Genomic DNA, 144,179 nt, shown 5'->3' with positions numbered 1-144,179 from the left:
GCGATGGCATCCCACCTGAAGTCATCAAAGCCGGCAAGGAAAGCTCCCTCTTGGGCCACATACATGAGCTTCTGCTACAGTGCTGGGAGGAAGGGACAGTACCCCAGGACATGTGTGATGCCAAGATCATCATGCTGTACAACAACAAAGGGGACTGCAGCGATTGCAACAACTATCATGGTATCTCACTCCTCAGCATCGTCGGCAAAGCCTTCACCCGCGTTGTCCTCAACAGACTGCAGCTCCTTGCAGAGCGGGTGTACCCAGAGGCACAGTGTGGCTTTAGAGTGGCCAGATCGACCATCGACATGGTTTTCTCCCTGAGACAGCTACAGGAGAAGTGCCATGAGCAGAGACGACCCTTGCTCATCGCCTTCACCCTCCTACACCGGATTGGATGTCCCCCCCCAAGCTCCTGAGGATGATCACGTCCTTCCATGACAACATGAGCAGCATTGTTCAGTACGACGGATCATCCTCGGACCCCTTCCCAATCAAGAGCAGTGTCAAGCAGGGGTGCGTCCTTGCTCCGACTCTCTTCGGCGTGTTCTTCTCCCTGCTGTTGCACCATGCCTTCCGACAGTCCGAAGACGGCATCTTCCTCCACACCAGGAGTGATGGGGGCCTCTTCAACCTGGCCTGCATCCAAGCAAAGATGAAGGTGCAGAAGGTCCTCATCAGAGAGATGCTCTTCGCAGATGATGCCGCCCTCACCGCCCACAACAAGGAAGTGCTACAGCGATTCATCACCCGCTTTGCAGATGCCTGCAACGAGTTCAGGCTCACCATAAGCCTTAAGAAGACCAACATCATGGGCCAGGATGTCAGCAAAGCTCCCCACATCACCATCGGCAACCACACCCTCGAAGTGGTGGATAGGTTCACCTATCTGGTCTCCACCATCTCCAGCAACCTCTCTCTTGATACCGAGCTGAGTGTGCGGATTGGCAAAACAGTAACAGCAATGGCCCGTCTTGCAAAGAGAGTCTGGGACAACACCATGCTCACGACCAACACCACAATGAGAGTGTATCAGGCCTGAGTGCTGAGCACTCTCCTCTCTGGAAGCGAAGCATGGACCCTCTACTCCTGCCAAGAACGCAGACTGAATGCCTTCCACATGCGCTGTTTCAGAAGACTTCTGGGCATCACCTGGCAGGACCGTGTCACCAACACCAATGTCCTGGCTAAGGCAGGGATGCTCAGCATGTTTGCCATGCTGACCCAGAGATGCCTGAGCTGGCTAAGTCACGTCAGCCACATGGACGATGACCGCATCCCAAAGGACATGCTGTATGGTGAGCTGGCCACAGGCTCCAGACCCACAGGACGACCCACACTATGCTACAAGGACGTGTGCAAGTGCGACCTGAGGGCAGGTGGCTTCAACCCCGCAGACCTGGAGACAGCGGCCTCAGACAGCGCCGGCTGGCGGTCCACCACCAAGGCCATCGTTGGGGAAGCCGAGGAAAGGAGAGAGACCCGGTGGGGGGAGAGGAGGCTCCGATGACAGCAGAGACTGCAGTCGGCACCAACAGACACCCAACCAAGCAACTTCACCTGCAGCAACTGTAGCAGACTATGCAGCTCACGCATCAGCCTATACAGTCATACTTGACGCTGCAACTCAATAACTGATGGATGACCCCTGGCACAGATCACCATGATCTTTCGAGATCGAAGGAGCCAACAACATCACCCATTAGGATCATAATCTTATGAAAAGAAGAAAGACATTACTGGTCAACATAACCTTCATTAAGCAGAGAGCAGAATGTATGAGCAAAGATAAATCTCAAGGACTTAACTAACCAAAGCAAGTAGCAGTTAGGACAGCCTGTTCCAGTTTCAAGCATGACAAACAAATACCTCTATCAGTACATGTTCAAATAAATTACAGCATATGCAGAGAAACATTGGACCATTGTGAAGTAATGTGGTTCTGTTGCTTAATGTGTGTGTGTGTGTGTGTGTGTGTGTGTGTGTGTGTGTGTGTGTATGTGCATGTGTGTTCTATCTCTCTAGACTGCGAATCCTACTGCAAACCAGCCAAAGCCAACCTGAAGATCAACACGAAGAAATACTGCAAGAAAGACTATGGTACAGAAACTAACCTGACACAAACGCTGAACACCAAAAACTAATTCTGAGCACTTTAACACTATATTCACTAAAAACATAATTAAGGTTAGGATTGAACACCATTTTTCTGAATCTTTACACACTCCTCTAAAATATTCATGGGTAAAATGTACAATTCTATAATAAAACTAAAAACAAGACAAAGTCGATCAATTCAGGTAGAGTCATAATCAGAGGAGGCAAATAAATTCCAAAAGTTAAGTCAGAAGCAGAAGCTCCACATCTTCAGAGTCGGGTTACACAGCTGCTTCACATTCAGATTATTAAAATCACTGATGTGTAGTTCACACCAACAAGGTTTCCACATTTTTATTGATAGAGTTTTCCATCAGCGTCTCGACCACAGCCTTTAAGCACAAATGCTCACGTTTACACCTGAAAAAATTATTGGACGGAAAATGCAGACTGAAGAAGGAGATGTTTTTTTTCTTTGTCTTTCCTGTCAAATGTAATAGGCCTAGATTGAAATACGGATGTGTAATGTTAGTATTAAAAAGTATTATAAAGACTAACAATCTGTTATGTGTGTGTGTGCGTGTGTTTGAGCAGCCGTCCTGGTGAGTGTGTTGGACATGGAGACAGTGGGTGACTGGGCAAAGTTCTCTGTCAGCTTGGTGTCAGTGTATAAGAGCCGAGAGCTGCTGAAGAGAGGCGAGAACACGCTGTGGGTGCACATGAAGGATTTGGCGTGTAAATGTCCACGCATCCACATGGGGAAACGTTTCCTTATCCTGGGCTCAAGTGGGGGCAGTGCCAGCGCAGAGAGGGCAGGGCTTACCGCAGACAAAAACAGCCTGGTCATACAGTGGAGGGACATCTGGACTCGACGCCTGCGCAAGTTCCAACGTAGGGAGAAAAAGGGCAAATGTAGTGCTGTGGAACACACCCCTGAAGACTGACCTTTACTCCTGTGTGTGTGTAGACTGTTGGTCAGCCTTTTGAAGGGACCGTTAAAAAGAATGAGACTGATGCAGGAGCCACGAGCATTTCACACACACACACACACACACACACACACACACACACACACACACACACACACACACACACACAGGTGCTGCTCAGTTTTCAAACCTCAAACATTCGTCATCATTATTCTTATGGGACTGAAGAACTGTCTAAAGCTTTTAATACGTGTGTGTGTGGGGGGGTTATACAGCATGCTAGCACAAACTTTATTAACAGGCAAAGTAGATCATTTGTCCTCTTAACCACCTTCACACACCACCCTGCTCTGATCAGCAATCTGCTACATTCTCAGGAACATTCTAGAACATCTTTAACTGAACTCTAGGACAGTTTTGAGAAATAACCTGATTTCCCAAACATTTTTTTGAAAACCAGCATTGTTGAAAGATTTCGAATGCCAGCTGTGTTCTACAACACTTTCACTATGTGGGATGACTTCTAGACTGTATTTAGAATGTCAACTATGCTAGAACACCAGCTGAATTCTAAAACACTCAGACTTAGACATGATTATCCTGCTCGAGGTCTAGAACACTTTTCGAAGGTTGGCTAAATGGTTGAAAATATTAAAAAATCTGCTGAGTTATAGAACACATTCAAAGTGTGAGATGTATTCTAGAATGGTTTTAGAATGTCAACTGTGTTCTGGATGTCAACATGAGCTGAATTCCAGAACACTTTTCAAGTTGTCAGCTAAATGGTTGAAAACCTTTGAACATCAGCCGAGTTCTAGAATACCATCAGAAAATGAGACAATTTTAGAGCATGTTTAGAATGCCAACTGTGTTCTGGAACACTAGCTGACTTCAACATTTTTCAAACATTTTTCAAATTGTCAGCGAATACTTTTAGCTACAAAACATTTGGAATATCAAGTGGGTTCTATAACAGATTTTAAAAAGCAGATCGAGTCCTACAACACCTTTATGGACTGAGGTGCTTCGAACACACATTCAGAACATGGGTCATTTATTCAATTTTTGGATATTAAAGTATTTCAAATTCCACCTGCACATTTTTGCTGAGTTTTAGAACACATTAAAAAAAATTAAAGCATAAACCAAGCTTTAGAACACCTTTAGAGAGTCACCTGGGTTCTAGATTAACTTTCAAAGGTCACTGAGGTTCTAGAACACTTGGGAAAAGGTAGTAAAGGTCTAAAACATTTTTGAGAAGGCTGTAGAGGTCTAGAACACTTTTGAAAAGGCTGTAGAGGTCTAGAACACTTTTGAAAAGGCTGTAGAGGTCTAAAACACTTTTGAAAAGGCAATAAAGGTCTAAAACATTTTTGAGAAGGCTGTAGAGGTCTAGAACACTTTTGAAAAGGCTGTAGAGGTCTAGAACACTTTTGAAAAGGCTGTAGAGGTCTAAAACACTTTTGAAAAGGCTGTAGAGGCCTAGAACACTTTTGAAAAGGCTGTAGAGGTCTAAAACACTTTTGAAAAGGCTGTAGAGGTCTAGAACACTTTTGTGAATGTTAGATGACATCTTTTGTGGAGTCCTTAGGGTTGTAACACACTGAATGTAATCTAAATTCTACAATGGCTTCGGAATGTGAGTTGAGATTCCAGCTCATGCTAAAACTGAGTTTGAGCATGCCTTTTTACATATCTGAATTCTAGATCAGTTGAATTATGTTAGCTGAGTTCTAGAATGATTTTTAAATGTCAGTTGTTCTGGAACCCCTTTTCAGAAATAACCTGACTTTTAGAACATTTTCAAACATCAGCTAAGTTGTTGACAACATTTAAACATCTAGCTTGAGAAATGCAAAAATGTTTTTCAAATGTCAGTTGAGTTCTAGAACACTTTCAGATATTTAGCCTTTTTCGGCAGTTTTCCAAAACTGCAGTTGGTTCCAGATTTCCGACCTTCTCCTTCTGCCAAATTGAAGTCCGGGGAAACACACAAAAGGAACACTGACACATTGCTTGATTCATGAATAGACCTGTGAAAAATATTCCTTCTTTATTCAAACTCTGAAGGAACCTGAGCTACATTACAATTGGATTGTTCTGTACATCTGCTTCCTGACTGGCCAGTGAGTTTGCACTGCCTGTCAATCATCCAAATGCACTGGCGCTGTAAATATCAACAAATATATCTTCACTGTGTTTGTTGTTATAAAGTGACTGACCAGAGAGAAAGTGTCACTGTGTGTGTGTGTGTGTGTAGTGACACACTTCCATTTCTCACTATTTTCACTGCCATGACCACTGACTGTTTAATCCCACACCACAATAAATTATTAGTTAAAGAACTGTGTTTTTCATATCTCTCTCTCTCTCTCTCTCTCTGTGTGCTCATGCAATAGATTGAAGCACAAAAGCCTCTTCATACCAGTCAATTACAACCGCGATTCCAAAAAAGTTGGGACAAAGTACAAATTGTAAATAAAAACGGAATGCAATAATTTACAAATCTCAAAAACTGATATTGTATTCACAATAGAACATAGACAACATATCAAATGTCGAAAGTGAGACATTTTGAAATTTCATGCCAAATATTGGCTCATTTGAAATTTCATGACAGCAACACATCTCAAAAAAGTTGGGACAGGGGCAATAAGAGGCTGGAAAAGTTAAAGGTACAAAAAAGGAACAGCTGGAGGACCAAATTGCAATTCATTAGGTCAATTGGCAATACGTCATTAACATGACTGGGTATAAAAAGAGCATCTTGGAGTGGCAGAGGCTCTCAGAAGTAAAGATGGGAAGAGGATCACCAATCCCCCTAATTCTGCACCGACAAATAGTGGAGCAATATCAGAAAGGAGTTCAACACTGTAAAATTGCAGAGAGTTTGAACATATCATCATCTACAGTGCATAATATCATCAAAAGATTCAGAGAATCTGGAAGAATCTCTGTGCGTAAGGGTAAAGGCCGGAAAAGCATACTGGGTGCCCGTGATCTTCGGGCCCTTAGACGGCACTACATCACATACAGGCATGCTTCTGTATTGGAAATTACAAAATGGGCTCAGGAATATTTCCAGAGAACATTATCTGTGAACACAATTGCCATCTGCCGTTGCCAGCTAAAACTCTATAGTTCAAAGAAGAAGCCGTATCTAAACATGATCCAGAAGTGCAGATGTCTTCTCTGGGCCAAGGCTCATTTAAAATGGACTGTGGCAAAGTGGAAAACTGTTCTGTGGTCAGACGAATCAAAATTTGAAGTTCTTTATGGAAATCAGGGACACCGTGTCATTCGGACTAAAGAGGAGAAGGACAACCCAAGTTGTTATCAGCGCTCAGTTCAGAAGCCTGCATCTCTGATGGTATGGGGTTGCATTAGTGCATGTGGCATGGGCAGCTTACACATCTGGAAAGACACCATCAATGCTGAAAGGTATATCCAGGTTCTAGAGCAACATATGCTCCCATCCAGATGACATCTCTTTCAGGGAAGACCTTGCATTTTCCAACATGACAATGCCAAACCACATACTGCATCAATTACAGCATCATGGCTGTGTAGAAGAAGGGTCCGGGTACTGAACTGGCCAGCCTGCAGTCCAGATCTTTCACCCATAGAAAACATTTGGCGCATCATAAAACAGAAGATACAACCAAAAAGACCTAAGACAGTTGAGCAACTAGAATCCTACATTAGACAAGAATGGGTTAACATTCCTATCCCTAAACTTGAGCAACTTGTCTCCTCAGTCCCCAGACGTTTACAGACTGTTGTAAAGAGAAAAGGGGATGTCTCACAGTGGTAAACATGGCCTTGTCCCAACTTTTTTGAGATCTGTTGTTGTCATGAAATTTAAAATCACCAAATTTTTCTCTTTAAATGATACATTTTCTCAGTTTAAACATTTGATATGTCATCTATGTTCTATTCTGAATAAAATATGGAATTTTGAAACTTCCACATCATTGCATTCTTTTTTTATTTACAATTTGTACTTTGTACCAACTTTTTTGGAATCGGGGTTGTAATTAATCATAGCATTATCTTGCCAAATGGCTGTATGTGTGTATTTCTATGTGCGCGTGCGTGTGTGGTAGTTAGGGAGGACTGGAAGCAATTTGGTACCTGAGTTTAATACAAATTCCAGACAACACCTTTGCCCCCTGGGTGCGTGCACACACACACCCCTCCACTCTTCCTCCAGACTCGAGGACCTTGAATTCCAAATGAAATGTAAAATTTACTTTCATCTGAAAAGAGGACTTTGGACCCTGAGCAACAGTCCAGTTCTTTCTCTCCTTAGCCCAGGTAAGACGCTTCTGACGCTGTCTCTGGTTCAGGAGTGGCTTGATATTAGGGATATGACAGTTGTAGCCCCTTTCCTGAAGATGTCTGTGTGTGGTGGCTCTTGATGCACCGACACCAACCTCAGTCCACTCCTTGTGAAACTCTCCCAAGTTCCTGAATAGACTTTTCTTGATGATCCTCTCAAAGCTGTGCTCATCCCTGTTGCTTGTGCATCTTTTCCAGCCAGCCTTTTCAGCAATGACCTTCTGTGGCTTACTCTCCTTGTGGAGGGAATCAGTGATCGTCTTCTGGACAACTGTCGAGTCAGCAGTCTTCCCCATGATTGTGGTTGTGCATACTGAACTAGACCAAGAGATACATGGTAGTTATACTGTTTTACTCAAACTCAAAATGAAATATTCAAATATTCTGAGATATTTTTTGCACCATAGGCCAGAATTATCAAAATTAAAGTAGAAAATGTTTGAAACATTTTAGCTTACATATAATGAGTTGAGAATATATTACATTTTCTCATTCTTAAATAAGTGATAGAAAATATTGAACTTTTTCACAATATTCTAAGTGTATGAGATGCATATATCTCATCTCATTTCATTATCTCTAGCCGCTTTATCCTGTTCTACAGGGTCGCAGGCAAGCTGGAGCCTATCCCAGCTGACTACAGGCGAAAGGCAGGGTACACCCTGGACAAGTCGCCAGGTCATCACAGGGTGAGATATATACAGTGGTGCTTGAAAGTTTGTGAACCCTTTAGAATTTTCTATATTTCTGCATAAATATGACCTAAAACATCATCAGATTTTCACACAAGTCCTAAAAGTAGATAAAGAGAACCCAGTTAAACAAATGAGAAAAAAATAGTGTACTTGGTTGTTTATTTATGGAGGAAAATGATCCAATATTACATATCTGTGAGTGGCAAAAGTATGTGAACCTCCAGGATTAGCAGTTAATTTGAAGGTGAAATTAGAGTCAGGTGTTTTCAATCAATGGGATGACAAGCAGGTGTGAGTGGGCACCCTGTTTTATTTAAAGAACAGGGATCTAACAAAGTCTGATCTTCACAACACATGTTTGTGGAAGTGTATCATGGCACGAACAAAGGAGATTTCTGAGGACCTCAGAAAAAGCATTGTTGATGCTCATCAGGCTGGAAAAGGTTACAAAACCATCTCTAAAGAGTTTGGACCCCACCAATCCACAGTCAGACAGATTGTGTACAAACGGAGGAAATTCAAGACCATTGTTACCCTCCCCAGGAGTGGTCGACCAACAAAGGTCACTCCAAGAGCAAGGTGTGTAATAGTCGGCGAGGTCACAAAGGACCCCAGGGTAACTTCTAAGCAACTGAAGGCCCCTCTCACATTGACTAATGTTAATGTTCATGAGTCCACCATCAGGAGAACACTGAACAACAATGGTGTAAGTGGCAGGGTTTCAAGGAGAAAGCCACTGCTCTCCAAAAAGAACATTGCAGCTCATCTGCAGTTTGCTAAAGATCACGTGGACAAGCCAGAAGGCTATTGGAAAAATGTTTTGTGGACAAATGAGCCCAAACTAGAACTTTTTGGTTTAAATGAGAAGCGTTATGTTTGGAGAAAGGAAAACACTGCATTCCAGCATAAGAACCTTATCCCATCTGTGAAACATGGTGGTGGTAGTATCATGGTTTGGGCCTGTTTTGCTGCATCTGGGCCAGGACTGCTTGTCATCATTGATGGAACAATGAATTCTGAATTATACCAGTGAATTCTAAAGGAAAATGTCAGGACATCTGTCCATGAACTGAATCTCAAGAGAAGATGGGTCATGCAGCAAGACAACGACCCTACACACACAAGTCGTTCCACCAAAAAATGGTGAAAGAAGAATAAAGTTAATGTTTTGGAATGGCCAAGTCAAAGTCCTGACCTTAATCCAATCGAAATGTTGTGGAAGGACCTGAAGCGAGCAGTTCATGTGAAGAAACCCACCAACATCCCAGAGTTGAAGCTGTTCTGTACGGAGTAATGGGCTAAAATTCCTCCAAGCTGGTGTGCAGGACTGATCAACAGTTACCGCAAATGTTTAGTTGCAGTTATTGCTACACAAGGGGGTCACACCAGATGCTGAAAGCAAACGTTCACATATTTTTGCCACTCACTGATATGTAATATTGGATCATTTTCCTCAATAAATAAATGACCAAGTATAATATTTTTGTCTCATTTGTTTAACTGGGTTCTCTTTATCTACTTTTAGGACTTGTGTGAAAATCTGATTATGTTTTCGGTCATATTTATGCAGAAATATAGAAAATTCTAAATGATTCACAAACTTTCAAGCACCACTGAATATATAACACGCACACACATACCACTGTAGAATTGTGATTGATCAGTAGGTGTTGGTTAATTTTTATAACAGCAGCTCTGACAGAATGCAGCTGCAAATCATGGATTTATATTAATGTGCTAGTTTTAATATGTATATTTTCGATAATAAAAGCTCATTCACAGTGACGTCAGGTGGACAGCCCACATAAATGGATTTTTTTAAAGGTATGTGATCCTTGACATCGTGAAATTTTCTCATCTCATCTCATTATCTCTAGCCGCTTTATCCTTCTATAGGGTCGCAGGCAAGCTGGAGCCTATCCCAGCTGACTATGGGCGAAAGGCAGGGTACACCCTGGACAAGTCGCCAGGTCATCACAGGGCTGACACATAGACACAGACAACCATTCACACTCACGGTCAATTTAGAGTCACCAGTTAACCTAACCTGCATGTCTTTGGACTGTGGGGGAAACCGGAGCACCCGGAGGAAACCCACGCGGACACGGGGAGAACATGCAAACTCCACACAGAAAGGCCCTCGCCGGCCCCGGGGCTCAAACCCAGGACCTTCTTGCTGTGAGGCGACAGCACTAACCACTACACCACCGTGCCGCCATGAAATTTTCTGTGTGACAGAAACAATAATTGAGATGAAAAAGAAATCTGGAATATGCATAGGTATTCACCCCCCAAAGTCAATACTTTGTAGAGCCACCTTTTGCTGCAATTACAGTTGCAAGTCTCTTGGGGTATGTCTCTATTAGCTTAGCATATTTAGCCACTGGGATTTTTGCCCATTTCTCAAGGCAAAACTGTTCCAACTCCTTCAAGTTTGATGGGTTGCGTTGGTGTACAGCAATCTTCAAGTTATGCCACAGATTCTCAATTGGATTGAGGTCTGGGCTTTGACTAGGCCATTCCAAGACATTTAAATGTTTCCCTTTAAACCACTCCAGTGTAGCTTTAGCAGTATTTTTAGGGTCATTGTCCTGCTGGAACATGAACCTTCGTCCCAGTCTCAAACCTCTGGCCAACTCAAACAGGTTTTCCTCCAGAATTTCCCTGTATTTAGTGCCATCCATCTTTCCTTCAGTCCTGACCAGCTTTCCTGTCCCTGCAGATGAAAAACATCCCCACAGCATGATGCTGCCACCATCATGCTTCACTGTAGGAATGGTGTTCTCAGGGTGTTGGGTTTGTGCCACACATGGCATTTCCCATGATGGCCAAAAAGTTCACTTTTAGTCTCATTTGAACAGAGAATCCTCTTTCATTTGTTTGGGGAGTCTGCCACATGCTGTTGGGCAAACTCCAAATGTGTTTTCTTCAGCAATGATGTTTTTCTGGCCACTCTTCCAAAAAGCCCCAGTCTGTGGAGTGTATGGCTTAAAGTGGTCCTATGGACAGATACTCCCATCTCCACTGTGGATCTCTGCAGCTCCTTCAGTGTTATCTTTCATGTTTATGTTGCATATCTGATTAATGCCTTTCTTGCCCAGTCTGTGAGTTTTGGTGGGTGGGGCCTTCTTTTGTCAGGTTTGTAGTGGTGCCATCTTCTTTCCATTTTGCTATAATGGATTTAATGGAGCTCAGTGGAATATTCAAAGTTTGGGATATTTTTTATAACCCAACCCTGATCTATACTTCTCCACAACTTTGTCTCTGACCTGTTTGGAGGCTCCTTGGTTTTCATGTTGCTTGCTAAGTAGTGTTGCAGAGTCAGGGTCCTTCCAGAACAGGTTGATTTATACAGACATCATGTGACAGATCATGTGACACTTTGATTGCACACAGGTGGATCTTAATCAACTAATTATTTAACTTATGAAGTGAATTGGTTGGAGCAGCTCTTATTTAGGGTCTGTGAAGATTCTCAGTCATCCAGGACATAGTAACTGTGGGTGGTAAAAGAGAGCAACTGGACTTGCTTGAAGACGTTTCACCTCTCATCCAAAAGGCTTTTTCAGTTCTGTCTGACTAGTAGGGAGTATCAGGTATTTATCCTCTCATGGATGAAAAGCTCATCTAAGGTGTTCTTGAGTCATCCTGTTGGTGTGGGTGACTGGGGGCTGAATGTGAATGACCTCAAGAGTCGTTAGGGTGATCAGTGGATTGCCTGTAAAGGTGATCAAGGGAATGTTGATTCTCTCTGTCCTCCTGTGGCTACATCCACACGACAACGGCAACGAGATGTTATTTAAAAATATATTGCGTCCAAATGGGCAACGATCAGTAAAATATCAGGTCCATATGGCAACGCAACGCTTGCTGAAAACGATGCAATACACATGCCACACCTCTAGGGGCGCTGTAAGACGGTCCCTTCGGAGACACCAGAACAATAGAAGAAGTAAGGACGCATGCGCATAAACTATTATGCGTGAGACTTCATATTAGCCACAAAGTCAGGAAAATCTGTTCGTAAAATTACATTATAATGACCAAATACAATGAAAAGTATTTTTCCAGTCTCACCTGTGAAAGGTAATCCCATGTGATCTCGTTTGGACGGCAAACCTGTTGGTACAGTTAAATGCAGCTAATCTTTATTCTCCGCTTTGACCTATCCAATATGGCGGCGAGGATGACGTATGATTCTATGCGGAAGGCGACGTCTTTAATGGTCTGGAATAAATTGAATGCTACACGTTGATGGATTAATTTGTTGTTTTTCACCTGTGAAAGGTAATCCCATGTGATCTCATTTGGATGGTAAACCTGTTGGTACAGTTAAACGCAGCACATGAATCTTTATTCTCCGCTTTGACCTATCCAATATGGCGGCGAGGATGACGTATGATTCTACGCGGAAGGCGGTGTCTTAAATGGTCCAGAATAAATTGAATGCTACACGTTGATGGATTAATTTGCTCTTCGACGCCCTTTTTGAGGAATGTATTGTAGGACTTAAACCAACATCTGAAGAGGTGAGATCGCTCCTTTTTTCCCCTATTTTTGCTGGCAGGATTGACTCTGCCCTAAGGGCAGAGGCTCTCTCTCTCTCTCTCACTTTGGACCATTACACAATAAATATTCACAGTGAAAATATTTTGTAAGCGCGTTTCATGAACCAAGTTATAGGATTTGTTGACAACTCGCATCGAGTTCGTTACACTTCTACCCGGCGTGAAGCACTCAGTCATGTGGTTGTGACATCATCGTAAACAAATCCGTTCTACTCATCCAGACAACTTCGCAACGGCAACGTTGCCAGATCTTTCCACTCTGGAACCCGTTCTCAAAAAGATTGCGTTTTGGGCACCCAAAACGCCGGTGCCGTGTGACGCCAGGCCTAAACGATAAGCAATTGTATCGGAGTCACCTGAATCCATTGCCGTGTGGACAGGGCCTGTGAGTCACTGAAAACAGCTGGGTTTTGGTGTGCATTCAGTTGTCTGGGAAGTGTGCCAAGGACTGCATTGTAGGTGGCTGATAAATGATGTCTTAGACCCTCACCTCTGTTCAGTGATGGCCATTCCATGTTGACAAAAATGGCTGCTTTAACTCCTCGCTCATACCAACGATCCTCTCTGGCTAAAATGCGTACATTGCAATCCTGAAATGAGTGTCCTTTGTTGTTAAGATGAAGGTAGACAGCAGAGTCCTGGCCTGAGGAACTGGCTCTCCTGTGTTGAGCCATACGCCTGTGAAGCCATATGGCTCAGAGCTTTATAAATGATCTCCCAGAGCTGTCAACTTTGATTGGGTCACTGTCAGCCCCTGCAGAACTTGATCAGGCAACTGAATGCTTAGAGTCAACATTCCGCCATACTTTAGATAATGTAGCTCGTCTAAAAAGGAAAATGGTCAGAGACAAAAAAATTAGCACCCTGGTATAATGATGACACTCGCACATTAAAACAGACCACTCGAAAATTGGAACGTAAATGGCATCAAAGAAAATTGGTAGTGTTCAAATTAGCTTGGAAGGAGAGCTTCCTGAAGTATAGAAAAGCTCTTAGTGCTGCGAGATCAACATATTTCTCCTCCCTAATAGAAGATAACAAAAATAATCCTAGATTCCTATTTAATACTGTAGCAAAATTAACCAGGAATAAGTCCACTATCAACACATGCACACCTGCAGTATGTAGTAGCAATGACTTCATGAATTATTTTAATGACAAAATTGAGAATATCCGACAAAAAATACAAACTACTAATTTAAGGTTAGACAATGAAAGTGACCTTGTAGTTAACAATATAACTGTATCAGATCATCAGTTAGAATGTTTTACTCCCCTAAAAGAAACTGAATTACTTTCATTAATCTCTACATCAAAAGCCTCAACTTGCGTACTAGATCCCTTACCGACACATCTATTCAAACTGATAATGCCTGGAGTAATTGAACCACTTCTAACAATAATAAATTCTTCTCTTATGATTGGCTATGTACCCAAATCCTTTAAACTAGCAGTTATCAAACCCCTGATTAAAAAACCTGACCTTGATCCCTGTCAGCTGTCCAATTATCGGCCAATATCAAACCTCCCCTTTATCTCCAAGATCCTTGAAAAAGCTGTGGCACAGCAGTTATGCTCATATTTACATAGGAATAACATCCATGAAATGCATCAGTCAGGATTTAGACCTCATCATAGCACAGAGACAGCACTGGTTAAAGTAGTAAACGACCTACTGTTGGCGTCTGATCAGGGCTGTGTCTCTCTACTTGTGTTGCTTGACCTTAGTGCAGCATTTGATACCATTGATCATTCCATTCTTCTGGATAGACTAGAAAATGTTGTGGGAGTAAAGGGAACGGCCCTCTCCTGGCTCAGGTCTTATCTAACTGATCGTTATCAGTATGTTGATATAAATGGTGATATTTCTAGACGTACCGAGGTAAAGTTTGGTGTTCCACAAGGTTCTGTCTTGGGGCCACTGCTTTTTTCTCTATATATGTTACCTGTGGGCGATATTATTCGTAAACATTGTATTAGTTTCCACTGTTATGCTGATGACACACAGTTGTATGTCTCTGCAAAACCTGATGAGAGACACCAGCTTAATAGAATTGAGGAATGTGTTAAGGACATTAGACACTGGATGCTTATTAATTTCCTTCTGCTTAACTCTGACAAGACTGAAGTAGTTGTGCTAGGACCACATACAGCTAGAAGTAAGTTTTCTGATTACACAGTGACTCTGGATGGCCTTTCTGTTTCTTCACGTGCAGCAGTAAAATACCTCGGAGTGATTATTGACCCCAGTCTTTCATTCGAAACTCACATTGATAACATCACCCGGATAGCTTTCTTTCATCTCAGAAATATTGCAAAGATAAGAAATTTAATGTCATTGCATGATGCAGAAAAACTAGTCCATGCTTTCGTTACCTCCAGGTTGGATTATTGTAATGCCTTACTGTCTGGATGTTCCAATAAGTGCATAAACAAGCTCCAGTTAGTTCAAAATGCAGCAGCAAGAGTCCTTACTAGAACTAGAAAATATGACCACATCACCCCTGTCTTATCCACACTGCATTGGCTCCCAATCAAATTTCGTATTGATTATAAAATACTACTATTGACCTTTAAAGCACTAAATGGTCTCGCACCACAGTATCTGAGTGAACTTCTGCTCCTCTATGACCCGCCACGCCTACTTAGATCAAAAGGTGCAGGTTATCTGCTGGTACCTCGTATAGTGAAGGCTACATCAGGGGGCAGAGCCTTTTCTTACAAAGCCCCACAGTTATGGAACAGCCTTCCAAGTAATGTTCGGGAATCAGACACAGTCTCAGCATTTAAGTCTAGGCTGAAAACATATCTGTTTAGTCAAGCCTTTTGTTAATGGTGTTTATGAGGTAAAGGAGTAGATCTAGAGGGTCCTCAGACATAGTGTTTTGGTAAACTGTGATGTATGGATGCTGTCAGTCCCTACTCGCTTGCTCACTCGAGTTTGTTGACGGTGTAGTGGCTGCTGCTTTATGTCCCGGGGCTCCCTCATGCCTGTGTTACCTTCTGGCTCTCTCCTTTTAGTTATGCTGTCATAGTTAGTTGCCGGAGTCCCTGCTTGTACTCAGTGCAATATGTATACTGCTCCTACTTATTCAGGTGACATTGGGCATACCTAACAACCTGTGTTTTCTTTCCCTCCCCCCCCACCCCAAATCTGTCCCTCTGAGTTACATGGAGTCAACAGGAAATCTTTTGGTGGAGAGGGTGGAGACCTCGACTGGCTATCATAGCCTGCAGGGAATCGGCCGTCAGACATTCTGTCGCATGTCCCAGACCCGGTGAAATGTAACTGAATTGTCTTGGCCAGCCCTAAGGGTCCCATCTGCATCTCATCACTGCTGAGGAGTGTGCTCCCATCACCCAATCAAGCATCCAGCCACAGCAGGTCATGATATTTTTTACCATATTAACAGGCCATTGTTGTGTGTTATGCCTGATGTAAAGACTCTCGTCTCTGTGAGCCTACCACACAGATTTAATACTTGTCATTTTTAGGGCATACCTAACAACCTGTGTTTTCTTTCTCTCTCTCCCCCCCCCAATCTGTCCCTCTGAGTTACATGTTGATCCTGGGATTGAGATGCTGGCCTCTTCTGCCCCTTGGACCTGCTTGATCCATCCTGGTGCCCTGTGTCTGGTCGGAGTTTTATCGCACCGCTCCTGTGAAGGACGGCCCCATGAGGACAGTTGAGGGTTATACCTGTTAAAACTGTTAATATTATAGTCAGGCTGTCTGTTGTTGCCCAAATGAGGATGGGTTCCCTTTTGAGTCTGGTTCCTCTCGAGGTTTCTTCCTCATGTCGTCTGAGGGAGTTTTTCCTTGCCACCGTCACCACAGGCTTGCTCATTGGGGATAGATTAGGGATAAAATTAGCTCATGTTTTAAGTCGTTCAAATTCTGTAAAGCTGCTTTGCGACAATGTTTATTGTTAAAAGCGCTATACAAATAAACTTGATTTGATTTGATTTGAAGCGGTTGTTTGGTTTCCCCAATATACGAGTCTGTGCAATCCTTACTGCACTGAATTGCATATGCTATGTTGTCCTGTTTGTGTCTGGCTATTCTGTCCTTAGGGTGGACCAGTTTCTGCTTCAGGGTGTTACTGGGTCTGAAATGTACCGGAATGTTGTGTTTGTAGAAGATCCTCCTGAGTTTCTCAGATAGACCAGAAATGTAGGGAATTACAATGTTCTCGCGTTTATTCCTGTTATCCTCCTTGTCCGTTATGTTCCTTTTTCTGCTCTTGAAGAAAGCCCAGTTGGGATACCTGCAGTTCTGAAGTGCTTTCTTGGTGTGATTCTGCTCCTTCTCTTTTCCCTCTACCATTGTAGGGATGTTCTGAGCCCTGTATTGCAAGGTCCTAATGACCCCCAATTTGTGTTCCAGTGGGTGGTGAGAGTCGAAGAGTAGGTACTGGTCTGTGTGTGTGGGTTTCTGGTAGACCTTGATGCTAAGGCTTCTGTCTTGTCTAATGTGTACATCACAATTCAAGAAGGCTAGATTATTCCCACTGATGTCCTCCTGAGTGAAATTGATGTTGATATCCATTGCATTGATGTGCTTAGAGAAGGCTTCCACTTCATGGGTTTTGATTTTAACCCAAGTGTCATCCACATATCTGAACCAGTGGCTGGGAGCAACTCCTGAAAAAGTGGTCAAAGCTTTATGTTCCACTTCCTCCATGTAAAGATTGGCCACAATAGGGGACACCGGTGAGCCCATGGCACATCCATGCTTCTGTCTGTAGAAACTTTCATTAAACTGGAAATAAGTGGTAGTCAGGACAGAGGTCAACAGGGTGCAAATCTGGTCCGTGGTGAGGTTCGTTCTATCCAGTAAGGTGCTGTCTTGAAGGAGTCATTTTCTAACAGATTCAACTGCTTCTGTGGTGGGAATGCAGGTGAAAAGAGAAGTGACATCGTAAGAAACCATGGTTTCATCTAAGTCTAGTTTGAGGTCTGCAACTTTAGTAGCAAAATCTTGGGAGTTTTTGACATGATGTAGCGTATTCCCAACAAGAGGAGCCAGGATGGTGGCTAGGTGGTTGGCAATGTTATAGGTGACAGAGTTTATACTGCTGATGATGGGTCTGAGTGGAGCTCCTTTCTTGTGAATCTTGGGAAGTCCGTATATGAGAGGAACGGCTTCCCCAGGGTACAATCTGTAGTACAGAGATTGGTTGATGGCTTGGTCCTTTTCTAGTTGTTGCAGGCAGCTAACAATTTTCTTTTTGTAACAACTTGTGGGGTCCTGCCTTAAGGTTTCATAGGTGGTTGTGTCGCTGAGGAGACTGGTCATCTTTGAGTGGTAGTCCACTGTGTTTAGCACACTCTGAAAGAAGAATGTAGGGCTCTTACATTTCTTCAAAGAGACTGGGACATCACCATCCTTCCTGCTGACAAAGGGAGATGCACAGTGGTGCTAAACACAGCGGACTACCACTCAAAGATGACCAGTCTCCTCAGTGACACAACCACCTATGAAACCTTAAGGCAGGACCCCACAAGTTGTTACAAAAAGAAAATTGTTAGCTGCCTGCAACAACTAGAAAAGGACCAAGCCATCAACCAATCTCTGTACTACAGATTGTACCCTGGGGAAGCCATTCCTCTCATATACAGACTTCCCAAGATTTACAAGGAAGGAGCTCCACTCAGACCTATCATCAGCAGTATAAACTCTGTCACCTATAACATTGCCAAACACCTAGCCACCATCCTGGCTCCTCTTGTTGGGAATACGCTACATCATGTCAAAAACTCCCAAGATTTTGCTACTAAAGTTGCAGACCTCAAACTAGACTTAGATGAAACCATGGTTTCTTACGATGTCACTTCTCTTTTCACCTGCATTCCCACCACAGAAGCAGTTGAATCTGTTAGAAAACGACTCCTTCAAGACAGCACCTTACTGGATAGAACGAACCTCACCATGGACCAGATTTGCACCCTGCTTGACCTCTGTCCTGACTACCACTTATTTCCAGTTTAATGAAAGTTTCTACAGACAGAAGCATGGATGTGCCATGGGCTCACCGGTGTCCCCTATTGTGGCCAATCTTTACATGGAGGAAGTGGAACATAAAGCTTTGACCACTTTTTCAGGAGTTGCTCCCAGCCACTGGTTCAGATATGTGGATGACACTTGGGTTAAAATCAAAACCCATGAAGTGGAAGCTTTCTCTAAGCACATCAATGCAGTGGATATCAATATCAATTTCACTCAGGAGGACATCAGTGGGAATAATCTAGCCTTCTTGGATTGTGGTGTACACATTAGACAAGACAGAAGCCTTAGCATCAAGGTCTACCAGAAACCCACACACACAGACCAGTACCTACTCTTTGACTCTCACCACTCACTGGAACACAAATTGGGGGTCACCAGAACCTTGCAACACAGCGCTCAGAACATCCCTACAATGGTAGAGGGAAAAGAGAAGGAGCAGAATCACATCAAGAAAGCACTTCAGAACTGCGGGTATCCCAACTGGTCTTTCTTCAAGAGCAGAAAAAGGAACATAATGGACAAGGAGGATAACGGGAACAAATGCAAGAACATTTGTCATTCCCTACATTTCTGGTCTATCTGAGAAACTCAGGAGGATCTTCTACAAACACAACATTCCAGTACATTTCAGACCCAGTAACACCCTGAAGCAGAAACTGGTCCACCCTAAGGACAGAATAGCCAGACACAAACAGGACAACATGCAATTCAGTGCAGTGAGGAATGCACTGCCTTGTATATATTGGGGAAACCAAACAACCGCTTCACAGGAATATGGCTCAACACAGGAGAGCCAGTTCCTCAGGCCAGGACTCTGCTGTCTACCTTCATCTTAACAACAAAGGACACTCATTTCAGGATTGCAACGTATGCATTTTAACCAGAGAGGATCGTTGGTATGAGCGAGGAGTTAAAGCAGCCATTTTTGTCAACCTGGAATGGCCATCATTGAACAGAGGTGGGGGTCTAAGACATCATTTATCAGCTACCTACAATGCAGTCCTTGGCACACTTCCCAGACAACTGAATGCACACCAAAACCCAGCTGTTTTCAGTGACTCACAGGAGGACAGAGAGAATCAGCATTCCATTGATCACCCTAACGGGCAATCCATTGATCACCCTAAAGACTCTCGAGGCCATTCACATCCAGCCCCCAGTCACCCACACCAACAGGATGACTCAACGACACCTTAGATGAGCTTTTCATCCATGAGAGGATAAATACCTGATACTCCCCACTAGTCAGACAGAACTGAAGAAGCCTTTCGGCTGAGAGGTGAAATGTCTTCAAGAATCTTCAAGCAAGTCCAATTGCTCTCTTTTACCACCCACTCTTATTTAGGGGTTTCATACAAAAGGGGGTGAATACCTATGCACACTCCAGATTTCTGTTTTTTTTTTCATCTCAATTATTGTTTGTCACAATAAAACAAAAATTTGCACTTTTAAAGTTGTAGGCATGTTGTGTAAATCAAATGGTGCCAACCCCCCCCCCCCAAAAAAAAAAAAATCTATTTTAATTCCAGTTTATAATGCGAGAAAAGAGGACAAACACCAATGGGGATGAATACTTTTGCAAGGCACTGTATTTAAGTAGTGAATATGATATTTCAGATGCTATAAATGAAGCAAAGTTAACGTAAACCTTGTAACTAAAAGTTGAAGTCTGTATATATTGGAGCATTTTGTGAATGTGCATTTAATTGTGTATGTGTGTTAGCTCTGCATGTTTTCCCTTGAGGCTTTAGGTGTGTGAGCTTTAATAACCTTCTGTTATTTTGGTGGAACCAGATGGTCTATAATGAAGAGCATGTGTGCATTTGAGAGAGATGAAGAAACACAAACACAAGGAGAGTACTTGTACACACACTATCCTTGAACATGTCGGTGTGCATGTGATTATTGGTTGTTTTGGGGGTTTTTTTCCAACTTCATTAAAGATGAATAAGAGTCTGTTCTGGTGTATTTTACTCTCCCTTTTCATTTTCCATCAGAGTGAGACATCACAATTGTAACACCCATTTTTTTCTTAAAATGCATACATGTGTAACCGCTGCCTGCGTTGTGTTGTGTTTCTGTGACAAAGGCCAACACTTTCTCAGTGTTTGAATGCACTTTTATTGCCTGTAGGACAGCAAGGAAACCCACTGGTTGGTCACGTTCATATACAGCAGTCTCTCAGCACAGCTTCATGGGAAGAAGTTAGCAAATATTAGCTTAGCCTTTGAGCTTTTAGTTTAAGCTAACTATCGTAACTATATGTAACAACAATACACAACCAATTAGACTCATTCTGTTAAGTGCAATGTGTTCCCCACCTTCTAAAGTATAATATAATTTTAGCTGTGTTATTGCATTACATTATTTTCACAGTTTCAGTATAGTGCTGTGCTTTGGTAACCTACCATGGGCTCAATCCTCACGTACTGGTACTGAGGTAACGTCACAGCCAGTATTTATGTGCTGAGGGGAGCCATGGCAACCAGTGAGTGTCCATGATACATATTGTATGTAACAGCAAATCTGATTGCTTGGAACTGTGTCAAGTGGAATCAACAGCTAAAATCTGTTACACATGCAACATTACATCCATAAAAAGGATGTCATGTCTCTTTCTCCATTTGAAAAACACAGCAGGATTTGTCCTATCTCAAAAGAGATGTTTGTAAAAACCCATTTTGTGGCAGCAAAAAAAAGTCAAGTCAAGTTTATTTGTATAGCGCTTTTAACAATAAATATTGTCGCAAAGCAGCTTTACACAATTTGAATGACTTCAAACGAGCTAATTTTATCCCGAATCTATCCCCAATGAGCAAGCCTGTGGCGATGGTGGCAAGGATAAACTCCCTCAGACAACATGAGGAAGAAACCTCCAGAGGAACCAGACTCAAAAGGGAGCCCACATTTGGGCAACAACAGACAGCATGACTATAATATTAACAGTTTTAACAAGAAGTCAGTTTTGTTGATGTTATAAACTCTTCATTGATGGAAACTTGAGTGCAAAACTGTTCATGACAACTGCAGTCCTAAAGTTAGCAAGTCAACTGTAGTCCTCACCCATAAAAGCATTACTGTAAGAGTCCAGAGCGTCCTCCAAGTGTGACTTTCAACTGTCCTCATGGGGCCGTCCTCCACAGGAGTGATGCGATGAGACTCCAACCAGACACAGGGCAGCAGGATGGATCAGGCAGGTCCAAGGAGCAGAAGAGGCCAGCATCTCAATCCCAGGACCAACATGCAACTCAGAGGGACAGATTTGGGGGGGAGGGAAAGAAAACACAGGTTGTTAGGTATGCCCAATGTCACCTGAATAAGTAGGAACAGTATACATATTGCACTGAGTACAAGCAGGGACTCCGGCAACTAACTATGACAGCATAACTAAAAGGGGAGAGCCAGAAGGTAACACAGGCATGAGGGGCCCCGGGACATAAAGCAGCAGCCACTACACCGTCAACAAACTCGAGTGAGTAAGCGAGTGGGCACTGACAGCATCCACACATCCCAGTTTACCAAAACACTCTGTCTGAGGACCCTCCAGATCTACACCTTTACCTCATAAACACCATTAACAAAAGGCTTGACTAAACAGATATGTTTTCAGCCGAGACTTAAACACTGAGACTGTGTCTGATTCCCGAACATTACTTGGAAGGCTGTTCCATAACTGTGGGGCTTTGCAAGAAAAGGCTCCACCCCCTGATATAGCCTTCACTATACGAGGTACCAGCAGATAGCCTGCACCTTTTGATCTAAGTAGGCATGGCAGGTCATAGAGGAGCAGAAGTTCACTCAGGTACTGTGGTGTGAGACCATTCGGTGCTTTAAAGGTCAGTAGTAGTATTTTCTAATCAATACGAAATTTGATTGGGAACCAATGCAGTGTGGATAAGACAGGGGTGATGGGGTCATATTTTCTAGTTCTAGTAAGGACTCTTGCTGCTGCATTTTGAACTAACTGGAGCTTGTTTATGCACTTATTGGAACATCCAGACAGTAAGGCATTACAATAATCCAAACTGGCGGTAACGAAAGCATGAACTAATTTTTCCGCGTCATGCAGTGACATTAAATTTCTTATCTTTGCAATATTTCTGAGATGAAAAAAAGCTATCAATGTTATCGATATGAGTTTCAAATGAAAGACTGGGGTCAATAATCACCCCGAGGTCTTTTACTGCTGCATGTGAAGAAACAGAAAGGCCATCCAGAGTCACTGTGGAATCAGAAAACTTACTTCTAGCTGCATGTGGTCCTAGTACAAGTACTTCAGTCTTGTCAGAGTTAAGGAGAATGAAATTAATAAGCATCCAGTGTCTAATGTCCTTTAGACATTCCTCAATTCTATTAAGCTGGTGTATCTCATCTGGTTTTGCAGAAACATACAACTGTGTGTCATCAGCATAACAGTGGAAACTAATACAATGTTTATGAATAACATCATCCAGAGGGAACATATATAAAGAAAAAAGCAGTGGACCCAAGACAGAACCTTGTGGAACACCAAACTTTACCTCAGTACGTCTAGAAATATCACCATTTATATCAACATACTGATAACGATCAGTTAAATAAGAGCTGAAACAGGACAGGGCCATTCCCTTAACTCCCACAACATTTTCTAGTCTATCCAGAAGAATGGAATGATCAATGGTATCAAATGCTGCACTAAGGTCAAGCAACACAAGTAGCGAGACATAGCCCTGATCAGACGCCAACAGTAGGTCGTTTACTACTTTAACCAGTGCTGTCTCTGTGCTATGAGGAGGTCTAAATCCTGACTGATACATTTCCTGGATGTTATTCCGATGTAAATATGAGCATAACTGCTGTGCCACAGCTTTTTCAAGGATCCTGGAGATAAAGGGGAGGTTTGATATTGGCCGATAATTGGACAACTGACAGGGATCAAGGTCAGGTTTTTTAATCAGGGGTTTGATAACTGCTAGTTTAAAGGATTTGGGTACATAGCCAATCGTAAGTAAAGAATTTATTATTTTTAGAAGTGGTTCAATTACTTTAGGTATTATCTGTTTGAATAGACATGTAGGTAAGGGATCTAGTACGCAAGTTGAGGCTTTTGATGTAGAGATTAATGAAAGTAATTCAGTTTCTTGAAGGGGAGTAAAACATTCTAATTGCTGATCTGATACAGTTATATTGTTAACTACAGGGTCACTTACATTGTCTGACCTTAAATTAGTAGTTTGAATTTTTTGTCGGATATTCTCAATTTTTTCATTAAAAAAATTCACGAAATCATTGCTACTACATACTACAGGTATGCATGTGTCTATAGTGGACTTATTCCTGGGTTAATTTTGCTACAGTATTAAATAGGAATCTAGGATTATTTTTGTTATCTTCTATTAGGGAGGAGAGATATGTTGATCTAGCAGCACTAAGAGCTTTTCTATACTTCAGGAAGCTCTCCTTCCACACTCATTTGAATGCTGCCAATTTTGTTTGTCACCATTTACATTCCAATTTTCAAGTGGTCTTTTTTAATGTACGAGTGTCATCATTATACCAGGGTGCTAATTTTTTGTCTCTGACCATTTTCCTTTTAAGAAGACTTACATTATCTAAGGTACGGCAGAATGTTGACTCAAAGCATTCAGTTGCCTGATCAAGTTCTGCAGGGGCTGACATTGACCCAATCAAAGTTGATAACTCTGGGAGATCATTTATAAAGCTCTGTGCAGTAGTTGACGCGAATGTACATTTAATACAGTAGCGTGGTGAGGTGCATATATTATTACTTAGACATAGTTTGAATGAGATGAAATAATGATCTGAGATAACTTCAGACTGTGGAAGTGTGACTATATTTTCTAAGTTTAACCCGAATGTTAGTTTTTGATCGAGGGTGTGACCACCATTATGGGTCAGTCCTATGACATTCTGATTAATCCCTACTGAATCTAAAATGGACACAAATGCTGTTTTTAAAGGGTTTTCTGGGTTATCGAAGTGAATATTAAAATCTCAGACGACTAAAGCTTTGTCGAAGGAAATAACCAGATCTGAGATAAAATCTGCAAATTCAGAAAGAAACTCAGAATATGGCCCCGGGGGCCTGTCAATAATAAGTAACGGAATTAACTGGGTAGACTCATTTTTTGAGGCTGCATACATTATATTAGTATGAAGAACTTCAAATGTTTTAAATTTATAACCAGGTTTTTGTGTTACACCTAGATAATCATTATAAATAACCACCATGCCTCCTCCTCTGCCAGTTAGACAGGTGAAACAAACAAATAAACAAACTTTTTTCTAAGCTTATTTCTAATGGGCGGCACGGTGGTGTAATGGTTAGCAATGTCGCCTCACAGCAAGCAGGTTCTGGGTTTGAGCCCAGTGACCGGCGAGGGCCTTTCTGTGTGGAGTTTGCATGTTCTCCCCGTGTCTGTGTGGGTTTCCTCCAGGTGCTTCGGTTTCCCCCACAGTCCAAAGACATGCAGGTTAGGATAATTGGTGGCTCTAAATTGACTGTGAGTGTGAATGGTTGTTGGTCTCTGTCAGTGCGTTTACATGCACATCCAAATCGAGCTACTGTCGGTAATCGAGCTAAGGGTCCCAGCAGGGGTGCCAGAGAAATCCAATCCTACATGCACACAAGGAAATCGAGCTATTGTGTGAGGTACATTATGCACCCGAGCCACAGGTGGCGCTACATGCCCCATCGTGTTGGTACACTTCCGGTTGTCATCATGAAGAAGAGATATTCAAGAGTATAAACAAAGTTACCAGTTCCGTGTTCACAAGAAGAACGACGACGAGGACAGCAACATTGAGATACATTATATATATATATATATATATATATATATATATATATATATATATATATATATTCAATTCCTTAAGCTGAATGAGATTGAACTCTATCCCCTCATTGCTCCAGAAGTGCACGCTTCTACTACTGTTGTCATGCCGACCAAGGCTGTTGTGTTTCCCGCTTGTGGTCTCGTCACTCGTCACTTCCGGAAGGGGCAGTGCTGAAGTAAGTAGCTCGACTACATAGTTCGATAGGGTTTACATGCACTAAGTAGCTTGGCTACAATCCCATAATCTAGGTCACGTCGCTCGATTACGAGAAATCCAGTTTGGTTCGATTTCAGCCGAGCTAAGGTGTTTCCATGGCATTTAGAACTTTGATTTCAGTCGAGCTACGGCAGAAATTCGATTTTCTCTATGTGCATGTAAACGCACTGTGTGTGTCAGCCCTGTGATGTACTAACAAGCAGAATGTCTAGATTTTTGAGTTATGTTTCTATATTTAACTTGGAAATGAATTTATGACTGTAATGAAATTCTCATCTCATTATCTCTAGCCGCTTTATCCTTCGACAGGGTCGCAGGCAAGCTGGAGCCTATCCCAGCTGACTACGGGCAAAAGGTGGGGTACACCCTGGACAAGTCGCCAGGTCATCACAGGGCTGACACATAGACACAGACAACCATTCACACTCACATTCACACCTACGCTCAATTTAGAGTCACCAGTTAACCTAACCTGCATGTCTTTGGACTGTGGGGGAAACCGGAGCGCCCGGAGGAAACCCACGCGGACACGGGGAGAACATGCAAACTCCGCACAGAAAGGCCCTCGCCGGCCACGGGGCTCGAACCCGGACCTTCTTGCTGTGAGGCGACAGCGCTAACCACTACACCACCATGCCGCCGTATAATGAAATTCTTTTAAACAAATATCCTACACTCTTGATGTTTTATGTGGTGTCATTACTTTAAGTCACTGAACTTATGAATCGTCACTGCTGTCACAAACATAGAACATTACCCCAGTGATTTTAACACAATTGACAAATTTCCATGAAAGATGTATTTTCCAAGATGGTGTCAACAGCATCTCAAAGCACATATCATGAAGTCAAGTCATCAATTTATTTGTATAGCCCTTTTAACAACAGACATTGTCACAAAGCAGCTTTACAGAAGATTAAAGACTTGAATCATATGAAGTAATAATTGTATCCCAATTAAATTTATTTATCCCTAATGATGAAGCCTGTGGCAATGGTGGCAAGGAAAAACTCCCTCAGACAACATGAGGAAGAAACCTTCAGAGGAACCAGACTCAAAAGGGAACTCATCCTCATCTGGGTGATAACAGATAGTGTCATCTCATCTCATTATCTGTAGCCGCTTTATCCTTCTACAGGGTCGCAGGCAAGCTGGAGCCTATCCCAGCTGACTACGGGCGAAAGGCGGGGTACACCCTGGACAAGTCGCCAGGTCATCACAGGGCTGACACATAGACACAGACAACCATTCACACTCACGGTCAATTTAGAGTCACCAGTTAACCTAACCTGCATGTCTTTGGACTGTGGGGGAAACCGGAGCACCCGGAGGAAACCCACGCGGACACGGGGAGAACATGCAAACTCCGCACAGAAAGGCCCTTGCCGGCCACGGGGCTCGAACCCAGACCTTCTTGTTGGGAGGTGACAGCGCTAACCACTACACCACCGTGCCGCCCTTATATATATATATATATATTTATCTCCCAACTGGAAACCTGGAGCCCCCGACGAATACCGAAGCTGAGTTGCCAAGTACCTTCAGAAGATCTACTAGTAGATGTGAATGCTGCTCTGAAGACAATCTCCACAAGAACCATCACTGAGACCAACAAGCTGATACACAGTACAGCAACAGTAATCATGGAGATGCTTGGACACAAGGTGGGCTCGGGACATAACAAACAGTATCCACCATGGAAGAGACGATTAGAGGCCAAGATAAAGGCAGCAAGGAGAGAAGTTAGCCAGCTAGCTGAACTACAGAAAGGGAACATGGTGAATAAAGGGGTGCCCAGGAAATACAACTCACTCTCCATACCAGAGGCACTCGAAACTGCCAAACAGCGACTAACAGCTCTGGCCACCCGGTTGAGGAGATACACCAAGGAAGGAGAGGCCAGGAGAATAAACAAGCTGTTCTCCACTGAACCAGCCAAGGTGTACTCTCAATGGCAGGGGAACAACAACTGGTCAGACCCACCAAGAGCTGAGGTGGAAAAATACTGGAAAGACATATGGGAAAGAAAGGCATCACACAACACCGATGCCCAATGGTTAGTGGACCTAAGAGCTGACCACAGCAATCTCCCAGAACAAGAACCAGTAACCATCTCAATGGCAGATGTCCAAGAAAGAGTGTCAAAGATGAAGAGCTGGACAGCACCAGGCCCCGATATGATCCATACCTACTGGCTGAAGAAGCTAACTGCACTCCATGAACGCCTAGCAGCACAGATGAACCAGCTGCTGAGGGATGGAACCCACCCAGAATGGCTAACCCAAGGCAGGACAGTCCTAATCATGAAGGACCCCCAGAAGGGACCCATCCCATCCAACTACCGGCCAATTACCTGTCTCTGCACAACATGGAAGGCCCTGTCAGGCATCATTGCAGCAAAAATGAGTAAGCATGTGGCTCAATACATGAGCGAGGCACAGAAAGGAATTGGCAGTAACACCAGAGGAGCCAAGCACCAGCTACTGGCTGATAGAACAGTCGCCCGAGACTGTAAGAAGAGACAGACCAACCTGTGCACTGCCTGGATTGACTACAAGAAAGCCTACGACTCAATGCCACACACATGGATACTGGAATGTCTGGAACTGTATAAGATCAACAGGAACCTAAGGACCTTCATACAGAACTCAATGGAAATGTGGAAGACAACCCTAGAGGCCAACTCAAAACCCATTGCCCAAGTCAACATCAAGTGCGGCATATACCAAGGAGATGCGCTATCACCACTGCTGTTCTGCATAGGCCTGAACCCCCTCAGTCAGATCATCACGAAGAGCGGCTATGGGTACCGATTCCATAGTGGGGCAACAATCAGCCACCTGCTCTACATGGATGACATCAAGCTGTATGCCAGGAATGAGCGAGAAATAGACTCGCTGATCCACACCACCCGGATCTACAGCGATGACATAGGGATGTCATTCGGATTGGACAAGTGTGGCCGGATGGTCTCAAAGAGAGGCAAGATGATCCGGACTGAAGGGATTGACCTACCAGAGGGCAACATAGGTGATATCCAAGACAGCTACAAGTACCTTGGCATCCCACAGGCTAATGGAAACCATGAAGAGGCCACAAGGAAGTCAACCACAGCCAAATACCTCCAGAGAGTAAGGCAGGTCCTGAAAAGTCAGCTGAATGGTAAAAACAAGGTCCGAGCCATCAACATGTACGCACTACCAGTCATCAGATACCCCGCTGGTATCATAAACTGGCCAAAGGAGGAGATAGAAGCCACAGATATCAAGACTAGAAAGCTCCTCACCATGCATGGAGGGTTCCACCCCAAGTCCAGCACCCTGAGACTATACACTAAGCGGAAAGAGGGAGGCCAAGGGCTAGTGAGCGTCAAGACCACGGTCCAGGATGAAACATCGAAAATCCGAGAATACATCAGAAAGATGGCCCCAAAGGATGAACTGCTAAGTGAATGTCTCAGGCAGCAGAACCCTGATGAGAGTGCAGAGGAGGAGGAGGAACAGACAACCTGGAGAGACAAACCCCTACATGGCATGTACCACCGTCAGATAGAGGAAGTGGCTGATATCAAGAAATCCTACCAGTGGCTGGATAATGCAGGACTGACAGACAGCACAGAGGCACTAATCATGGCAGCACAAGAACAGGCCATAAGCACAAGAGCCATAGAGGCCAGGATCTACCAGAGTAGATCAGACCCAAGATGCAGACTGTGCAAAGAAGCCCCTGAAACAGTCCAGCACATAGTAGCAGGGTGTAAGATGCTAGCTGGATCAGCGTACATGGAGAGGCACAACCAAGTGGCTGGGATAGTATACAGGAACATCTGCAACCAGTATGGAATAGAAATACCCAAGTCCCAATGGGCCATACCACAGAAGGTGGCTGAGAACAACAGGGCCAAGATTCTGTGGGACTTCAGCTTCCAGACTGACAAACAGATCCTGGCTAACCAACCGGACATAGTGGTGGTGGACAAAGAGCAGAAGAGGGTGGTGGTGATAGATGTGGCGATCCCAGCTGACGCCAACATCAGGAAGAAGGAACATGAGAAATTTGAGAAGTATCAAGGGTTGAAAGAGCAGCTGGAACGGATGTGGAAGGTCAAGGGTTGCGTGGTCCCCGTGGTAGTGGGGGCACTTGGGGCAGTAACCCCCAAACTGGGAGAGTGGCTCCAGCAAATCCCAGGAACAACATCTGAAGCCTCAGTCCAGAAGAGCGCAGTCCTAGGAACATCGAAGATACTGCGCAGAACCCTCAAACTCCCAGGCCTCTGGTAGAGGACCCGAGCTTGAGGATGACATGGATACCACCCCCCCGCCGGGGGTGAGAAGGAGATTTTTTTTTTTTTATATATATATATATATATATAGGGGCGGCACGGTGGTGTAGTGGTTAGCGCTGTCGCCTCACAGCAAGAAGGTCCTGGGTTCGAGCCCCGGGGCCGGCGAGGGCCTTTCTGTGCAGAGTTTGCATGCTCTCCCCGTGTCCGCGTGGGTTTCCTCCAGGTGCTCCGGTTTCCCCCACAGTCCAAAGACATGCAGGTTAGGTTAACTGGTGACTCTAAATTGACCGTAGGTGTGAGTGTGAATGGTTGTCTGTGTCTAAGTGTCAGCCCTGTGATGACCTGGCGACTTGTCCAGGGTGTACCCCGCCTTTCGCCCGTAGTCAGCTGGGATAGGCTCCAGCTTGCCTGCGACCCTGTAGAAGGATAAAGCGGCTAGAGATAATGTGATGTGATGTGATATATATATATATAGAGAGAGAGAGAGAGAGAGAGAGAGCACAGATTGTTGGTTTGCCCAGTGTCACCTAATGGTTAAGAACAGTGTACAACCCCAATTCCAAAAAAGTTGGGACAAAGTACAAATTGTAAATAAAAACGGAATGCAATAATTTACAAATCTCAAAAACTGATATTGTATTCACAATAGAACATAGATGACATATCAAATGTGGAAAGTGAGACATTTTGAAATTTCATGCCAAATATTGGCTCATTTGAAATTTCATGACAGCAACACATCTCAAAAAAGTTGGGATGGGCAATAAGAGGCTGGAAAAGTTAAAGGTACAAAAAAGGAGCAGCTGGAGGACCAAATTGCAACTCATTAGGTCAATTGGCAATAGGTCATTAACATGACTGGGTATAAAAAGAGCATCTTGGAGTGGCAGCGGCTCTCAGCAGTAAAGATGGGAAGAGGATCACCAATCCCCCTAATTCTGCGCCGACAAATAGTGGAGCAATATCAGAAAGGAGTTCGACAGTGTAAAATTGCAAAGAGTTTGAACATATCATCATCTACAGTGCATAATATCATCAAAAGATTCACAGAATCTGGAAGAATCTCTGTGCATAAGGGTAAAGGCCGGAAAAGCATACTGGGTGCCCGTGATCTTCGGGCTCTTAGATGGCACTGCATCACATACAGGCATGCTTCTGTATTGGAAATCACAAAATGGGCTCAGGAATATTTCCAGAGAACATTATCTGTGAACACAATTCACCGTGCCATCCGCCGTTGCCAGCTAAAACTCTATAGTTCAAAGAAGAAGCCGTATCTAAACACGATCCAGAAGCGCAGACGTCTTCTCTGGGCCAAGGCTCAGTTAAAATGGACTGTGGCAAAGTGGAAAACTGTTCTGTGGTCAGACGAATCAAAATTTGAAGTTCTTTATGGAAATCAGGGACGCCGTGTCATTCGGACTAAAGAGGAGAAGGACGATCCAAGTTGTTATCAGCGCTCAGTTCAGAAGCCTGCATCTCTGATGGTATGGGGTTGCATTAGTGCGTGTGGCATGGGCAGCTTACACATCTGGAAAGACACCATCAATGCTGAAAGGTATATCCAGGTTCTAGAGCAACATATGCTCCCATCCAGATGACGTCTCTTTCAGGGAAGACCTTGCATTTTCCAACATGACAATGCCAAACCACATACTGCATCAATTACAGCATCATGGCTGCGTAGAAGAAGGGTCCGGGTACTGAACTGGCCAGCCTGCAGTCCAGATCTTTCACCCATAGAAAACATTTGGCGCATCATAAAACAGAAGATACGACAAAAAAGACCTAAGACAGTTGAGCAACTACATTTTCTCAGTTTAAACATTTGATATGTTATCTATGTTCTATTCTGAATAAAATATGGAATTTTGAAACTTCCACATCATTGCATTCCGTTTTTATTTACAATTTGTACTTTGTCCCAACTTTTTTGGAATCGGGGTTGTACATTTTGCACTGAGTGCAAGCAGGGACTCCAGTGAGACTAACTATGACAGCATAACTAAAGGGGAGAGCCAGAAGATAACACAGACATGATGGAGCCCCAGGACATAAAACAGCAGCCACTACACCGTCAACAAACCCGAGTGAGCAAGTGAGTGGGGGGGGCTGACAGCATCCATACATCCCAGAACCCTCCAGATCTCCTCCTTTACCTCATAAAATGCTAAAGTTCTGTGGGGACTGACAGTGATCCAATCAAAGTTGATAACTCTGGGAGATTATTTATAAAGCTCTGTGCAGTAGTTGATGTGAATGTACATTTAATACAGTAGCGTGGTGAGGTGCATATAGCTCAGACATATTTTGAATAAGATGAAATAATGACCTGAGATAACTTCAGACTGGAAGTGTGACTATATTTTCTATATTTAACCTGAATATTAGTATTAGATCAAGAGTGTGACCACCATTATGGATAAGTTGATGTTATGATGTTCTGATTAACCCCTACTGAATCTAAAATGGATGTGAACACTGTTTTCAGAGGCTCTTCAGGGTTATCAAAATGAATATTACGTAAAGTCTGCAACAACAAAGGAAACAATCAGGTCTGAGATGAAATCTGCAAATTCAGAAAGAAATTCAGAATATGGCCCCAGGGGCCTGTAAACAATAAGTAACGGTATCGACTGGGTGGACTTGTTTTTTTTGTGACTACTCATAATATGTTAGTATAAAGATCTTCAAATGCATTGAATTTATAACCAGGCTTTTGTGTGATGCCTAGATCTCATCTCATCTCATCTCATTATCTCTAGCCGCTTTATCCTTCTACAGGGTCGCAGGCAAGCTGGAGCCTATCCCAGCTGACTATGGGCGAAAGGCGGGGTACACCCTGGACAAGTCGCCAGGTCATCACAGGGTAGACACAGACAACCATTCACACTCACACCTACGGTCAATTTAGAGTCACCAGTTAACCTAACCTGCATGTCTTTGGACTGTGGGGGAAACCGGAGCACCCGGAGGAAACCCACGCGGACACGGGGAGAACATGCAAACTCCACACAGAAAGGCCCTCGCCGGCCCCGGGGCTCGAACCCAGGACCTTCTTGCTGTGAGGCGACAGCGCTAACCACTACACCACCGTGCCGCCCTGTGATGCCTAGATAAGCATTATAAATTACTCTGATGCCTCGTCCTCTGCCAGTTATACAAGGCTGGTGTATATACAGTGCCATCCACAACTATTGGCACCCCTTGTAAAGATTAGTAAAAAGGGTTAGAAAAAAATCCACCTTTTGGTGAAGTCGCTTCATCTCACACTGAAAAAAATGAGAAAAATCCAGCCTTTAATTGAAATAAATTTATTCAGCGAAAAACAAATCCTTCATCAAGAAATAATTATTTTCAACAAAATCACATGTGCAACTATTATTGGCACCCCTGGAAATGATAGTGAACACAATTACAGTGAACTGAAGTGTGTCTCCCATTTAAATTGGACATGTTTGAGCTGATTGGAGTGTGGAGGAACTTTCAAGCTGTAATCTATGACTTCCTGATTAACTGGGGAACAAATATGAGGCAACATAGAGGCCAAATTCCCTCAACATCAACCTGGGAAAGATAAGAGACACACAAACCAAATGAGGGTGTTGACCTTCATAAGTCAGGGAATGGTTATAAAAAATAGCTCCTCACCTGAAAATTTCCATTTCTACTGTTAGGGCAAAAATAAAAAAGTGGACACCAATTGGAAGTGTTACATGTACACTGAATAATGTACTCATGTTTCTAAACCTCTTGTTTCTTCTTTCTGTGTAAATTCTTAAATTTTAAATTTCCAAAATCATTTTCCAAAAAAGATTCAAGTTTAAACAGAAATGTTTATTGGTTGTTAAAGAAAGTAAAAACACTAATCTTATCTTTATGATATTTATTTTGTCTTCTTCATTTATGTGTAAATAGAAAATAACAAAAATTAAGATGCCTGATCATGTCTGTCCAAAACGTCAGACATTACAGACAATCTGTGTATAAAAACAGGCACAGTGAAACAGTCAGTGTCTATGGCAAGTTCTCCAAGGTGCAGGAAAAAAACTTCTGAATTCTTTTGAAACAGTACAACAGAGACTCTGAGAGAACTGAAGCAGCTTTACAAGCAAAGGGTTTAGTTATTTATTCATGTTTACAAACCCTCGTCTTAACATGTACCTCGTACTCTTCCAGAGAACTGTATGTATAGTAATTATTGCCTTAGTATAAATCGCTACACACACACACACACACACACACCTGGCTCCATGGCCATGGAATTTGGGGATACATGCTGCAGGTGTGCAGAGCTAGAACAGATCCACACTGATCACTCAATTACATCTTACTGACGGACACACACACACACACACACACGGAATGTTTGTGAATACTTTGAATTGTGTATATGTGGTAAAGTGAAAAACAGAATATACATTTGAACTTTATTAATTATTGTATTATGAAAAAGAGTATGACTGATTTTTCATGCACATCAGGGAACAACATTATTGCTCTCTTTACTGAACCTTATATGGCCAAACATTACATTGCAGGTATTCAGCAGACACTCTTATCTAGAGCCATGGACAACATACCCAGAACAGCCCAGGAGAAGATAGGGGTTAGGCACCTTGCTCAAGGGCACTTCAGCCATGTCTGCTGGTCAAGGGAATCAAACCAGCAACCTTTTGGTCCCAAAACTGCTTCTCTTACCATTAGGCCATGGCTTCCCCGTGGGGTTACTCATGTTATTTCCATTTCCAGTTGAGAGTACACCATGCGCATTCTGGCTGTCACTTCTCACCAGAGCTCACGTGGGTCGTTGATACTCTGAGCTATCCTGTAGGTGTTAGGGTCATTGGAGGCTGGGTGTGAAAATGGTTAGGGTTATGGTTACCATTCACACCCGGCCTCCAGTGACCCTAACACCAACAGGATGACTCAGAGTATCAATGACCCACGTGACCTCAACGACTCTCCTTAGGGTTGCTTTTGGTCCACTAGAGGATAAATACCTGGAACTCCCCACTAGTCAGACAGAACTGAAGAAGCCTTTCGGATGAGAGGTGAAACATCTTCAAGAATTTCAAGCAAGTCCAGTTGCCTTCTTTAGCACCTATGGTTTACTATGACACGGATGACTGAGAACCTTCACAGACAAAGAACAGTGACATTTTACTGCCAAATTTCATATGAGGCTAAAACATATGCACGTTTAAAAATGTTAAGGAGAAATAGAGAGAAAACACACACACACAGAACAGTAATTTATTATCTGTTACAGTGTGTGTGTGTTTATGGTTATTAAGTCAGATGACAATGAAAATAAAATCATAGATTTCAGACAGTGTAGAATAACAAGGTGCGGCATGGTGGTGTAGTGGTTAGCACTGTTGCCTCACAGCAAGAAGGTTCTGGGTTCGAGCCCAGTGAGGGCCTTTCTGTCCACAGAGTTTGCATGTTGTCTGTATGGGTCCCCTCCGGGTGCTCTGGTTAACCATACAGCCCGAAGACTTGCAGGTTAGGTTAACTGGTGACTCTAAATTGACCATAGGTGTGAATGGTTGTTTGTCTCTATCTGTCAGCCCTGCAATGACCTGGCAACTTGTCAAGGCTGTACCCTGCCTCTTGCCCATAGTCAGCTGGGATAGGCTCCAGCTTGCCTGTGACCCTGTAGAACAGGATAAGTGGCTACAGATAATGGAGGGATGGATGGATAGAATAACAGGGCATCACAGTGGCGCAGTGGTTGTCACTGCTTCCTCACAGGAAGAAGGTTCTGGGTTCAAACCTGTGTAGTGTTTACATGTTCTCTTTTTGTGCCTGTGTGGGTTTCCTCTGTGTTCTCTGGCTTCCTCCTACAGTCCAAAGACACATTGATTGGGTCAACTGGCTTCTCTACATCTGAGTATGATGGTTGTTATTCTCTGTGTAGCCCTGTTATAGATCAGCGACCTGCCTAGAGTGAACCCTGCCTCTCAACTGAAGTCAGCTGGGACTGGATCCAGTTTCCCTCATAGATGGAATAACCTTTATAATATACCTTTATTTGTCTCATATACATTACAGCACAGTGGTTAGCGCTGTCACCTCACAGCAAGAAGGTCCTGGGTTCAAGCCCAGCAGCTGGCGAGGGCCTTTCTGTGTGGAGTTTGTATGCTCTCCCCGTGTCTGTGTGGGTTTCCTCCAGGTGCTCCAGTTTCCCCTACAGTCCAAAGACATGCAGGTTAGGATAATTGGTGGCTCTAAATTGATCATAGGTGTGACTGTGAGTGTGAATGGTTGTTTGCCTCTGTGTCAGCCCTGCGATAACCTGGTGACTTGTCCAAGGTGTACCCCACCTCTTGCCCATAATCAGCTGGAATAGGCTCCAGCTTGCCTGCGACCCTGTACAGGATAAGTGACTACAGCTAATGAATGGATGGATGGACATTATAGCACACTGCACCCTTCCTCTGGAGCAGGGCCGTGCTCAGCTTGGCAGTGCTGGGCCTGAACCCTTGACCTTCTGATTAGTAACCCAGAGCCTTCACCATTTTTCTTCCATTTTTGCAACAAACAGTAAATGGGAACTAATTGCAGATATGATCTAAAGTTGTGATTGGTGAACTGATGAAATATTATACCATACACACCATGTGACCAGGCTGAGACATCATTTCAGATGATCCTTTGGGTTTGTCAATACAGTGGTGCTTGAAAGTTTGTGAACCCTTTAGAATTTTCTATATTTATGCATAAATATGATCTAAAACAACATCAGATTTTCACACAGGTCCTAAAAGTAGATAAAGAGAACCCAGTTAAACAAATGAGAGAAAAATATTATACTTGGTCATTTATTTATTGAGGAAAATGATCCAAGATTACATATCTGTGAGTGGCAAAAGTATGTGAACCTCTAGGATTAGCAGTTAATTTGAAGGTGAAATTAGAGTCAGGTGTTTTCAATCAATGGGATGACAATCAGGTGTGAGTGGGCACCCTGTTTTATTTAAAGAACAGGGATCTATCAAAGTCTGATCTTCACAACACATGTTTGTGGAAGTGTATCATGGCACGAACAAAGGAGATTTCTGAGGACCTCAGAAAAAGCATTGTTGATGCTCAACAGGCTGGAAAAGGTTACAAAACCATCTCTAAAGAGTTTGGACTCCACCAATCCACAGTCAGACAGATTGTGTACAAATTCAAGACCATTGTTACCCTCTCCAGGAGTGGTTGACCAACAAAGATCACTCCAACAGCAAGGCATGTAATAGTTGGCAAGGTCACAAAGGACCCCAGGGTAACTTCTAAGCAACTGAAGGCCTCTCTTACATTGGCAAATGTTAATGTTCATGAGTCCACCATCAAGAGAACACTGAACAACAATGGTGTGCATGACAGGGTTGCAAGGAGAAAGCCACTGCTCTCCAAAAAGAGCATTGCTGCTTGTCTGCAGTTTGCTAAAGATCACATGGACAAGCCAGAAGGCTATTGGAAAAATGTTTTGTGGATGGATGAGAACAAAATAGAACTTTTTGGTTTAAATGAGAAGCGTTATGTTTGGAGAAAGGAAAACACTGCATTCCAGCATAAGAACCTTATCCCATCTGTGAAACATGGTGGTGGTAGTATCATGGTTTGGGCCTGTTTTGCTGCATCTGGGCCAGGACGGCTTGCCATCACTGATGGAACAATGAATTCTGAATTATACCAGCAAATTCTAAAGGAAAATGTCAGGACATCTGTCCATGAACTGAATCTCAAGAGAAGGTGGGTCATGCAGCAAGACAATGACCCTAAGCACACAAGTTGTTCTACCAAAGAACGGTTAAAGAAGAATAAAGTTAATGTTTTGGAATGGCCAAGTCAAAGTCCTGACCTTAATCCAATGGAAATGTTGTGGAAGGACCTGAAGCGAGCAGTTCATGTGAAGAAACCCACCGACATCCCAGAGTTGAAGCTGTTCTGTACGGAGGAATGGGCTAAAATTCCTCCAAGCCGGTGTGCAGGACTGATCAACAGTTACCGCAAACGTTTAGTTGCAGTTATTGCTGCACAAGGGGGTCACACCAGATACTGAAAGCAAAGGTTCACATACTTTTGCCACTCACAGATATGTAATATTGGATCATTTTCCTCAATAAATAAATGACCAAGTATAATATTTTTGTCTCATTTGTTTAACTGGGTTCTCTTTATCTACTTTTAGGACTTGTGTGAAAATTGGATGATGTTTTCGGTCATATTTATGCAGAAATATAGAACATTCTAAAGGGTTCACAAACTTTCAAGCACCACTGTATTTTACAGGGTCATACCTAATTTACTTACTGATCACATGAGCATTGCAAGTATATTTGATGCAGTATATTTAGAAAGTATTCAGTCCCCTTTACCTGTTACGGTCTTTTGCTAAATTTTACTCAGTAATTTTATTTTCTGACAAAAGTACTTAAAAAAATACAAACAAATATATTTACCCAAATATTTAGAAAATATTCTATCTTCAGACAAAGAGATTATTATTCTAAATTTTCATATCACCAGTCAAAGTGGATTATGGACCAGCTTTAATAATTCATTATTTTTCTTGGTTGAATGTAGAACTCTGTATAAAATTTAAAGCAAAAGCAGGTAAGGTTTATGTGTAGGTGTAATATGTGAGACAGATTAAAAAACCCTCAGTAGTGTACACTCTGTCGTGCCCTCACACTGTGGGAGCTAACTGTACAATGCATTGCATAAAGTGTTGAGGAGTGATGTGTGTACTTGTACAGGTTTGTGTTAATATAGTGTGTGTGTGTGTGTGTGTGTGTGTGTGTGTGTGTGAGAGAGAGAGAGAGAGAGAGAGAGAGGAGGGGGGTTGAAGGAATTTCCTGTGTGCACAGGTCCTTGCTTCAGGTCTCTTGGTTTGGAACACAGCCATGTTGTGAATTCAGGGGTCAGTGCAGTGTTTATAATCTCACACTCCTCCTCTCTCTGTCTCAGGGTTTCGGTTACACACTTTAAAGTCAATGCCTCATCCTTTATTTCAACACAACTCAATCAAACCAAGTCCTGAGGATGGGATTAACTAAATACACACACACATACCTTCTCTCTCTCTCTCTCTCTCTCTCTCACACACACACACACACACACACATTCCATTTTGTTTCCAGATTCAGTCACTTAGCAGTTACTAAAAGCGACAACAGTCACTAAGTGCTTCTGAAGATGAAACAGATAAAAAGATCTCTCATAAACACTATTATTACTCCACTGTGGATGCGTCCCAAACCACACACCCTATTCACTATCTAGACCACATGAACACCATCGTCAGTCAACTGTGTGCGCGTCCCAAATCACACACCCTGTTCACTATCTAGGCCACATAAACACCATCGGCAGGACACTGTGGGTGTGTCCCAAACCACACACCCTGTTCACTATCTAGGCCACATAAACACCATCGTCAGGACACTGTGGGTCTGTCCCAAACCACACACCCTGTTCACTATCTAGGCCACATAAACACCATCGTCAGGACACTGTGGGTGTGTCCCAAACCACACACCCTGTTCACTATCTAGGCCACATAAACACCATCGTCAGGACACTGTGGGTGTGTCCCAAACCACACACCCTGTTCACTATCTAGGCCACATAAACACCATCGTCAGGACACTGTGGGTGTGTCCCAAACCACACACCCTTTTCACTATCTAGGCCACATAAACACCATCGTCAGGACACTGTGGGTATGTCCCAAACCACACACCCTGTTCACTATCTCGGCCACATAAACACCATCGTCAGGACACTGTGGGTGTGTCCCAAACCACACACCCTATTCACTATCTCGGCCACATAAACACCGTCATCAGTCCACTGTGGTCGCGTCCCAAATCACACACCCTATTCACTATCTCGGCCACATGAACATCGTCAGGACACTGTGGGTGTGTCCCAAACCACACACCCTATTCACTATCTAGGCCACATGAACACCATTGTCAATCCACTGTGGATGCATCCCAAATCACACACCCTATTCACTATCTAGGCCACATAAACAGTATTTTCACTTCACTCTGGATGCGTCCCAAACCACACACCCTATTCACTATCTAGGCCACATGAACAGCATCGGCAGTCAACTGTGTGTGTGTCCCAATCCACACACCCTATTCACTATATAGGCCACATGAACACCATCATCAGGACACTGTGGGTATGTCCCAAACCACACATCCTATTCACTATCTAGGCCACATGAACACTATCGTCACTCCACACTGGATGTGTCCCAAATCACACACCCTATTCACTATCTAGGCCACATAAACACCGTCCATCAGTCCACTGTGGTCGCGTCCCAAATCACACACCCTATTCACTATCTCGGCCACATGAACATCGTCAGGACACTGTGGGTGTGTCCCAAACCACACACCCTGTTCACTATCTAGGCCACATAAACACCGTCATCAGTCCACTGTGCTCGCGTCCCAAATCACACACCCTATTCACTATCTCGGCCACATGAACATCGTCAGGACACTGTGGGTATGTCCCAAACCACACACCCTATTCACTATCTAGGCCACATGAACACCATTGTCAATCCACTGTGGATGCATCCCAAATCACACACCCTATTCACTATCTAGGCCACATAAACACTATTTTCACTTCACTCTGGATGCCTCCCAAACCACAGCCTATTCAGTATCTAGGCCACATGAACACCATCATCAGTCAACTGTGTGCACGTCCCAAATCACACACCCTATTCACTAACTAGGCCACATAAACACCACAATCAGACCACTGTAGACACGTCTCAAACCACACAACCTATTCACTATTTAGGCCACATAAACACCATTGTCAGGACACTGTGGGTGTGTTCCAAACCACACACCCTATTTACTATCTAGGCCACATGAACACCATCGTCAATCAACTGTGGACAAGTCCCAAACTGCACGTTCTATTCACTATCTAGGCCACATAAACACCACAATCAGACCACTGTGGACATGTTCAAACCACACACCCTATTAACTATCTAGGCCACATAAACACCATTGTCAGGACACTTTGGGTGTGTTCCAAACCATACACCCTATTCACTGTCTAGGCCAAATAAATACCATTGTCAGTCCAATGTGTGTGTGTCCCAAACCACACACCCTATTCACTATCTAGGCCTCATGAACACCATCGTCAGGACACTGTGTGTTCCAAACCACACACCCTATTGTGGGTGGTAGAAATGGGCAACTGGACTTGCTTGAAAATTCTTGAAAACGTTTCACCTCTTGTCCAAAAGGCTTCCTCAGTTCTGTCTGACAGAACTGAGGAAGCCTTTTGGACGAGAGGCGAAACATTTTCAAGAATTTTCAAGCAAGTCCAGTGGCCCATTTCTACCACCCACAGTTTACTATGACCTGGATGATTGAGAATCTTCACAGACACACACCCTATTCACTATCTAGGCCACATGAACACATTTGTCACTCCACTCTGGATGTGTCCTAAACCACACACTTTATTCACTATCGTGTGCATGTCCCAGTCCACACAACCTATTCACTATCTAGGCCACATAAACACCATCATCAGTCCACTCTGGATGCATCCCAAACCACAAGTTCTATTCACTATCTAGGCCCCATAAACACCGTCAGGACACTGTGGGTGTGTCCCAAACCCCACACCCTATTAACTGTCTAGGCCACATGAACACTATTGTCACTCCACTCTGGATGCATCCCAAACCACACACCCTATTCATTATCTAGGCCACATAAATACCATCGTCAGTCCAATGTGTGCATGTCCCAATCTACACACCCTATTCACTATCTAGGCCACATGAACCCTATCTTCACTCCACTCTGGATGCGTCCCAAACCACACACCCTATTCACTATCTAGGCCACATGAACACTACTGTCAGTCCACTGTGTGCATGTCCCAATCCACACACCCTATTCACTATCTAGGCCACATGAACACCATTGTCAATCCACTGTGGACATGTCTCAAACCACACACCCTATTCACTATCTAGGCCACATGAACACCATTATCAATCCACTGTGGACACGTCCCAAACCACACATCCTATTCACTATCTAGGCCACATGAACACCATTATCAATCCACTGTGGACACGTCCCAAACCACACATCCTATTCACTATCTAGGCCACATGAACACTATCGTCACTCCACTCTGGATGCGTCCCAAACCACACATTCTATTCACTATCTAGGCCCCATGAACACCGTCAGGACACTGTGGACACATCCCAAACCACACATTCTATTCACTATCTAGGCCACATAAACACCACCATCAGGCCACCATAGACACGTCTCAAACCACACATCCTATTTACTCTCTAGGCCACATAAACACCATCGTCAATCCACTCTGGATGCATCCCAAATCACACATTTTATTCACTATCTAGGCCACATGAACACCATCAGGACACTGTGGGTGTGTCCCAAACCATACACCCTATTCACTATTTCGGCCATATGAATATCATCATCAGGACACTGTGGGTGTGGCCCAAACCACACACTTTATTCACTATCTAGGCCACATAAACACCTACAGGTTTTTGAGTTGTAAATTGGGGTGGCTCTGGTCCAGTTGGTGACCTTAAGAATATGTCTGTAAACTGATCACTACTCCAGGATTATTTGGGCAGATATTCAGTTCCGACCAACCTTGAATTAGAAATGCCCCCATGATTGGAAGGGGCAAATCAGATGCAGACTCAGCCTAATTATCCTCTAGTGTGGGGCCAGCCTTAATTGGCACCACAATCATGGAATTTATTGATTTAGAGTGTGTGAGTGTTTAGCTGATTTCTACAGACTCTTAACCTTTGGAGCATGTTTGTACTTTTTAATCCCTTAAAGAAAGACAGGAGGTAAACACATTCAGACATTTATGATACTAGACATCTGAATATATGACAAACTCAAAAGAAGAAATTCATTACAGCATGTCAATGTGGATGCAAACATTTGAGCTTGTTAGTGAAGATGGCTACATATTTGGGTCTCAGTAATTCCATTTTGCATTTTTATTTTAGCGAGAATCCCTGGGTGAGGGGCATTTGTATTCAACTGTGTTCATTTAATTACCGAGCTTAGTTTTGTCATCTAATTACAAAAAAAGTGATAGTTATTCTAAACAACAATATTTTAACAACAGCAAATTTACAGTCTTCCTAAAAGGTCATATGACATCATTAGCATCATAAAACATAACCGGATCAAGTATTTAATAAAACATCTGCTCCCCAACAGACAGCAAGCATGTGATGTGAGATGTTTATTGTTGTTTGTGTTTCTTTGAAGCGATGGTAGTTGCTGTGTGCTTTTGCTAAATGAGTTTTTTTTGGCTCATAATGAAAGTAACAGCAGTAAAATCTGCACCACAGTGGGTGTGGGGACGGGGTAAAACACTCTCACCCTAACACGCTAACATGTGCAAATACACTATAAAAATGCCTAACTGTGCATTGTAATGATTATACACGACTGGGAATAACAATGCAAATACAACATGAGGATCATACACGTGTTCTAAGTCTGAGCTCCACATCCAGCATGTGATTTAGACCATGTCTTTATGTGTCTACACTTCATGCATATGAGTTACACTCTGCATGTCTGATCTACATTTCCAGAAGATGATCTACACTTTATGATTTACATTTTGTGGGCATGATCTATACTTTCAGAATATTATGTACATTTTTGCCTATCTAATCTACCTGTGGTGAGTATGATGTACAGTGTCTTGCAAAAGTATTCATCTCCCTTGGTGTTGATCCTGTTTTGTCGCATTACAAGCTGGAATTAAAATGGATTTTGGGGGGTTAGTACCATTTGATTTGCACAACATGCCTAGAAATTTAAAGGTGCACGTTGATTTTTTTTTTATTGTGACACGAACAGTAATTAAGATGAAAAAACAGAAATCTGGAGTGTGCATAGATATTCACCCCCTTTCATATGAAACCCCTAGATAAGAGCTGGTCCAACCAATTCACTTCATAAGTCACATAATTATTTGATTAAGATCCACCTGTGTGCAATCAAAGTGTCACATGATCTGTCACATGATATCTGTATAAATCATCCTGTTCTGGAAGGACCCTGACTCTGCAACACTACTAAGCAAGCAACATGAAAACCAAGGAGCCTCCAAACAGGTCAGAGACAAAGTTGTGGAGAACTATAGATCAGGGTTGGGTCATAAAAAAATATCTCAAACTTTGAATATTCCACAGAGCTCCATTAAATCCATTATAGCAAAATGGAAAGAATATGGCACCACTACAAACCTGACAAAAGAAGGTACTGCCCACCAAAAACTCACAGAGGGCATTAATCAGAGATGCAACAAAAACACCAAAGATAACACTGAAGAAAGATCCACAGTGGAGATGGGAGTATCTGTCCATAGGACCACTTTAAGCCATACATGCCACAGAGTAGGGCATTATGGAAGAGTGGCCAGAAAAAAAGCCATTGCTTAAGAAAACACATTTGGAGTTTGCCCATCAGCATGTGGCAGACTCTCCAAACACATGCAAGAAGATTCTCTGATCAAATGAGACTAAAACTGAACTTTTTGGCCATCATGGGAAACACCATATGTGGTTAAACCCCAACACCCTGAGAACACTATTCCTACAGTGAACCATGGTGGTGGCAGCATCATGCTGTGGGGATGTTTTTCATCTGAAGGGACAGGAAAGCTGGTCAGGACTGAAGGAAAGATGGATGGCACTAAATACAGAACAATTCTGGAGGAAAACCTGTTTGAGTTGGCCAGAGGTTTGAGACTGGGACGAAGGTTCATGTTCCAGCAGGACAATGACCCTAAACATACTGGCAAAGCTACACTGGAGTGGTTTAGAGGGAAACATTTAAATGTCTTGGAATGGCCTAATCAAAGCCCAGATCTCAATCCAATTGAGAATCTATGGCATAATTTGAAGATTGCTGTACACCAACACAACCCATCTGACTTGAAGGAGTTGGAGCAGTTTTGCCTTGAGGAATGGGCAAAAATCCCAGTAGCTAGATGTGCTAAGCTAATAGAGACATATCAGAAGAGACTTGCAGCTGTAATTGTAGCAAATGGTGGCTCTACAAAGTTTTGACTTTTTCTGGGTGGGGGGTATATAGGCACACTCCAGATTTCTGTTTTTTTCATCTTAATTATTGTTTGTGTCACAATAAAACAATAATTTGCACCTTTAAAGGTGTAGGCACGTTGTGTAAATCAAATGGTCCTAATCCCCAAAAAATCAATTTGAATTCCAGCTTGTAATACAACAAATCAGTACAAACACAAAAGGGATGAATACTTTTGCAAAACACTGTATATTTCCAGAAAATGATTTACACTTTGTTGGCCACTTTCATGGTGACACTTCTATAATTTTATGTAAACTTTGCAGGCCTAATCTATATTCCCATAACATGGTTTACACTCTCTTGGTCTGGCAGAGAACAACTTCTTCTTCTTCTTTTGGCTGCTCCCGATTAGGGGTCGCCACAGCGGATCTTTCGTCTCCATTGCTCCCTGTCTTCTGCATCCTTCTCTACCACAACTGCCACTTTCATGTCCTCTCTCACCATATCCATGTATCTCCTCTTTGGCCTTCCTCATTTTTGTGTGCCTAGCAGCTCCATCCTTAACATTCTCCTTCCAACATGCTCTGCATCTCTTCTCAGGATGTCCCCATACCATCTCAGTCTCATCTCTCTTAGCTTAATTCCCAAGCTCTCCACATGTGCTGTCCCTCTGATGTGCTCGTTCCTTATCCTGTCCAACCTTGTCACTCCCATCACAAACCTTAACATCCTCAACTCCGCCACCTCCAACTTTGCCTCCTGTCTCTTCGTTAAGGGTACGGTCTCCAATCCATACATCACAGCTGGTCTCACTACTGTCTTATACATCTTACCTTTCACTTTTGCTGGGACTTTCCTATCACAAATGACTCCCAAAATCCTTCTCCAACTGCTCCACCCTGCCTGCACTCTCTTTCTCACCTCACTATTGCAGCCCCCATTTTCCTGCACAGTTGACCCCAGGAACTTGAATTCACCAACTTTCTTTACGTCTGCTCCTTGCATCTTCATGACACTCTCATCCTCATTCTCATTGATGCACATGTATTCTGTTTTGCTACTGCTCACCTTCATTCCTCTTCATTCCAATGCATCCCTCCATCTCTCCAAACCCAGCTCAACCTCCTTTCTACTTTCATCACATATCACAATATCATCCACAAACATTATATTCCATGGTGACTCTTGTCTCACTTCGTCTGTCAAACTATCCTTCACTTTGGCAAACAAGAAAGGACTCAAAGCAGATTCTTGATGAAGTCCCACCTTCACCTTGAACCATTCAGTCGTTCCAACTGCACACCTCACTGCCGTTTCACTGTTCTCATACATGTCTTGCACCACTCTGATATACTTCTCATTCACTCCACACTTTCTCCTACAATACCATAAATCATCTCTCGGCACTCTATCGTATGCCTTCTCCAGGTCTACAAACACACAATGTAGCTTTCTCTGGCCTTCCCTGTACTTCTCTATTAACATTCTTAAAGCAAATATTGCATCTGATGTGCTCTTCCTTGGCATAAACCTGTACTGCTGTTCACAGATTGCTACCTCTCTTCTCAATCTCGCCTCCAATACCCTTTCCCATAGCTTCATGGTGTGGATCATCAATTTTATCCCTCTGTAATTACTACAGCTCTGTACATCTCCCTTATTCTTCTATATTGGGATGAGCACACTCTTTCTCCATTCATTTGGCATTTTCTCATTCTCTAGGATCTTATTAAACAATCTCGTGAGGAACTCCACAGCCGTCTCACCCAAACATCTCCAAGCCTCAATTGGGGCACCATCTGGTCCGACTGCTTTCCCAGTCTTCATTCTTTTCATGGCTGCCCTCACCTCATCCTTACTAACCAACTCTACTTCCTGATTTGCTGTCTCCAATGCATCTGACCTTTTCTGTCTTGTATTCTCCTCATTTAATAAATCCTCAATGTACTCTTTCCACCTTCTTAATACACTCTCTTTGTTTGTCAGCACATTTCCATTTACATCTTTCATCACTCTTACCTGCTGCACATCCCTCGCTTCCCTGTTTCTCTGCCTAGCTAGTCTGTACAGGTCATTCTCTCCTTCTTTGGTCTCTAGTCTTTCGTACAACTCCTGGTATGCATCTGCCTTCACCTTCGCTACCACTCTTTTTGCCTTCTGTCTCATCTCTCTGTATAACCGCCTGCTTTTCTCATCTCTCTGATTGTCCCAATTCTTCTTTGCTAGCCTCTTCTCTTTTATAATTTCCTGCACTTTTTTGTTCCACCATCATGTCTCCTTGTCTTCCTTCCTCCTTCCTGATGACCACCCTAGCACCTTCCTTGCTGCCTCTCTTACTAGTATAGCAATAAAAGCAGGGAGACACAGCCCTGATTGGATGCCAACAGTAGGTCGTTTACTACTTTAACCAGTGCTGTCTCTGTGCTATGATGAGGTCTAAATCCTGACTGATACTTTTCATGTATGTTATTCCTATGTAGATAAAAGCTGTGGCACAGCTTTTTTTCTAGGATCTTGGAGATAAAGGTGAAGTTTAATATTGGCCTTTAATTGGGCAGCTGACAGGGGTCGAGGTCAGGTTTTTAAATCAGGGGTTTGATAACTGCTAGTTTAAAGAACTTGGGTACATAGCCAATTCTAAGGGAAGAAATTATTATTTTTAGAAGAGGTTTGATTGCTTCTGGCATTATCTGGTTGAAGAGTCATGAAGATAAGGGATTTAGTACACAAGTTGAAGTTTGTGGTGTGAAAATTAATGAAATGAGTTCAATTTACATCACATTACATTCGCAGAGAAGAGGAGGGATCTGACTGGCATGTAGGGGCAGGTCAGACTCTGGAGGTATGCTGACCCTAACCTCTTGACAGCCTGGTAAGCTGGCACCAATGTCTTAAATTTGATGCAAGCTGTGATAGGTAACCAGTGCAGGTTGGCAAGCAGAGGAGTGGCATGGGAAGAATGAGGGAGGTTGTAGACCAGGCAAGCTGCAGTGTTCTAGATGAGCTGCAGGGGTCTGATGGCAGATGCTGGAAGGCCAGCAAGGAGAGAGTTGCAGTAGTCCAAGCAGGAGAGGATCAGTCCTTGAACCAGAAGCTGAGCTGAGTAGGTGGTGAGAAAAGGGCAGATACTTCAGATGTTGTAGAGGAAGAATCTACACGTCTGGGTCACTGAAGTGATGTTTGTTGAGGAGGAGAGTTTGTCATCAAACATGACTCCTAGGTTCTTCGTACTGAGTGAAGGTGACCTAGAGATGTCTCCCAGGGAGATGACGATGTTCAAGGATGGAGAGGATGGAGCAGGAATGTAGATTATCTCTGTCTTGCCTGGGTTGAGCTTCAGGTGATGGTTGTCTGTCCAGCTCTGGATGTCACGCAAGCAAGCAGAGGTGCGAGTGGAGATCTGTGTGTCAGAAGGAGGAAAAAAGAGAAACCGTTACGTGACATCAGCATAGCAGTGGTAGGATAGACCATGAGCAGAGATAATTGGACCGAGAGACTGTAGTCCTCAGCCATCATAGCAAAACTGTAAGTGTCCAGAGCCATCTTCTAAGTGCGACTTTTGACTGTCCGTATTGGGCCGTCCTCCACAGGAGCGATGTGATGAGATTCCAGCCAGATGTAGGGCATCAGGATGGATCAGGCAGGTCCGAGGAGCAGAAGAGGTCAGCACCACTGATGTCTCAGTATCAACATGTAACTCAACAAAGACAGACAGAGGGAGAGACAGAGAGGGGAGGGGAAAGATAAAGAGAGAAAACACAGGTTGTTAGGTATGCCCAGTGTCACCAATAGTTAAGAACAGTGTACATTTTGCACCGAGTGCAAGCAGGGACTCCAGCAAGACTAACTATGACAGCATAACTAAAAGGGGAGAGCCAGGAGGTAACACAGTCATGAGGGAGCCCCGGGACATAAAGCAGCAGCCACTCCACTATCAACACACCCGAATGAACAGAGCATAGTACTGTATCAACTCTGACTGGATCACCATCAGACCCCACAGAACTTGATTAGGCAGCTGAATGTTTAGAGTCAATGTTCCACTATACTTTAGATAATGTAACTCTACTTAAAGGAAAAATAATTAGAAAGAAAAACCTTGCACCAAGGTATAATGATCTCTCTCTCACACACACACACACACACACACACACACACACACACACACACACACACACACACCTTAAAATAGACCAAAAATGGCATCAAAAATTGGTAGTATTCCAATTCACATAGAAGGAGAGCCTCTTGAAGTATTGAAAAGCTCTTAGTGCTGCTAGATCAATGTATCTCACCACCCTAATAGAGGATAACAAAAATAATCCTAGATTCTTATTTAATACTTAATCCTAGATAATCCTAGATTCTTATTTAAAAGAAAAATTAACTAGGAAAATGACCACTATAGACACATGCACACCTGCAATATATAGTGGTGATGACTTCATGAATTCAATGACAAAATTGAAAATGTCAGACAAAAAATTTAAAGTATGAATTTAAAGCCATATAGTTTGATAAATAACTGTATCAGACCAGCGATTAGGATGGTTCTCTCCCCCCTCCCCTTTTGAGAGACTGAACAAATATGCAGTGACATTCTGTGATCATTTGATGAGAATCCTGTGAAGGTTCTGTTACAGTGTGTTGCAGTGTTGGAATTTGAATCCAGATGCTAATTACAAAAGAACGTGATGTACATGTTAAAGTGATAATATTTACATCTAATTAAGAGAGGGCGGAGGGGGAAGTGTGTGTGTGTGTGTGTGTGTGTGTGTGTGTGTGTGTGTGTGTGTGTGTGTGTGTGTGTGTGTTTGGTGTTGGAATGAGCGGCTGAATCCAAAGAGTCTTTGTATCTTTATCACAGCCTGCTGAGTGACATGTACACACACAGGCATTGCAGGTGCAGGGCAATGGAATGTGTTTGAAATGTTGTTCACCTGCTCAGACTGTGAGAACCTTAGAGACTCAACTACAACCCTGGAAACGATGAAAGGTCAAAGGCCGCCTTCCTGCTTTCTCTCTCTCTCTCAAAGACACACACACACACACACACACACACCTGTTCTGTCATTCACAAACACTTTCTGAAAAAGTGCAATACTACGACTACTACTACTACTACTAATAATAATAATAATAATAATTATTATTATTATTATTATTATTACACTTCTGTAAGATAACATTCTGTAATATAACATTAAAATAATCATTTATTTTTCTGAAATAAAATAAGAAGAATAAACAGAGAAGTTAATTTTAAAAGGACACAAAATAGAAAAAGAACATAACATTGTAATGCAAAAGTAATATGTAATAATGAGAGAAACACAAAATTTAGAAAGCTGATGTTGCCAAATTATTTCCAAAATTGAGGCCAACAGTTTAAATACATTTAGGGTAAAGACATTCAAATTCATATTTTCACAACTACACAACTTTTGGGGGGGGAATAAACAAAAAAAAACACTTTCCCTCTGCAGCTAGTCTCTGATCTGATGAGCTCTTTCAACTAAATACCTTGCTAAATGCAACTGCGATTTGATAAACTTGATCAAAGGACCTGCTAGAGAACTAGTTCATGTTCTTTGAACTATGGCCATTTTTTTCATATGTTTATCAGTTCTACTAGGTTCTTTTTTTTTTTGCAAATACTTGGTTCAGTCAACTGAAATAAAGGATGTACTTACACTAGGCATGGTTGCCTTGTACCATGACTGAGGATGATTGTCCCCCCTGCCCACTCCCTTGCTGGCCTGTGCTCACTATTTGCACTTTCAGAGCACACTGCAAGAACTGAGAATGATCATACTTATTAGAATGCTGTTTTAAGGGACTTTTTTAGTTGCTACTTCAGGATAGGTACTCTCCCAGTACAAGAGGAACCATGAGTTATGCAGGTGTATGGTGATTGGCTGAATACATGAGGCAAAATATGAATACATGATGCACTATTTCTAAAAATCCAAAACAGCTGTGTAAAGAACAGCTCATTCGGTCTTAGCTCTTAGCATCAAAAATGGAAAAAATATGGACAGATATGCTCTTGTTTCTTCAAAAGAGGTAACTCCTCCATACATACAAACATAAAGTTTAGTGTTCCACAAGGTTCTGTCTTAGGCCCACTGCTTTTTTTCTTTATATATGTTACTGTAGGAAGACTCTGGTGTGGGTGGAGCACAGAAGCACGGCAGGCGGTTGTTTGCGATTCGTTCTCGACTTTATTGCTGCTTTACAGCACACAACTTAGACACACTCTCTCTCACAGGCATGCACACTGACACAGGCTAGAAGGAAGCTCTCAGAGCTGTCCTCCCCTTCTCACCCTCCTTTTATCAGGCGCAGTCACTGAAGGAGACACACAAACACACGTTAATTGATAACAGGTGTAGTGACATGACCACTCACCTTCCCTGACTCCGGCCTCCATTCACAGACTGACGCTCGGCCATGCCCCCGCTGCCACATACCCCCACCGCCCGACTCAGGCCGGTGAGCCGTCCGGCCTGAAGCTGACTCCCTCCCCCCGATGGGAGAGGAAGTCCGCCACCGCCATCTGTGCCCCCGGCCTGTGGACCTTCTCGAATTTAAATGGCTGGAGTGCAAGATACCAACAGGTGATCCACACATTGGCATCCTTCATGCGATGGAGCCACTGGAGGGGTGCATAATCTGAGCAGAAGGTGAAAGGGTGCCCCAGCAGGTAGTACTGGAGGGCGAGGACCGCCCACTTGATGGCTAGGCACTCTTTTTCAATCATGCTGTACCTGCCTTCCCACACCGACAGCTTCTGGCTAATGTACAGCATGGGATGCTCCTCCACCTCCTGGGGCAGAATGACCCCCAGCCCTCTGTCTGATGCATCTGTCTGCAAAATAAAGGGGAGAGAAAAGTCAGGGGAGTGTATCAGTGGCCCCCACACACACAGTGCAGCCTTTACCTTATAGACAGCCTGTTGTCATTGCTCCGTCCACTAGACCGGATCTGGTGCTCCCTTTTTAGTGAGATCAGTCAGCGGGCTGGTGATGTCCGAATAATTAGGTATGTACCTCGATAGTAGCCAGCCAGCCCCAGGAACTGTCTCACTCCCTTTTTGGTCTTGGGCCTCGGGCAGGCCACAATCGCTGCCGTCTTATTAATTTGGGGACGCACCTGCCCATGGCCCAAGTGGAAACCCAGATACCGTACTTCCACCCGCCCAATCGCACATTTCCTTGGGTTGGCTGTGAGACCCGCCCGCCTCAGCGACTTTAGGATGGCCCTAAGGTGTTCAAGGTGCCGCGGCCAGTCATTACTATAGATGATAAAGTCATCCAGATACGTGGCTGCATAGGTGGCATGGGGGCGGAGGACCCTGTCCATAAGCCACTGGAATGTCGCAGGTGCCCCAAACAGCCCAAAAGGGAGTGTGACGAACTGGTGTAAGCCAAACGGTGTGGAAAAGGCCATTTTCTCTTGGGATAGAGGAGTCAAGGGGACCTGCCAATATCCCTTCGTTAAATCTAGTGTCGAATAAAAATGAGCAGCGCCTAATCGATTGAGCAACTTGTCAATGCGAGGCACTGGGTATGCGTCAAATTTAGACACTGCGTTGATCTTTCTATAGTCCACACAGAACCGGACCGACCAGTTCATCCCGAACCACCTTTTTTTGTGTGTTCAGGCAATCAGTAAGGGCAGCTACGCACTACCACCCCCAGGGGCATTTTGATGTGGTGTTCTATGAGGTGGGTATGACCAGGAAGGGGCAAGAACACGTCAGAAAATTCCTTCTGCAACTTGGCTGTCTCCGGGAGTTGGGCCGGTGAGAGGTGGTCTCCACAAGGGACCAGAGTGGTCTGAGATGTTATCTTTTTTACCATTCTGGCCCCAGCTCCGCCTTCTCTGGGACTACCGATGCCAAGGCCACGGGGACCCCCTCATTCCAATGTTTTAAAAGGTTGAGGTGGTAGATTTGCAGTGCCCCGCCCCTATCTGTTCGCGTCACCTCATAGTCGACATCCCCAACTCGCCGTGTGACCTCAAAGGGCCCTTGCCACTTGGCGACTAGTTTAAAACTTGACGTGGGCAATAATACAAGCACTTTGTCTCCTAACGTGAACTCTCTAAGATGCGTTCCCCTGTCATACAGCTGGCTTTGACTTTCTTGTGCCTGCTGCAAATTCTCCTGGGTTAGGTGCCTGAGGGTGTGGAGTTTTGGGTGCAGGTCAAGAATGTACTGAATTTCGTTTTAACTAGGTGAAGGTCCCTCGTCCCAATTTTCACATAGCACGTCCAAAATGCCATGCGGCTTACGCCCATATAACAATTCAAATGGTGAAAACCCTGTGGAGGCTTGTGGGACCTCTTGTACTGCAAATAACAGGGGCTCGAGTCACTTATCCCAATTACGTGCATCTTCGCTGATGAACTTCTGAATTATATTTTTGAGAGTTCGATTGAACCGTTCGACTAAGCCGTCCATTTGTGGGTGATAAATGCTGGTGCAGATAGACTTAATCCCCAGTAACCCATACAGCTCACGCAGTGTGCGTGACATGAATGTAGTGCCTTGGTCTGTCAGGATTTCTTTCGGAATCCCAACCCGGGAGATAAAGTGGAAGAGTGCTTCTGCAATACTGCGTGCTGAGATATTGCGGAGAGGCACTGCTTCCGGATATCGCGTTGCATAGTCTACCAGAACTAAAATAAAGCGATATCCCCATGCTGATCGATCTAATGGCCCAACGAGATCCATCTCAATTCTTTCAAACGGGGTCTCGAATAAAGGGAGAGGGCGCAAAAGCGCTTTTGGAGTGGCCGCGGGATTTACTAATTGGCATTTGTGGCACGCCGCACACCACTGACGGACATCCCCATGAATCTCTGGCCAATAGAACCGGGCCATTATTCAGGCTAGTGTCTTATCCTGCCCCAAGTGTCCGGCCATGGGATTAAAGTGAGCCGCTTGGAATACGAATTCCCGGCGGCTCTTTGGAATTAATAACTGTGTTGTCTCTTTGCCAGTTTGAATGTCCTGTGTCACTTGATATAACCTATCCTTAATAATAGCAAAGTAGGGGAAGGCCGGTGTCGCATTTGGCTGGAGACTTTGAAATCGATTACTCTCACTTGGTCAAATGCATGCCGCAGAGTCTCGTCTTATGACTGCTCTAACAGGAAATCCCCGAGGGAATCCCCAAGAGAGGGAGGAGGGGTGGGGCACTCCTCACTCCACGTGTCGCCTTGATGCAGTGCTGATGTAGATGGGTCTGTGACAGCTTCTCCCGCCAATGCTACTCCAGGGCTTTCCCTAGCTAAATTACGGCAGGACCCACTCTTCACTATGTGCGTCATTAATTCCTTAAACCCTGGTCAATCAGTCCCCAAAATTAGCGAGTGGGTGAGATGAGGATTATGTTGGAGATGTCCCAGCTCCCCGCAGCGCCAGCACACCGGCCCAGGCTCTCCCTCTGCACCGGTGTTATGGGCATCACTCACCTGAGGGGGAGGAGACACAGACAAGGAAGGGGGAAATGGGAGGACACCATGGGTGCACCGGGCCGGCTGGGGGGGAGCCAGCCCCCACCTCCGCCATGGGGGAATGGGGTGAGGATGAGAAACAGAGGGATAAGAGAGAGGAGAAGAGAGAGGAGAAGAGACATGCTGTCCTGCCATCGGAACTGCCGCCACGTGGTCCTCTGCCAGCTTGATTACCTGGTCCAGCAACGCTGGGCGATGACACTGGACCCACTCCGCCATTCCTTCTAGAAGTCGTGTGACGAATTGTTACAGTGTCACCCGGTCAATCACTCTCTCGGCATCACGGTCATCTGCCCTCAGCCACCGCTGGCAGGTGTCCTGGAGTTGCTGCCCGAACGCAAATGGCCAGCTGACCTCCTCCAAGCGCAGTGAGCGGAAGCACTGCCGTTGTTGCTCTGGAGAGTGGCTGACACACTGGAGGATGGGTCTGCGAAGGTCCGCGTAGACGAGCCAGCTGTCGGCAGGGAGCTGCAGCGCAGCCAGTTGTGCCTCACCTGTCAGCAGGGGAAGGAGGCGTGCTGCACGCTGGTCCACCGGCCAACCCCACGTCTCTGCTGCCTGCTCGATGAGCCCGACGAAGGCTTCCGGGTCATCATGCGGACCCATCTTCATTAAGGTGAGGTAGGGAGGGTCCGCTCCGGTGGCGGTCGTGGGCCCCGCTGACGCGAGCAGGTGCCGGAACGCCTGGCGGTCCTCCTGTTGGGCCAGCACCAAGGCTTTGAATTGTTGCTCCTGCTCCTTCTGGAGGGTGACCAGCGCTTGGTGCTGGTTCTGCTGGGCTGTGGTGAGGGCATGGATCAGCTCCTTAAACAGCGAGGACTCCATGGGGCTGTTCCCTTCTGTACTCGTCCCGGGTTTCGGCACCACTGTAGGAAGACTCTGGTGTGGGTGGAGCACAGAAGCATGGCAGGCGGTTGTTTGCGATTCATTCTTGACTTTACTGCTGCTTTACAGCACACAACTTAGACACACTCTCTCTCGCAGACGCAGACACATATACACACACAGGCTAGAAGCGAGCTCTCGGCACCATCCTCCCCTTCTCATCCTCCTTTTATCAGGCGCAGTCACTGAAGGAGACACACAAACACACGTTAATTGATAACAGGTGTAGTGACATGACCACTCACCTTCCCTGACTCTGCCCTCCATTCACAGACTGACACTCGGCCACACCCCCGCTGCCACAGTTACATCTGGTTGATATTATTCATAAGCATGGTATTAGTTTCCACTGTTATGCTGATGGCACACAGTTGTACGTTTCAGCAAAGCCAGACAAGAGGCACCAGTTTAATGAAATTGAGAAATGTGTAAAGGACATCGGATGCTTAGTAACTTCCTTCTGCTTAACTCTGACAAGACTGAAGTACTTGTACTTGGACCAAATGCAGCTAGAAGTAGGTTTTCTGATTACACAGTAACTCTGGATGGCCTTTTTGTTTCTTCACGTGCAGCAGTAAAAGATCTTGAATTGATCATTGACTCCAGTCTTTCATTTGAAACTCATGTAGATAATATTACCCGGATAGCTTTCTTTCATCTCAGAAATATAATGTCACTACACAATTCAGAAAAACCATTTCATGTGGTTGTTACCTCTAGGTTGTATTAATGTAATGCCTTACTCTCTGGATGTTCCAGGAGGAGCCAAACAAGCTCCAGTTAGTACAAAATGCAGCAGCAAGAGTCCTTCCTATAACTAGAAGATATGACCACATCACCCCTGTCTTATCCACACTGCAGTGGCTCACAATCAAATTTCACACTGATTATAAAATACTACTATTGATCTTTAAAGCACTGAATGGTCTCACACCACAGTACCTGAGTAAACCTCTGGCATTTTATGATCCACCACGCCTACTTAGATCAAAAGGTGCAGGCTATCTGCTGGTACCTTGTATAGTGAAGGCTACATCAGGGGCAGAGCCTTTTCTTACAAAGCCCCACAGTTATGGAACAGCCTTCCAAGTAGTGTTCAGGACTCAGACACAGTCTCAGTGTTTAAGTCTAGGCTGAAAACATATCTGTTTAGTCAAACTTTTTGTTAATAGTTTTTTATGAGGTAAAGGAGTAGATCTGGAGGGTCCTCAGGCATAGAGTGTTTTGGTAAACTGGGATGTATGGATGCTGTCAGTCCCCCACTCTCACACGTTCACTCGAGTTTGTTGACGGTGTAGTGGCTGCTGCTTTATGTCCCATGGCTCCCTCATGTCTGTGTTACCTTCTGGCTCTCCCTTTTAGTTATGCTGCCATAGTTACTCTTGCTGGAGTCCTTGCTTGTACTCAGTGCACAATGTACACTGTTCTTAACCATTAGGTCACAATTAGCATACCTAACAGTCTGTGCTTCTCTCTCTCTGTCAAGCGACACATGTCAATCCTGAGACATCAGCAATGCTGACTTCTTCTGCTCTTTGGACCTGCCTGATCCAACCTGATGCCCTACTTCTAGATGGAGTCTCATTACATTGCTCCTGTGGAGGACACCCTCATATGGACAGTCAAAAGATACACTTAGAAGATGGCTCTGGACAATTAATACAAACAGTTTTGCTCTGATGGTTTAGGACTACAATCACCATGATAACTTTAGGACTGAAGTTGTCATGAATAATTTTGCACTCAAATCTCCATCAATGAATAGTTGATAACAAACAAAATCAACTTCATGTCAAAATTATAATGAATTTCCTGAGGACAAAATTACACTTTTTGATCACACAGGACACACTTATAGAAGAGATTTTTCATTCATTTTTGGTATTTTTTTAAATAATTATGCTATCTGTTATCACCCAAATGAGGATGGGTTCCCATTTGAGTCTGGTTCCTCCCAAGGTTTCTTCCTCATGTTGTCTCAGGGAGTTTTTCCTCACCACCATTGCCTCAGGCTTGCTTATTTGGAATAAATTTATAAACTCATATCTTTAAAATATATACCTGGAATGAGAGTGTAGTGAAGATGCAAGGAGTAGACATAAAGAAAGTTGGTGAATTCAAGTACCTGGGGTCAACTGTGCAGGAAAATGGGGGCTGCAATAGTGAGGTGAGAAAGAGAGTGCAGGCAGGGTGGAGCAGTTGGAGAAGGATTTTGGGAGTCATTTGTGATAGGAAAGTCCCAGCAAAAGTGAAAGGTAAAATGTATAAGACAGTAGTGAGACCAGCTGTGATGTATGGATTGGAGACAAGTAAGTGACAAGGTTGGACAGGATAAGGAACGAGCACATCAGAGGGACAGCACATGTGGAGAGCTTGGGAATGAAGCTAAGAGAGATGAGACTGAGATGGTATGGGCACATCCTGAGAAGAGATGCAGAGCATGTTGGAAGGAGAATGTTGAGGATGGAGCTGCCAGGCACATGAAAACGAGGAAGGCCAAAGAGGAGATACATGGATATGGTGAGAGAGGATATGAAAGTGGCAGGTGTGGTAGAGAAGGATGCGGAGGACCGGGAGCAATGGAGATGAAAGATCCGCTGTGGCGACTCCTGATCGGGAGCAGCCAAAAGAAGAAGAAGATCTGGAATGTATATATTTCTATAAAGCTGCTTTGTGAAAATGTCCATTGTTAAAATTGTGATACAAATAAAATTGAATTGAATACCTCACAAAGATCTGAGTGATGGTTTGTGTTGTGGTAGATTAATTATCAGTCATGTGGTCAAGATAATGGATCAAGGCTGTACACACTGCAAGTCCTTCAGCCTCTGCAACATGTGGCAGTGTCACATCTGGCTGGGGAAAAGGGATAGGTTCTTTCAAAGAAATTACAACAGTTTTCCACCAGTCAATTCTCTTCTGGACCTAAACAAGTGATGAACAGCATTATGCAATAATCCAAAACAATGTCTGAAACACAAACAGTACTTTTTTTTGTTGTACATCATGTCAGTTGTATCTCCCTTGAAATATTTTGTTCACATGGCATAAAACAACAGTAAGCTAACGATAAAGCTAGTTACCTCCTGTTCTGTCCTGTGGGTTCCTCCAGAAACTTCATTAAAGTGAGTGAGGCAAGTTAATTTGAGGATGAACTAACTCAGCAAACTCCACTTTTGATTGTCAAATTCTTCACTTGTTCAGTCAGTACAGTAAGTGTACTATTTCAGAGATCTTTGTCCATTAGTTACGATAACATTTTCTGGTTGGTTTGGGAAACATCAGTTTTTTGATGTATCTGGTGTTTTCAGATCAGCATGTCCAATATATTTCAGATGTTGTGCATAGATGAAATTCCACAAGGGTGTGGTTTTCACAATGTTCTGTATGTCATCACTGGAGTACATGAATTGGTATTCTCCCTCTTCCAAATGACATCATCTCCATTCACATTTCACCATAATTCTCAAACATTGAAACCAATGTTTCCATCTTCCTTATCTGCCCTTCTTTTGGAAACCAAGCTTGTACTCCATATACCAGGTGAGATCTAACACATGCTGACCTTGTTGTCTGTAAGCACTGATCTGAGTTCACTGAATTTTGCTTTTGCCTTTGATATTTGTTGTTCTATTGAAATAGCTTTTAGATAGATAGATAGATAGATAGATAGATAGATAGATAGATAGATAGATAGATAGATAGATAGATAGATTTACTTTATTAATCCCAAGCTGGGAAATTGTTAGAAATTGTTTAAATCATTTGATATTAATTTACCCAGGTATATAAATTCCCTCATGTTCTTGATTTTGTTACATATGGTACTAGTTTCTTTCTCTGACAATTGTTCATCATTGAAAACAGGTTTTAGTTTTCTTGAAGGACGTCATCAGGCCAAATCGTTCACACGTGTTTATTATAGTGAGCGGTATCTCAGCTTCTTTCAAAGTTTTGCAGAACACAACATCATCAGCATACAAAATCCAGCGTATACCATAATATCAATACCATGTAATCTTCTGCAGTTTCTTTGTTCCAATCTCCTTTGTGTGTGGTGTTGTATTCTCCTCTCAGCCTCATTCATATTAAATACTGGCAACTGTTGCAGAAGTTCTTGCGTCTTAGATCTCCTGCTTGTTTTTTCAACTGCATTGTTTACATGTCCCCATTCAAGCTGCATTATTGTCATGAAATCCAAGATACACAAACACACAGATATACATTGTGGCTTATTTCGAGTTATTTTGGGCGCAGTGACACACGGCCCCTTTCTATGCCATAAAGATTTATCAATTATGCAACACAGAGATTTTCAGTAAATTGTGCAATATGCATAAGACTGTGAGTAATCCCTTTCTGGGTCCATATCTGGACTGTGGACTATTGGTTGATGACCCTGCTGGAGACTCTCAAAAGCTGCACCTGCAGTTAAAAAGCAGGTTAATCACCAAAGTGTTTTCAATATTTTAGCATGATAAAGAAGGCTAGGGAATATTTTAAGTTTTATCTGCATTCTTGGTTCTTTCTGTTCTTAGGTGAAGCGGAACATAATAACATACAGTAATGTACAATAAGATGCACTCTAGTGTAAAAGGGAAAAAGACAATGTGTGTGGTTCTTGGGGAGGAGGGGGCTAGAGTGTGTCTATACATTCTATATACTATTAAATTTAGAACATCCTGTGTGTGTGTGTGTGTGTGTGTGTGTGTGTGTGTGTGTGTGTGTGTGTGTGTGTGTAATGATGCACCAACATTCCTGCACAGGTGACCAGGGTCACCCGAAGATCATATATCACCATGGCAACGCTTCACTGCTTTAGATCAACAGACCTGAATAAAACCTCTTAGTAAAAGATCAATGAGAGAGAAACAAGACAGAAAGAGTACAGATACAGAGAGACAGCAACAAAGACACAGAGAGAGAGAGAGAGAGAGAGAGAGAGAGAGAGAGATTTTATTTGATTTTTCAAAGATTTTTTTTTCCCCAAATGGTTAAAAATCACAAGCATTCAATGGACTTAAACATAGTGCTTTGGAAGAAAAAAGGAGGGAAAAAAACATTCATTTTACAACCCCAATTCCTTTTTATACCCAATCATCTTATTGACCTGTTGACAATTATCCAAATTGGGGTTTTTTTAGCAATACACAACATTTTCAGTCTTTTGTTGCCCCTGTCCCAACTTTCCTGAAATGTGTTGCTGACATCAAATTCAAAATGAGCATATATTTTTCAAAAAACAATAAAATTTCTCAGTTTCAACATCTGATATCTTGTCTTTGTTCTATTTTAAATGAAGTATAGATTTTCCATGATTTGCAAATTATTACATTCTGTTTTTATTTACAGTTTACACAGCATCCTAACTTTTTTGGAATTTGGGTTGTACATAGTGAGTTGAGGTATTTCTAATAGATGATTAAATTTGATAATGTTTTCTATCAATACACATAAAGCACATTTTTGATACCATATATTGATAAATTCAGTAAGTTCCTTTGACCTATATAAATAGCCATTTTGTTCTTTTGACTTATGTAAATAGCCATTTTGGCTTGATCAATAATGTCTGTGAAGGTTCTCAGTCATCCAGGTCATTGTAAACCATACCGTAGGTGCTAAAGAAGGCAACTGGACTTGCTTGAAATTCTTGAATTTGTGAATTTCATTCTTGAAACAAAAATTTTAAGCAAGTCCAATTGTCTTCTTCAGCACCTATGGCTTGATTGATAATAAAAATTTATGAGCTGAAATTTGGACCTGTGCTTCTGAGTATTTAAAACCAAGTTTCCATTGTACAATTCTCACTGAGCAATCCAAACAGTTTTTGTAAGACAGTAAATAAAGTCTTAGAGATTTCATGAATGCATGAAAAGCAGTCTTTCTTATGCCATCAAAAAGGCAATCATTGTTTACTTCAGGATTTAAAACACTAACAAAAGAATTTACTGGTATGAAACAATGCAAAGTCTCCACTGTAAATCCCCACAATTTTTTGTTAGCACCATTTGAGTTACATGTTGTGTAAATCAAATGGTGCTACCCCCCCCCCCCCCCCAAAAAAAAAAAAAAATCAATTTTAATTCCAGCTTGTAATGCAACAAGACAGGACAAACACCAAGGGGGATGAATACTTTTGCAAGACACTGTATGTAATATGCTGCTTTCTTTATTAACATACAAAAATTGTTCTATAACATTTAATTTTGTGCTGGAAAACTAATGTTTGGAAATCTAAAGTGTTTTTGCATTGGTTCCATAATGTAGGAGTCATAAAATAAAAGTTTATAACAAAGTTTATACTCTAAAAAGGTGCATAAGATTTTTGCACAGTACTGTATATAAATAACTATCTATAGCTATCTAAGTAAACATTTAGCCATCTAAATGTCTATGTAACCATATGACAGAAAAGAACAACAGTGGTGTTCATGTGAGCAATAGACAAAATATTGTGTCCAACAAGTGTCAAGTGTCCAACAATTTCACCTCTGGCTAGGCTCCATTCTTCGGCACTGGTGGTAGTGACTCTTTATATAACATGTTGCCAAGTGAGGGAGTCAAGTTTCCCTGTACCAGAGACAGCCGTGCTCCCAGAAAAAAAAAAAGGAGTAGATGCCCAGATAGGAGGGAAAGAAAAAGAACCCTTAAAACCACAAAAACCAACAACTAATTGGGGGCACCTGGGAAAAACACATATATTAATTATACATGTATAAATATAGAAAAGAGAGGAAAAAATGAGAAGTGGCACAGTGGCCTCACCGCAGCACTCACACTAGTCCTAGGTCCACCCTCAGACAGGCCAGGAAAGACATAGACAGGTCAGGACAGACAGTTCAGAACACAGAGAGACTGATTAGAGAGTGTCACAGTCCGGTCCAGTCCATCCATGCCTGAGTTTGTGGGACTTCCATGCCGGCTCCAGGCTGGATCCGGGACAGGAATTCAGTCCTGCCCTCCTGGAGGCCATCTTCCCTGAAGTGGCACTCCCACACCTGCTACCACTCCTCTCCCATCATCCAGGGCCTACTTAAGAGCTGTTTGGAGCTACTCCTGTTGCCAGACTGTCTCTTGCAGACTTTCCTCGCCTCGCTACAGCCCTTTGATATTGTGACTTCTAGATTCCTCCTGCCTGTATTGCTCCTTGTTTTTGGCTAGTTTTCTGTCCAGTTGTTTGCCCCTATTTTACCTGCCTGTTCCTCTGGATTGTGTTTTTTGCTCCCTCTGCCTGGGTTTCCCTTGTCCCTGTTTTCTTCAGTTTTTGTGAAGATTTTTCTGTCCTGTTTTTGTCCCTGACCGTGCCTGCCTGCTCTTGTGTTTTGACCTCTTGGCCCGTTCTGTGACCACCGATTTTGTCTGAGCCCTATTGTACCTCTGCCCTGCACTTCATTAAAGAAGTTTCTTTTGTACACTGCCTGTCTTGAGTCTGCTCTTGGGTCCTCACTACACCTCAGCTCGCCATTTCTGACAGCACAGTCTGGCCAGCATGGACCCAGCAGATTTCGCCCAGCTAAGAGCAGCAGTGCGAAAGCAGGGAGCTCTCCTTGGGACCCACCAACAGGACATCCAACAGGTGAACCAAAACCTTGTCGCCATCTCTAACACTCTCAATCTTCTTGCCACTCAGCTACAACAGCTTCAAGTAACATCTGCTCCTACACCACCCCCTCCACCTACTGCTCCTCCAGCTCCTGCTCCAGCCCTCTTCAAGGAGCTGAGACTTCCCGCCCCACAGCCATATGATGGAGAATCAGGTACCTGCCGATCATTCTTATCTCAATGCTCGCTAACCCTTGAGCTTCAACCACTGGCCTTCCCCACAGAGTGTTCCTGAGTGGCCTACACCATCACTATCCTCACTGGCAAAGCTAGGGAGTGGGGAACAGTGATGTGGGATGCCAATGCACCATGCTGTGCCAGCTTCAAGAATTTCACAGAAGAGATGGGGCGAACCTTTGACTGCTCTCTGTCTGGCAGAGAGGCAGCAAGATAAATCATGGGGCTGCGGCAGGGTGCCCGGTCCACTTTTGACTATGCTATTGAGTTTCGCACTTTGGCAGCATCTTGTGGCTGGAATGAGAGTGCCTTGTTTGACGCATTTTTGAACAGGCTGTCGCACTCCATCAAGGATGAACTGGTCTCACGAGAACTGCCACTTGATCTCCCTGGTCCCATGGACCTCGCCAGTTGTATTGACTCCTGGATCAGATAGCAGGTGAAAGAAAGAACTGGGACTAGTCTTGCTCCCCCTCAGCCCCCCATTCCCTCCACTGAACCAATGCAGGTAGACCAAGTCTGCATCTCACCTGAGGAACGACAGCACCATCGGGATATGAGAGCATGTTTTTATTGCGGACAGCTGGGGCATTACTGTCAATCTTGCCCTTTAAAAGGAAGAGCCCACCAGTGAATTTAGGGGCCCTGGTGGGCAATGTCCAGAATCAGCCCCCTACCAATTGACCACTACTCCCAGTGGCCATTATCCATGGCAATCAGCCCCACGACCTCCAGGCACTCATTGATTCAGGGGTTGACAGAAACCTGATCTGCTTGACCACTGCCAAGAGCCTGGGGATCCCACTACTGGCTCTGAACCCATTTCTCACTGTACTGACCCTTAACAGTACTGGTCTGACCACTATCACCCATAAAAACAGCCCTGGTCACCTTAAGAATTTCGGGCAAACACTCTGATTCCATGCAGTTTTTTGCCATGAGCAACCCCTATGTGCCCATAGTTCTTGATCTGCCCTGGCTAATTCTACATAACCCCCATGTCAACTGGACTAACACCATTTTAGGATGGAGTCAATTCTGTTTATTGTCATGCCTGAGATCTGCCCTCCCTCATGCTGAGCTGCTCCAGCCCACTATTCGTGAATATCCTGACCTCTCTAACATGCCTCCTGAGTATAATGACTCAAAACCTGTGTTCAGCAAGTCTCAAGCTGTTTCCCTTCCTCCCCATAGGCCCTATGACTGTGGAATTGACCTTCTCCCTGGGACTGCACCACCTACAGTGGTGCTTGAAAGTTTGTGAACCCTTTAGAATTTTCTATATTTCTGCATAAATATGACCTAAAACATCATCAGATTTTCACACAAGTCCTAAAAGTAGATAAAGAGAACCCAGTTAAACAAATGAGACAAAAATATTATACTTGGTCATTTATTTATTGAAGAAAATGATCCAATATTACATATATGTGAGTGGCAAAAGTATGTGAACCTTTGCTTTCAGTATCTGGTGTGATCCCCTTGTGCAGCAATAACTGCAAATAAAAGTTTGCGGTAACTGTTGATCAGTCCTGCACACTGGCTTGGAGGAATTTTAGCCCATTCCTCCATACAGAACAGCTTCAACTCTGGGATGTTGGTGGGTTTCCTCATATGAACTGCTCGCTTCAGGTCCTTCCACAACATTTCGATTGGATTAAGGTCAGGACTTTGAATTGGCCATTCCAAAACATGAACTTTATTCTTCTTTAACCATTCTTTGGTAGAACGACTTGTGTGCTTAGGGTCGTTGTCTTGCTGCATGACCCACCTTCTCTTGAGATTCAGTTCATGGACAGATGTCCTGACATTTTCCTTTAGAATTCGCTGGTATAATTCAGAATTCATTGTTCCATCAATGATGGCAAGCTGTCCTGGCCCAGATGCAGCAAAACAGGCCCAAACCATGATGCTACCACCACCATGTTTCACAGATGGGATAAGGTTCTTATGCTGGAATGCAGTGTTTTCCTTTCCCCAAACATAACGCTTCTCATTTAAACCAAAAAGTTTTTTGGTCTCATCCATCCACAAAACATTTTTCCAATAGCCTTCTGGCTTGTCCATGTGATCTTTAGCAAACTGCAGATGAGCAGCAATGTTCTTTTTGGAGAGCAGTGGCTTTCTCCTTCCAACCCTGCCATGCACACCATTGTTGTTCAGTGTTTTCCTGATGGTGGACTCATGAACATTAACATTAGCCAATGTGAGAGAGGCCTTCAGTTGCTTAGAAGTTACCCTGGGGTTCTTTGTGACCTTGCCGACTATTACACGCCTTGCTCTCGGAGTGATCTTTGTTGGTCAACCACTCCTGGGAGGGTAACAATGGTCTTGAATTTCCTCCATTTGTACACAATCTGTCTGACTGTAGATTGGTGGAGTCCAAACTCTTTAGAGATGGTTTTGTAACCTTTTCCAGCCTGATGAGCATCAACAACGCTTTTTCTGAGGTCCTCAGAAATCTCCTTTGTTCGTGCCATGATACACTTCCACAAACATGTGTTGTGAAGATCAGACTTTGATAGATCCCTGTTCTTTAAATAAAACAGGGTGCCCACTCACACCTGATTGTCATCCCATTGATTGAAAACACCTGACTCTAATTTCACCTTCAAATTAACTGCTAATCCTAGAGGTTCACATACTTTTGCCACTCACAGATATGTAATATTGGATCATTTTCCTCAATAAATAAATGACCAAGTATAATATTTTTGTCTCATTTGTTTAACTGGGTTCTCTTTATCTACTTTTAGGACTTGTGTGAAAATCTGATGTTTTAGGTCATATTTATGCAGAAATATAGAAAATTCTAAAGGGTTCACAAACTTTCAAGCACCACTGTAAGGGGCGACTTTACTCTGTCTCTCCTTCTGAAAGGCAAGCCATGGATAAATACATTACCAAGTCCTTAGCAGCTGGAATTATTCGTCCCTCCTCTTCTCCTGCAGGGGCAGGATTCTTTTTTGTGGAGAAGGACAAATCCTTGTGCCCTTGCATTGATTACCGGGGGCTAAATGACATCACCATCAAGAACCGTTATCCCCTACCTCTCATGACCACGGCGTTTGAGTTACTCCAGGGAGCCCAGATTTTCACCAAGCTAGACCTGGGCAATGCTTACCACCTCATGAGAATCAAGGAAGGGGACGAATGGAAGATGGCATTCCACCCCCCCACGGGCCACTATGAATATCTCGTGGTCCCATTTGGCCTGACTAACACTCCCGCAGTTTTCTAGGCCCTCGTTAATGATGTCCTGAGAGACTACCTTCACCTTTTTGTTTTTCTGGACGATATATTTATATTTTCCCGCTCCCTTGATGAACACCGCATCCACGTCAGGCAGGTCCTTCAACAACTCCTAGAAAATAAATTCTTTGTTAAGGCCAAGAAATGTGAGTTCCATAGAAGCTCTGTCTCCTTTCTGGGTTTCATTATCTCCCCTGCACAGATTCAGATGGACCCCCTGAAACTCAAGGCAGTTGCTGACTGGCCCACCCCATCCTCTCGGTGAGAACTCCAGCGGTTTCTTGGGTTTGCGAATTTCTACAGGCAATTCATCAGAAACTTTAGTATGGTGGCTGGGCCCCTCACGGCTCTAACTTCCACCAAGGTCCCTTTCAGCTGGGGGGAAGGGGCTGAGAAGGCATTCTCCAAGCTCAAACAAAGGATCACGTCAGCACCCATACTCACCATTCCAGATCTGTCCCGGCAGTTCATGGTTGAGGTCGACGCTTCAGAATCAGGGGTCAGAGCCATATTGTCCCAAAGATCGGCTAGTGACAACAAGCTTCATCCTTGCTCCTTCTTCTCTCGTCAGCTTTCCACCTCTGAGAGAAACTACGACATTGGCAATAGGGAACTTTTAGCCATGAAACTGGCCTTGGAAGAATGGAGACATTGGTTGGAGGGGTCAGACCTTCCCTTCATTGTATGGACAGATCACAAGAACCTCAAATACCTCAGGACTGCCAAGCGCCTCAATTCTTGCCAGGCCCGATGGTCTCTCTTCTTTTCTCGCTTCAAGTTCACACTTTCCTTCCACCCAGGCTCCAAGAATGGTAAGGCCAATGCCTTGTCCAGAATGTTCTCTCCCCTCCAGGAAGAATCGACCTCCCCTGAGACCATCCTTCCTCCACGGTGCCTGGTGGGGGCCGCTCTGTTAGAGGTGGAAACGCTGGTCCAGAAGGCCCATGAGCAGGACCCAGGGCCCAGTAATGCACCTCCTAACCATCTTTTTGTTCCTGTTTCTGTGCAGGCACAGGTGTTGCAGTGGGGTCATGGTTCCAGAATGGCATGCCACCCAGGAGCAGCCCGGACTCTGGCACTCATCCGACAACATTTTTGGTGGCCATCCATCAAGGAGGACATCCAGAGGTTCATGGCAGCTTGCGACATCTGCCCCAAGAACAAGACTGGCAACAGACCCCCTGCTGGCCTGCTGCTACCCCTTCCTGTTCTCTACTGGCCCTGGTCACACATAGCCCTGGATTTCATCACAGGACTCCCTGATTCAGGTGGCAATACTTGTATCCTCACTGTTGTCAACCATTTTTCTAAAGCTGTTCATTTTATCCCTCTGCCCAAGCTTCCAACCACCAAAGAGACCACCGAATTGCTGATACTCCACATTTTTCATCTATACGGACTCCCCTCAGACATCGTGCCAGACCGCGGACCCCAGTTCTCTGCCCAATTCTGGAAAGCCTTCTGTAAACTCATTGGTGCTTCTCACAGTCTGTCTTCAGGTTTCCACCCTCAGACCAATGGACAGATGGAACGGGCCAACCAGGAGCTGGAAGTGGCCCTCAGGTGCATGGTGTCCAAGGATGCGGCCTCCTGGAGCAAGACCCTTCCTTGGATAGAGTACGCTCACAACTCCTTACCCACCTCTGCTACAGGTCTTTTCCCCCTTCCAGTGCTCTCTGGGTTACCAGCCACCACTCTTCCCTGTCCAAGAAGAAGAAGTCGCCATGCCCTCTGCCCAGGTGTTTGTGCGCCGCTGCAGGAGAATGTGGGCATTGACCAGGAACAAGCTCCTACATTCTGTCAAGATGTTTAAGGAGCAAGCCGACAAGCACCACTCAGCAGCTCCTATCTATCGGGTGGGGCAGCAGGTGATGCTCTCCACTCACCACCTGCCCCTCAAGATGGTGTCCCGCAAATTGGCTCCCAGGTTCATTGGGCCTTTTCCCGTCTCCAAGGTAATTAATCCCTGCTCTGTAAGACTGTATCTGCCCAAAACCATGCGCCGTATTCACCCAACTTTCCATGTCTCCCAAGTCAAGCCCCTTGTCTCCAGTTCTCTATAACTTTTGAGTAAGACTTCCGGTTATCTGTTTCTGATTATTTCAGTTGACTAGTTTGTATTCATCACAGCATCTATCAACACTGCCATTTAATGTCTCATAGTTATTGCTCATAGTTATGGAAATACCAGAAAACTGGTATTGCTATTGCAATTTGAGGTTGCTTTAAAAACTGGCATGAATGGAAGGTTTTCTTAGGCTGCTGGGCCATAGAAGGTTCACGCTGCACGCTGCATGCTGCACGCTACACGCTACACGTTCACGTGAAGAACCGGACCCTGGGCCATTAAACTTCATGCTTGGATGTTCACGTGTTGCGTCTGTTCTACTTTGACCGAGGAACCAACAATATGGACTCTTCGGATGACGACGATTGCCTCATTCTGCTTTTACTGAGACGGAGGAAGAGAAAAAGGAACAGAATTTGGAGCCGAGAACACTTCCTTCTGAGAGAAACCCGTGGTGAATTTCACCGAACATTCTATAATCTGCTTGACAATCCCGATGAAGAACTATTTTTCAATTATACCATTCAATTATATTTTTTCTGAAGTTTTCCCCTGAAAGCATAGAGTTATCTCCCTAGACCCGTTCTGATTGGCTGGCGCGGTGGTGACCGCATGCATTGACTGGAATTTCCATCTTCACGCCTAGAAAAAAGTGTGCATGTTCATTTCACGCTTCACGCGTGAAGTGTGCAGCGTGCAGCGTGCAACGTGAACGCCGTTCTATGGCCCAGAGCAAGTCATGCTACGTTTGTCCACTTTTCTTTACACGCGTGTAGCGTGTAGTGTGCAGCATGCAGCGTGCAGCATGAACCTTCTATGGCCCAGCAGCCTTATAGTAGTTGTCTTTTGACCATAAACTGTGCACCAGAGAGGAAGGTGGATGTGAGATGCCAAAGGATCTCCAGGCACCTGCCCAAAATGAAGAAGCTCTTTGGTTTTGGTTAAAAGCTTTGAGTCTACAGAAAGCAACAAAGTGACCATACACTCACTAGTTTCACTTGGACAGAAGCCCTACAGAGGAGCTCCATATCCAGAGAAGTATTTGTGCTCCAGTGAAAACTCAGAGGTGGCATCTTGCCAGGAAGCTATCAAAGCATAAATGTAAGTTAAACTGCATGTGAATGTAGTAAGATGTTAGATTAGCTAATTTGATACCTCAGTGATGTTCACTGTCACTAAACAGCAGCAGCTGGTGCAACCATGGATTCAGTTATTTCATAAATCATTTATTTTCTCATAAACAAAAAGAGTGGGTAGCTAGCAAGCTAACTTTTGCTACTTCTGTTCATAACTGTAGCTTGTAGAGTCACATAGCTATACTTATAGTTCAGAATTAACAACTAACATGATACAAAAAAAGTACCTGAATAAAAGTAGATTTCCTAATTATATAAAGTGCAAAAATACTTGAAAATGTCCTTAGGTATTCAAACATAAAATACTGAGTTATTGCAATGAATGAACAATTTATATTAAGGTGTAAGATATTAAGGAATGACAACAGACACGAGTTAGGTATTCATGTGTTCCCACACACAGATATCCTTAACAGAAAAAAAGTAAATAAATAAACAGCATAATCATTACAAATAACAGCAAGAACTCACGGTGCCTTTGTTACTTTCCTACTTCTGCCAGCAAGCGCTTAAGAATCGAACCAGACATCTTGCACAAAAAGAAGAAATATACGCTGTGACTTACTTCTGCATTGCACAATTAGGTGGATTGGTTTGATGTGTGCTCTGAATTCTGATCTTTTGAACTTATCCTCTTTTCTGAGTATGCTTTGGATTGTGTTTTTGAAATTGGTTGTCATTTCAAGGTTTTTTGGTTTGACTAAACCCTGACTGTTTTGACCCTGACATTTCTGCCAATATGGACACTTATTTTGCCTCAGTGAACCCTGTGTTACAGAGAGACAGGTGAGAACAGAGAGAGACAACTATAGAATAGAGAATAGCTCTAACAATAAAACATCAAAATTGAAATGAACTGAATTGAATGGTGACACAGATCTCCATTGTGTACACGTGTGATGAAGATTAGAGAAGATAATTTAGTAATGTGTGCATGGTGTGTGACTGCCCTCTGCTGCCTGGAACAGGAACTGTCACTATATTCACAGCTTTCTGTGAATATGTTCACACACAACTCCCAGTCTCACACAAGTATGCATAATATTGCTATTATGAAACACCATATCTTAAACATGGAGTTTGTATGTTCTCCCCATGTCTGTGTAGGTTTCCTCTGGGTGCTCCAGTTTCCCCCACAATTCAGACGCATGCAGGTTAGGATAATTGGTGGCTCTAAGTTGACCAGAGGTGTGCATGTGAGTGTGAATGGTTGTTTGTATCTATGTGTCAGCCCTGCGATGATCTGCCGAGTTGTCCAGGGTGTACCCTGCCTCTCGCCCATAGTCAGCTGGGGTAGGCTACAGCTTACCTGTGACCCTGCACAAGATAAGCGGCTACAGATAACGGATGGATGGATGGATGGATGGATATTACACCCTCCCCTAGTGTCACAATTATATGTATTTATTTACTTACTTACTTTCTTACACCTACAATGGTAGAACTAAATCTGCTCATGACGAAAGCTATGTACAATTCCTGTGTCCAGCACTGAATGATTTTCAGCTTTAAAGGGGCCAAGTCACCCTTCCCAGAATCCAGTTTGATGTCTTTGTTTGAAAGCACATAACCGTTACTCTGCTAGCTGTCTGTGCAGCAAAACCTCTGCAAATTCACTGTTGATTTACAGTGATCCCTTTGAAAGTCACCTCAAACTTTTTCTTTATCTACATATCATACATGGAAGCTTTGAACAGAATATGCCCGATATTTTCTTTCCTTTGTGGCTGTCCATGAGACGGCTGAGGCCTGTTCTGGTCCATTACAATGGACTAACCATATGAAAACAGAATGGATCAGTCAAAAGAATTTAAAATATAATTACTTTGACAAATTGTCTTCAATTTTTCATTATAATTTATAATCTATGGCTTGGGGCAACACTGAATTGTTGCAGATTATTTTTCAGTCAGTGGCATATCCATGGATGTGAAATTGGTGACTCGCTACTTGGCGCAGAGGATTCTATGATAGGAAGAGTGAGCTGGCCCCTTTAACTTTCACTCATTTAGATAAGCTAGTCCTCTCTGCAACCACCTGACACACAGATTTGTTTATAGTGGACAAATGATGAGTAACACACTGTTGAGAAATAGCTAATACAGTTCATAAAGAGGTCAGGATCAAATTGAGGCAAACGAACAGCTTTCTCAGCTGATTTCTAGATTTTATGGCTTTACTGAGTTTTATGACATTTTGTTTGAACTTCATCTGCTGAGTCACATTTCCTTGAAAATCATTAAATGCTAAATGTTTTTAAATATTTGTAGAGGGGTAGCATTTACAAACGTTTAAATGCTTTGGAGAGCAGTGGGACAGTCCATGATATTTTTTTATAATTTTAAACCTTTTCTAAACAGTGAACTTGCTTCATACACACTAGTGTCATAAAGTAGTAAATGTCGGAGTTAGAAGGTAAAAAGCAGTAATCAAAAGCATCTCAGGAGATACTGTGTGGCATGATTATATTGTTAACTACATGCAGTTAGATTTTCTTTGCATTTTGATTTTCCCTTATTCTCTTTTTACATTTATTTTTTGCTTAATTTGCTGTAAGTTGAGGTCTAGTTCATATTTTAATACTGTGGCCTACACAACATGTCAGATGCGCGAGGGAGGTGGATGTACAGTGGTGCTTGAAAGTTTGTGAACCCTTTAGAATTTTCTATATTTCTGCATAAATATGACCTAAAACATCATCCGATTTTCACACAAGTCCTAAAAGTAGATAAAGAGAACCCAGTTAAACAAATGAGACAAAAATATTATAATTGGTCATTTATTTATTGAGGAAAATGAGCCAATATTACATATGTGTGAGTGGCAAAAGTATGTGAACCTTTGCTTTCAGTATCTGGTGTGACCCCCTTGTGCAGCAATAACTGCAACTACAAGTATCCAATGATCCAGTAACTGTTGATCAGTCCTGCACACCGGCTTGGAGGAATTTTAGCCCGTTCCTCCGTACAGAACAGCTTCAACTCTGGGATGTTGGTGGATTTCCTCACATGAACTGCTCGCTTCAGGTCCTTCCACAACATTTCGATTGGATTAAGGTCAGGATTTTGACTTGGCCATTCCAAAACATTAACTTTATTCTTCTTTAACCATTCTTTGGTAGAATGACTTGTGTGCTTAGGGTCGTTGTCTTGCTGTTTGACCCACCTTCTCTTGAGATTCAGTTCATGGACAGATGGCCTGACATTTTCCTTTAGAATTCGCCGGTATAATTCAGAATTCATTGTTCCATCAATGATGGCAAGCTGTCCTGGCCCAGATGCAGTAAAACAGGCCCAAACCATGATACCACCACCATGTTTCACAGATGGGATAAGGTTCTTATGCTGGAATGCAGTGTTTTCCTTTCTCCAAACATAACGCTTCTCATTTAAACCAAAATGAACTATTTTGTTCTCATCCATCCACAAAACATTTTTCCAATAGCCTTCTGGCTTGTCCATGTGATCTTTAGCAAACTGCAGATGAGCAGCAATGTTCTTTTTGGAGAGCAGTAGTTTTCTCCTTGCAACCCTGCCATGCATGCCATTGTTGTTCAGTGTTTTCCTGATGGTGGACTCATGAACATTAACATTAGCCAATGTGAGAGAGGCCTACATTTGCTTAGAAGTTACCCTGGGGTCCTTTGTGACCTCACTGACTATTACACGCCTTGCTCTTGGAGTGATCTTTGTTGGTCGACCACTCCTGGGGAGGGTAACAATGGTCTTGAATTTCCTCCATTTGTACACAATCTGTCTTACTGTGGATTGGTGGAGTCCAAACTCTTTAGAGATGGTTTTGTAATCTTTTCCAGCCTCATCAACGCTTGAGCATCAACAACGCTTTTTCTGAGGTCCTCAGAAATCTCCTTTGTTCGTGCCATGATACACTTCCACAAACATGTGTTGTGAAGATCAGACTTTAATAGATCCCTGTTCTTTAAATAAAACAGGGTGCCCACTCACACCTGCTTGTCATCCCATTGACTGAAAACACCTGACTCTAATTTCATCTTCAAATTAACTGCTAATCCTAGAGGTTCACATCCTTTTGAGCCTGGTTCCTCTTGAGGTTTCTTCCTCATGTCGTCGTCTGAGGGAGTTTTTCCTTGCCACTTTTGCCACAGGCTTGCTCATTGGGGATAGATTAGGGATAAAATTAGCTCATGTTTTAAGTCGTTCAAATTGTGTAAAGCTGCTTTGCGACAATGTTTATTGTTAAAAGTGCTATACAAATAAACTTGACTTGACTTTTGCCACTCACAGATATGTAATATTGGATGATTTTCCTTAATAAATAAATGACCGGCAGCACGGTGGTGTAGTGGTTAGCGCTGTCACCTCACAGCAAGAAGGTCCGGGTTCGAGCCCCGTGGCTGGCGAGGGCCTTTCTGTGTGGAGTTTGCATGTTCTCCCCGTGTCCGCATGGGTTTCCTCCAGGTGCTCCGGTTTCCCCCACAGTCCAAAGACATGCAGGTTAGGTTAACTGGTGACTCTAAATTGACCGTAGGTGTGAATGTGAGTGTGAATGGTTGTCTGTGTCTATGTGTCAGCCCTGTGATGACCTGGCGACTTGTCCAGGGTGTACCCCGCCTTTCGCCCGTAGTCAGCTGGGATAGGCTCCAGCTTGCCTGCGACCCTGTAGAACAGGATAAAGCGGCTAGAGATAATGAGATGAGATGAGAAATAAATGACCAAGTATTATGTTTTAGTCTCATTTGTTTAACTGGGTTCTCTTTATCTACCTTTAGGACTTCTGTGAAAATCTGATGATGTTTTAGGTCATATTTATGCAGAAATATAGAACATTCTAAAGGGTTCACAAACTTTCAAGCACCACTGTACATCACTGTCAGAGCTGCTGTTATTGAAATTTAGTCAACACCTTCTGAATGGAGAATCGGAATGGAGAATCCAACAGCAGTATGTAGAATCTATAGTACTAAAGTTCAAACACTTCAACTTCAGGGATTAAAAAAAGCATTCCTTCCTGTATCCATTAGCAGATGAGCAGCAGATAAGGCTGGGGAAATTCACATCTGGACCCCAGTGATGTGTGCTGTCATCACTGCTCTTTTCCCTGTATTCAAATGACTATAGCACTACAGACCCTTCTATCAAACTCCAGAAGTTCCCAGATGACATTACAGTCATTTGTCCCATCCAGGATGGTGATTAATCTGCTTACACATGTGAGGTTGAATAGTTAGCTCTCTGGTGCAGACAAAACAACCTGCAGCTGAACATGCTTAAAACAGTAGAGATGATGGTGGACTTCAGAAAGAGCCATTTGGGCAGTATGGTGGTGTAGTGGTTAGCGCTGTTGCCTCACAGCAAGAAAATTTGGCGTTCGGGCCCAGCGGCTGACAGGGGCCTTTCTGTGTGGAGTTTGCATGTTCTCCCTGTGTCTGCGTAGGTTTCCTCTGGGTGCTCCAGTTTCCCCCACAGTACAAAGACATGCAGTTAGGTTAACATGGGGTGGTCTTAGGCTGAGGTGCCCTTGAGCAAGGCACTGATCCAACTACTCCCCAGGTGCTATAGCATAGCTGCCCACTGCTCTGGGTATGTGTGTGTGCTCATTGCTCACTTGTGTGTACATGTGTGTGTTCACTGCTTCAGATGGGTTAAATGCAGAGGATGAATTTCACTGTGCTCGAAACAAATAAAGGCTTCTTCTCCATAATGAACTGCACAGTGTCATGTGTGGAGTCATTCAAGTTCCTGGTTTCTAAAATTTCACAGGGCCTGAAGTGGGAGACCTATTGGAACAACTTTGTGTGACTGGACAAAGAGGACCTGGAAGGAGGTGCTGTAATTCAAGGTATGGTTAAATTTAATTAATATGTTTCAGTGATTTCTAGGCACACTACATATACACATGCAACAGGGTGTCACAGCTCTCTCTCATTCCTGGCTGTCTGAGAGACACAGAGACACAGGTTATTAGGCAGGTCAATAGATAGGTTAGACACAGGTGGACCTCGTCACACATTACCTACTGGTTCAACTTGACTCATCACCATTCACAGCCAATGCTTGATCACACCCTTGCTGCCACATAGCCCCACCACCTGATTCAGGCCAGGGAGCCATCCGGCCTGCAGCTGACCAGCCCCCAGCAGGAGAGGTAATCCGCCACCACCATCTGTGCCCCCGGCCTGTGGACCACCTCAAATTTACAGGTCTGAAGGGCCAGATACCAGTGAGTGATCTGAGCATTGGCATCCTTCATGCGGTGGAGCCACTGGAGCGGGGCATGGTCAGAACAGAGGGTGCATGGGCATCCAAGCAGGTAGTGCTGGAAAGTGAGGAATCCTTTTCCATGGTGCTGTACTTTGACTCTCACATGAAGAGCTTGTGGCTAATGTACAGCACCGGGTGCTCCTCCCCCTCCAACATCTGGGACAAAACGGCCCCCAACCCTCTGTCCAATGCATGAGTCTGCAAAACAAAAGGGAGAGAAATAGTCAGGAGAATGCAACAGCAGGCCCCCACACAAACACTTTTACCTGAGCAAAAGCCCATTCGTATGACTCCATCCATTGTACCGGATCTGGTGCCCCCTTTTTAGTGAGGTCAGTCAGTGGGCTAGTGACGTCTGAAAAGTTAGGCATGAACTGCCTATAATAACCAGCCAGCCCCAGGAGCTGCCTTACCCCCTTTTTAGTCTTAGGTCTTGGGCAGGCCGCAATCACTGCAGTCGTATCAATTTCAATATCAATGCACCTGCCCATGACCCAAGAGGCAGGCCAGTAAAACTATGGGTCTTTTTCATCTGGCGTTCATGGTATTGCTGGCTGGCGATGTGGAGATAAACCCAGGCCCCCATCACCTGGACAACTTCCAAGTAAATCAGGTCCCGCAGCAGGTGCAAGCCTGCATGCACTGGCTAGCGCAGGAGCCACAACCGCAACTGGCGTGGCCAGCTCACCCAATTTTGACACAGGAGCCTGGGGCTCAGAACTGGGGCCTTGACGATTACCTGGCTACAGGACATTTACATATGTCTTCCGTTTGGCTGACTACAACTGCAGCCGCACCATCTTGGGGACTAGCTACACTACACCAGCTGATTGGACATCGCCTTCTACAACCTCGGATTTTCACAACAGCAGTGCTTCTGCAGCCTCGCATCAACACCAGCACCATCGGAGTTACCTTTGCTTCGGGCGGGGGATCGGTGGAGCGAGGGCTTCGATGGACTTCCACTGGTTCTGCGGTGGGAGAGCGATGCATGCCTGCCATCTATAGCCTGGAGACACTTGCCTCCAGTGCCATTGGAGGGGCCACGGCGTTGCGGGGGGATGAGGAGTGCCGGCTGAGGAGGGAGAGGTCGCCCACTGTCTGTGCTCCTGCGTCGCTGCCGTCCGTCTGTGCCGACTCAGAGGAGGCGGAAGTTCCAGTTGGGCCCGACCCGGCTGACTACTCAACTGGCCGGATTTCGGAATCGAGGACGCGGCAGGAGGTCAACACACCATCCCACACAGATGAACAGCTTTTACCCGCAATGACATGTAAGACTCGTAATCCAGTGTTCCGAAAGCATAAACAATTTAAACTTTTCAGGACACTGAACCAGGCTAGGACTGTATGGGACCCAGATTTTAAAAAGGGGGGGCTATTTGGGGGCTATCTAAATGTTCGCAGCCTGGTTCCAAAACGCGAACAGATTGAACAGTTATTATGTAATTCTAATGTTGATTTTATTGGTTTGACTGAAACGTGGCTCACCAGCGCTTCACCAGAAGCAGCGGTGTCATTACCTGAATACACAACTTTTAGAAAGGATAGAGGACAGGGGCGGGGAGGGGGAGTTCTCATGTATGTAAAGAATAAGTTAAAATGCAGTGAGATTAAATTTCCCCTTGATGTTAAACTTGAAGGTATTGGTGTAGATATTTGCCTCTCTCGAGAGATGTCACTGACAGCTATCTGCGTCTATCGCAAGCCTACTGCTGGTCCAGAATTCTATGATCAACTGAAAACACTTCTTGCGGCATGCAATCACAAAAGAGAAATACTCCTCTTTGGCGATTTCAACATTAATTGGGATCACAAACACGACAGAAAAAAACTTAAATTAATAACTGACTATTTCAACCTCACTCAGATAATAAAACAACCTACGCGGATCACAAGTCGTACGCAATCTACAATTGACCTATTTTTCACTAACAAACCGGAAAGAATCACAAATACTCATAACCTGTTAACAGGCATTTCAGATCACAACGCAATTTTCTTCTCCAGAAAACTCAATCACTCTGATAAATGTTTCTCACAGAGGAAACAAACCAATAACATGATCATCCCTAATAACCAACATGACAATGTGGATAAAGCTCTGAAAGATACTGACTGGAGTGACCTCATGGGCTGCGAAGATACGAATACTGGCAGTGACTTATTTCTCTCAAAACTTAAAGAGGTTGTTCTTTTGTTCTCCAGGAGGGGGCGCCCTGGAAGGAGGAATACCAACTTCCTTCCTTGGCTAAACCCTGAATGCCTAAATCTAATAAAACAAAGGGACCAGCTGCTGAAGAAATCCATTAAATCTAGACTCAACATAGACAGACTTAATTTCACTAGAGCCAGGAATAAGGTAACATCTGAACTACGTAAAGCCAAGGCAAATTTTTTTATTCAGGTCATTGACAGTGCCAGAGGTAATGGGAAAAAAATATGGCAAAACATTAATAAACTGACAGGGAAATACCATACATTGGAAACTAAAGGCCTGGAGTTAACAATCGGTAACCAGCCAGTAAGTGACCCTGAAGTTCTGTGTCAAGAGCTTAATTCCTTTTTTATTAAATCAATAGAAGACCTGGTAAAGCAATTCACTTCCTCTGGGGACCCTGAGCAGTTGTTTGATGACACCAACATCAATGAAAATAAATTTCAAATCCAAGAAATGACAGAACAAGACACTATCAAGATCATAACTGCCTTGAATAATTCTAAAGCCAAGGATATTTACGGACTTGATACTAATTTTCTGAAATTACATAAAGAGACTCTTGCACCCCCACTCACACATCTGTTTAATCTATCCATTAAAAGTTCCATTGTCCCTATGGCATGGAAACTGTCTACAGTGACTCCGATATTTAAAGCCGGTGACAAAGCTGATATGAATAACTACAGACCGATTAGCATCTTACCTGTCATCTCTAAAATTATTGAAAAATGGGTCTTAAAGCAAATGATTGACTATCTTAATAAAAGTCAAACACCTTTACACCCTATGCAATTTGGGTTTCGTCCACAGCATTCTACTGAGACTGCATTGGCCATGTTCATGGAAAAGAACAAATGTTATCTGGATAGAAACGGCTGTGTTGGTGCTGTTTTCTTGGATTTGAAAAGAGCCTTTGACACTGTTAATCATAACTTACTACTATCAAAACTCAACCATTTTCATTTTTCATCTCAATCCATAACTTGGTTTCGGTCATATCTGGTTCATAGACAACAATGTACTATGGTGGATGGTGTCAGGTCCACCTTCATGAGCTGTCCAGTAGGGGTCCCCCAAGGGTCCATACTGGGGCCTATTTTATTTTCTCTTTATATTAATGACTTGCCTGCACACTGTTCAAATGTTGACATACAGCTTTATGCAGATGACACAGTCATATTTACAAAAGCTAAAAATCCTGAGGAAGCAGCATGTGTACTTTCTATAGCACTCTCACACATACAACAATGGCTCAACAGATCATGTTTGGTTCTAAATACAAAAAAAACTGTTTGCCTGTATTTGTCCAAGCAATCATCCCCTACGCTCTCTTTGCCTGGGGTCACTATAGGTAATGAAAAGTTAGAAGTGGTCACAGATTTTAAATATTTAGGTGTTATTTTAGATTCAAATTTTTCTTTTAAAAAACATATAAAAATGATAACCAAAAAAATTAAAGTTAATCTTTATAACTTCAAGCACATTAGAGGTGCCATGTCAGATACGGCTGCCCTAACGTTTTTACACGCAATGATTTTTTTCTCATTTAAGCTACTGTATTACTAGCTGGACCATGGTGGGTTCCATTACACTTAGGCCAGTCGAGATTCTATATAAAAAGGCATTGAAAATTTTAGATAAGAAACCTATATCATACCATCATTGCAATATTCTAGTGAAGTATAATCTGCTGAGCTTTGATAATTTCTGTAAACTGTCTTACATTTGCTTATTATATAAAATTCTGCATGGCTTGGCATCACCCTGCCTGCAGGAATTCTTTAAATACCGTCAAACACGGACGACACGAGCAGCGGTCAATAAAGACGTGGTGGTTCCATTTAGGAAAACGGCTTTTAGTCAGACTGCATTATCTATAAAAGGTAGTGCCTTATGGAACTCCATACCTGTGCAAATCAGAGAGTGTCCCTCTTTTCCCACTTTTAAGTGTCAGGTCAAAATGTGGATCAGAGATCAACAAATATGTACACACCTTTGATTGTTGTCCTCTCTTTCTCTTTTTTTTATCTCCCCCCCTTCTTATTAAGTGTGCATGTCTGCTAATTTTTATTGTCTCTGATCTGTATATGTATTTATATAAGTGTGTATATCTGCTAAATTCTTTTGTCTCTGGTCTGTATATGTTTGCTTATTCCCTGTGTCTCTGTTCTTTTAGTTTCTGCTTTTATTACTACCTTTCCATTGCTTTTATATACTCTTACTACTTGTTCTTATTACTACTCTGTTTGTGTTTAACATACATCTAACCTGCCTATGTTGGACAACAGATGGAAATTAGCACTTGTGCTAAAATCTGGCACATTTACATGTATGTATATATGTTCATTAATGTGCACTGTCCTGAAAAATAAAGTAAAGAAGAAGAAGCCTTCATTTGTTGCACATACACTCAAGCACAGACTTAAAGCAGATATGCAGAACCCTTATTTTTAAATAAATTTCTGAGTGGATAGTATCTCCATCCTTGACTCTTGCATGCTGCATAAATGGGAATAAAAGTATATTTATTTTTGAGAGTTAAAATTGATCGCAAAGTTGGCATTCGAGCTGCCCCACTAAGCCAGCCAGCCCTGAGTGCGTGACGTCACAGTGGTAACCGGTTTTAAGGCCGAGGCCTTTGACAGCTATAGACCAAAGTCATATAAATACAAAGTTATGGTGAAAGTAAGAAATAGCGTTACCGACTTGCTCAACTAAGACTGATTTGACTTCATTGATTGTGGGTTGACTCACATTAAAACAGGATAGGTGTTATAACTTATGCAACATACATGTACATGCATGCATTTTCACTGATAAAATGTAAAAGGCTAATTAAATAATCAGATGAACTGAGACAATCACATTCTGAAGCAAATTAAATAATTTTATACTGGTAACTTAAACACACAATACAAGTTACATGTATTAATCTAAATTCAGGTAAACAACGTGTTGTTTTTGTAGTTTTGTATCCAAATGAGAGTCGGAGCTTACCCGTCTGTGTTCTCGCTTCTTGAAGGCCGATCTTGTGGCCGATTGTTTTGAAACAATCTGACTTTCAGTTGTTCATTCAGTTCTCCATTCATTTGCTTCTTCCACGTAAGGGCGTGATGGCAGCAATATCCTGCAGAGAAATCAGACAGCTGGTCCACTCATTCTCCATTTTCTCCATACTGAGTACTCCGCCATTACTGCTCATATCAGGCAATTACTAAAACTGGGGACAAGATGGGACGTCACTGGTTTTAGCAACAACTGCAGGGAGGTCACTGCCCGAGCGATAATATATCCCGTTCCATCCTGGGTTTTACCAACAACCGTCGACTCACACTCTGGGAGAACTGGTGCAACTGAACTTACTTTCCTTTTTTAAAAATTAAATTAATAAATACTTTCCTTTTCTTGTAGTTTTATTTAATTGTTGGTACAGCACCCTTTTTCAATACGGGCTTATAGCCAATGATCCTCAACAGATCAGAGGTTTCATACAAGTCCTCAGTAAAATGTGCAGAGCAGAGGAGAGACCACTTCATAGTCACCCAATGTGCCTATGAACTTCTCGCAAAACGCATCCAAATCTTTGCAGTTTGAACATTCTTGGGCCATGAATGCAACATAAATCCACCTTCTGTCATGTTGCTGGCGGGTGCAGCAACACATCTACGTGGCATGGCGATAAATTAGCTCAAAATGGAAGCTCAGAGTTGCAGTCAGCTCTGTGTTTTAGTATAGTGGAAATGGCGATGAGACCGATAGACTTCCTGCTGTGACGTTGCTGATGTCAAGGTCATTCACTCAGACCGCTACCTATATAAATCACTTTAATCATAAAAATTACTCTATTAGATTCATTGTTAACACTTAAAACTATTCCTGTGCCATTCTTGAGGTCCCAAGGCATTTATAAATGAAAGTGAGGCCATGGTTCTGCGTATCTGCTTTAAGCACACAGTGAAATTTCTCCTTTGTATTTAACCCTTTGGGGTCAAGATCTTCGCCGGCAAAGTTCAACAGGTTTGGAATGAGTAGGTCATGTATTTAGATAAATATCTTTGCAAGTTTTTCATCATACAGGCATGAAAAACTTGCACAAACATATTGACAGAAACTTTATACTTTACACTTTCCTATGTGCCCATAGCCAAATAATATTATAGTTTTTTAATTATCTAAATTAGAAGAAACATAAAACCCATCACCTTCTTCAGTCACACCAGAGTCAGAGGGCTGAGTGCCCACTTAGGCATTCATAAAAGACTGTTCACATGGTAATGGCATGATAACCACTTTCACTCTTTCGACTTTGATTGGTTTCTCTTTTGCAGTGGAAACACCCACCATAAACAGGATAAAGTCTGTCAGACATATTTTAGGCTATTTGGAGGTAAATCTTGTTGTGAGATGGCACACAAATTTTATGCGCTTCAGATGATTCAGTACAGCGATTCAATTCATGATTCATTTCACAATTCAGGACAGTGATTCAATTTCAGGACAGCAAATCAATTCATGATTCAGTTCATGATTCAGGACAGTGATTCAATTCAATCTTGAGAACTGCAACACTGATGATAAACAGTGCCTTTTTTTTTAAACTTCAACTCGATCCAGCCAAGGATCAACTCATCTAATCTCATTATCTCTAGCCGCTTTATCCTGCTCTACAGGGTCGCAGGCAAGCTGGAGCCTATCCCAGCTGACTACGGGCGAAAGGCGGGGTACACCCTGGACAAGTCGCCAGGTCATCACAGGGCTGACACATAGACACAGACAACCATTCACACTCACGGTCAATTTAGAGTCACCAGTTAACCTAACCTGCATGTCTTTGGACTGTGGGGGAAACCGAAGCACCCAGAGGAAACCCACGCGGACACGGGGAGAACATGCAAACTCTGCACAGAAAGGCCCTTGCCGGCCATGGGGCTCGAACCCGGACCTTCTTGCTGTGAGGCGACAGCGCTAACCACTACACCACCGTGCCACCCAGGATCAACTCAATTAAGTGTAAATATTTCTTCTATTTCTTATGAGCAGATCGGTTGATATGCATGTGCTGTAGTGCATACACAGGAAAAATGACTGAGCAATTTTTTCCAGAGTTAGAAGTATTTTCCTCAAAAATAGTTAATTTTGCTCTATTTTGAGTTTTGAGAATAAAATTTGGAGTTGGAGCAAAATTACAGAGTAATTGTGTAACAGAGTAACAGAGTTGGTTGTGGCTCTGAATTGAGTAAAATAGTACAAGAGGTAATTTTAAGACACACTGAATAGAGTCAAATACCAAAATAAAGTCAAATACCAGATAAATGAAGGTGTTGTAAAAAGCAGTTTTAGAGCTGTGTTGGAATGTGTGAAAAAAACATGACCTTACCCATTGTGACTTGACCTGATGGGATAAAGAATTAATCCGATGTAATTAAGGGTTAGCAGTGGGAGGGGTTTTCACTCTCCTCATTGAATGAATGGAAATTTTTTAAACTTCTCATTGAATACCCCCAACCCCCACTGCCAACTCTTTACCTCAAAACAATAGGACATAAATTTTTGATGACCAGTTAATTGTCCAAATCAATGGAGCAGATTTAAGTTTTTGTGCTTGATACATTCCTAAGACTGAACAGAATCACCTCAAGTGACCAAAACGGTTCGACAGAATGGGTAAGGTCATGTTTGTTTTTTTTCACACATTCCAACACAGTTCTGAAACTGCTTTTTACAACATTTTCATTTATCTGTTGTTGTTTCTTTTTAAGTACAATCATGACATACAAATTACATGGATGTTATTGTAACTGAACTTGTGCCGAATACAAAAAAAGTCATATGACTTTGAAAATACTGCTTAGATTTGTTGAAATTGACAACAAAATCAGAGCATACCAAACTCATTAGGGTACCAGAAAATACCCTCAGACCCCAGAGGGTTAACCCATCTGAAGCAGTGAACACACATATGCACACAAAAGTGATCAATGAGCACTTCAGCCCTGGTTGCCCCATGTTAAACTAACTGCATGTCTTTGAACTGTCGGGGAAACCGGAGCACCCCAAGGAAACCTATGCAGAACATGCAAACCTCACACAGAAAGGAGCCCGTTGGCCACTGGGCTTGAACCCAGAATTTTCTTGCTGTGAGGTAACAGTGCTAACCACTACACCACCGTGCCACCAATGACCTTTTTTGGGTTTGCTGTGAGCCCAGTGTGGCTCAGTGACCTCAAGACCACCCTGAGATATTGTAGATGCCACTCCCAATCATTACTATAAATGATTATGTCATCTAAGTAGGCCACCATATACGAATTGTGGGGATGAACAATTCGGTCCACGAGACATTTAAATATTGCTGGGGCCCCAAACAACCCAAAAGGAAGGGTGACAAATTGGTGTAAGCTAAACAGAGTGGAAAAGGCCATTTTCTTGCGGAATAATGGAGTCAAGGGGATCTGCCAATATCGCTTTGTTAAATTCAGTGTCGAGTAAAAGTGAGTCGCGCCTAACTGACTGAGCCTTGGATATGCATCAAATTTAGACACATGTTGACTTTTCTATAGTCCACACAGAACCAGACCGACCTGTCGGTCTTAGAACCCAAGACTACCGGGCTGCTCCAGTCACTGTGGGACTCCTCAATTGCTTCCATCTTAAGCATAGCCTGGAGTTCATCCTGGACCACATTTTTCTTGTGCTCGGGGAGCCAGTATGGACAGCTGCACACCACCACCCATTGGAAAGTCTCAATGTGGTGTTCTATGAGGTCTGGGTGACTAGGGAGGGATGAGAACACATCACAGAACTCCTCCTGCAACCTGATATCCTGTGCTCTCTGGCATGGTGAGAGGTAGTCTCCACAGGGGACCGGGATGAATTGGGCCACACCTTTTAAACTTGCCTCCAGTCCCAGCTCTGCCCTCTCCAGATCTACCATCACTAGAGCCACAGGAACCTCCTCTCTCCATGGTTTCAGGAGATTGAGGTGGTAAATGCCAGTCACCCTCTGCAGACCATCATCAGCAACCAGAGGAGCCTGTTCAGTGACAGAATGCTCCTTCCCAAGTGCAGGACAAACAGACTCAAAAACTCCTTTGTCCCACATGTCATCAGACTGTACAACTCCTTTCTGGGGGGGAGGAGGGGTAACAGGAGGACACAGGATGGGAAGGAGCAGTAGCCTAGCCTAACAATAAGCAATACTGGACAATGTGCAATATAATGTGCAATATTAAGTGCGATAGCTTTCCTGCTTCTCCCCCCCACACACACACACACACACACTTACCCTAACCCCACTTCTCCCCCTTTCCCCCCTCCCCCTTCCTCTCTTCCCCATATCTTATTCTTTTATATTTGTATATGTAAATACTTAATTTATTTTAATTTATCTAGAAGTTTTCTCTATTTCTTTTCTCTGTTTATCTGTAATGATGCTGCTGGAATCTTAATTTCCCTGAGGGAACCCTCCCAAAGGGATCAATAAAGTTTTATCTAATCTAATCTAATCTAATCTAAATTTGACGTGTCACCTCTATCTGGATGTTTGACCTCTAAGTCAACCTCCCCAATTTGTTGTGTGACATCAGAGGGCCATTGACACTTGGTGAGTAATTTTGTACTTGAAGTGGGCAGTAAAATGAGGACTTTATCTTCTGGTGCAAATTCCCTTAGCCGTGTCCCTCTGTTGTACAGATGAGATTGACTTTCTTGGGCCTGTAGCAAATTCTCTCGAGTTATGTGACTCAGTGCATGAAATTTTGCTCTGAGGTCAAGAACATATTGAATTTCATTTTTGCTTTGAGAAGGTCCCTCCTCCCAATTTTCTCTAATGATATCTAAGACACCAAAGGGCTTGCACCCATACAGCAATTCGAAGGGGTAAAACCTGGTGGAGGCTTGCAGAACCTCACGTACTGCAAACAACAAAGGGTCTAGCCACCTGTCCCACTTTTTAGCGTCCCCGTGAATGAACTTACAAATCTTGTTCTTAAGTGTTTGATTAAACCATTTGACCAGTCTGTTCACAGATGATAAACACTAGTACGAATCAATTTAATCCCCAATAATTCATACAATTCACGAAGTGTGTGTGACATAAAAGTAGTGCCTTCATCAGTCAGGATCTCTTTCAGAATCCTGACTTGGGAGATAATGCAGAATAGCACCTTCGCAACACTGTGTGCTGATATATTGCAAAGAGTCACTGTTTCCAGATATCACATTGTATAATCCACTATGACTAACACAAATCAATACCTGCATGCAGATCGATCTAATGGCCCAATGAGATCCATGCCAATTCTTTTGAAAGGGTTCTCAATTAATAGTAATGGGTGCAATGGTGCTTTTGGTGTGGCCGCTGGATTTACCAGCTGGCATTCACAACAAGCCACACACAACCTGCAGACATCGGTGTGAATCCCTGGCCAATAGAAATGGGCCATGAGACAATTTAGTGTTTTATCCTGCTCCAAGTGCCCAGCCATAGGATTATGATGAGTCACATAGAATAAAAGTTCCCTCCAGCTCTTCGGGACCAACAACTGTGTCATCTCTTCTTTAATCTGAGTGTCCTGTATCACTTGGTGTCACCTATCCTTAATAATACAAAAATATGGGAAGGAGAGAGCAATATTCAATTTGGAGTATTTGGCCATCAATTCCTTTCACTTGGTTGAAATCATTTCTCAGAGATTCATCACCCACCTGCTCCAATGGGAAATCCCCTAAGAGATTCCCCAGAGAGAGAGAGGAGCTCTCCCCCCTCTCTGTGTTATCAGGAGGTCCCGGGACTTCCTCCCCAGCTAACATTGTGGTAGGATTCCCCTGTGATGTACTACTACTGCAGGACCCACCCACTACTAACTATTTTATCCATCCATCCATTATCCATAACTGCTTATCCTGTGCAGGGTCATAGGCAAGCTGGAGCCTGTCTTAGCTGACTATGGGTAAGAAACAGGGTACACCCTGGACAAGTCACCAGATCATTGCAAGGCTGACACATAGAAACAAACAACCATTCACATTCACACCTATGGTCAATTTAGAGCTACCAATTAACCCAACCTACATGTCTTTGGGCTGTGGGGAAAACTGGAACACCCAGAGGAAACTTACACAGACACAGGGAGAACATGCAAACTCCACACAGAAAGGCCCTCATCGGCCACTGGGCTCAAACCCAGAACCTTCTTGCTGTGAGGCAATAGTGCTAACCACTGTCACCCCTAATAGCTGTTTTATTAACATTTTAAACCCCAGCCAAACTGTTTCCAGGATCAGTGGGTGGGTGAGGCTTGGACTAACTGCCACCTCCACACTATGTTTTTCTCCCCAGAAGTGAATAGTGACAGACATTGGTAGATATTTGTGGATGTCACTATGCACACATCTGACCTTTGCCAATCGTACATTTCCCAGTGCCCCACATTGAATCAGGCTTTGATGCATGGAGGTCTGATTACAACCAGAATCCACCAAAACTTGATGTGTACCCCCTTGAATACTCACAATGATTCTGTATGCTCCTGTTTGATCAGGGGAAGCCTGTGGTGCATCAGGAATGTGAATCAGTAGCCCCTCCTCCTTGTGGAAGCACTGATTCCCCACCTTCCCTCCAAGCTGAAAGGCCTGCCCAGGCTCACTCCCAGTTCTGGTGGGCATGGATGAGTCCACCTGTCGAGGGAGAGGGGTTTAACAGCAGCACAGACACAGAAGGGGGAGGGAGAGGAAAAACACGAGGACAGAGGCGAGTATGGGGAGCAGGTTTTGGGAGAATTGGCCCCCATTTCTGCAGGGCTGGTGTAGGAGAGGGGCGAGGAGAGAGGAAAATGGAGAGGGAGAGGGAGAAAGTGAAAATGAGAGAGACAGAGGATGAGAAGCTGCAGGAGTGTCTGCTCCTGGAAATGCTGTCAGGTGGTCCTCTGCCAGCCAGACCACCTCCTCCATCAACATCACTTGGTGACACTGGATCCATGTTGATGTCTCGCATGGCCGTTGGGTGATGAACTGCTCCAGTGTCACTTGCTCTGTGATGGTCTCGATGTTGCACTCTCCTGCCAACAGCCATTGTTGGCAGGCATCCTGGAGCTGTTGCAGGAATGCAAATGGCCAGCCTGCTTTGCCATATGCCAGTGAGCAGAAGCACTGGCACTGCTCTTCTAGGCCATGGCCGACCTGCTGTAGGATACCCCATTTCAGGTTGGGGTACTCCAGCATGCTGGTGGCTGGACTTCTCCCAACAGGAGCAGTAATAGGCAAGCCACCCACTGAGATGTTGGCCACAAGCTTGCCTCCATTACACATTTGATCAGCTTGAGGAAGGTTTCAAGGTTATCCTGCAGCCCCATTTTGACCAGCTGGATGAGCATACTGGCTGCAAGGATGACTGCTGGAGCACCCTTTGATTGGACCCAGCTTTGGATTACCTGCCGGTCTTCTGCCTGAGCCTTGAACAGAGCCCAGAAGCGCTGCCCCTGATCCACTGACAGCACAATGAGGGCATGATGCTAGCGCGAGAGGTCGTTGGCAAGCATCTGGAGGAGCTCTCTGACTGGTTTGGACTCCATGGTGGCATTTGTTCCTCAGTCCTGGGTTTTGGCACCAGTGTAATAAATTTGTGTGAGTGGACAATAAGGAACTGAAAGCAGGTGCTCTAATTCAAAGTATTCTTTGATTTTATTTACACTTTTCAGTGATTTCTACTAATTTATAGGCACACTACACAAACACATTCCTGTGTTGATAAGAAATAGAAAACATAGAGCATATTTAACCCAGGGGGTAAACGAGTCTCATCTCCTTCCTGTTTCAAAACAACATCAGAGTGCCCAAGCGGATATTACTTCTAGACTTTCTGTAAAGCTAGCTCTTCTGAACGTTAGATTACTTTCAAACAAGTCATTTTTAATTAATGATCTATTTGCAAACAAAATCTTGATTTTTTGCTTCTAACTGAAACATGGATGGATCAAGCAAAGAGTGCTACCACCCTTATTGAAGCAGCTCCCCCAAATTTTAATTTCATGAGTGCTACCCAACATGGGAAGGGTGGAGGGATCGCAAATATATTCAAAGCCTCTTTTCAATGTAAAGTCAAGTCAAGTTTATTTGTATAGCGCTTTTAACAATAAAAATTGTCGCAAAGCAGCTTTACAGAATTTGAAGGACTTAAAACATGAGCTAATTTTGTCCCTAATCTATTCCCAATGAGCAAGCCTGTGGCGACGGTGGCAAGGAAAAACTCCCTCAGACGACATGAGGAAGAAACCTCGAGAGGAACCAGACTCAAAAGGGACCCCATCCTCATTTGGGCAACAACAGACAGCATGACTATAACATTAACAGTTTTAACATGAAGACAGTTTTGTTGATGTTGTAACTTTTCATTGATGGAAACTTGAGTGCAAAACTGTTCATGGCAACTGCAGTCCTAAAGTTAGCAAGTCAACTGTAGTCCTCAGCCATAAAAGCATTACTGTAAGAGTCCAGAGCATCCTCCAGGTGTAACCCTCAACTGTCCTCATGGGGCTGTCCTCCACAGGAGCAATGCGATAAAACTCCGACCAGACACAGGGCACCAGGATGGATCAAGCAGGTCCGAGGGGCAGAAGAGGCCAGCATCTCAATCCCAGGACCAACATGTAACTCAGCAGGACAGATTGGGGGGGAGGGAGAGAGAGAAAACACAGGTTGTTAGGTATGCCCTAAAAATGACACAAGTATTAAATCTGTGTGGTAGGCTCACAGAGACGAGAGTCTTGACATCAGGCATAATACACAACAATGGCATGTTAATATGGTTGAAAAATATCATGACCTGCTCTGGCTGGATGCTTGATTGGGTGATGGGAGCACACTCCTCAGCAATGATGGGATGCAGATGGGACCCTTAGGGCTGGCCAAGACAATTCAGTTACATTTCACCAGGTCTGGGACATGCAACAGAATGTCTGACGGCCGATTCCCTGCAGGCTACAATAGTCAGTCGAGGTCTCCACCCTCTCCACCAAATGATTTCCTGTTGACTCTATGTAACTCAGAGGGACAGATTTTGGGAGGGGGGAGAGGGAAAGAAAACACGGGTTGTTAGGGATGCCCAATGTCACCTGAATAATTAGGAACAGCATACATATTGCAAGGGGTACAAGCAGGGACTCCGGCAACTAACTATGACAGCATAACTAAAAGGGGAGAGCCAGAAGGTAACGCAGGCATGAGGGAGCCCCAGGACATAAAGCAACAGCCACTACACCGTCAACAAACTCGACTGAGCAAGCGAGTGGGGACTGACAGCATCCATACATCCCAGTTTACCAAAACACTCTGTCTGAGGACCCTCTAGATCTAAACAGTCCTCACTTGGTGATTTTACATCCTTTGAACACTTATGTGCACTTGTTACATGCTCTCCTAACATATTATTATTAACTATTTACAGGCCTCCGAGACATTCAGCCAAAGTTTTTCTGGAAGAGTTTGGTGAATTGTTGTCAGTCATTTGCTTAGAGTTTGACTGTCTTATTATATCTGGGGATTTTAACTTGCATGTAGATAATCCTGAAAATACTTATGCCAGAGAACTACTTGCACTTATTGACAACTTCAACCTAGTACAACATGTACAGGGGCCGACCCACTCTCGTGGTCATACCCTTGACCTCGTTATCGCAAAGGGTCTTACTGTTTCTACTACTGTTGTTGACCTGGCCTTATCTGATCATTTCTGTGTTTTCTCTGATGTTTCTATGTCCCCTCACATTCAGAACAGCTCAATGACTATGGGTAGGAGAGTCATAAATGACAACACATGTGTTCTCTTTGAGCAAGCTCTCTCACAGACCTCAACTAAAATGTCAGACTCTGTAGACGACTTACTGGAAATTTTTAATTTAAATATGACCCAAATTATGGATGATATTGCTCCATTCAAAATCAAAAGAGTTAATGACAAGCAGAAAGCACCATGGAAGCAATACCCAGCTGTTAAACTGCTAAAGAGAGAATGTAGGAAGACTGAAAGAAAATGACACAAATCTAAACTTCACATCCATTATCAAATCCATAAAAAGATGCTTTGTAAATATAATTATGAAATTGGTAAAGCAAGAGTCTTTCTTCTCCAACATCATCAACAGGAATATGAACAATGCCCATGTGCTATTTTCAACAGTAGAGAAGCTAACTAATCCCCCATCACAATTAGCACCTGAACTTCTCTCAGTTAATAAATGCAATGAGTTTGCATCCTTCTTCAAAGGTAAAATTGATAAAATACGGAAGAATATTGCTCATAATATATCTCAGTTGCAAATAACTGAAAAGCTGCAATCACCAGTGACACAGACAGACAATTTCAACACAATGTCAGAATTTTGTTTGATTGATTACGAGACTCTTGAAAAAAAACTACAAAATCTCAGTTCTTCAACATCTGAATTGGACATTCTGCCCACCAACTTTTTTAAGTCTGTTCTTCACCTCATAATTACAGATGTGCTTCAGATCATAAATACATCCCTAGAGACTGGCATTGTTCCTGTGTCCCTGAAAAAAGCCGTTGTAAAGCCCCTACTTAAAAAGAATAATCTGGATGCTTCAGTATTGAACAACTACAGGCCAATATCAAATCTACCATTCATCAGGAAAATCCTTGAAAAAATTTTCTTCAATCAATTAACTGCCTTCTTGATATCAAACAGCTGTTTTGATAACTTTCAGTCAGGATTTCGTGCCAATCACAGCACTGAAACAGCACTGATTAAAGTTATAAATGACATACATCTTAATACTGTTGCAGGCAAAACATCGGTCCTGGTGTTACTGGACCTCGGTGCAGCTTTTGATACTGTTGATCACAACATACTGCTATATCGACTTGAACACTGGGTTGGATTGACTGGTAAAGTTATCAATTGGTTAAAATCATACTTAAAAGATAGAAGCTTCTTTGTTACCATGGGAAATTGTACCTCAACATCAATGTCCTTGACCTGTGGTGTCCCCCAGGGGTTGATTCTTGGACCATTACTATTCAACCTTTATATGCTCCCACTTGGGCAAATTATCAAGAACAACTCAATTTTGTATCACTGCTATGCAGATGACACCCAAATTTATTTTGCTCTATCACCTAATGATTATGCCCCCCTTGAATGTCTCTACCAGTGTATCAACAAAATCAACAACTGGATGTCACAAATTTTTCTTCAGCTGAACACAGATAAAACAGAAGTAATTCTATTTGGGGAAAAAAGATGAAAGACTCAGGACTACCACTATTCTTGACACAAAGGGGATTAAAACAAAAGACATGGTTAAAAATCTTGGTGTTTTCATTGACAGCGAGCTAAACTTTGACAGTCACATGAAAGCAATCACTAAATCGGCATTTTATCACCTAAAAAACATTTCCAAACTAAGAGGACTTATGTCAAAAAATGATCTGGAAAAACTGATACATGCCTTCATCTCTAGTAGGGTTGATTACTACAATGGCCTTTTCACAGGCCTGCCAAAAAAGACCATCAAACGACTTCAGCTGATTCAAAATGCAGCGGCGAGGGTTCTCACACGAACAAAAAGAACAGAGCACATTACTCCAATTCTAAGGTCCCTTCACTGGCTTCCAGTAAGCTACAGAATTGACTTTAAAGCATTGCTGCTGGTGTACAAATCTCTAAATGGTACAGGGCCCAATTACCTCTCTGATATGTTGCAGCAGCCTAACCCAATCAGATCTACCAGATCGCAGCAGCAAAATTTACTGGTAAAACCTGTTGTTAAAACAAAGTGTGGTGAAGCAGCTTTTAGCTACTATGCAGTGCAGCTATGGAACCAACTGCCAGAGGACATTAAAAATGCTCCTGCTGTTGGCAGCTTCAAATCTAGACTAAAGACCAAGCTGTTCTCAGATGCTTTCTGCTAACTGATAAATATCATCATCTTTACATGTTTAAAACTTTACTTAAAGGCGTCACGCAGTGGCAATAAAAGTCGCATTATTCTGCACCAGAATGCTTTCGAGATTCGAAATAAAGTGACCGTCGATTTTTCAAAAGCTTCCTGTGGTTGTAATCGGTCCTTATTTGATCATGCCCATCACTTGAAATTTTCCGCATTCACAGCGCCCCCTCTCGGTCAATGGAACAGCTGCGTGATGTCATACCAGTAACCACTCGGTGCAGTTGCAATGACAGACACACCAGAAAATAGGAGCGATGCTGAGGAAATTAGCTTTGATTTTACCGATACAGAAGAAGAAAATGGCCCACAAGTAGAGATTTTGACAGCTGAATGTCCTGGTGGTATCCAGCCTTACAGATTTGAACCTGAGCGCTCATCTTCAGAAGAAAATGACGACAGTTCTGACGACGACAGAAACGAAGACGAGAATGAAGACCAGCGACTTGAAGACTTGTTTTGGTTGGTTTCTCTGACTAAATCACTACTTGTGTGTATTTTTAAAGACCATTTTCACTTGAATTAGAATGCTGTGTGATTAATCTATGATTATGTGTAATACTGATAGCTGTAGGGGGTGAAAGTATACAGTGGTGCTTGAAAGTTTGTGAACCCTTTAAAATTTTCTATATTTTTGCATAAATATGACCTAAAACATCATCAGATTGTCACACAAGTCCTAAAAATAGGTAAAGAGAACCCAGTTAAACAAATAAGACAAAAATATTATACTTGGTCATTTATTTATTGAGGAAAATGATCCAATATTACATATCTGTGAGTGGCAAAAGTATGTGAACCTCTAGGATTAATAGTTAATTTGAAGGTGAAATTAAAGTCAGGTGATTTCAATTGATGGGATGACAATCAGGTGTGAGTGGGCACCCTGTTTTATTTAAAGAACAGGGATCTATCAAAGTCTGATCTTCACAACACATGTTTGTGGAAGTGTATAATAGTACGGACAAAGGACATTTCTGAGGACCTCAGAAACAGCATTGTTGATGCTCATCAGGCTGGAAAAGGTTACAAAAGCATCTCTAAAGAGTTTGGACTCCACCAATCCACAGTCAGACAGATTGTGTACAAATGCAGGAAATTTAAGACCATTGTTACCCTCCCCAGGAGTGGTCAACCAACAAAGATCACTCCAAGAGCAAGGCGTGTAATAGTCGGCGAGGTCACAAAGGACCCCAGGGTAACTTCTAAGCAACTGAAGGCCTCTCTCACATTGGTTAATATTAATGTTCATGAGTCCACCATCAGGAGAACACTGAACAACAATGGTGTGCATGGCAGGGTTGCAAGGAGAAAGCCACTGCTCTCCAAAAAGAACATTCCTGCTCATCTGCAGTTTGCTAAATATCATGTGGACAAGCCAGACAGCTATTGGAAAAATGTTTTGTGAAGGATGAGACCAAAATAGAACATTTTGGTTGAAATGAGAAGCCTCATGTTTGGAGAAAGGAAAACACTGCATTCCAGCATAAGAACCATATCCCATTCCTCCAACCCAGTGTGCAGGACTGATCAACAGTCACTGGAAATGTTTAGTTGCAGTTATTGCTGCACAAGGGGGTCACACCAGATACTGAAAGCAAAGGTTCACATACTTTTGCCACTCACAGATATGTAATATTGGATCATTTTCCTCAATAAATAAATGACCAAGTATAATATTTTTGTCTCATTTGTTTAACTGGGTTCTCTTTATCTACTTTTAGGACTTGTGTGAAAATCTGATGATGTTTTAGGTCATTTTTATGCAGAAATATAGAAAATTCTAAAGGGTTCACAAACTTTCAAGCACCACTGTAGCTAGAAAGATTGAATTCTAGCAACTTGACAGCTTGCGATCTCGCGAAATGCAGTGGGCCTTCTGATACAGTAGACCCCTTGATATTCCAGTTTTCATCATTTTCCTTTTATTGCGGTTGATTTTAACTTGATATTCAGTATGTTATAGGCTGGGAGTATTGAGCTTTGTATTGTATTGTTTAGTAAACGTACAATCGTCAGTAATAAATGATAATTATTAGTTAAAGGCAGCTCTGTGGCATAAATCTTTCAATTAATATTCTGTCATTCATTTGCTAAAATTATGTGCCACATGTGTTATCAAGACAACACTTCATGTGACAAAGAAAGATATGACAAATACATAAATGTATGAAAATCATTTTGTACAATTAATGATTGATACATAGAAACACTTAAAACGTGTGTGGCAGCGGGGGCGTGGTCAAGCGCCGGTCTGTGACAGGAGGGCAGAGCCAGGGAAGGTGCGTGGCAGAATCATTACACCTGACAGTAATTAACCTGTGTTTTGTGTGTTTTCCCAGTAACCGCGCCCTATTTAAGGAGGCAGAGGGAGAGCAGAGGAGAGCTCATCCCGGGACAAGAACACAGTGTGTGTTTCGCTATCAGATTAAAACTGGCGGTTATACTGAAAAGTCTGGCAATAAAAAGCCTATTTGCATCTGAAGCGTTGTCCTGCCGTCCTCTGTGCTCCACCCACACTTCAGAGAGCTCTACAGTGGTGCCAAAACCCGGGACAAGGTGGAGCACCAACCTCGCAGCCCCATGGAATCCTCCCCGTTCGCGGACCTGGTCCACGCCCTCGCCACGGCTCAGCAAAGCCAGCACCAGGCGCTCGTCACGCTCTGAAAGGAGCAAGAGCGGCGCTTTGAAGCCCTGGTGCTGGCCCAGCAGGAAGATCGCGAGGCGTTCCGGCATCTCCTCGCGTTGGCGGGGTCCACCAGTGCCCCGGCCGCGGGCCCGTCTCCCCTCACCGTGACCAAGATGGGCCCGCAGGGCGACCCCGAGGCATTTCTCACATTGTTCGAGCAGGTCGCCGAAGCCTCGGGGTGGCTGATGGAGCAGCGCGCGGCGAGCCTCCTCCCCCTCCTGACGGGAGAGGTGCAGCTGGCCGCGCTATAACTCCCCGCTGACCGCCGGCTGGCCTACGCGGACCTTCGCTGGGCCGTCCTCCAGCGCGTGGAGCGCACGCCAGAACAACAGCGCCAGCGCTTCCGCGCGCTGGAGGACGGCCCGGCGAAGGTCCGCGTAGGCCAGCTGATGGTCTAACTGAATGGTGAGATCAATGAGAGCGTCCAGAGTGAGGTGTTCATCGTGGCATGCTAGTTCACTCAATACTGAGGGGTGAAGCCCTTGGTGAAAAACCACCTTTAATGCTGGCTCATTCCATATCCTGGTGGCTGCAAGAGTCTGGAAAGCTAGGGCATAATTGGTGACTCTCCTTGAACCTTGGGTGATGGTGAGTAGGCTTTTGCTGACTTCAATTCCCTCCTGTTCATGATCGAGCACACGCTTGAATAACTCCAGAAAGCTGTCGTAGGAGGTGGTGTGTTTGCCTCCCCTCCTCCACACTGTGCTGGCACATTGTAACGCTTTGCCGATTAAAAGCGAACGAAATCCAGTGATCTTGCATTCCTCCAAGATGTATGGGAGCAAGGAGAAGTAATTGGACCACTGAAGCAGAAACCCCTTGTGGCTGAGTGCATCCCTGGTGTACTTCTCGGGGGCATGGAAGTGGGAGTGTGGGACTCAGAGGAGCTTTGGGGTGCATTAGGAGGGATAGCATAGCTGCTAGCAAGCCGAGCCATCTTGGTGTTGAGATCAGCGAGCATCTGCTGATGTTCTCCTAAGATGGGCCCTTGAGCAATCAAAGCACTCTGCCGGGCCTCCCCTGCTGCATCCATATGTGACGAAGTATCCTGTCAGGATGCAGGCATTTCTGGATGTATGTGCAGGGGTCCATTTCTGGATGTATGTGCAGTTTCCAGACTCTCCATCTCCCTCTCCCATAGAAGTTTCTTGTGCTTGCCTGAAATGCTCTGAATGAGATCGGAGAAAGGAGGGCTTGTGCTTCTATTGTGGGAGCTCCAGTCACCCTATCATCCAGTGTCCAGTCTTCCTGCCACACACCAGCTCCGAGGAGACCAAGGCTGATTTGGTGAGTCCCATGAGAACACTAAGAGCTTGATCTTTCAAGCTTCCAGTATTACTGAAACTGTCTTCCTCTACCTACATGCTGTCTGCATTTATTGACTCGGGGCAGAGGGAAACTTCATCACCAGCTCAGTCATCCAGAGGTTCAAACTGCCCACAAACTCACTGCAGATCCCACTCAGCATCTGGTCCATTGATGGAGGCCCCATAGGGGAGGGCCTTGTCATCTCCTGGACTGCTCCCATGCATTTTCAGATGGGAGCTCTTCACTCTGAACAAATCTCACTCCTCGTCACAGCTACCAAGCATCACAACATCATCCTGGGCTATCCATGGCTACAGCTTCATGACCCACTCATCTCCTGGCAGAACAAGGAGATTCTCCAGTGGTCCCTGACATCTTTCCTCCACCTCCATACAGAGTCCTCACCCTGACTCCCTGGAAGGGATCCCCACATGTTACCTGGACCTAGGGGAGGTCTTCAGCAAGGGAAAAGCATGTGGCCTACCCCCACATCGTCCATATGATTGTGCCATCAACCTCCTACCTGGTACATCTCCCCCACACAGCTGCATTTACCCTCTGCCCCAGAACAAACAAGCTGCTATGGAAGAGTACATACAGGAGGCCCTCAAGCAGGGGTACATATACCTGTCCACTTCACCAGCATCAGCAGGATTCTTTTTTGTGGAGAAGAGAGGGGGCAGACTTTGTTCATGTATAGACTTTCGAGGACTCAATCAGATATCAGTGAAATACCCATATCTACTTCCACTTGTGCCTTCCACATTGGAACAGCTCCGCAGCACCACGATCTTCTCCAAGCTTGACCTACATAGTGCTTACAACCTGGTCTGCATCCATGAGGGCAATGAACAGAAGACCACCTTCAGTACCAGCGCTGGCCATCTTGAGTACTGAGTCATGCCTTATGGCCTCTCTTCAGCACCAAGCATGTTCCAGTGCCTCATTAACAATGTGCTGTGAGACATGTCAGGGAGGTATGTCATAGCTTACATTGATGACATCCTGATCTACTCCCCTGATGAACAGAGTCATCCTAACCATGTTCGATCAGTACTCAAGTGCCTGTCTAAGAACTATCTCTATGTCAAGGCTGAGAAATGTGAATTTCTCATGCATAAGATCTCCTTCCTGGGGTACATCATCAGTGCTGAGGAGGTCAGCATGGACCCCTTCAAGGCAACTGCAGTCACATCCTGGCCTGTACCCACCTCGGTGAAGGAGCTCCAACATTTCCTAGGCTTTGCAAACTTTTATTGTCATTTCATTAGAGGGTTCAGCACCCTCGTGGTGCCCCTGACCTCCCTCCTGAAGAAGGGACCCAAACACCTCCACTGGAATCCCACAGCCAAAGAGGCCTTTGACAGGTTCAAAACAGCTTTCGCCACAGCCCCTATCCTTCAGCATCTGGACCTGGCCTGACCTTTCAAGGTCGAAGTGGACACCTCCAAGATTGGTGTAGGAGGGACTCTCTCCCAGCACGTCGGTGAAAGGCCCAAGCTCCACCCAGTAGCATTCTTCTCCAAAAAGCTCACTCCAGCAGAGAGAAACTATAACATCAGGAACTGAGAGCAACTGGCCATCAAGCTCACCTTAGAGGAATGGAGGCACTGGTTGGAGGGGGCCACACACCTCTTTGTCATTTTTACTGATCATAAAAACTCGAGTATCTCAAGAAGGCAAATAGACTGAACGTACACCAAGCCCAATGGGCACTGTTCTTCACCCATTTCAACTTCACGATATCCTATCATCCTGGCACAAAAAACACCAAGACTGATGCCCTGTCATGCATCTTCAGTCCATCTCTTCATGACCAGGAACCACATCCCATCCTGACACCTGAATGCTTCATACAGGCAACCACTTGGGACCTGGACAAGGAGATAAGGGACTCACAACCACAGAATCCTCCAGTCAACTGCCCACTGGGCCGCCTGTACTTCCTTAATCATCTTAGGAGCAGACTCATCACATGGGCATACACTTCTCCTGCCACTGGTCATCCCAGCAGCCATTACACCCATCAACTGCTGCAAAACAAGTACTGGTGAGAGAACATGCTGGCTGAGATCATTTGTTTCATCTCTTCATGCACTGAGTACACTCAAGCCAAGGTCCCTCTAACTCCTTTGGCTGGCAAACTATGCCCTCTTCCTGTGCCTCAGAGACCATGGTCCCACCTAGCAATTAAGTTCATCACCGACTTGCCACCATCCCAAGGCAACTCCACAGTTTTGGTCATTATTGACCACTTCTCCAAGGTGCTGAGACTCATCCCATTATCCGGCCTACCCACAGCATTTCAGACCAGTGAATTATTGTTCCAGCACATGTTCCCTATACTTCAGCATCCCAGAAGACATAGTCAGTGACCATGGCTCTCAATTCATCTCTCATCTGTGGGCCAGCTTCATGGAGCAGCTAGGGGTCTCAGTGAGCCTCGCTTTGGGATATCATCCCCAGTCAAATGGCCAGGTAGAGAGAGCCAACCAAGAAATAGGATGTTTCCTCAGAATCTTCTACATGCGAAATCAAGGGGACTGGGCCCGATTCATCCCATGGCCCAAATATGTGCAAAACTCTCTCAAGCACTCAGCCACACAACTTACACCCTTCCAGTGTATGCTCGGCTACCAACCTCCCCTGTTTCCTTGGGACGACTCTCCAGCACAGGTACAGGCCATGGAAGAGTGGTTCACCCATAGCCAGTTGATTTGGGAGGAAGTTCACCAACGCATCACATCAGTTAATGCCAAGTACAAGGAATATGCCAATGAGCACCAGAGCAAAAACCTCAAGTACCTTCCTGGCAATTGGGTATGGGTGTCCACCAGGGACCTTAGGGAACCCTACACATGCCGAAAATTACAGGCACATTACATCGGACCATACAAGGTGCTCCGGTGCATCAATGAGGTTTCCTATGGACTTGAGCTCCCACCTCACAGTCATATATCACCCAGCTTTCATGTCTCCTGCCTCAAACCCTCCATCCAGGGTTCCCTTTCTGAGAACATGCCTAACCCTAACCATCCATCTCCTGGCCCAGAAGGAGAACCCATCTACCAGGTAAATCGGATCCTAGACTCTAGATGTAGAAGAGGTCAGCTAGAGTACCTGGTAGATTGGGAGGGCTATGGACCAGAGGAACGAAGCTGGGTGGGGGCTAAGGACATCCTAGACCCTTTCCTTACTCAAGAATTTCACAACCAGCACCACGACAAGCCCACACCCAGAAGGAGGGGGTGTACTAGGAAGAATGTAGCTCCTGGAGGGAGCTCCTCGGGGGGGAGGGATTCTGTCAGTAACGTGATAGAGAACGCCAATTCCAGTTTGACTACAAACATGGCCGATCTGAACTACAACACCCAAGAATCACAGCACCCTATATTGCCTGTTTATTAATTACACCTGTCACTTATTTCCTAGTTAATCAGCCCACGCTATATAAACAGCTCTCCCACGCTCCACTCACTCAATGCAAAGTATTGTTCAGTGTCTTACCTGTCATACCAAGCCTTGTTATTCTGCCTGCCTTATCATGTTCTCGACCTTTGTTATTGTCTCATTCTCGTTATTCTTTAGTCTAGCCCTTAGTACTCTGTCTGCCAATCAATCGACCCCTACCTGTCCCTCGACTTCGATTTTGTCTAGCATTTTGGATTTGTTTGCCAGTCTGTGTTCACCGCTTTCCCATGCACATACATCTATAAGTACCTGCATCCTGACAAATAGAAACTGGATTTATTTTTCCTCTCAGAGCCAGAGGAAAGGCACGTCTGCATTCTGTTTTTCTAATGTCTTAATTTTTCACAAAAATGTGTTCCTCGTCTTTCTACTGAATGATTATAAACAGTTTAACATGCCAGGAGAATAGTGTAAACACTGACATATAAACACAGAGACACACACTCCATGATGATGAGAAGATTCTATTTCTTCTTTCGTAAATGTTTTAATTAATTAATGCATGATTCATTATTATTGTTATTATATATTTCCCATGGGCGGCACGGTGGTGTAGTGGTTAGCGCTGTCGCCTCACAGCAAGAAGGTCCTGGGTTCGAGCCCCGGGGCCGGCGAGGGCCTTTCTGTGCGGAGTTTGCATGTTCTCCCCGTGTCCGCGTGGGTTTCCTCCGGGTGCTCCGGTTTCCCCCACAGTCCAAAGACATGCAGGTTAGGTTAACTGGTGACTCTAAATTGACCGTAGGTGTGAATGTGAGTGTGAATGGTTGTCTGTGTCTATGTGTCAGCCCTGTGATGACCTGGCGACTTGTCCAGGGTGTACCCCGCCTTTCGCCCATAGTCAGCTGGGATAGGCTCCAGCTTGCCTGCGACCCTGTAGAAGGATAAAGCGGCTAGAGATAATGAGATGAGATGAGATATATTTCCCATGTGATGTTATCGTGTATTAGGTACTCTTTGTCTTTACCCTTCTACACCTGTGCACTTTAACCCCTTCGGACATAATGTGTACAATTGTACACATGAAGTTCCATAGCATTTTTCCTTGTGTCCAAAGGGGTTAATAATTCTTTCTTTCACCTCACCAATGTTACACCTCTGAACTGAGAACCATGAAAACTACTGCATGGCATATTAAACTGCTTTATAGGGAAACCAGATTCATGGTTACTTCTGTGCCTCATTGCCAACTTATGAAATAGTGTAAAGATGCTATTTACAACACCAAATCAGGTTATTTTTCAAAATGGTCAATAAAATATTCAGCCACCATCTGCCACACACACAGGCTCTGTCACACTTTGTAATGACCTTCTATATTACTTCCAAAATAAAACTGACAGTATTTATGAACATCTACTTTTTCATTCAACAATCAATAATCTACTTCTACAACCCATCATCGGCATTTCTTCTGTCTGCCCGTGTCTTCCTTCTTATTTAATTCACTGTCATTTCTAGACTGTCAACTTGTTCTTTCTGTTGTAAAGCAACACTGGAAATGAGAAAGTTGCTCAATAAAATACACTTGAAAACATTCTCATCAGTCTGCTGATGTGATCGTATTTTCTACACAGTTATAATAACAGCAACTATAGAAATAAATATTTTGATCCTCTTTCTCTTTCTCTTTCTCTCTGTTTATGAATGAATCAGAGTTATATACAACTACAGAGTTTTGCTGTAAGTGACCGAAGCAGGAAAACCAAACATGGTCAATAGCTCTGTGTGTGTGAGAATTTCTTAAGAATATCATGTTTTTGTTTTGTAAGCATGGTGACTCACCATCATCTCTCCTCCTGCCACATCTCCTATAAAAGCCAAGCACTCGCTTTCATACGGTAGCTCCTAATTCAAATTGCATTTCTCAGTGGCGGTTCTTTATTTATTTAATTTCATTTATGTGTTGATCTTATTTATTCATTATTTATTATCTTTTATTTATTTATTTGTTTCAGTGATCCAATTTGTAGTATTTTGTTTGTAGTTTTGTATTTTGTTTGTGCGATGTTGCTGTTTGTGGAATTTTTTCTCCTCTTTCATTTCTCTTTCTCTCTCCCTCTCACTCGCTCTCATTCTTTCTCTCCATCTATCCAAGATTCCTCTCCCATATTGGCATTTGATGATCAAGTGCGGCAGAGACACTTATACACAGGTATGTGTACACACACACACACACACACACACACACACTTATTATGCTGAGACATGATTGGACCAGCAGGTGTGTGTAATCAGGTACATACCCATATGGAAAAGCTGTAGATAAATCTTATTAAATTTGTATGTCCTTTGTGTGAAACTTGTATGTAAAGCATACAACAGTGAAACCAGATATAAGATCCTTAGTAAATTTGAACAAAATGAAACTTGTATGATTTGCATATTTATCAGAACAATATATGACAGTAATGCAAAAGTGGCCACTTTCAGGAGTAAATCATATTCCTTATATGATGCACAATACATGAAACATAAACTGAAGGTGATGGAAAGTTATATTTTTTCCATAAGTTTCTTCTATTTCTTTTCCATATGGGATATGTGTAAGGGCATGGAGGTCATGTTACAGAGTGAATTCACCTGTTTGATTAATTTTTGTGTAAAAAGCACTTGATGAAACTTGATATCTCACTGCTTTTTATAATCTGATTTATTTTCATGTCAACACATTCCAAGTTTAACCTCTATTAAATCAATACTAATGCTATTAATAAACTATTGGCTTCAGCAGATGGACCAAAATACATTCTTTTCCATGTTTCATATATAAAATCAAGTACATAAAGTTTCATGTAAAAAAAAAAAGTATGACTGAAATATTGTGACTGTAGAAAAGAAAAATCATTCCAAATGTGTTTACAGACTAATCACTGAAACCTGTTTTTTGCTTGTTTCTGTGTTTGTTTGTTGTGCAGACAGTAAACACCACAGCTTGTTTGTTGAGATTTTATCCAATGGCACAGTGTCAGCAGCTCAAAGTCAGACACCTTACAGTGAGTTTGTTTCTAACCCTAACTCTACATTTATGTTGATGTGCACAAGTGCATGTTAAAGGGGGAAATCCCATGAAGATCCAATGAGAAAAAAAAAAACAGATTGGCAGAGAGCACAGAGATTTGCCTACTGAACTGAAGAAAAATTTAAAGTTATGGGGGGAACAAAAGAACCAGATATCAATCAGACTACAAGTAACATGAACAATCTGGTAAATAATACAATGGAAGACTCATTTAAAAAAATGTAAGCAGGGAAATTACAAGCAAACTGAGAATTGAGGGATATGGGAACCAGGAACTCTCAAAGAACACCAGGGTTTGAGGAATAACAAAATGATAGACCATCGAGTTGATTGGAGAATGAAGCTATGAAACAGAGAACATAAGACTGGGAACAAAGAATATAAAATTTCAAAATACTAATTATATATATGTGTGTGTGTGTGTATTTTAGCGGTCCTAGAGCTAAAAGCTGTAAAACCAGGTTACACAGCGATTCGGGGTGTGATGTCATCTCTGTACCTGTGCGTGAATGCAGCTGGTCACTTATTTGCTCTGGTGAGTCACATGACTAAACTTACTCAGCCTATGCAAGGAAAAAAAAAACTTTTTTTGAGAGAGAGATACCTTTGATCTCTGGGTTGTTTGTTTGAATAATCCCCTCTTTCCACACTCACTGACTTTTGGTAGATTACTATACACAGAGACATGATTGTGCCATATTCTTTACACTTTTTAAAATATAAATGTTGCTCCATCCATTGGTCAATGTTCAGGATATTTTTTATAAACCCTGATTAATACTTATGCAGAACTTTGTCCTCAATTTGATTTGATCATTCCTTGGTCTTCATGATGCTCTTAGATAGATAGATAGATAGATAGATAGATAGATAGATAGATAGATAGATAGATAGATAGATAGATATTAATGACAGGAGTTATTGATTCCTGAGGGAAACTGTTTTGTCACAGTAGCAATTACAGGCATTACACATAACATTACAGACACCAAATACAAACAAGACACATGCAGTTCTAAGTAAGTAGATGCTTGAACTGTTATGTGGAATAGGCAGGTGGAATTTTAGCCAAGCTTGCTGGACTCACAGTTCTCACTCATTGGGCCCAAATTCACAATCCTTGGCATGTGTACGTATGTGTGTGCATGTCTCACAAGCTCTGCCAAGCAGTCATCATCATTATCCTCCTTCAGCATCACAGGTCAAGTTGTTTTACACAATAGATCACCACGAGCACGGTCCCACATGACTAGCTTCAAATCCTCTATTTCAATCCCTGTGTCCCTCGATATCAACTGAGGGAATGTTGTCTTCCTACAGCGAATGGGGAGGTTTTGGGTCCATAACAGTAGTGATGATATGACCTCGTTCTCTACCCTCAAGCAGTGTCCGGTGAACTGAAGGCATCTGCTCCTGAGCTTCTCGGAAATCGGTGGTAGGTTTCCGTATACTCTCTCCCATGTCACGTGCTCGGTCCAGTGAATATTCTGCACTCTGCAAAGGAGATTATTGTCATGTCAGAGACATTTGTCCCCGCTACTGGTTACATTGTAACCCAGTACAACCTGCCGCATGGACAGGCGGTCAGCATCTAAACCGGCTCCCCTACCAGTATATGCTGGTGAGGTGGATGGCATATCATTCAGCAGGATGAAAAACAAACAATACCTGTCAAAAGGCAGATGAGCTTTTAGCGAGCCAACAGCCAACATGCAACCTTAGGTAGACACACCTACGGTATATTTTAAGCTAACGAAAGGATGGATAGTACAACAGGTAATACAACAGCCAAGCAGTATCACTCTCTTTCTTTCGCCATTTACAGGAGTCACTGAAAGAACAAAGAGACACAAATAAGCAGTGTTGTGCATAAGTGTTGAGTGCCAGTCATTGAACGTGCTCATATTTTTGGTGAATGATGCATTGACCAAATCAGTTTGCAAGTAATGAGCATGAACATGAGCATCATTCACTGTGGCAAGAGTGAACAACAATCACACACCAGAAGTTCCCTACCAGAAGGTGGTGGTAATGCACCAAAAAAAAAAAAAGTTTGTCAACCACCAAAAAAACATCAGGAGAAGAAGAACTGTGTGTTATGGTGACACCCAAGGAATTATATCTCTGATGTAAACCTATCTGTTCTGAGTTGTCTTGATTTATGATACATTAAGTGGTAAAACATATACTCACATTGGTTTTTCTTGGCTTTCTAAAAGGAATATCTGTCTGTGACTCTATAGTAGTCTGCAGAAATTCATTTTGTTTGGGAACTGGCAATGGATGGGGCAGAGGAGGGATAGTAGGAGGACGTTCTACTTAAAACAATTCAGAAAAAAAAAATTTTTAAACATTAAAACATTTTCAGAAGAAATTAATGTGAACTAGTTCATTTTGGGGACTGTGAACTACAAACATGAACTAGTTCATTTTAATCTGTTTAAACTGAACTTTGAGCTAGTTCTTGTTAAGTATGAACTTGCACAACACTAGACTAAGAATAAGAAGACTGGCACAGGTGCCAGTGTCTGTAATAAGACAGGTGAGAATCATCAGGCATTACCTGTCGGTTTGACCCAACTCTTCTCCGTCCACAGCTGATACTCAACCACACCCCGCTGCCACATAGCCTAACTCAGGCCAGGGAGCTGTCTGGCCGGCAGCTGACTTCCCCTGGGCAGGACAAGTAATCTGCCATCACCATTTGCACCTTGGTCTGTTGACCACCTGGAATTTGAATGGCTGATGTGCCAGATACCAATGAGTGATATGTTGATTGCCATCCTTCATGCAGTCAAGCCATTGGAGCAATAGGTAGTATTGGAGGGTGAGAACTGCCCACTTGATGGCCATACATTTCTTCTTGGTGGTGGTCTACTTGGCCTCCCTTATCGAATGCATCCAGCTGATGTACAGCATGGAGCACTTCTCTCCCTCCACCACCTAGGACAAAATGGTGCCCAGCTGTCTGTCTGATGCATCAGTTTGCACAACAAATAGGATAGAAAAGGTCAGGAGAATGTAATAATGGACCCCCACACAAAACAGCTTTTACCTGGCAGAAAACCCACTCACATTGGGTCTGTCCACTGGACTGGATTTGGCCCTTTTTAGGGAGGGCAGTCAGCAGGCTGGAAACACCTGAAAAATTAGATACAATCCTCAGATAATAGTCAGCCAGTTCCAGGAACTGCCTCACCCCTTTTTGGTCGTAGCTCTCAGGCTGGCCACAATTGCTGCTTTCTGACAGGATGTAGTTATGAGCATAGATACAGAGCCAGAGAATTGTAAGATAATTCAGCCTTTTAATCCAATAAGTAGGCAGTTTACAAGGGGCTAGGCTTAACATTTGGCATTTACAAAGTTTATACAATGCAGGGAAGAAATCACCAAAGAGAATCCAAAAGTTGAGACAGTTGCCAAAAAAGAAAGTTCAGTCTATCAACATAAAGGTCCAGGGCTTACAGGTTAATCCACAAACAGAGAAAGTTCAGAGAATACAGTCCATGAGAGAAGTAAGTCCTCTTACAAAGAGTAATCAAACCAAAGTAATCCACAAGGAAGTCCAGCTGAGTATAATCCACCACAGGAGCTTGACAATGCACAGGAAGATCATGACTGAGAACTGAGGCCTGTCTCAGCTCAGGGTAATTATCCTGCAAATGAGTCATGTGACCACCAGGTGAATCCACTCACTAAAGCTCAGCTAAAAGTGTTCCAAAATACTGTCTCCGCCTAGTGGTGACCACCAGGAACCATGTCAAGTCAACTCAAGTTTATTTGTATCACGCTTTTAACAACAGACATTGTCACAAAGCAACTTTAAAGAATTTTAATGACTTTAAATATGAACTAATTTTATCCCTAATCTATCCCCAATGATGAAGCCTGTGGTGACAGTGGCAAGGAAAAACTCCCTCAGATGACATGAGGAAGAAACCTCAAGAGGAACCAGACTCAAAAGAGAACCCATCCTCATTTGGGTAATAACAGACAACGTGATTATAACATTTTTAAGTTTTAACATGAAGCCCGTTTTGTTGATGTTATAACTCTTCATTGATGAAAACTTGAGTGCAAAACTGTTCATGACAACTGCAGTCCTAAAGTTAACAAGTCAACTGTAGTCCTCAGCCATAAGAGCATTACTGTAAGTGTCCAGAGCATCTGCCACGTGCGCCTTTCAACTGTCCATATGGGGCCGTCCTCCACAGGGGCAATGTGATGAGACTGTGTGAGGTCTGACAGTACCCCCCCCCCACACACACACACACACGGCTGGCTGCTGCTGGCCCAGGATGATCAGAGTGAGCAGTGTGGAAGTCCCATATGAGGCCAAGGTCCAAGATGTGTCTAGAGGGAACCTAGGAGTGCTCCTCTGGTCCATAGCCCTTCTAATCCAGGTAATGCCAATCACATCCAACCTGGCGGGAAGCTTATGGACTGTGTATACGGGACCATCTGCAACCATATGAGGGGGAGGGGGATGAGACACCAGAGGAGACAAGGAAGAAGTATCCACTCTCTTTAGCAAAGAGATATGAAAAACAGGACTCACCTGAAGGGCCCTGGGAATGGCCAGTTGGTAAGCCACAGCATTAATTCTTCACATGATGCAAAACAGACCAGTGTACCATGGATCAGTGTTGTAGTTGAGTCAGTGTCCAGGCTTGAGTCCCCATTGTTCAAGTCTGAGTCAAGTCCAGGTCATTAAAGAAAATATCGAGTCAAGCTCAAGTTGAGTCCACTACTGATCCAAGTTGAGTCTGATTCAAGTCCACTACTGACCCAAGTTGAGTCTGACACAAGCCCCACTATCAACAGGGCAAATAACACAAGAGCGTGTTAACACTAGTGAGTTCATCGGTCAGCAAGCAGGCCCTGCTATCAACAGAACAATGAACATGGCATGTCACTTACTTCTCTGGGTGTAGTCTTGCCAAATGATGAAGCTCAAGGTTGTTCCCATCATCTCCTTGATAGCTCTTCTACATATGAAACACATAGCCATGCATTTTTCCCACTGCACAAGAAGTTTGTATAAGCAAAGCGAACAATCCTAGGGGTATTTTCTCCAGGCATTTTAGCGCCATTAATGTTAGTTTGTTCCTGAACATGACACATGAACAGGTGAATGTGCATTATCTTGCATGAAATTAGTATAAAAATTAATGTAGATATAAACATCTTATGCCAAATTATTATGGCATATTACAAAAAATAAAGAAAAAAATCCAAGTCCTCGTCTCCAATTTACGAGTCCAAATGCAGTTAATATACAAGACCAAATCCAAGTCCAAGTCATCAGTGCTCAGGTTCAGGTCACTCGTTCTTAAAATTAGGGTACGAGTCAGACTTGAGTCCGCGTCCTGAACTAGAGTACTATGAGCCTGCTGTGGAGTGAACTTCTTGGACTCAGTCCATAGTAACAGATTCTTAGTGGATAGCCAGACCTTCTGTCCCACTCGGGAAGATGGTCCCCATTGTCGCCTTCTATTAGCCTGCTTTTGATGATGGATTGACATCTTTAACAGAGTCTGACAAGCCTTTTTCCATGCCTGTCTGCAATACATGACTGCTGCTTCTGCCGATGGCAGTGCGACTGCCTTCTGCTTTTCAGGAAAGAAGGGAGGCTGGAACCCATATTGGACCTCAAATGGAGACATTGCTATAGAAGAGGACACCAGTTGACTATGCGCCATATCTGACCACATCAAGTTCTGGCTCCACATAGATGGATTCTCAGCAGCAATGCACCTCAGAGACTTCTCCAACTCTTGATTGATTCTTGCTGTTTGACCATTGGACTCTTGATGAAACCCTAAGCAGAGACTCACGGAAGTGTTAGAGTCCAAAATGCCTTCCAAAATTGTGAGGAGAATTGTGGACCCTGGTCCAACAATACGTCTGCTGGCAATCCATGATAACATATCACTTCCTGTATAACAGTGTTAGCAGTCTCCTTGGCAGAAGGGAGTCTCTTCAAAGGAACAAAGTGAGCAGCCTGTGAAAAATGATCCACACTGACCAAAATGACTGTATTACAGTACCTCTGAACTTGGGAAGCACTATAATGAAATCCATAGAAATGTGGGACCAGGGGCAGTGAGGGATGGGGAGTGGATGCAGAAGTTCAGCTGGGTGTTGTGTGGAGGCTTTTTGGCAGGAACAGTTCTGGCAGGCTGCCACAAACTCCTTTGGCCACAAACTCCTTTGGTTATCTTTGGCCACCAAAAACACATCTGGATGAGCTCCAAAGTTTGGTCTGCTCCTGGATGGCCCACTAATCTGGAACTGTATCCCCACTGCAAAACCTCATACCGCATTGACTGGGGAACAAACAGGAGACTTTCAGGAGCGTCTTTGGGTGCTGATTCTGCACCCGGGGCTTGATGTACCTTTTCTTCTTTGGCAATTCTCACCAGAGCCACAATGCAAACCAAAGGAAGGATAGGTTCAGGGTCACAGTCCTCTTCAAAGGTTGAACTGCCATGAGAGAGCATCCACCTTAGTTTTTCTGGAACCTGGACGGAAAGACAAAGTAAAGCTAAATCTGGCAAAAAAAACAGTGACCACCTAGCTTGGTGGGGATTCAAGCATTTAGCCTCCTTAATGTACTCCAAGTTTTTATGATCTGTCCAGACCATGAATGGACAATGCTGCCCTCTGTCACCACTGTGTCCATTTCTCCAGTGCCAGTTTGACTGCCAATAGTTCATGGTTGCCTACATCATAATTGTGCTCTGCCCTTGAGAATTATCATGAGAAAAAGGCGCAAGGGTGTATTTTTCCATCACTTCCTAACCTCTGGGAGAGGATAGTTCCTGCTCTGACATCAGAGGCATCTACCTCCACAATAAAAGGTAAGTCAGGGTTGGGATGTACTAAGATGGAGGCAGTGGTGAACCTGTGTTTCAATTCCTCAAAGGCTTCCTGCACTGCAGGGGTCCATAAAATCCTGGAAGGAGCCCCTTTAGTGAGTGCAGTGATTGGAGTGGTTACTGTGCTGAAGTTGCAGATGAATCTTCTACAGAAGTTGGTGAATCCTAAAAATCATTTGACCTGCTTCAGGTTGGTAGGGATAGGCCACACAGTGAGCATCCTCACCTTCTCCAAATCCATGGCAATATCATCAGGACCAACACCGTACACCAAAAAGGTAGTCTAGGTGGTGTGGAACGTGCACTTCTCCAATTTCACATACAAGTTATTCTGAAGCAGTCACAGAAGAACCTCTCTGACATGCTGGATTTGATCCTGCAGAGACTCAGAAAATATTAGAATGTCATCCAGGTAAGCAAAAACAAAATGATTCAAAATCTCTCTTAAAACATCATTTGCAAAAGCTTGGAAGAGAGCAGGACTATTAGACAGGTCAAAAGGCATGATGAGATACTCATAATGTCTGCAGGGGTATTAAACACCGTTTTCCATTCATCTCCACTGTGAATACAAACAAGGGCAGGTGGTGCATAAGGGCGATTGGGCTACGCACTGCCAAAACGAAAAAAAAAGTTTGTTTGTTTGTTTGTTTGTTTGTTTGTTTTTAAACAAACTTTCACCAGTGCTGCTCTAGGCCGTTTTAATCTGTCTCTGGGTATCATTGTCCAATCAGGGTGGTCTTGCTTCTAGAGTACCACCTCTTTTGGAGCGATTTCAGTCACATTGAAAATCGCCCAGGAGTTCACTGATAGAGTCCCATGTTAATATATTTTTTTCCTCCTAACTGACACTTCAATGCAATCTCTATGGGTTCCGGGGGGGGGGGGGAGCTTGCCCTAACATACTTTCATCATTGCAAAGCGCGGCAAAGTTGCATTCGATCAGGTGAGATGGATGTGGAAAGCAATTCAGTGCGGTCCTTAAAAGAAGTCAGCGATCAAATCAAGCTAAATTGGCAACAAAATAAGCTGGACCCCCTCGACCAAATCTAAATATAAAACAAATTTTGACAAGGGGGGAAATCATATACTCGAGGTTTTACTTCAACATGGTACCAGCGCAAATCCTGGCGAGCTGGCTGCAAGGACGCCTCAGCGGTTTTCTGCTCCCCCTGCTTACTTTTCCACCCTGGAGGTGGCTCCACAGACAACACTGCTTGGACGGTCACTGGAGTTTCGGACATGCATCATTTGTCGGAGAAAATAAAAAAAACATGAGTCATCAAAGATTCACATGGGCAGCTGCCTGAAATTTTCGGCTTTTGGGAGAGTGAACATCGCTACACAACTGGATGAGGGCTACAGGCTAGCAGTTCACCGCCACAACGATGAGGTGAGCAAGAACAGGCACATATTAAACTGGCTCACCCAATGTGTGAAATTTTGTGGAGTGTTCGAGTTAGCTCTACGAGGCAAAGATGAAACTGAGGGCTCCAGTCACTGTGGTGTTTTTCTAGGTTTGGTTGACTTCGTGACACACACACACACAGAGTCACAGAATCCGTTCACTGATGTTTTCAATGTGCATTTTTATATTTGCCACACTTTGCTCTGAGAGTTAGCACTTTGGTAATATCCTTGGTAAATACCAGTAATTGCAAGATCTAAAGAGCCACTCATCTATTTATTCAACTGCTATTGTTATGTTAGCCAACTATTTACAATGTTTTGTTACAGTAAGTGCACTTTCCTGTTGTCCTTAAGTTGCACAGTCTGTAAAATTCTTGCTGGTCATGGAGTTTGAAGTACAAAATCTATTTACAGAACATTCTGTAGAACAGTACTTTCAAGATTGGCAAATAAATATGTATTATTTTTTAAAAAATATGGTTTCCTTTCTTATTTAGTTGTTGGACATATCTTTTATAAAGATATCATTCACATCATACAATATTGAAATAATGTGAATAGTAAATAGGGCGTAATTGGAATTGGTCATTGTGGAGCCAAACTATTCTTCGATTGTGAATGTTGTTTGCAACTTTACACCACAGCCTATAGCTTAGGTAGCTACAGGGAAAAGATTTCTGTAATGTGCTGCCATCTAGTGGACAGAAGTGGCATGGAACTGTGATATGCAGAGAGAAAACAAAAAAAAAAGAGTCAATAATGTCTGGCTACCTATAATGTACCTGTTGAATGAGTCACCTTATGACATTATTGGATAATTTGCCCCTCCTGAGAAAATTTTCAGGACCCGCCACTGAATACAAATCAGATTATATACATTTCTCAGATCTAGCTTGGAGAAAATCTTGCCTCCCCTGAGTCTGTCAAAGGCTGTGGACATTAAGGGAAATGGATATTTGTTCTTCACCATGATTTTGTTGAGGCCTCTGTAAATCAATACAAGGTCTAAGCCCCCCATCATTCTTGCCAACAAAGAAGAACCCAGCTCCATCAGGAGACATGCTTGGTTGGATGAATCCATTACTCAGGGCCTCCTGGATGTATTCTTCTATAGTTTTATTCTCTGGTGCTGATAATGAGTACAGCCTTCTTCTAGGGGGCATGATGCCTGGCAGAGGCTCAATTGCACAGTCATATGAATGATGAAGGGGGAAAGGTGGAAGCCTTAGCCTTGTTGAACACCTCCGCTAGGTCATGGTAATGTAGAGGGAACTTGGAAAGGTCAGGAAGTGTGTGTAAGGTTGTAGATGGTGAGGAAGCTTGCCAACAAAGTTAATGGTGATAGGATCCAGGAAGCAGAAGGTATCACATGCAGGACCCCAGTTGAGCAGCTCACCTTTCCCCCCATGAGAACTGTGGTTTGTGGGCTTGTAAGCAAAGATAACCTAAAACAGCAGGATCATTAGGGGTCTTGATTAAGAAAAAATGTATTATCTCAGTATGGGAGTCTGCCATAGTCATTTTTAAAGGATTAGTATAATGCTTCAATCACAGATGCCTTGAAGCTGAAGGGCAACTTCACACTCTTCAAATGGTATGTTAAGCAGTTGGGCTAGAGTAATAAAGGAAATTCTCTGCAACTTCTGAATCAACAAAGGCAAGAAGTCTAACCTTAAGCTCCTGAGTAGACTGCCGGCCCAGGAAATGGGCAGCACCAACCAGGATGAGTAAGGAGGAGAAGTAACTGCTCCACCTGCCAGAGCCCCCATGCTCTTGTAGAGGAAAATTACATTTTTAGAGAATTTCTATGTCTCAGATCCTGAGAAAAGGAGGTCAGACATTGTGTCTCATGGTTATATAAGATGAGGAATATGTTTGTGTTCTATTTTCTAGGTTAGTATAAACATGTGTACATGTCAGGATAGTGGTTAATGATAGAGGGGGTGCCAAGGTTGAACACTCTGAGATTAAGAAGCTATCTGATATGCTATTGTTATGTTCGCGAGTACATAATGGTGGGTATGAAAGTAGACATTGCTTCTCAGGGTGAAATTCTCTTCATTTGGAGAAGTCCTCTTGCAAGAAGTACTATAATAAAAACTTATATTCTGTCTGTTTCTTCCTGACAGCCTCAGGTTTTCTTATGTTTTTCCACCACACTCTAGTGAGTGTTGACTTTTCCTGAGAGCTCAGGACACTGAGCACAGAGATGCCCAGTTGTGCTGCAGTACAGACACCTCCCCTCACAGCTCCTCCTCTGCCTCTCCTCCCAGGAAAGATAGGAACAACCCAACTGCATGGGCTCCTGATCCTCCTCTGGTGCTCAACATCATCCCGGGAGGCTGGAGGAAGGGAACTCAAATCCTACAAGTGTTGAAGAGCAGGGTCCCCCTCTGCCTTTCTCCCTCTGGCACTCTCATCTACATAGATCCAGATGGATGGCAATGGCAATAAGCTCTTCCACAGAATTACCCCAGTCTTGACTGACCAAATCATCTTTAATGTCATCCACAAGGCCATGGCAGAAGGTGGCAAGAAGGGCTTCACCTTGCTAGTGGCTCCCTGTTGCCAGAGTCCAGAACTCAATAGCATAATCTACCACAGAACCTTGCTTGAGCATGATGAGTCATTGCACGGCCTCTCTCCCACTCACTGGATGGTTAAACACACTCTCTAGCAAAGAGATGAAGGCCTTGCTGTCTAAACAGATAGGGGATTGTTGACACCAAATGGGAGTGGCCCATTCCAGGGCTCTCTGCCACTTTGGCCTGTTCAGAGGGGAACTGAGTTGACTGGAACTCAAGGACAAGCGTACACTGTGTTACAAAGCCCCGGCATGTCTCTGGCATTCCATCAAACCTTGGTGGGCCCAATAGACAGATTTCCATGCCCAGGGGTTGGGGAGGTGTTGGCTGGCTGGGTTCCCCTAATGGGGAAGGGGCAACAGGGGTAGGATCGACCAGAGGAGCCAGTAATGTCTGAGCACATAGCTCATTTATGGCCTCCCCCATGCCGGTCATATTGTTACTTAAGTGTTGGAGGAAAGCTTGTTGTTTGCCTAGCAATGTTCCATGGTTAATTAAAATCTGATGGAGTCGCTCACTCTCTGCTGTACTCGATTGTGGCTCAGTCATGCTGTCAGGATGTGGTTATGAGCACAGACAGAGAGCCAGAGAATAGTTAGATAATTCAGTCTTTTAACCCAATAAGTAGGCACTTCACAAGGGGCTAGGCTTAAGATTAGCCATTTAATAAGTTCATACACCACAGGGAAGAAATCATGTGAGAGAATCCAGAAGTTGAGACAGTTACCAAACAAGAGAGTTCAGTCCATAAATATAAGGTCCAGGGTTTTCAGGTTAATCCACAAACAGAGAGGGTTCAGAGAATACAGTCCATGAGAGAACTATCCACAAAGAGAGAAGTAAGTCCCCTTATGAAGAGTCATCAAACCAAAGTAATCCACAAGGAAATCCAGCTGAGTATAATCCACCACAGAAGCTTGACAATGCACAGGAAGATCATGACTGAGCACTGAGGCTTCTTCTTCTTCTTCTTCTTCTTCTTCTTCTTCTTCTGTCGATTTATTGGCAGTTAACAATCGATGTGTATTACCGCCATCTACCGGGCTGAGATGTGATCTCAAGGGATATTAATCGTTGCAAATGCCTGCATGAGGATAAATCAAAACTGAGCCTGTAGTCAGACCTTGAGCAGGTCACGTCTTAATTATATCACTGTTCAAATGAATGTTCAGATATATGTGTGTGAGTGAAACCTTGGCGATGGTATACAATAATAAGATGTTCTTATGATAACAATGTGCAGACAGATATCAAAGGCCATTCCTTAGATCAGAGATAGCAAAGGGCAAGATGTTCCTGATAGAATGTTCAAAAAGATATCAATATTATGTCTCGAGCAATGTGTCATCACAACAGTACAGTACACAGTGAGACACAAGGTCACAGAAGAATTCTAGCCTTCTAGCTGAAATAGTAAAATAGAATGGAGTAGAATATTAACAATATTAAGAGATGTATGCTTGAGTTAATCCTTGCTCTTCTTGATGTGTGTTGGTGCTCAGAGGGTGGGCATGCCCTATCAGCCCTCGTCTCACCTCACCGGAGCTTAGAGAAACTCCGGCCAAATTGTCTAGAATTTATGTAGAATGCTAAACCACAACAATTCATCCAATCCCGTGGGTTTTTCTCGGGGTCTGGGTACCTTAACACAATTTCCCCTCCCATTGGTGACACAAAAGGACAGTCTCGAGATTAATTATTCTGTGTTAACTCATACAGATGTGCACGCACTAATTCTTCCCATGGTATTCTCCATGAGGATAAACCAATTCTTCCCGTGACGACCAGTCACGAGGATAAACAAATCGTCCCATGAAACCATTCATGAGGATAAACACATCTTCCTGTGAAACCCTTCACGAGGATAAACAAATAAACAAGTCATTGCAGACTGACTATAACAAAAAAAAAACTAAATTCTATTTGCTAGTTGAGTGTCCTTTAAATACTGTGTTAGAGCTGTTACTGCTGATTGTGTGAAAGGCTGACTTAATAAGTTGTCTATAGTTACAGATTTTCTTAATGTTCTCCCCATCTTCTCTCTTTCACTGGAATACTGTGTACAGTGTATAAGAACATGCTCAACCTTTTCTACTTCTCCACAGTATGCACAGGCCCCAGAATGATGTTTCTCTATTGTATACAACCCACTATTTAGACTTGTGTGTCCTATCCTCAGCTTCGTCAACCAAACCTCCTCCTGTCGTTTCAGTTCACCACCCCTTCGAAACACCACCTCCTTTTGTAAATTATATAGATGCCTTCCTTTCTCCTCTGTATTCCATCTCTCCTGCCACATTTTGTTGATGTTGTCTTTAATTATTACTTTAATTTCTACCTTGCTTAATGGGACTTCTAACTCAACCTCATTTGCCTTGATGGCCTCTTTTGGCCATTTTATCCACTTTCTCATTACCCTCAACCCCCTTATGAGCTGGAACCCATGTGAACTGAATAAAAGTTTTATGTTGATTTATCTTAAATACGAGATGGTTAATTTCATCTAAGAGATCTTGTCGGCATGTAGATTTTCCACTCTGGATACTATTTAAGGAAGACATAGAATCTGAGCAAATAACTGCTTTACTAGGCTTCACCTCCTCCACCCACTGCAGGGCCAATATAATAGCCATCATTTCTGCTGAAAAAATTGACAAGTGATCTGACATCCTTTTCCCAATACTTAGGCTACGTTCACACTGCAGGCTGAAGTGACTCAAATCCGATCTTTTCGCCCATATGTGACCTGTATCCGATCTTTTATTGACAATATGAATGACACAGATCCGATTTTTTCAAATCCGACCCAGGCCGTTTGGATATGCGGTCCTAATTCCGATTCCTATCCGCTCTTTTCATATGCGACTTCAGTCTGAACCGCCAGGTCGCATTCATCCGACTTACACATCATCAACAAGCCACAAACATCACTATTCTGCGCTGAAGTAGGCAGTGGGTCTCTCAAAAAAAGTTACAACAACATGGCGCATAATCACGGGCGCAGATAGAGGGTGGGACTCGTCCCACCCAGATTTAAATTCACCTCGCTCGGTCCCCCCCACTTATAGGGAGGAAAAAACGTCTATGCTGTCTTTCTTTGCATAAGGCAAACCTCACGGAAAAATCAAAAGACTAATTACCATTCGGTTTATTGAGGTGCACGGCAGTGTATACATAGTTGCAACAATTCACATAAAACAAAACAAAGACTGATATTCGGTTGGTTGAGCTGCGCAGACTGCACAGGTTGCGAGCTCGAGCTTGGTTGCTATGGTTACCCACAACAAGTTTGACAGGCATATCGGGGTTGGGGTTGGTTTGCTGGCAGCTTTGTCCCCCCCAGTTTTTTGTCCCCCCCAGTTCAAAAAACGTATCTGCGCCCCTGCGCATGACATCAAGGCGAGGGACGCTTCGGGCTGTGAAGGTTCTGAATCTTCTCAATGGAAGGACGCAGAGGTTAGGGAGCTGATTTCCATTTGGGGGGATACAGCTATTCAAGCTAGATTGGATGGGTCATACCGCAACCGGGCGGTTTTACTTCCGTAAACACTGGCCATGCTCACTGCGTGTGACGTCATCGTATCCTGCAATGCGCATGCGGAACACTTTTAGGTCGCTTTTCATTCATACTGAGGATCACATACAAGTCACATATATTTGTTAATGTGAACGACCTCACAAAAAAATTGGATTTCACAAAAAAATCGGAATTGAGCATTAAGCCTTGCAGTGTGAACGTAGCGTTTGAGCACTGAGGCTTCTCTCAGCTCAGTTTAAATCCCCAGCAAACAAGTCATGTGACCACCAGGTGACTCCACTCACTGAAGCTCAGCTAAAAGTGTTCCAGAAGACTGTCTCCACCTCATGGTGACCACCAGGAACTGTATGAGGTTTGACACTTTGTAACCAATTTGAGGATACACCTACTCATTGGTGGAACCAATGGAGTTGTAAAGGCGATTTTCTCTCTGATACTGAAGCCAAGGGAATCTGTCAATACCCCTCGGTTAAGTCCAGTGTTGAATAAAAGTGAGCTGCTCCTAACAAATCAAGACATTGGGTATGCATCAAATTTAGACACTGCGTTGACTCTTCTAACATCCACACAAAAACAAGCTAATCTGTCGGTCTTAGACACCAAGAGTTCATCCAAAACCATATTTTTTGTGTTCGAGTGCACCTTTCTAATGGCTTGATGAGGTCAACAGCATTTCTTTTGATGTAGACTTGAACTAAGGGTAATGGGTGCGATGGCATTTTTGGGGTTGCTGGCAGATTCACCAGCTGACACTCTTGACATGCTGCACACCACTTGTGAATATCGTCTATAAGCAGCAAATACCCAGCCAATAAAAACAAACTATTAAGCAGTTTAGGGTTTTATCCTGCTTCAAATGCCCAGCCATGGGATTATGGTAAGCTGCATGGAATAGGAGTTCCCTATGGCTTTTTGATACCAAGTGACTCAGCTCTTCTTTAATTTGATGCCTCAGAGTCTCTTATGTGACTACTCCAAGGGGAAATTCCCAAGGGGAAATTCCCAAGGGGAAATTCCCAAGAGGAATCCCCATCAAGGATGGAGGGGTAGAGACCTCCCCACTCTCTACACCCTCCTGATGTTGAGCTAAGATTGATGGCCCTGGTATTGCCTCCACCACCTCTGCACATCACTGTGCCTCACTATTGCAGGATCCATCCATAACCATTTCTCTCACTAATGCCTGAAACACTGGCCAAACTGTCCAAAGAATTAGTGGATGTGGTGTGGACTAACTGTAGCCTCCATGTTATGTTTTTGCCCCTGGAATTTAATAATGACTGGCACTAGCTGATCTCTCTCTCTCGGCATATCATTGTAGTGACATGGCTGCTTTGACAGCTCCAGTCATCAAAGTTTCTTGGGAAGAATTATAGTAGTAGTTTCCTGTTGCATCCTATTGGATTATTATAGAGGTTTTCTCCTATCAACCATTCACACACAAATTCACACCTATGAGCAATTTAGAGTAGCCAGTTAACCTAACCGCATGTCTTTGGATGGTGGAGGAAACTGGAGTACCTGGAGGAAACCCAAGCAGACACAGGGAGAACATGCAAACTCCACACAGAAAGGCCCCCATCAGCACCAGCTGATACTTGTGAATATCCCTATGCACAAACTTCACCTTTACCAAAGGTGCATTTCCCAAATCTTTGCACTGAATCAGACTTTGGTGGACTGAGGACTGATTACACCTTGAATCTACCAAAGCCTGATGTGTACTGGCTTGTATACTCACTGGTACACAGGCCAAGAGCTTCTGTTAATGTTAGCATCAAATGGCAGAAAATTGTGACTTCCATGACTTTAACCGTGACATGGTTGTTGGTGCCAGATGGGTTGGTATGAGTATTTCAGGAACTGATAAACTCCTGGGATTTTCACACACACACACACACACACACACACACACACACACACACACACACACACACACACACACACACATCTCTAGAACTTATAGAGTACTATGAAAAAAAAAACAGTCCAGTGAGGGTGAGTCTGTGCCCATAGTAGCATCAGATTCCTGTTCTTGGCTGGCAGTAGTGGAACCTGATGTGGTCTTCTGCTGTTTAGCCCATCCACCTCAAGGTTTGATTTTTTTTGTGTGTGTGCATTCTGAGAATTTTTTTTTCTCACCATGGCTGTATATAGTGATTATTTGAGTCACTTTATCCTTCCTGGCAGCTCAAACCAGTCTGGACATTGTCCTCTGATCTCTCTCATCACCAAAGTGTTTCCACCCACAGAACATATATATTGCATTACCTCATTGTGATGTTTGATGTGAACATGAACCGAAGCTCTTGACTTGCATCTGTAGGATTTTTTTTTTTTTTGCATTGTGCTGCTGCCATGTGATTGCCTGATTAGATAACTGCATGAATGTGCAGGTGTATGTGTGTTCCTAATAAAGTGGACAGCGAGTGTATCATGTTATTACTGCTTAAGCGGATTTTCTGAGCTCCACATTCAGATTATTAAAATTCCTTGCGTGTGTTGTTTGTACCTCCAAGATTGGCAGATTTTTCTTCAGTAAAAGTGTCTGAGATGGAGATTTTCAACCTTTAAACAGAGACACTCATCTTTTAATACACAAAATTAGGGATAGAAAATGAGGACTGAAAAGAGAAATAGCACTGTGTGTGTGTGTGTGTGTGTGTGTGTGTGTGTGTGTGTGTGTGTGTGTGTGTGTGTGAATAGAATACAATTTAACATAAAAAAATTAAAGCAAATAACATAAATTTCACTGAAAAGAAAACGTGGCCAGGCGGCACAGTGGTGTAGTGGTTAGCGCTGTCGCCTCACAGCATGAAGGTCTGGGTTTGAGCCCCGTGGCCAGCGAGGGCCTTTCTGTGCGGAGTTTGCATGTTCTCCCCATGTCTGCGTGGGTTTCCTCCGGGTGCTCCGGTTTCCCCCACAGTCCAAAGACATGCAGGTTAGGTTAACTGGTGACTCTAAATTGAGCGTAGGTGTGAATGTGAGTGTGAATGGTTGTCTGTGTCTATGTGTCAGCCCTGTGATGACCTGGCGACTTGTCCAGGGTGAACCCCGCCTTTCGCCCGTAGTCAGCTGGGATAGGCTCCAGCTCGCCTGCGACCCTGTAGAACAGGATAAAGCGGCTAGAGATGATGAGATGAGATGAGATGAGATGAGATGAGATGAGATGAGATGAGATGAGATGAGATGAGATGAGTGTGGCCACAGTTTGAAGGATAATCAGACTGAGCACTCATCTGCTTCCCATATGTATTTAATATGTAATATGCTTATGTATTAAACATTGGCCTTGAAGGACATTCCATTGTGTTATTGAGTGTATTTACAACCAAAACATACATTTCAGCATCTCATATTGTAGTAACATTAAATCTTCACACAGTGGTGCTGGACTAAACGTTGCTCTTCACTCAAGCTGATATCACTCAAGAAAAATTGCACTCTACTTCAAGGTCAGAATCAAGTATAACTGAGACACACCTATGTTTTAGACAAACTCCAACCCTGTGTGGTTAACTCTCAGGCAACTTCTGAATAGCACAGTCAGTATTTAGGGTTGAGGTCTAAATACTAATGTGTGTAATTTTATTAAAATACTGTATTAAATCATCACTGTGTTAGTAACTCTACTCTGAGGATGGCACTATTTACATTTTATTTGCTTCTTATACTGTTAATGTTGTTGTTGTTGTTGTTGTGTGTGTTTACACAGGGTGTGTTTCTGGATGCTGACTGTTCCTTCAGTGAGATGTTACACCCTGATGGTTACACTCACTTCCTGTCTGCCTACCACAGACTTCCTGTGTCCCTCAGTTTTAATGGTTCTCCTGAGAAACGCACGCTAACCTTCTCTCAGTTTCTACCACTTAGATCCCATCTGTTTATGGAGAAACAGGGATATGCAGAACCATCTAGTTTTCTAACAGCCACAGATTTCGATTCAGATGATCCTCTAAGACTGACAAAAACACATGAGAACCTGAGAAGTCAATTGTTCCACATTGACCAAGAAGAACGCAGATCACAACCTGAGGAGTTGTTATTTTAATAGAGTTATATGTCAATGATTATGATAAATATGTTTATTTATTGTTTTTAAATAATGCACTAGTTTTCTTTTTTTGTGTTTTGCAATTCTGTTGGTTATTATTACAGTGTCAGTAATATTACTTTAATTTAAAGATACTATGATTTATAATAATTAATTAAATAATGATAGATAATTATTGGATTTGATAATTAAGTTAATAATGCATTCATATAATTTATTAATAAACTTAATTAATAACACTATCAGAACTCAATGTTGACCAAACTCAAATTAAATCAGTTCACACAAGTTTGAATGAAATAAATGAATGAATTTTGATGTGTACAACCTCATCTTTGTTGTGCTGAACACAAAATCTGAGTGAGATGAAGCATTTATTAGTGATTTCTGAAAAGTAGAAATATAATATGCTCTTAATTTTCTCACATTCTGCTTTTAATCTAAATGTGTCGCAGCTCAAATTAGATGTTTGTCTGAAATGGAGGTGTGGGGATTGTTTTTTAAGTTGTATTTTTTACTTTGGTGTATATATATATATATATATATATATATATATATATATATATATATATATATATATATACACACACACCAGGGAGCAGACGAACAGGCTAAACCGACTGTCTGCTAGCTGCACAGCGTCGTCACTCAGGGTCCACTACATCGAGACTGTGTCTGTTCCCTGAACTCAACAAAAAGGTAGAAATTTTCAGAGAGTTTGTTCCAGTAACCTAATCAATATAAAATTAGATCATACTGACTGTACAGCTGCTGCCAGCACCTTTGATCTAAAGGTGGGGCTATTAAATATTAGCTCTCTTACATCTAAAGCGCTAATGGTTAATGAACTCATTACTGATCAGGAGTTTAATGTACTGTGTTTAACTGAAACATGGATTAAGCCAAATGAATATATAGCATTAAATGAAGCGAGTCCTCCTGGATACAGTTATATACACCAGCCTCGTCTAACTGGCAGAGGAGGAGGCGTCGCGGTTATTTATAACGATTATCTAGGTGTAACACACAAACCTGGTTATAAATTTAATACATTTGAAGTTCTTCATACTCATATAATGTATGTAGCTTCGAAAAATAAGTCTACCCAGTTAATTCCATTGCTTATTATTTACAGGCCCCCGGGGCCATATTCTGAGCTTCTTTCTGAATTTGCAGATTTTATCTCAGATCTGGTTATTTCCTTAGACAAAGCTTTAGTTGTCGGAGATTTTAATATTCACTTCAATAACCCAGAAGACCCTTTAAAAACAGCATTTGTGCCCATTTTAGATTCAGTAGGGATTAATCAGAATGTCATAGGACCGACCCATAATGGTGGTCACACCCTTGATCTAATACTAACATTCAGGTTAAACGTAGACAATATAGTCACACTTCCACAGTCTGAAGTTATCTCAGATCATTATCTCATCTCATTCAAACTATGTCTGAGCAATTGAGTAATGGGCCTGATGAAATTGAGCCTTATTTCTTAAAATTAGCTGCGGAGATTATTGCTGGGCCACTGTCTTATATTTTCAATTTATCACTAGAACAGAATGTTGTCCCAGATGACTGGAAATCTGCTCTGGTTGTACCCCTGCTGAAAGGTGGCAATCCAACCATTTTAGATAATTATAGACCAATATCTAAGTTGTCAATTATTGCCAAAATTCTTGAATCTATTGTTAGTGAAAAACTAAAGGATTTTCTGGTTAGTAATTGCATTCTGTCTAAGTTTCAGTCAGGCTTTAGAAAGAACCATAGTACAGTAACTGCCACTATGAAAGTTTTAAATGATGTCATTTGTGCGTTAGATTGTGGAAAATTTTGTGCTGCAGTGTTTATTGATCTGACTAAAGCCTTTGATACTGTCAATCATAGGATTCTTTTATCACGTCTTTATAGTATTGGTCTTTCTGAGTCCACAGTAGGTTGGATTTTTAACTACCTAAATGACAGGACCCAGAGGGTACAAATTAAGGGGTCATTTTCTGACAGGCTTAATGTTGACACAGGGGTGCCACAAGGGTCCATTTTGGGCCCCCTGCTATTTACATTATATATTAACAATCTTGGTGATAACTTATCTGATGCAAGTATACACTTATATGCAGATGATACTGTAATTTATTGTTCTGTATCCTCTATTGACAGGTGCATTTTAAAGCTGCAGGAAGCATTTGTAAGGGTTCAGCACAATCTTTTATCATTGAAATTGGTATTAAATGATAAGAAAACTAAATACATGATCTTTTCAAGGAGTCGGAAGTGTATTTCTTCTATACCAACTCTTTATACGCTGCAGGGCAGATCCATAGAATTGGTCTCCTCCTACAAATATTTAGGCTTTGTGTTGGAGGAGGATCTATCTTTTAAACTCCATGTAAAACAATTGCTTTTCAAGCTAAGATTAAAATTGGGGTTTTATTATCGTAATAGTGCTTGTTTCTCTCAGTCTGCCAGAAGAAAGTTGGTAGAAGCTACATTTTTACCTGTTTTAGATTATGGGGATATTTTTTATAGAAACACCACTAAGGCATTTTTACAATCTTTGGATTCTGTTTATCATTCCGTGTTAAGATTTATATCTCGTAAAAATCACTCTACTCACCATTGTGTACTGTATAATCTAGTAGGCTGGCCATCATTACATATTAGACGGCATAAGCATTGGCTCCTTTTTGTATATAAGGCGATACTTGGTCAGTTTCCTTTGTATATCTGTAGTCTTTTTATCTTTTAGCAATCAAGGGTATAATCTACGCTCAAGTAGCTACATTCTTTTAAATGTCCCTAAAATGAAGACAGAATTTGGTAAAACTGCTTTTAGTTATTGTGCCTCAGCTGCGTGGAATGAGATTCAAAAATCACTCAGACTTGCTATTTTTATGTCTGTCAACGATTTCAAATTTTATCTTAATCATACATTCAATACTGTTTGCACTTGTTTTTAATTTTTGATCTTGTTATTACTTAATCACACATTATATTCTATGTATTTACTATACCACATATGCAAAACTGTTTGTACTTGTTTTATCTTTTGATCTTGTTTTATGTATTTTTTTGTATTGTATTCTATATTTTATACTTATTTTAACTCTTTCTGTTTTTCCTGCATCTTGTGCGTTGTATTGTAATGTGTGCTGCTGCCTTGGCCAGGGCTCACTTGTAAAAGAGATATTTATCTCAGTGTGATTTTGTTTCCCTGGTTAAAAAAAGGTAAATAAATAAATAAATAAATAATAATATACGCACCTCACCACGCTACTGTATTAAATGTACATTCACGTCAACTACTGCACAGAGCTTTATAAATGATCTCCCAGAGTTATCAACTTTGATTGGGTCACTGTCAGCCCCTGCAGAACTTGATCAGGCTGTTCTGTAAAGTTATCCTACCTCTTGGATTTGTCCTACCAAGCCTACTGCGCATGTGCGAAATCCAGGAGGGTAGGAAAATTCAACAGACTCGTCTGCCGAGCCGTGCTGCTTGTCAGGAAAATCCTACCTCAAGCTTCCAGCTGTTTTGACGCTGTTCGCTGTTTGAATGCTGGCTGCACTGGTGATGTGTAGACAACAGATTAATATGGATTGTGTTTTTGGAATTGAATATGTATAACAGTCAGTTTATTTAGTTATTGTTCACTGTATGTTTTCCGTTGTTGAACATCCATCGGTCGTATAATATGGATTAATTTTTGGCTAGGTGTTAGCATTAGTTAAGACATACATTTTGCGTGTTTTAACTACTGTCTATGGAGTACTTTTAATAAAGGAAAAGGTTGTAGTACTGTTTTCTATCAGCCCAGCTGATCGGTAGGACAAAACTCGGTCCCAATTCCAAGATATGACGTCATGTCTTCTGCGCATGCGCAATAGGCTTGGTAGGACAAATCCAAGAGGTAGGATAACTTTACAGAACACAGGCAACTGAATGCTTAGAGTCAACATTCCGCCATACTTTAGATAATGTAGCTCCTCTTAAAAGGAAAATGGTCAGAGACAAAAAATTAGCACCCTGGTATAATGATGACACTCGCATATTAAAACAGACCACTCGAAAATTGGAACGTAAATGGCGTCAAACAAAATTGGTAGTGTTCAAATTAGCGTGGAAGGAGAGCTTCCTGAAGTATAGAAAAGCTCTTAGTGCTGCGAGATCAACATATCTCTCCTCCCTAATAGAAGATAACAAAAATAATCCTAGATTCCTATTTAATACTGTAGCAAAATTAACCAGGAATAAGTCCACTATAGACACATGCACACCTGCAGTATATAATAGTAACGATTTCATGAATTTTTTTAATGACAAAATTGAGAATATCTGACAAAAAATTCAAACTACTAATTTAAGGTCAGACAATAAAAGTGACCCTGTAGTTAACTATATAACTCTATCGGATCATCAGTTAGAATGTTTTACTCCCCTTAAAGAAACTGAATTACTTTCATTAATCTCGGCATCAAAAGTCTCAACTTGCGTACTAGATCCCTTACCTACACGTCTATTCAAACAGATAATACCTGAAGTAATTGAACCGCTTCTAAAAATAATAAATTCTTCTCTTACAATTGGCTATGTACCCAAATCCTTTAAACTAGCAGTTATCAAACCCCTGATTAAAAAACCTAACCTTGATCCCTATCAGCTGTCCAATTATCAGCCAATATCAAACCTCCCCTTTATCTCCAAGATCCTTGAAAAAGCTGTGGCACAACAGTTATGCTCATATTTACATCGGAATAACATCCAGGAAATGCATCAGTCAGGATTTAGACCTCATCATAGCACAGAGACAGCTCTGGTTAAAGTAGTAAACGACCTACTGTTGGCATCTGATCATGGCTGTGTCTCGCTACTTGTGTTGCTTGACCTTAGTGCAGCATTTGATACCATTGATCATTCCATTCTTCTGGATAGACTAGAAAATGTTGTGGGAGTTAAGGGAACGGCCCTCTCCTGGCTCAGCTCTTATTTAACTGATCGTTATCAGTATGTTGATATAAATGGTGATATTTCTAGACATACTGAGGTAAAGTTTGGTGTTCCACAAGGTTCTGTCTTGGGTCCACTGCTTTTTTCTCTATATATGTTCCCTCTGGGTGATATTATTCATAAACATTGTATTAGTTTCCACTGTTATGCTGATGACACACAGTTGTATGTTTCTGCAAAACCTGATGAGAGACACCAGCTTAATAGAATTGAGGAATGTGTAAAGGACATTAGACACTGGATGCTTATTAATTTCCTTCTGCTTAACTCTGACAAGACTGAAGTACTTGTACTAGGACCACATACAGCTAGAAGTAAGTTTTCTGATTACACAGTGACTCTGGATGGCCTTTCTGTTTCTTCACGTGCAGCAGTAAAAGACCTCGGAGTGATTATTGACCCCAGTCTTTCATTTGAAACTCATATTGATAACATTACCTGAATAGCTTTCTTTCATCTCAGAAATATTGCTAAGATAATAAAATTAATGTCATTACATGACGCGGAAAAACTAGTTCATGCTTTCGTTACCTCCAGGTTGGATTATTGTAATGCCTTACTGTCTGGATGTTCCAATAAGTGCATAAACAAGCTCCAGTTAGTTCAAAATGCAGCAGCAAGAGTCCTTACTAGAACTAGAAAATATGACCCCATCACCCCTGTCTTATCCACACTGCATTGGCTCCCAATCAAATTTCGTATTGATTATAAAATACTACTATTGACCTTTAAAGCACTGAATGGTCTCGCACCACAGTACCTGAGTAAACTTCTGCTCCTCTATGACCCGCCACGCCTACTTAGATCAAAAGGTGCAGGCTATCTGCTGGTACCTCGTATAGTGAAGGCTACATCAGGGGGCAGAGCCTTTTCTTACAAAGCCCCACAGTTATGGAACAGCCTTCCAAGTAGTGTTCAGGACTCAGACACAGTCTCAGTGTTTAAGTCTCGGCTGAAAACATATCTGTTTAGTCAAACTTTTTGTTAATAGTTTTTTATGAGGTAAAGGTGTAGATCTAGAGGGTCCTCAGACAGAGTGTTTTGGTAAACTGGGGTGTATGGATGCTGTCAGTCCCCACTCGCTTGCTCACTCGAGTTTGTTGATGGTGTAGTGGCTGGCTGCTTTATGTCCCGGGGCTCCCTCATGCCTGTGTTACCTTCTGGCTCTCCCCTTTTAGTTATGGTGTCATAGTTAGTTGCCGGAGTCCCTGCTTGTACTCAGTGCAATATGTATACTGTTCTTACTTATTCAGGTGACATTGGGCATACCTAGCAACCCGTGTTTTCTTTCCCTCTCTCTTCCCCCCCCCCCACACAATTTGTCCCTCTGAGTTACATGGAGTCAACAGGAAATCTTTTGGTGGAGAGGGTGGAGACCTCGACTGGCTATCGTAGCCTGCAGGGAATCAGCCGTCAGACATTCTGTCGCATGTCCCAGACCCGGTGAAATGTAACTGAATTGTCTTGGCCAGCCCTAAGGGTCCCATCTGCATCCCATCATTGCTGAGGAGTGTGCTCCCATCACCCAATCAAGCATCCAGCCAGAGCAGGTCATGATATTTTTTAACCATATTAACATGCCATTGTTGTGTATTATGCCTGATGTCAAGACTCTCGTCTCTGCGAGCCTACCACACAGACTTAATACTTGTCATTTTTAGGGCATACCTAACAACCTGTGTTTTCTCCCCCCCCCCCCCCCCCCAATCTGTCCCTCTGAGTTACATGTTGATCCTGGGATTGAGATGCTGGCCTCTTCTGCCCCTCAGACCTGCCTGATCCATCTTGGTGCCCTGTGTCTGGTTGGAGTTTTATCGCATCGCTCCTGTGGAGGACGGCCCCATGAGGACAGTTGAGGGTTACACCTGGAGGATGCTCTGGACTCTTACAGTAATGCTTTTATGGCTGAGGACTACAGTTAACCTGCTAACTTTAGGACTGCAGTTGTCATGAACAGTTTTGCACTCAAGTTTCCATCAATGAAGAGTTACAACATCAACAAAACTGTCTTCATGTTAAAACTGTTAATGTTATAGTCATACTGTCTCTTGTTGCCCAAATGAGGATGGGTTCCCTTTTGAGTCTGGTTCCTCTCAAGGTTTCTTCCTCATGTCGTCTGAGGGAGTTTTTCCTTGCCACCGTCGCCACAGGCTTGCTCATTGGGGATAGATTAGGGACAAAATTAGCTCATGTTTTAAGTAGTTCAAATTCTGTAAAGCTGCTTTGCGACAATGTTTATTGTTAAAAGTGCTATACAAATAAACTTGAATATATATATATATATATATATATATATATATATATATATATATACACACAGTGTCTTGCAAAAGTATTCATCCCCCTTGGTGTTTGTCCTGTTTTGTTGCATTGCAAGCTGGAATTACAATTTTTGGGGGGTTAGCACCATTTGATTTGATTCTCCAGAGCACTCTGACTTATACCACTACTGGGTCTACCCACTGCTTTCCAAACAGCTGAATTAACGTTTAATCATGTCTTCCACTATTTTGGTATCCCCAAGGACATAGTAAGTGACCAGGGTCCACAATTAATTTCCTGGCTTTGGTCCAGTTTTATGGAAAGATTAGGAGTGTCAAGTTTATTTTTATAGCACTTTTAACAATAGACATTGCCACAAAGCAGCTTTGCAGAATTTTAGTGACTTTAAACATGAGCTAATTTTATCCCTCGTCTATCCCTAGTCTTTCCCCAATAAGCAAGCCTATGGTGACAGTGGCAAGGAAAAATTCCCTCAGACGAGTGTCAGTAAGCCTCACATCTGAATATCACCCACAGTCCAATGGCCAGGTGGAACACGGCAATCAGGAGGTGGGTTGTTTCTTGAGAATATTCTGTATGAGAAACCAAAAGGACTGGGCACAGTTTCTCCCATGGGCCGAGTATGCACAAAACTTGCTCAAGCATTCTGCTACTCGGTTGACACCATTCCAGTGCATACTCTGCTATCAACCCCCCCGTTCCCATGGGACGAGACACCCTCCCAGTTACCATCAGTTGACATCTGGTTCAGAAGAAGCCATCAGGTGTGAGAGGAGATTAACCAGAGGTTGGAACTAGTAAATGCTAAGTATACAGTGGTGCTTGAAAGTTTGTAAACCCTTTAGAATTTTCTACATTTCTGCATAAATATGACCTAAAACATCATCATAATTTTCACACAAGTCCTAAAAGTAGATAAAGAGAACCCAGTTAAACAAATGAGACAAAAATATTATACTTGGTCATTTATTTATTGAAGAAAATGATCCAATATTACTGTGGCAGCGGGGGCGTGGCCAAGCAGCAGTCTGTGAATAGAGGGCGGGGTCGGGGAAGGTAAGTGGCTAAGTCATTGCACCTGCTGTCAATTAATGTGTGTGTGCATGTGTTTGTGACAGGGACAGAGCATAAAAGGAGGGAGAGAACAGAGAAAAGGGGCTCCCTCCTGACCACAACGCATGTGTGTGTGTTGAGTGAGTGAGTGAGTGCTAAAAAGCTGAAATAAGTAAAATAAAGTTTGTGTGTAACCACCAACTCTCGCCTGCCATACTTCTGTGCTCCACCCACATCAGGAACTGCTACAATGGTGCCGAAACCCGGGAACACAGAAGGGAACCACCCCATGGAGTCCTCCCCATTTGAAGAGCTCATCCTTGCCCTCGCTACCACCCAGCAGAACCAGCATCAAGCGCTGATCGTCCTCTGAAAGGAACAAGAGCAACACTTCAAAGCCTTGTTGCTGGCCCAGCAGGAAGATCACCAGGCACCTGCTCATGTCAGCAGGGGTGTAGACCACCGCAGCTGGCACCCTCATGAAGATGGGCTTGCAGGACGATCCAGAAGCATTCTGCGCCCCCTTTGAGCAATCAGCCGAGGCATGGGGGTGGCCGCTGGAGCAGCGTGCAGCGCACCTCCTCTCTCTCCTGACTGGCGAGGCGCAGCTCGCAGCACAGCAGCTCCCTGCTGACAGCCGGCTGGTGTATGCTGACCTGAGGAAAGTCATCCTGCAGTGGGTCGGCTGCTCCCCGGAACAACATCACCAGTGCTTCCGGACGCTGGCATTGGAGGAGGTCGGCTGGCCGTTTGCATTTGGCCAGCAACTCCGGGATGCCTGCCAGCGGTGGCTGAGGGCAGAAGACTGCGATGCCAATGAGATCATCAGTCTGGTGGCACTGGAACAGTTTATCTCTTGACTTCCAGAAGGAAGGGTGGAGTGGGTCCAGTGTCATCACCCGGCATCGCTGGAACAAGCCATTGAGCTGGTAGAGGACCGTCTGGAGGTGGCTCTGATGGCAGGCAGATGAGGCATCTCCCCTCGCTTCTTATCTCTCTCTCTCTCTTTCCCTCCTCATCTCTCGTCCCCCTCCCCACCCCGTTCCCCTGCCGCGGAGGCAGCGGCCAGCTCCTCCCCAGCCGGCCCATTGCACCCATGGTGTCCTCCCATCTCCCTCTTCCGTATCTGTGTTGTCTCCTCTTTAAGTGAGTGACACCCATAACACCAGTGCAGAGGGAAAGCCTGGGCCGGTGAGCTGGCGCGGCGGGGAATCGGAGCATCTCCAGAGTCAGATCTCTGCAAGGGAGGTGGAAGCTGTAATCCAGATCCCCGAAGCGCCAGAAACCGCCCCCAATCAGGATGGAATGTATCGCATACTGGTAAATGTTCAAGGGGATACATATCACGCTTTGGTGTATTCCGGTTGTAATCAGACCTCAATTCACCAACTCCTGGTGCAAGGTGAGGCATTGGGGAGAGCACAAGTGGTGAAAGTGTTGTGTGTGCACGGGGATGTTCACAATTATCCCTTAGTGTCTGTCCGTATTCTATTCTGGGGCCAAATGCATAGAGTAAAGGTGGCGGTTAGTCCTTGTCTCACCCACTCATTGATTTTGGGTACTGATCGGCCAGGGTTTAAAAAGCTGATGGAATATTTAACACGTAGTGGGTCCTGCACTAGTAGGTCACAGGAAGATCCCAGTGTGGCATTGGCTGGAGAAGCTGTCACAGAGCCGTCTACATCAACACTGAGTCAGAGTGAGGAGCAGCCCACTCCTCCTCTCTCGGGGATTCCCTTGGGGATTTCCTGTTACAGCAGTCACAAGACAAGACTCTCTGGCATGCATTTGACCAAGTGAGAGTAACCGATGGTCAAACTCTTCAGCCAAGCGTGGCACCGACCTTCCCTTATTTTGCTATTATTCAAGATAGATTGTACCGAGTGATGCAGGACACTTAAACTAGTGAACATATAACCCAATTATTAATCCCAAAAAGCCATAGGGAACTCGTATTCCATGCAGCTCACTTTAATCCCATGGCTGGACACTTAGAGCAAGATAAAACACTAGCCCGAATAATGGCCCAGTTCTATTGGCCAGGGATTTGCGGGGATGTCCGTCAGTGGTGTGTGGCATGCCATGAATGCCAATTAGTAAATCCCACGGCCACTCCAAAAGCTTCATTGCGCCCTCTTCCTCTAATTGAGACCCCATTTGAGCGAATTGGGATGGATCTCGTCGGGCCATTAGATCGGTCAGCACGGGAATATCGCTTTATTTTAGTTCTGGTGGACTATGCAACGCGATATCCGGAAGCAGTGCCTCGTTGCAATATCTCAGCATGCAGTATTGTGGAAGCGCTCTTCCACTTTATCTCCTGGGTCGGGATTCCGAAAGAAGTCCTGACAGACCAAGGCACTTCATTTATGTCACACACACTGTGCAAACTGTATGGGTTATTGGGGATTAAGTCTATCCACACCAGTGTCTATCACCCACAAGCAGATGGCTCAGGAGAGCAATTTAACTAAACACTCAAGAACATAATCTGGAAATTCGTAAGTGAAGATGTGCGTAATTGGGATAAATGGCTCGAGCCCCTGTTATTCACAGTACGAGAGGTCCTGCAACCCTCCACAGGGTTTTCTCCATTTTAATTATTATATGGGCATAAGCCGCATGGCATTCTGGACATGCTATGGGAAAATTGGGAGGAGGGATCTTCACCTAGCAAAAATGAAATCCAGTATGTTCTTGACCTGCATGCAAAACTCCACACCTTCACGCACCTAACCCAGGAGAATTTGCGGCAGGCACAAGAACGTCAAATCCGGTTGTATGACAGGGGCATGCGCCTTAGAGAGTTTACACCGGGAGACAAAGTGCTCATATTATTGCCCACGTCGAGCTCCAAATTAGTCGCCAAATGGCAAGGGCCCTTCGAGGTCACACAGCGAGTCAGGGACTTCTATGAGGTGAGGCAAATGGATAGGGGCGGGGCATTGCAAATCTAACACCTCAACCTTTTAAAACACTGGAATGAGGGGGTCCCCATGGCATTGGCATAGGTAGTCCCGGAGAAGGCGGGGCTGGAGGTGAAAAAGATAACATCTTGGACCACTCCTGTCCCTTGTGGAGACCACCTCTCACCGGCCTAACTCCCGGAGGCAGCCAAGTTGCACAAGGAATTTTCCAACGTGTTCTCGCCCCTTCCTGGTCGTACCCACCTCATAGAACACCACATCGAAATGCCCTTGGGGGTGGTAGTGCGTAGCCGCCCTTCCTGCTTGCATGAACACAAGAAAAAGTGATTCAGGATGAACTCAAGGCCATTCTCGAAATGAGCATAATCAAGGAGTCCCACAGTGACTGGAGCAGCCCAGTGGTCCTGGTTCCCAAGACTGATGGGTCAGTCCGGTTCTGTGTGGACTATAGAAAGGTCAACGTGGTGTCTAAATTTGACACATACCCAGTGCCTCGCATTGATGAGTTGCTTGATCGGTTAGGCACAGCTCGCTTTTATTCAACACTGGATCTAACAAAGGGATATTGGCAGATCCCCTTGACTCCTCTATCCCAAGAGAAAATGGCCCTTTTGGTTTACAACATGGGTTTTCAAAGTGTGGGAGAGTCAGCCCCCCCCCCCCCCCCCAGAGAGCAAATAAACAACAGTGCCCCCTTACAATTTTTGTTGTTGCTATACTTAATGTTCCATTCATATTTTTAAAAAATGGTTGTTGTGCACATTTTTATTTTTTTTACACATTTTAAACATCTGTGCTTTTTAAAACATCTTTTTTACACATTTTAAACATCTGTGCTTTTCTTTTTAAAACATCTTGTTTTACACATTTTAAACATCTCATAGCATCGTTAGCGAGCACCTCTTGGCAGACAACACACTGTGGCAGTGGAGCATCTTCAGATCCATGAAAATCCAAACTTTAAATAATCATGGTCATACTTCCTTCTTTTTTCAGTCCTCCCAGGATTTCGCGAGCCTTTTTTGTGATTGTTGCGGGCTAAAATGTCTGATGTTGCGGGGGGGGGTTCCAAAAAATTGCAATGAAAGTTGCGGTGTTTTTTAGGTTTTTGTTGCGATTACATTGTGGGAGGAAGTGAAAGTTGTGAGAAATTGTTGCGATTTTCTCTTTTTGTGATTAAAATTGAGTGATATGTTAAATATTAAGTTATTACTGAAAAACTATTGATTAAAAAAACAAAGACACTGAAAAATGGTCCTATAAACATCTTTACCAATATAAAAGATTACCAGGACTACAAAAATGCAGAAAAATAGGCTTTACTTATCCAAATGCACCTGTTGGTTCAAAAGTTAAAGTGCATAGAACCTCACAGCACAACATGAAGTTACCTTAAAATATAATATAAATGCCTCAGCTTTCATGTAAGAAAAAAACTATTAATACTAGTACTGTGTGCAGGCAGTCTCTCCTGAAGACTAAATTAAACAATAATTATAAACTAATAAAATAAATGGCTCAGGCTTCATAGAAGAAAAAAAAACAATTTGAACAGAATCTCACAGTATGATGCTGAAGCTGCCTAAACAATGGAAAATAAAATACCATTTTGGCAAAAATGTTGGCATCCATTAATTTCTTGTATTAAGTAAAAAAAAATAATGTAAAGTGCACACAGTCCTTCACTGTAAACATAACACACTTTCAGTAACAGAATTTAAGCCTACATAAACACTGACTCACACATCATGCAGTGTTGCCAGATACTGCTGACGTTTTCCAGCCCAAAATATGTTCAAAACCCACCAAAATGCACTTGAAACCGCCCAATCTGGCAACACTGCGCGCATGCTGCTTCTCTTGAATGTATACATGGAAGTAAGGCAGAAGGTAGTTTGTCAACGTCACCTCAAGACGACGCCAAAGATTGGTCAAATTTGCGGGAAGGTTGCGGTGATTGGATATAATTGCAACACCGCCCTGAATTCGTGGGGATTGGTTGAATTTGCGTTGAAGTTGCAAATCGCGAAATCCTGGAGGGTCTGGGTTTTTTTGCTTGGCCCAGACTTTGTCTCCTCACTCACTGTAGCTTTAGGTACTAAAAATCGGTCCATTTTGTCTCTGGCAAAGGCTAGCTGAAGTTCGCTAAATGTCCACAATAATAACTTATTCTGGTTTATTTTTCCTCACGTTGTGCCCCCCCCCCAAAGAACTCTGGCACCCCCTAGGGGAGGCGTGACCCACACTTTGAAAAGCCCTGGTTTACACCAATTTGCCACACTCCCTTTTGGGTCATTTGGGGTGCCCGCTACGTTCCAGCGGCTTATGGACAGGGTCCTCCGCACTCATGTTGCCAACGCGGCCGCCTATCTGGACAATATAATAATCTACAGCCATGATTGGCCGCAGCACTTGGAACTCCTGAGGGCCATTCTAAAGTCACTGAAGCAAGTGGGCCTCACAGCTAACCCAAAAAAGTGTGCAATTGGGCAGGTGGAAGTACAGTATCTGGGGTTCCACTTGAGTCATGGGCAGGTGTGTCCCCAAATTAACAAGACTGCAGCAATTGCGGCCTGTCCGAGGCCCAAGACCAAAAAGGAGGTGAGACGGTTCTTGGGGCTGGCTGGCTATTAAAATAGGTTTCTACATAATTATTCATATGTCACCAGCCCGCTAACTGATCTCACTAAAAAGGGGGCTCCAGATCCAGTCCAGTGGGCAGAGCAGTGCCAACAGGCCTTCTCTGAGGTAAAAGCTGTACTGTGTGGGGGGCCACTTTTACAGTCCCCTGACTTCTCTCTCCCCTTTATTTTGCAGACTGATGCATTGGACAGAGAACTGGGGGCCATTTTGTCCCAGGAGGTGGAGGGCGAGGAGTGCCCTGTGCTGTACATCAGCTGGAAACTGTCGATGCATGAAAGCAAGTACAGCACAATTGAGAAGGAGTGTCTTGCTATCAAGTGGGTGGTCCTCACCCTCTGATGCTACCTGCTGGGGTGCCCTTTCACTCTCTGTTCGGACCACGCGCCCCTCCAGTGGCTCCACCACATGAAGGATGCCAATGTGTGAATCACCCATTGGTATCTCACCCTCCAGCCATTTAAGTTCGAGGTGATCCACAGGCCAGGGACACAGATGGTGGTGGCAGACTTCCTGTCCCGTCGTGGGGGAGGGAGTCAGCTTCAGGCCAGGCAGCTCTCCAGCCTGAGTCAGGCGGTGGGGGTATGTGGCAGCATGGGCATGGCCAAGCAGCAGTCTGTGAATGGAGGGCGGGGTTGGGGAAGGTAAGTGGCTAAGTCATTACACCTGCTGTCAATTAATGTGTGTGTGTGCATGTGTTTGTTACAGGGACAGAGCATAAAAGGAGGGAGAGAGCAGAGAAAAGGGGCTCCCTCCTGACCAAAATGCATGTGTGTGTGTTGAGTGAGTGCTGAAAAGCAGAAATAAGTGAAATAAAGTGCTTGTGTGTATTCACAACTCTCTCCTGCCATACTTCTGTGTTCCACCCACATCAGGAACTGCTACAAATACATATCTGTGAGTGGCAAAAGTATGTGAACCTCTAGGATTAGCACTTAATTTGAAGGTGAAATTAGAGTCAGGTGTCTTCAATCAATGGGATGGATCCAGCTTGTTATCAGCACACAATTTAAAAGCCAGCATCTGTGATGGTATGAGGGAGCATTAATACACATGACATGGGTAGCTTATACATCTGTTCAAGTTCAAAGTGTTTATTGTCATATGCACAGTAAGGACATGTCCTCTTGCACAATGAAATTCTTAGTTTGCTGTCCACCATGAATGCCAATTATAAATACAAATAAATAAATAGGCATTAGAAATAATACAAAGTAAAGGCAATATAGTGCAAAATAAAATAAAACAAATAAAAAAGAAAACGGGGTGGCACGGTGGTGTAGTGGTTAGCGCTGTCGCCTCACAGCAAGAAGGTCCTGGGTTCGAGCCCCGGGGCCGGCGAGGGCCTTTCTGTGTGGAGTTTGCATGTTCTCCCCGTGTCCGCGTGGGTTTCCTCCGGGTGCTCCGGTTTCCCCCACAGTCCAAAGACATGCAGGTTAGGTTAACTGGTGACTCTAAATTGACCGTAGGTGTGAATGTGAGTGTGAATGGTTGTCTGTGTCTATGTGTCAGCCCTGTGATGACCTGGCGACTTGTCCAGGGTGTACCCCGCCTTTCGCCCGTAGTCAGCTGGGATGGGCTCCGGCTTGCCTGCGACCCTGTAGAAGGATAGGGCGGCTAGAGATAATGAGATGAGATGAGAAAAAAGAAAACCAGTATAGTGCAAATATAAGTATAAATGTAGTGCAAAATAGGCAGTATAATACAAAAATAAGGCAATGATCAGATGTAGCAGCAAAAAAGGGCAGTAATGTGCAAACAAATGTAAACAGATGTAAACAATCAAGGACAGTTTACAGGGAGGTAGTCCATGGTTATAGACTCCTGTCAGCTGTTCAGGAGTCTGATGGCGGTGGGAAAGAAAGAGTTCTTTAGTCTGACAGTCTTACATTTCACACTTCTGTGCCTCCGGCCTGAGGGTAGAAGTGTTAACAGTCCATGCTGGGGGTGGGTGGGGTCTTTGAGGATGGAGGCAGCTCTCCTGTGGACTCTGTGGTGGTAGATGCTCTGCAGAGAGGGCAGTGGAGTTTTGGTGATCCTCTCAGCAGTCTTCACCACCCTCTGCAGGCGTTTGCGGTCCATAGCTGTAATGCTGCCATACCACACAGTGATGCAGTTGGTCAGGATGCTGTCAATCATGCAGCTGTAGAAGTTGCTGAGGATCTTGGGCAGCATACCAAACTTCTTCAGTCTCCTCAGAAAATACAGTCGCTGTTGAGTCTTCCTAACCAGCTGTGTGGTGTTAGGTGTCCATGTGAGGTCCTCACTGATGTGAACACCCAGGTATTTGAAGCTGCTCACCCTTTCCACATCAAGCTCCCGGATGAACAGTGGCCGATGAGGTCTCCTTTCCTTCCTCATGTCCACTATCATTTCCTTTGTCTTGTCCATGTTGGGGCTGAGGTTATTGTCCTAACACCATGACATCAGACTGGCTACCTCCCTTCTATAGGCTGTTTCATCTCCACCAGTGATGCGTCCTACCGCTGCGGTGTCGTCCGCAAACTTCAGGATGATGTTGTCCTTGTGGGAGGCGACACAGTCGTGGGTGAACAGGGTTTGGAGGATGGGGCTGAGGACACATCCCTGTGGGGTGCCAATGTTTGTGATGATGCTGGTTGAAATCCTATTACCAATCCTGACAGTCTGGGGCCTGCCAGTCAAGAAGTCGAGGAGCCAGTCACAGATGGTGGGGTGCAAACCAAGTGTGGACGCTTTATGGGTGAGTTTGTGGGGGATGACCGTGTTGAAGGCAGAGCTGTTGTGAAAGAAATGTAGTGAATGAACATTCATTCTCTGTGTTTCTGTGTGTTGAGCTCAAGTGGCCTAGTGTACTGAGAAAAGTTGTTTTCCCACAAGCTGTAATCGCCTTTCTGTGTCCTTGGCGACATCGGTTGGTGATAATCAGGCTGATGTACCCAGTCACATACTCAGCATAGTCCTGTATACTGACAGAAGAGTCCTCCAAAGTGGCTGCAGCTTTAAACACATCCCAGTCTGTCCGAGCAAAACAGTCCTGAAGGGTGCTCTCAGTCTCTGGGCTCCAGAGTTTGACTTGTTTGGTGACAGGGTTTGTTTGTTTTAGTCTTTGTCTGTAGGCTGGATACAGGAATGAAGATTTCTTGGTCAGTCGCCAAATGCCCCCCCTTTCCAAACCAAAGCGCCAGGTTGCTGCCCCCTCCCGCAATCCCAGTGGAGTGGAATCACACCCACCTGCACTGGGGGCCAAAGCTCCCGACCATTAAAAGGGAGAAGAAAAATAAGAAGTATTCGGCGGTAAACCACACCTATGAACACTCTCTTTCTTCTCCTCTTCTGATGAGTAACATGTGAGGTATCCCCCTCCATCAAGCTCATCATCAGGTAGCTCAGAGAGCGAACCTTCCCAAAGGGCAAGGAGGACACAGAGGAACCATTCCCCTGGCCTCCATATGTGCCAGCTTGACTCCTTTGCAAAGGACATTGAGCGATTCAACCCTGATAAACAGAGTTATGCGGTAAATGCCATTACCTGCCGACAAGCCAGAGAGAGTCGCAAGAACTCCAACACTAAGTTGCAGACTGTCCGTCTAGGTCAACTGCCCAGTGATGCTGACTTAGTTTCTATGCAGGAGAGAGACCCAGTGATCCAAAAAATCCAACAGTTTGTTACAGACCCCCAGGAGTTTCCCATCACAGCACCCATGCTGCAACAATCTCCAGATTTAAGTCACTTTCAGAACTTATGGCATTGCCTGAAAATTGAAAAAGGGTTGCTAGTGTATGGTCCCCATGGCAAGGGACCACCCCGGTGGGGTCTCCTCAGTCCAAAGGGGGGTGGGTAGCCATAGCGGCCTCACTCCACCTTTTCTTTCTTTTTTTTACCTTGCATGCATTGCTAACCCCATAGGCATGCATCACCATTAAGTATTCACCCAGTACCACTCAACTCAAGGTAACAAAACCATTGTCCAACAGGACCAGCTGCAGGGCCTAGGCAAAACCGTGTAGGGAACCATTCTCACAGTCAACATGCACTCAGCATTAATAAATAACACCCTGCATGCTTTAGACACATTGTCAGGAATTGTACAGTCAGATATAACCTATGTGCGTGTAGTTAGAGATCTGATGCAGGACTTGTTGAGAGAAGTTAGTAGCTCTGTTAACAACTTAAGTGGTGGAAAAATCCCTCCTTACCTAGTTCCTCTTAGCATGCTTGAGAACATACTGAAAGCTACTACTACCACGAATGTATACACCTCAGAAGTACACCTGGCATATAGTCTTGGCAGTGCTATTCCTATATTTGTTAACCCACAAGACCTGGAAATAGGATTCATACTTAATCTACCCATCATTGAGAGACAGAACATATATAGATTGAAATCTGTCCTAAATGTAGGCTTCTGGAAAGACAACATCCACATACACATCAAAACACCACCCATGTTAGTGTACCACAATGACAATCCATCTCTCTATCTCATCCCTAACTTGAATATGTGCACCTCCACCAAAGATATACACTGGGTCTGCCCAAGCAACCCATTCATTAGGGACACAACTGAGCATTTGTGTGGACTGAGAACTGATGCCCCTGAACAAAAGTGTGTCAGTAGTATGTCCATCAAGGATGAAAGCATTGAAACTAGGGTAGAAAGAGTAAGTAATCAATGGATAGTTAATGCCCCAAACACTGAAATCCTGATGTCTTACACCCGGCATTAGGGTGCATCAGTTGCCCCCTAAAAATGAAAAGTTCCTCTGATCATGATGCATTTTTGTTTTTTATGTTCCTTTTGGTAAGAAAACACACTGGGTGAAATATTTTGACAAAATTCAAAAGTTTAATGGTGGCACCAGGAGCTCAAAGTTATGGAAAAAGCTGCTATTTTATGACTTTTATGACACAATTTCAATCACTTTTCATGAAACATCATGGCACCTTATAGAGTATACCAAATATCTTAGATACTATAGACAGTATGTCTAGAATGTCTAAAAATATTTGGAGGTTTATTTTACGATATCACTAGCATTATCTATCAATGTTATAACCCTGGTTTTAAGCTTGCCGCCTATGCATATGCTAGTGTAGTGGTGTGTCGGCGCCTTTAAGCCTGGCAGCAGTCGCACTGACTGAGGTCATGACAGGCGACTTGGGATTGAGTTGCCGGGTGGGATATTTCCATAAAAGTAGGGAGCAGCGGCGGTTAGGTAAGCGAATTCAACTGCTTCACCTTGAGTTTGGCGTTGGCTTTAGAGTGTCTTGCTTGCATACGGCATTTGGTTAGGTCTACATCTCGACCGTGAAGGGCAGAACATTAAGAGTGTACCTGCATCGGTTTGGCATTGTTGCCTGTTTGGGTGTATGTTTACCAAGTGACTGGGCAGAGCAATTGGGAAGTTGGCTGCGCTGTCGCGTGCCTGACCTGTATATGAGCTACCAGCTACTCTACCTTGTGCTGCGGTTGAAAGTGTGACAAGAACTCTTCCTTTTGGTTCATGGTGGGTCGCTGCTAAGACTGCAGGCAATTAGGGCTGCATTCCAGACACCGGCTGCTGTTTTGTCTCTACGGAGTTTTATTTGGAAGTGTGCGTGTATGTGTGCTGTTGGTGTGCGAGTTTGTCTCCCCATCGTGGTTCGGGTGTATGCAAGTGTGTTTGAGTGAGTGTGTGTTTTGTTTCAATAATCAGATGTGCTTAGTGAGTGTGTGAGGGCAGTGGGAACAGGGGCCCTGGGAAACTCGACGAATAGGTTACTGATTTATTTTTGGTTTTTTGGGGGTTTTTTGTCTCAACCTTTTGTTTTCTTTTGCTAATTTATCTTATATTGTTTGTTTGTTTGTTTCCATTTTTCTTGGTAAATGTTTCATTTGGTACTGTGCTGCTGGTAGGAGTTTGTCCTCCAGGGCGGCTGGGGTTTACATTTGTTTTCACTTTTTTTTTGCCTTGGCCAAGGTGTTTTGTTGTGCCCTTGGAGATGTATAATTTGTTGTGATCTGTGTGTGGGTGTGTGGTTTGTAAATCTTCCATCTGTTAACCTGGTGGGTTCAGACATAGCCAAACCTTGGGGGCCATTTTGTTTATTAATTGTTACTTCTCCTCTTTTCCAGTAGGATCGGAGACATCCAGCAGGGGGCCTGAGCACTTGGTGGTGGGTATCTGTCTGTGTGTTTCACTGTCATTTGCAGAGTAGTGTCACCGGGTGTGCAGTGCCGTGTGCGTGTAGTCAAGAGTGGTCATTCTGACCCACTCTCTGCTCTGGTCTCCCTCTGGTAACCCCTCTCCTGCTTGGTTTGTTTTGTTAGTTTGTTAGTTTATCACCCTTGTTACCAGTGTGTGAGTGAAGTGAATATGACCAGTATTTTAAAATAAATATTTTGTACAATTTGAAATAGAACACTGTCTCTGCTTCATCCTTGCATAAACCTGTTTGCCTGAATGCATGTGCTAAAGTGTATGAAATCTGGATAAATTGAGAATTGTTGTTTTTTTTATCAAAGGTAATTTCCCACATGGAGACCAGATCTCCCGTGGGTGGCGTAGTCGACAAAACTAAAACCACCCTTACTGCCACCTCTACACTAGCCCCTATTAAAGTTATAATGATGATGCTGGATTACCTGTTTTCAAGACAACTGAAGATACAAGTGAAATGTTAAGAATCAAATTCTCAATGTCTATTTCCTATGTGGCTGTCTCAGATTTGGAACCATTACTCTGTCTTTTGCTACAACTTGCACAATGTTCTGGAATCTTTCTTCTATTGTGGCAGAACCAACTTTCTCATGGGCTAGTTTAACCCCACGCTCTGCCACATCATTTGTCACAATGAAGTTTGTGAGTGTTGCCTTTATCCTCTGGTAAGATGCCAAGCCATCCCATTGTGACACTGGTGTTGAGAGCAGATGATCATCAAATAAAAGCTGCAAAGCACAGCCATGAGTCTTCACCTATGAAGTTTTCCAGTTTGAGGGCCACAAGAAATCAATAAATGGAGTCCAACATTGTGATTCAAACCTTACGCAAAAACATAAAATAAGCATTTTTTGGCAAAAAATGAACCTCATGGTGCCACCATTAGACTTTGAATATGGTCAAAAAATTTTACAGGATGTCTTTATTGGTGAAAAGGAACACCCAAACAAAAATGCATCAGATTTTATGAAAGTGAGGGCAACTGATGCAACCTACCCGGCATGACACAGTCACTAAGATGAAAATTCCCAACCAGACGGTGTTCCTCAATGTCCCACAGGGAGCTACTATTCATAGATGACACTGCATTACATCACCTCAACCCGGATAGATATGAGACTGAAATTGAAATGATAGATGCATTCCAAGGTCATGACCTGAGCATTGATGACACCCTTCAACAGCAGCTTCTGGCTGAAGGGACTTGTTAGGGTTTATTATTATGTAAGGATAAATAATTACAATAATTACAAGAAGGTAGTAATTTATTAAAATGGTGACAAAATTAAGGATTAATTTCTGTTCAGTTAAAATTACCTTCTGTCTCGGCTGGACATTGTTTGGGAACATTTTGCTTGTTTTGATATGAAATGTGTATTGTTGATCAGAGATGTGTCTAGATGGCGACAGGGTCTGCGGTGATATCACACACAACCACAGCTGCATAGCCAATGTGTATTGGGAATTAAAGGTTAGATTTAATGCCATGATTTAAGTTAGCTTATAGCTAGGATTGTGATTTAAGATTGTTAGTTAACCAGTTTCTTTAATGTTGAATCCTGTTTGACCTTTCTCTGGTGAAGTAGCATTTCTTTGTTTTGCCAGTTGTTAAGTTTGTTCTTATTTTTGTTTACTACATATTGCTGAATCAAGATGTAATTTGCTGACTTAGCACAAGACACACATTCATGTGTTAAGAATTATGATTTTAATATTTTAGCTTTTTCATCGTTTAGCTTTTAGATTCTTTAACTTGGCATTAATTTCTGATGTATTTGACCTTCTTTGAATAGACTTCGTAGACTAGACATATTATCTGTGTTTAAAAACTCCATCACCATCTTAAGTACATATTGCCCTATGTTGTATCTGACCTGAAGGGGTGTATGTAAGCAATGACCTTTAAAATCTGTCTGTACCTTGCTATCATGTCATAT

The 144,179-nt window shown here is 43.4% G+C and overlaps 2 protein-coding genes across 3 annotated transcripts in view; both read left to right on the top strand.

Annotated features, from left to right (window-relative positions):
* The window catches only part of ntn2 (netrin 2), a 51,513-nt gene extending 45,985 nt beyond the window's left edge, over positions 1–5,528 (top strand). For both annotated transcript variants that reach the window (XM_060922778.1, XM_060922777.1), the window contains 2 exons: positions 2,026–2,100; positions 2,692–5,528. In XM_060922778.1, coding sequence (XP_060778761.1) covers positions 2,026–2,100; positions 2,692–3,041 — 425 coding nt within the window. In that variant the 3' untranslated portion in view covers positions 3,042–5,528. The remainder of the gene's footprint in view (positions 1–2,025; positions 2,101–2,691) is intronic.
* A 49,182-nt stretch (positions 5,529–54,710) lies between these two features.
* Positions 54,711–122,148, top strand: LOC132886328 (fibroblast growth factor 21-like). The gene is made up of 8 exons (XM_060920873.1): positions 54,711–54,715; positions 55,051–55,237; positions 63,168–63,294; positions 75,563–75,592; positions 102,760–102,816; positions 103,580–103,657; positions 104,115–104,218; positions 121,813–122,148. Exons 1-8 carry the CDS (start codon positions 54,711–54,713, stop codon positions 122,146–122,148), a joined length of 924 nt encoding a protein of 307 aa, XP_060776856.1.
* Positions 122,149–144,179: the final 22,031 nt, after the last annotated feature.

Source organism: Neoarius graeffei, chromosome 5, assembly GCF_027579695.1.
Source record: "Neoarius graeffei isolate fNeoGra1 chromosome 5, fNeoGra1.pri, whole genome shotgun sequence".
In the NCBI taxonomy this organism is placed as follows: Eukaryota; Metazoa; Chordata; class Actinopteri; order Siluriformes; family Ariidae; genus Neoarius; species Neoarius graeffei.
Note: the sequence above shows the minus strand (reverse complement) of the source record. Positions and strands in the feature narration are given on the sequence as shown.

Bases quoted from the DNA above. Each gene is read 5' to 3' on its own strand.
- LOC132886328 (XM_060920873.1), top strand. The intron at 55,238-63,167 runs GTCATCATGCGG...CTTGCCACTCAG, and splicing joins AGCCCGACGAAGGCTTCCGG to CTACAACAGCTTCAAGTAAC. The intron at 75,593-102,759 runs GTATGGTTAAAT...CATCTATCCAAG, and splicing joins AGGAGGTGCTGTAATTCAAG to ATTCCTCTCCCATATTGGCA.